At 37.2% G+C, this 121,896-nt stretch overlaps 1 protein-coding gene across 7 annotated transcripts; it reads right to left on the bottom strand.

Moving 5' to 3' along the window:
• Nucleotides 1-204: 204 nt before the first annotated feature.
• LOC131037124 (uncharacterized GPI-anchored protein At1g61900) lies at nt 205-91,339 on the bottom strand. Of its 7 annotated transcripts, none has more exons than XR_009371516.1 (9): nt 90,863-91,335; nt 67,560-67,835; nt 66,821-67,426; nt 11,443-11,688; nt 11,232-11,246; nt 10,764-10,910; nt 9,869-9,913; nt 563-960; nt 205-429 (listed from the first exon to the last, which is right to left on the bottom strand). XR_009371516.1 is itself a non-coding variant. In XM_057969164.2 (9 exons), the coding sequence occupies exons 1-8, from the start codon at nt 90,915-90,917 to the stop codon at nt 2,479-2,481; spliced, it is 1,440 nt and encodes a 479-aa protein (XP_057825147.2). In that variant the 5' UTR covers nt 90,918-91,338; the 3' UTR covers nt 543-960; nt 2,442-2,478. The 7 variants fall into 7 exon arrangements, 6 of the variants coding, with proteins under 6 accessions (XP_057825147.2, XP_057825146.2, XP_057825145.2 ...); XM_057969164.2 differs by lacking the exon at nt 205-429 and adding an exon at nt 2,442-2,528 and having other exon boundaries at nt 543-960; nt 90,863-91,338; XM_059216533.1 differs by lacking the exons at nt 205-429; nt 563-960 and adding exons at nt 2,442-2,528; nt 2,841-2,917 and having other exon boundaries at nt 90,863-91,338.
• Between the last annotated feature and the right edge of the window lie 30,557 nt (nt 91,340-121,896).

The following is a 121,896-nucleotide window of genomic DNA, read 5'->3' as shown; positions in this document are numbered from 1 at the left end:
TAAAATAAAAATATAACTGTATTGATTTGTTGCAAACCCCCAAAAAGGTATGCACGAACTTATCTCTCCCATCCAAGATCATATCTATAAGACTGAATAGCTATTCATATTACAAGTGCGGACCGTTTTTGCCCTCAAAATCATTAAGTTCTTCATTGCCTACGGATATTTAAAATTTGTGGACATTATTAACCAGCCATCAAATGTTTAAAAAGCTGCCAGAAATGATATTAATCTGCCTTGCTAAGAGTGAACTATGAGCTTAATGAGCACCAGTTACACAGTCTCAAAAAGGATTTGACAAGAACTCAAGTCAAATTGAACATCCACCACAGCACCACCCAAGAATCCATATCATGAATTCAGTTTCTGATCACACCTAGGGATTTTCAGGAGCTCTATTGCATATAAAATGCTTGTTAATATCTCCTGCAATTCCTTTTAAAAGGTACCGAGTAAATAAAAGCAGATAAAATTCAATTATGCTGTGACGCTATAAGCATTTCAATGTAAAACAATGGACCTAAAAAATGCCAACAAAATATTTTAAGGCAATAATTACATGATATATGAATAAAACATAAAAATGTCTCCGTGCGGCCAAAAAACCTGCAACAGTGCATCCAAGGATTATTAAACAGATAGAAATAACATGGTAGAATACATCTACAATCAGCTACATTTACATTTTACAGAGGACACCCCTGAAGGTGCCTAAAGATTACATATACATGCGATGCAATAACAGGTACTAAGCATTCAACTTTTTGAAGTTTTCTGGAATGCTCATCAGTATGCATAACTGTAAAGGCCGAACTGGGTAATACACTCAGCAAGATCACAAAGCGAGAACAGGATCTAATTGCATTAACTGTCTCACGTTAACTCGAATCTAAGGGATCAACATTACTACAGAGAGAACCGAAAAGAGAAACATCACCACCGATACTCCCTTCTGCCCTGCAATAAAGAAATGGACAATGCAAATCATTAGAGATCAGATAAAAGAAACTATTAATGATGATTATGGAAGATCTTGCAATTTAAAGAGCATAAAGAATCTAATTATGCCCAAAAGAGTAAAGTTTTAGTCTTTTGACATGTCGATGTCTTGCTAGCATTCATCTTGATATTGTTCTTAGACAATGCAGGTCCTTTCACATTAGAAAACAGCATTTAACATGTTGGCATCTTACTAACAAGTCGCCAAGATAGAATTGGTTGACAAAGTGCACCTCATAGAGGAACCATTCATATAAAGTGATGAGCGGTTGATATCCTACACAGGATGATGCAGAGTACGGGACAACCGACATCATATCATAAGCTTGTGAATGGACTTTTTGACAGATCTGAATGAAAGTAAAACTTAAAACTCGGCTTTAAATTTTGTTTGATCTGTGATAGTGAAAAAATCATAACAAGAATGCACAGCTGTGCAATTGACGAAGAAACAACATAATGAACTAAAAAATAATACAAATAAAATGCATCTGTGGCAGAGATATAAAAAATAGAAAGATTTAAAATAGTATTTACTTGTAAAATAACAAATGCAAAGAAGAAGATGAAAACTAGTAACCTCAAATAGTACTGGGTTGATTCGTGTAGCCTTCCATGCATATAAAGAGGAAGAAAAGGGAACCCCATCAGCAGGGTGGCCTGTTCTCGCAGTTAAAAGGAGAAAGAAAGGGAAACATTAGCAGTGTGTCCTGTCCTCAACTAGTTGGCCAATTAGGAGGGGTTTTGCCCCAACAAGTCTCAGCCTTGGTATATGGTAGATATGACACTACTGGAACAAAAAGAACATCACCTATTACAAAACCATTAGCAGTATGGTCTGTACTCAATTAGTTGGCCAATTACGAGTGATTATGCCCCAACAAATCTCAGGCTCAGTATATGTTAGATATGACACTACTGGAACAAAAAGAAAATCACCTATAATAAACTGACGGTCATTACATTATAGGCACCTTATGTTTGACTCGTTACATGAGTAATAGCTGATGAATATTGTTTAGAAATGTAATAAACACAAGTAATAGTAACGATGTTCAAAATGTTTGGTAGATTCTGATGGCTTCTCCACCATAAGTTTAGATTTCAAACAAGATTGCGGATGTTCAGAAGAATGTCTCAAACAATAACACAAAATTATATCAATCACTGAGAACAACTAAAATATGGCTTAGGTGCATGAATAAGACATAAAATCTTGATAAAGCAGTGATATGATGAATCACCAGATGAACCAATAATTTGTTGAGATTTTGCCCATAAGATATGTATAACTTTGATGTACACAAAATAATCAGTTCCACTTTGTTCACAAGATAAGCTGAACTTTGAAGATTTATCAGTTTATGATACAAAGCACGGATATTTGATGAGAAATGTTATTAGAAATAAACAGAACAATATTTAATGGGCCTGCTAACCTTGTAAATACCATTGAAGTTGACTGTTCCAAGGATCTTATGAGATCAAGGAAAAAGCTGGTAGTGCAGATAGAGGAAATTGTGATGCTGCAAATGAGCCACAGCCATGATAAGAACCTTACTATAGGTGACTAAGAATACAACAAAACTTGTATGGTACAAGATTACAATCAAACTTGTCTCTGTACAAGTTGGAACTCACATAGCCAAAATGAAGCATACTGAAAAGGCATTATCCCAAATTAGCTAACAGATGCTAAGGACTTGGCTAAATTAGCTAACATAAGCTTGCTTATGCAAGGCAGGTTATACAAATAATTTTTTTGGCATTAAAAGGGTCAAGACCAAGAGAACACGGAAGTTTGAACCTTCTGTGCTCTCCTTGGGATCTGTGTTCACCTTACCACATGTTCCAATGGAAAAATGGCAAGCCATGACTCATCTCAGAAACATGATGGAAATTTTGAGCCCCATCTCTGCAAGTTCCAGGAAATCACAACACACACTTAATATGAGACCGTCTTAGGCCAAATCTGGGCAGAGAACTGATTAACAGGATCAGAGGCAACAATGGTTAGAAATATTATAATATACAAGGAACTTGCAGCAATGTTTTCTCTCCATCAAAAGATGCTTCATTCCAGAGTTTCCAAACACACATTCAAAAGTTCCAAAAGCATATTAATCTACAAATTCTAAAACTTGAATTAACGATAAAAATTGAAATGATTGACAATTAGAGTTCAACTGATATAAATCCTACTTTGTAGTCAATTGCTTCTTGAATGAAGACAAGATCACTACTCCCGCTCTCAAGATGTGGATTGCCAGTGGGCAACTTACAGTGTCAAAGGCTAGAACAAAAGGATCCCATGGGAGCAATTTGTTGACATTGTGTGAATCCAGAGAGATGAAACCTTAGTACTGTCAGATGGGAAAAATGCCAAGAGAAAAACAAGATGACTATAAATAGTCCAAATATGCAAGAAAGAGGACACATCACCAAGATATATAGAGCCAAGAACCCCAATATATCAGAATGGATGAACTTAGTCAAATCTGTATCACTAGATGAGGAGCCAGCACCCTTACCAATAACTGTGACCCTAGGTGGCACAAACAGGGTTTCCCTCAAGGAAAAGGCAATTCCATTATAATTTATAGCACTAAAAATAGAAAATGGTATGATTCAAAATTCCTGCTGCAATGAGAAGATTGTGTGCAATGCTCAAAAGACATTTGTGGCTCCATTCCATGGAACTCAATGTAACGGTCCCTACCTCCAATGCCAAAGGGAAACGAACTCAAAGTTTTAGCACTGACAAATACTACCCTGGATTCTTTTCAACAGTGGAGGGGATGGAGAATCCAGAAAGCAAATTTGTTTTACAAATGTAGGTGAAAGGCAGTCTTGTGCACTTGATCATTGACATTGGCAGTCAGAAGAGTTTTATGTACCCTCTTGTCAATAACTGGGATTAGCAACTATGCCACATCCTAACTCTACATCAATGAATTGTTAAAGAAGGGCAGGCTGCCAAAATTGGTGCCTGAGACCTTCCTTTTTGTAGACCACAAAGGAATGGCTTTCCATTTACCTTAAATTCATGTAGCATCTTTTTCTATCACAGGTGCACTCTTTGGGAAAACCTTCCCATCTGACCATATCATGAACATGAATCAAGATCCCAAAATGTAGTGGTCAAGGAGGAAGAAAAATGGCATCAAATACTTGTGTTTAGTCGAGAATTGAGTTTATTTTGTATCAGCCAAAATAGCCAAAAAAATATTAGGTCAAAAGTTCATGTTATTTATGATCTTATACCATTATTCCAAAGAGTCTGATGAGTCCTATTAAGGGGATGATTTTAGCATGCTTTTAACAGTATTAAAATTTCAAAATGCATAACTCGAAATGATAAATTAGTTTTTAATGGCCAAAAATGTTTGTTGTAAATTTAGACATGATAGTTCAGCAATGCTTCCAACTACAGCATTTATGAATGCTATATGATGGTTTAATAATGATAAGATGGATTAAAAAGGGTGCATAGTTGTCTAAGGTTGTTTCCTTTTCCTGTTATGTCTATCCCTGCCATTATTTTTCAATTGGTGACTTTGTAGATCAATGGATAAGGCACTGGTCTTTACTGAAGTTTTGTGTTGTTCAATCCTTATCCACAGTCAAAGCCAAATTGTTACCAAATTTTTAGTCACTATACTCCAATGCCTAAATATTGATCCGATTCATGTTGGGTTCTTCATTCCTTGTTAGATGAACCTTTCTGAGAGGATCACTAGTTCACAAACCTACCGATTTGTCAAAAGGTACTTCAAATTCTCATCATTTGTTAGTCATTTAAGTATATTTTGTATCCAATGAAGTTGTATCTTTTTGTTTTTAACATTTTGATAGTTGCCTTAGTTTGTGAACTCATTGTCTTGCTAAAATTCATCATCTTGAGTATCGTCCATATAAGTCTCAATTTGGGTGTCTGATGTTTGGCCTAAGAGATGAAGACACCTATGTTTTGGTGTTTTCTTAGTTTGTGAACTCATAATTTTGCCAAAAAACCATGTTGATGAAGAAGAAGATTTCTTTCAAATTGGGAATTTGTTTGGTTCACAAACTATTTGTTTTGCCAAATAGCTGGTTCATGAGAGTTACTCTCTGCCAAAGAAAGAAACAGAAAGGTCGGAAAATTTTGAGGTTTGTGAAAAGAAATGTTAGCCAAACACTTTGAAAGAGATTGGAAGAAAATGAAAAAGAGTGAGGGATGGAGAATTCCAGTTATTAGTTTTCACGGCCGACAACATTTCAAATCAATCACTAGTTTCTATGGTGCATTGTGTTAATAACAATATGACTTCAAATGGATTGTTACCATGACAAATCAGCAATTAAAAATGCTATAACTCTTTTTCGTTGTAGGATTTGTGATAGCTCTTAACTGGACTTCCTTTTACCTAATGCATCAGAATATTATAGTGAATTGCAGTATTTACTCATATATACTGTTAACCATACTCAAAATAATTAAAAGAACTACAAAGAGGCTGAAACCTGAAAAATCTTTAATTAATTTAAAGACAATTTACATTGTATGGGCAAGGAAGGGGTTTCTTTTGTAATTGATTTTCAAGAATCAATTATGTTTGGAATAAGAAAGAGACTCTATAAATAGGCTAGCAGGTAATTCAGAGTGGATCTTTTGGCAAAGTATTTTGGTGATTGATCATTTATTGGAAAAAGGTTTTGGTAAAATTCTGGAGGTTTCTAATATTCTCATACAGACTTGTATAAAAGATATTAAAGAGAATTTGAGCTCTGTTATTGGAAATTGAATGCAGAAATTCGGTGTACTGTGGGTCATCTTTTCTGAAATTGTACATTATTCTTATGTTGAATGTGCAATGGTTTCCTTTCTCATGTCATCTTCATTTGAGATATTGACAACTTTTGTTTATCTATTGGCCCATCACAAAAATGTTCTTTTTCCTATGTTGGAGAAATTCGGTGATGATTTGAGATCTTTAGGTGGATTTTTGTTAAGTAAATAAGATGCTTATGGGACTTTGTGCTCGCTATTAATTAGATATATTTCCAAAAAGTCACCTTTCCTGTTTACATGTTAAAGCATACCCCATTTGATTCCAAGATTGTTTTAAAAGTGAGCTGCCCTTCAAACATAGAAGAAGATTGCTTGAAGTCTATCCAACAGCTAGGAAGTTCTGTCACTACTATTGGGCAAGTCATATATATACAAAATGGTGGAAAAAATCTATGTACCAACGCCCATCATGCATGAGGATCAAAAAAAAGGAAAAAAAAAAGAAAAAGTAGCAAAAACCCTAAGAAATCAATGACTTTGATGAGTGTGCTGAAACTTGCACTTGTGCACCCAAACTATTTGGGACTAAAATTTTAGAAATAGAGAGTAACTCAATTCCAAACATTATTTGGGCGGCTCTATTTCTAAAATTTTAGTCCCAAATAGTTTGGGTGCACAAGTGGACCCATGGGATTTTGCAGCAAATTCTAATTCAAAAACAATCCAAATCTAATTCTAGGGCTTCAATTAAATAATTTGGTAACATAGTGTTGTTTCAATACTAAGTTACACATATACAGGCCGGTTTTAGGTATGAAACATCCAAAAATTGGATCCTACTTCAAATTGCCTACAGATTCAACCAAGTTAAATAATTTTCTTGCCAAAAACATTCATGAGTTTCTCCCAACAAACCCAAACAATTCTAATGATCACGTGGCATCTCTGAAGCAAATTTGGAGCAACCCTAAAAGTTCCTGCAAGAGTTCTTGTGTTTTGAAAAAGATTTAAGTGCTCTTTAGGTTTCGGCGATGTTTTCCTTGATTTTCAACACCGTGTCAAGTCACGACAAGGTTTTCGCAACCTTATCAAAGACTAACGGCAAACTCGCAACCTCTTCAAAATGTGAAGTTCTCACAACTATCTTTTTTGGACACCGATATGGTTCTCCCAACCATTTCGGATCCCAACTAGGTTATGAGAACCTAGTGCACTCCACAAGTCATCAAGGTGCAAGTTCATGGAGGAAAGACCAAGGAACCCAACACCGTTAGTGAGTGCATAGAATAATGACACCTGTCCAATCTGACATCATGGCAGACATGTAGGCACAAATGGCAGCCCCTCATTGGTTGTTCACAAAGCTGACTTTTCAACTGGGACATCTTTGGTGAAGTAATGACCGTTGATCTATACGATCAATAACCCTGTTTTAAAGAAACATTAAGAAAATTGTTAAGCCCTCTGTACTGTTTGATAGCACACTAATCTTCAAAATCGACGGCCAATGTTTAAGCATTCAAATATAGAGCCAACAGCTATAGCAGCAAACTTTGTCTGTAGCAGATGCCAAGCACCAAGAATGAGGTTTAATGCTCTCAACACCCCCACCAACATTTTCTTGAGCCCAAGGCTATAGAACAGCACCATTAGCTCCTCTCTATACCCTACGAGTAATATTTGATTGCGGCCGTGCTATTTATGGCTTGCAGTGGTACCAATTGTCTGGCAGAACATCTCAGTGGACTTCTGAGACGAAACTATGTGGAAGACTGCCAATCCCAACCATTAAATTTAATGAAGATTCATCATCTGCACCAGACAAGATGTTTTCCACACGTTTGAGATTTGATTGAGTGCAGTGGAGTTAGTCTTCACCCTTTAGTTAACCCTAGCAGGGTTAGGGCTTGAACTGTGAATCAAAGTTTCATCTCAGTTATGACTGAGCTATAAAGGCAAGCAATGTAATCATTCAAAGGGTTGGATTTTTTATCTGAGAACAAGATTTTGCTGGAAAATATCTTATGCCTGTTGGATCATTGACTATGATTTTGTGTCCTAATGTTGCATTGTCTGGTCTATAATGTCATTTTTGAGTCTGCAAACCTCATTTGATTTCTATATATGAATATATGCTTCAGTTTGAATGTCCCCAAGGTTGTATGCGTGTATGCTAATAAAATACAGTTAAGGATTGTCATTTTATCTTGCAACTTTTCTTGCATCATGTGATGCTTTGGTTGTCATCTGCTCAAGGAGTAGAATACATACTTCTGCAGCATTACAGAATATGTATTTCATTACAATTGGATCACTAAGCATGTTCAGACTGTAAGTCCTTGACATGTTATATCATTGCAAGGCAGTGGTAGTAGTAAAACCATCAAATTGCGATTCAGTGCAAGCAATGGATACTTCTTGACCATTTGACTCTATTACTTTAGGCACAGGTCTAGTCTTAATCCCCTAAGCCTTAAGTTTAACCTCCCAAAGACCCAAAATTTATAAACATTTCTATTAAGTTCGGATACATTTTTTATCTGTACCATCTCATAGAAGCCTGAAAGTCTCAAAGAGTTGCACACCCTATTGCGATACCCTTTATACTCTTTATCTTAAGCTATGAGATTTAATCTGCAATGCACAGCTGGAAGTTTATCACTGGTCTTCAAGTGAAGTGTTGACGTAGAGTTACCCACCTAGGTTTAGCATAGCCTAAAGAGAAGAAAGTGATTGTATTAGCAAAGGTGATCCTTTGTCAAGTTGGCCTACACCTTGAGGTCTCTAAGAATAGAGAGTAGGATACTTTTAGGGGATCTCAAGGTCATCAGTTGGAACAACCAACAAGAAGAACTAAGAAATATAATAGAGTAAGCTTGCAGACTTTCCTTGAGTAAAAGCATAAAACTTAGAGATGTCTCTAAACATGTCCCAAGAATTATTTGCATGTATAAAAGATAAAATCAGGTAAAGGTGATTTTATAGGTTCTGGATGAGGTTTTATTGTGTGTCAAATTAGAACTTGGAGGTGTCTTTGAGCTATGGCCAATCATCTAATTGCGTATATTAAAGGTAAAGGTGATTGTTTATGTATTGACCCAAGCCAGCACACCAATTTCGCATATGAAACCCCCTTTTAAAACCAAGAGGATAATTAGACACCTTAACTTATATGCCTTTAGCTTCAGATTCACATTTCATAGGTAAAGGAGATTGTTTATGTCCTAGCCCAAGCCAGCACGCTAAACAAGAGGATGATTCTTACACCTTAACCTATATGTATATAGTTTCAGATGTACACCTTCATGTGTTTTGACCTCATCATTATACTCAGAAGTATGCCAGGCCTTGCCAACCTGGCTAAACCCTCAGAGCCAGGCAACAGGATTGACTGAAACTGTTTGAAAAATATTCTTGCAGTAAAGTTTTTCTGACTTCAGAGTTGAAAAACACTTTTAAAAGTGAGGTTTAGAATAACCCAACTGTGCTATAGCAGGTAAGAACCCAGATACGACAGCACAAGAATTGTTTATAATTTTTAGAAAAGTAATAGAATTACTCAACAACAAGAAGCCTACCATGAATGCACACATACACACAAATTTAAGTACTCATCTTATTTCAAATTTCAGATCTTGATATATCTTCAAACCGTGTCTCAGTGACAATGTTGATATGAAACAAATAGCTGGACGAAGTCCATACGTAAATAATGAATTTGAATTAGAAAATATGATATTTATCGATTAAAGGCAAGAGGGAATATGTTTCCTATCAAAACAAATCCATAAAAAAAGAAAATCATGTACCATGCAATTACTTGCTCAAAAACAGAACATGAAAAAAGAGCAAGATTAGATCAAATTTGACAAACAAAAAGTAAATATATATCCTCAATGCAAGGAGGGAACAATTAAGCAAATGTTAAATATTTCAAGAGCAAAATTCAATATTAAGTTCAAAAAAAGAAGTTAAATCTTACGATTTGATCCAAGCATGAATACTCACCATGCAATGAACTCAATCTAATTTAGTAAGGAGAAAATTCAAAACAAAATGAGGAAAGACGATATTTATTTATTATTTATGGCATACCATTACAGGCTGATGTTGCAGCTGGAAAAGCTGGCATGTTAATTGCTGCACACACATAAAGGGAATCATTCCAGTATCAATCCACTAAATAATATGTTTCAAAAATTAATAAAATTTAGAGAAAAACTCAAAGTCCAATATGACAAACATCTGAATGTTTTTGAAGTTTCAATTTTCAAATAACAAAGAATGTTTCTTTACGAACACAAGACAGCCACATGACCAGAAATCAAACTTCAATGAAACTGGTTCACTAGTTCCAAAAAATCAATTCAATAGCTAGCCATATGCACATTTATGGCCCCCAAATGGAAGCATTCCAGGTTTGCACTTGCATTCCATTTATAAAAACTACTATAATAACAGTGCTAAAAGTCTTCAAGGAAAATAACCAATTCCCAACTTCCAAAAGATGAGAACATTTTTAGAATTGTACTTCAACAGCCCAGAATGAAGAGCCACTACACAGTGCAGAGGATGATTGTTACAGACTAGAACAAGCCTACATTTCACAATGGAGCAATCAACTGAAACTTGAAGCTGATAGAAGTCAGTCTAACTCAAGCACAAGGCAGTATATGATAACTAGACATAGAAACGCCTGAGATAAATCAACTGACAATATCAAAAAATCCTCATGGCATCATTAATAACTATTTTATGACACTTAATTATGCTAAGACACTAGGACATAGATAAGGTTGAGATAAAAATACATTATCTCAAAAGAATACAGCAATTTATCTGAAAGCTTAGAATAAAAATTAAAATTCATTTGGAATAGCGCATACAAATGTCAAATACTATATTTAAATAAGTCATGCAGAACCATAACAATAAAGAGATCATCGCATTCACAAAAGTTGCTAACATTGATCTAAAAGCAGATTAATACCTTTATTGCAAGACGAAGGTGTTGACGAATGAGAAAAATGAGGCCAAGGAGCAGCAATATTATCATTCAGGTCACATGTGAAACTTACTCCAGAAGACTTGTCGATCATAGCATCTGAAGGCAAACTTCGAAGAAGACAGCCTGCATCTGGTATAAATATTTTGAGTCACTGAATGAAAACATTTATTAAAATAAATAATTTTTTTTGTCACAAGAACTCAACAAAATTACTTAAAATAGTTCAAGACAAGCAAGATGGATTACCATGTAACCATTCACAATGTTGGATATTTTGTAAGGAATTTTAATGCCATTCTAAATAATAGGACATTGAATGCAAATCCCTTTACCATATTAGAATGTGTCAAATGATAGTAACAATTATCTTGCAGAGACTGACATTATTAGACTGTAAAGAAACTAAATACAGCTAAGTATATTTCAGATATATTAAGCAAAAATTAGTACCTTGTGATCCGAATGCTATTGTACACAGGTGGGGTCCCAATCACAGTCACAACACAAACAGGAAAGGATCAGATCATGACAAATATGGCTCTTTATACATCAAAAATTAAATGCATCAGAAAAATCAGATTCCAATGTGCCAATTTGGAGCTTCAATAAAAATATGCAGAATAATTAAATTATGCTTATTGAGAGGAAAATTAGAAACAACCTTGAAGAGAGAAGTCCTTCAGGTTTACACGGCAAAGAATGTAAATGTTATCTGTAATATTCTTTCTCTGAAGCATAACACCAAGAGAGGTGGCACAGTCCAAAGCTTGCAGATTTGTGATGAGACTTTGCTGTTGAACTCCAGAGATATAACTGTCCAGTGTCGTACAACATTTTGATTCATTTTTTAGGGCCTGAGAGCAGTCTCTTGCCACCTCTGAAGGATCAGGGAAATCTAGAGGACAGACTGTGAATTCAAACAAGCACAATAACTAGTCAAAAAAAGTGTACTTGACCAAGAACAAAAATTAGAAACCAATGATAGACAAAACATTCATTGTATGTGGAATCCAACCCTCATCAATAAGCTGAACATATGAAAACAAGGAAGGCGTTAATTCCTTCCAATCAAGGTTCTTAATCCAGAAAAATTACTAATAAATATTAAAAAGAAGATTGGCCAAGATCTTTCCTTGTAAACAAGACCTAAAACCATTAGGACTCAAAAAAACATATCATTTCCAAACAGGAGCTGCCACTGAACACCTGTCAACCAAAGTACATCTAGAAAGAGAGAAAACACCATTTCGCTCGTCAGTCAATAGAACATGGAACTAATTTTCAGTTCCATTAATAACAGAAGTAATGCTCCATCTAATATGTAAAATCTCGATGATATACATATTCATACCATGAACCAATAAAGCATAAATTATTTCTTGAGTATAATGCCATCCCAAGTTGAGGATCATCATCTATATTTTCTGCAGTTGTTCTCTAATCTTCAGTTATGAGAGCTGAAATCATAACTTCCAGAGTTTGAGATGGTAGTTAATTACTAATAAAAATGACATTAACTAATTTAGAAGGTAGACTATTTAAAAAAATGGCTTTGGCATCCTCATCATCTACTGTAAGCTTGAATTATGCTAGTTGTCAAACAAGAGATCTCATATTGCTCAAGTAGCTAGACATAGCGACACCATCAACCATCTTGAATCTAAAATGTTGAAGCTTCAGTGAAAATTTTGCATTAACTAGTTCTGCATCAAACAGTATATGTAGATTATCCCAAATTTCCTTGGATCATTTTTCTAGTTTTGCATGATGTAATTTACAATCGAAGAGAGCAGGACCAATCTAGTAATTTATTTGCTCCTATGGGTGGTTTCTCACTCCCATTTACTATACCACACAAATTCTTGTTCATCAATTGCATCTGGGTTTTTACTTTCTAAGTGTAAAAATTGAGGCAAGAATATTTATCTAATGGAATCTCCGTTCTTAGAGAAACAGCCCCCAAAATAAGCGATCCAAAAAAATTTCAACCCCTTATAAACTTACAAACTAAATAAATAATAAAGAGGTAAGACTACTTGCGAATTGGACCCTAGCCATGATTGTGGCTTGATTTTTGTTTGAAGCCATTAAAAATCAACTCAACAATTTGGTAGAAAATAAGACAAAAATGTTTTCTCTGCAAAACATGACCAGGAAGCAAATCATTCAAAATCACAACTAGAAGCACTATGCAACAAGTTTAAAAAACACACGATTGAAGGGTATCGTGTGCCCTTCCCATCACCTTCACGAGCTATGGCAAGTGCTACAGCCTTCAAATGACACTTTCGTGTGCCCTAGCAATACTTTCCCCCAAAACAAGACATTTGATACCCACAAAAATGTTTTTTTTTTTTCATGCCTCCAAATGAATAAAGTAGCCTAATAATCACTTAAGCTTAACCTAAGTACCTTCTCATTCCAATATCATATTGAGAAAAAGAGCTAATAACAATATAATATTATTAGGTATTGAAATGAATATTACAAGAGGTTCATTTCCTAATATAAAAAAAGAATGAGGTTTTTTGTGGCATGCCAAATGGTGCATCCAAGGTTGTTACAGTTAAGAGGACAGAGAGCATCTTTCGTCGTGGAGAGGTTCCTTGGGCAGCTCAATGCTTTATTTCTTCTAGGAATCATTCAAATAGAGAGAAGACATATCATAATGATATCTAGACTGTTTAGATAAGCATAGTTTGGTTTTCAACTATATTCCTCCAAGCAAGCCACCAAAGAGAGGATTCAAGCATGTGATTGGGCTTGAAGAGGAGGCTAAGCCAATGTTACCACTCCTTATAGACACCCAATGAGACACAAAGAGGAGATAGCAGTATGCCTCTGAGGTTAATGTCATGCCTCCAGATGGGCATAGGGGAGATATATTAGAATAATAATGTAATGTTTTATGGTCATCTAAGTCTTAGTCATTTAGTTAGTATTTAGAAACTTCCTTTTACGTCTTTCATCTTTGGTTAGTTTGAGGAAGTTTCCACTCTGTCAATCGTGTTTCTATTCTCAATTGTTTTCGTTATGGAAAGATCCTCTTGTAATCTCTATTTAAGTAGCCTTCGTCTCCTTTGTAATTAATATACAACATCGAATTATAATTTCATGTAATCAAAGCTTAGGTTCTTTTTTGACGAATAGTTTTAGTCAAAAAAATTTGTGGGTTTTCTGATTTGTTTACTCATCATGATGGCCGCAAGTAAAGTTTTTGAACAGACTAGGGGGTTTTGTACGATTTTCTCCTCAAAAATCATGAATGGGTTTTCTATTTTTTCTCCACAAAAAATCATGGAAGGTTTTGCACGATTTTCTCTTCAAAAATCACGATTTCTCTATTTGTTTTTTGCAAAAAAATTTCACACAAAAATTGTGGGTTCTTTCTTTGTTGGAGGGTTTTCTAATTTTTTCCACAAAAAATCATGAAGGGTGTTGTTTTCTAGGTTTGTTTTTTTTTTCCAAAAAAAATCATGATGGGTTTTTTGTGAGTTTTGAGAAGCTGATCTTGATGTCTCTGGATAAAGGGAGGGATGGCTTTGTTATCCAACATCATGTTGGAAGGATTGTGGTAGAAAGATTATGGTAAACTTGGTCAAATCCAAAAGTTCTGCAAAACTAGGGAGGGTCTCAGCAGAAGGCTCGTGTCACAAAGTGTTCTGAGGAGAAGGGGACACCCTTCTATGCATTCATGGCCAAATGACCTACAGATTATGTCACATCTTATATAGGGTAGTTAGTAGGGTGACCATTAAGGGAAGGTATTAAAATAATAATGTAATGTTTCTATAATGGTCATCTTAGTTTTAGTTATTTAGTTAGTATTTAGAAACTTCCTTTTATGTCTTTCATCTTTAGTTAATTCTAGGAAGTTTCCTTTCTATCTTTCATGTTTCTATTCTCAATTATTTTCATTATGTGATGATCCTCTTGTAATCTCCATTTAAGGAGCCTTCGTCTTCTTTGTAATTAAATATACAACATCGAATTATCATTTCAGGATAAAGAGAAAGGTTGACGATGAAGACGATGAACAGACCAAGAAGTAGAAAATAGTAGTAGAGAAAAGTAAAGTTTACAAAAAATTACAAAAATTAAAAGAAAAAAGCTACTACAGAGCAATAGGGGTGAAAAAATTGAAGATGAAAAGAATGAGTATGGGTAAGTTATGCAGAAAGATATGTTTTATTAGAAAAATTAAAGATATAAAATATTATTATAAAGACTAGGAAAAAGAAAAAATATGGAGGAATGGAAAGCGAGCATAAAACAAAGGATAAAGATAAACAGTGTTCAAAAATAAAAAGGGGTAAGAGACATTACAAGGAGGAAATTATTTTTGTAAACCTAATAAAGTATTTGATTAAAAAGCTCACCCCAAACAGAAGAGCCCCTTATAAATCAACCCAATAGAGTCCTTTTTTCACACACCAAGAGCACAAGTGCAAAAAGTAAACTTGGCATGTGTGAAAGTAGCAAAGTTAACAAGAAGATTGACAGGGGCAAGAAGCACACACAAAGGTTTGTACGCTAAGAAGACAATAGCCAAACCATCTAGTGAAGAATAAGTTGCAAAAGAGATCAGATCATACGACAAGGTTAAGGTACTGTACGAGAGGTGCAATGCAACGTATGGGAAAGAGGTGAGGTTGTACAACAAGAAGCAAGTCACGCATTCGCACAAAAAACAAGGTCAACAAGTCCTACAACAAAGATCAAATTCTCTAGCCGTACGAAGACAAAACAACCAAGTTGTATGTGGAAGTGGAAGAGGGAAGTCATACAACAGCCATAAAAATCAGGTCCACAAGCAAAAATTGTAATCACCAAGGCCGCACGAACTACAGAGACCATACGGAGCAAAGACTCAACCATACAGAGTCAATTTTAATCCATACGAGCAAGAGAAAGGCATGACATATGAAAAGAGAAGACCGTACATAGCAAGGAGTTTGTAAGAGGGAGAAAACAATGCAAGGAGCCTGTACAGAGGTGCGAGTTGCAAGTTGTACATGAGAAAGATTTTGTCCAAGGGTGTTGAGTGTGAGTTGTACAAGGAAACGCACATGGTGAAAGTTAGTTTCAGCAATCCAAGACGGTTGAAAAGAAACGACATTTATTCTAACTACTTGCCAGATTATAAAGTCAAGGACAAAGGGTGGCAATCATTATCAACACTAGTTCTAGTCATGGCTAGTAGCATGAAGGGGAAACAACATTCCCGACCCCAAATTGCATGTGATAGTAGGTGGTGAAATGATGTGGTTGTTGTGACGTTTTCACACATCGCCCCATTGCAAATGGGGACCCCCTCTTTTTTTGCTTTCTAGGTTAGTTGTGGCATCTTTAACCAGTGAAGCACTAGTCGGCAAAAAATCGCGTCTGATCACGATTAATCGTGAATCGGCTTAGGCAACGATTTTTTCCCCCAAAAAATTGAGGAGAAATCAGTCAACGATTTTCCACGATTTTTTGGGGTTTAAATCGCGTTTAAATCATGCAAATAATCGTCCAAAATAATCGCGAAAAACCAGTAATCCTAGAAACAATGGGAAAACACTAAAAGACTGTCAAACAGTGAAAAAAACCCTTGAATGTGCATTTACTAGCGTCGCGCGACTTCTTCACTACATTGTCTTTCTTCTCCAGTGTAATCATGTGCAATCTATGTTATTATCCGTGTATATTGGTAATAGACTACACGAATACAGATTTTCAGGGGTCATTTTGCTTGCAACTTCTCCTGTCCCATTTCCCCAACTCTCACTAAGGTTAAGCAACAAATCAAAGCAACAGAATCCAGCTCTTCTCCCGCTAAATAAGGATCAGGGAGGGGAGGAGGTGACAGCAAATCGATCCAGACTGAATCAGCGGTAAACCATGGTAAAAAATTAGACTATAAATATATTTTTTAATTATTGATTTTTTCATATTTTCTAGAAGTTTAGATAATAATAATTTTAATTTTAACTTTAAAAAAATAGATCTTATTCAAAAATTTATTAGATATATTTTAATTAATAATTAAGAATATATTTATTTTATTATTGATTTTTTAAATAGTTTTTAGATGTTCCAATAATTAATTTGAATTTGAATTTGAATTACCAAATAAAAAAATAATTTTAATTTTAATTTTTTTTAAATTAAATCTTAGTTTAAAATGAATTAAATATATTTTAATTAATTATAATCATAATATTATATTTTTTAATTATTGATTTCTTAATATTTTTTAGAAATTTAGATAATAATAATTTTAATTTTAATTTTAAAAAATTAGATCTTATTCAAAAATTAATTAGATATATTTTAATCATAGAAACGGGACTCGCCCGGACTCAGCGGGTCCGAGTACAAGTCATGCTCGGCGAGTCCTAGGGAGTCGGACTCGGACTCGTCCAAGTCTGGCGAGTAAGTTGGCGAGTTACTAGCCAAACTCGGCGAGTAAGTTGGCGAGCCCCAGACTCGGTCGGCATGGGCCAAAAGTAAAAGACAAAAAAATATTACTTTGCAATGTTTTTTTAATTCCGTTTTTTTTTGTTAATTATCTTCTATCCCTAAAAGTGACTTTCATTTCATTCACTTGCAAAAAAAGGAGTAAAGTGAATTGGGAAGAAAAACAAGGGTGCATAGAAGAAAAACCAGCAAGGAGGAAGCTCAAGTTTTCTTCAATTTGTGACATTGGAGCTGCATTGTGTTTGGATTTGGTGCATCAAGAGTTGGATAGGAAGACTTTGCAGCTCATTTCAAGCTTGTTGTAAGAGGTAAGATTGTTTTTTTTAAGATTAGTTTGTTTCTTGTATGCAAAAATTCCATTTTCTATTCATTTATTTTAAAAGTTTTACATTTTCTTTCACAATCTTTTGTATGTTTGTATGTAGCATGTAGTATGTAGTAGTGTTGTACTATGTAGTGTTTGTAAATTTCTTTTTTTTAAAGTAGGGTTTGGCAAACCCTACTTCAGTTTTTTTGAATGCATGTAATATGTATTAATTTTATTTTGTATTGGTAATGTTTTATTGCAGCAAACTTCACTTTATTATTTGCCTCAACTTCAAGTTTCACAAAACTATCCTAAAAATGTCTACTTCAGCTTCTAGACCCCCCATTAGAAAGGACCCTGCTTGGAAATATCATGAGGATTTTCCAGGGCAAGGAAAGGGGCAAACAAAATGTATGTTTTGCAAAACAATATTCCATGGAGGTATATATAGGCTGAAATACCATATTGTTGGTGTGCGTGGACATGATGCTGAACCATGCCTAAAAGCAGCCCCTGAGGCCGTACGTGAATGTTATGTAATGGTTGAGGAAATTGTAAGGAAAAAGAAACAAAAGGAGGATCAAGCGGCCATTGGGAGAGAGACAATTTTAGGAAGAGGGACACAGTTAGGTTGTGTTGGAGGCCCTTCTTCCTTACCTCCATATCGTCCCACTCAGTTTGCTACTGCTGGTGCTTCCGCTTCTACTTCTGCTTCTATAAGTGGCAGTGCCACCGCCACTTCTCATGCTCCTAGCACTAGTAGTTGTAGTGGGAGTGTTAGCATTGGACCTAGGATTCGTAAATCTAGGTTGGATTCCTTCTTTGTGCCTTGCACTACTCCTGGGTCCCAACCGTCGCTTGAGGGCATGGGTTGGAACAAGGAGGTCCATGATGCTGCTATAATGGCAATTGGCAGGTTTTGGAGCTACAGCTGTATTCCATTCTTTGTAGCCAGGTGAATGTTTTACTAACTTTTATGTTTGATAACTTTAATTGTTTTTATTTTTATACTTAACTTATCTCATTAAGTTTCTTTGCGACAGGCCTCCTTATTGGCAAGAAATGGTTGATGCCCTTACCATATTCGGGGCGGGGTTCAAAGCCCCTAGCGAGAGTGATTTGAGGGGACCCATTTTGTCTCAAATGGTGGATGATGTGAAGAAGGATTTAGATGAACAATGCCAGATATGGAGCACTAAAGGTTGCACCATCATGACTGATGGTTGGACGGATAGGAGAAATAGAACTCTCCTTAATTTTCTTGTTTCTTCCACAGGTGATTGATTAATTTTAGTTTCATATAGTCTTTAATTTTTTATTTTTTATCTAATGGTTTATTGAATGATCATTGACCTAGCTTTATTTTTTTATTTCAGGGGGCACCGTTTTCATCAAGTCCATTGATGCCTCCGCCCATTGCAAGAATGCCACCTACCTATGTGAGCAGATAGAGGAGGTGATTGAAGATGTGGGTGAGGAGAACGTCGTATAGGTGGTGACCGACAATGCAGCAAATTATGTTGCTGCGGGTAAACTTTTGATTACAAACTAATTTTGTTTGCAAATTAATTACTATCTTGTAGTTTGTACCTCCATTAATTACAATTTAAAATGCAACAAATTATGTTGCTGCAGGTAGACTATTGATGGAGAGGCACCCATCTATAGTTTGGACTCCATGTGCTGCTCATTGCATTGACCTCATGTTGGAGGATATTGGAAAAATCCCATGGGTCAAGAGATGTGTAGAAAGGGCAAGAAATGTCTGCAAATTTGTATATAATCATTCATGGGTGTTGGCTCTTATGAGACAATACACAAAGCAGAAGGAGTTAGCTCGTCCAGGAACCACAAGATTTGCCACAAACTTCCTCACATTGCAGTCCATGCTTAGGTCTAAGTCTACCTTGAGACGTATGATTGTTGGTGAGGAGTGGTTTTCCTCATCCTATGCTACCACCCCTGCAGGGAAAGATATGGCAGACTGCATTTTTGATGAGCAAGGCTTTTGGGTCCCTTCTGATGAGATAGTGAAGGTAATTTTTTTATAAATTCTACAATTTAACTTCATGTTTTATAACTTATTATATGTATTCTCTTATTTGCTCATTTTTCTAAATTACACAATATTTTCAATTTTGCAGTTTGTTAAGCCCTTGGTGGTTTTGTTCCAAGTTGCGGATGGAGATAAGCCCACAATGGGCTATATATATGAGGGCATGGATAGGGCAAAGGAGGCCATCAGATTCGTCTATGGAGGAGATGAGAGCAAGTATGGTCCCATTTGGGAGATCATTGATAGGAGATGGCATCATCAGCTTCATAGGCCCATCCATGCGGCAGTCTATTATCTGAATCCGGCATTCCGTTTTATTCCTTCTTTCAAGGCTGATGTGGAGGTCCTTAATGGGCTATACGCAATCATGGAGAAGATGGGACCTACTGGTACTTCTCAGATAGACCTTTTCCGAGAGCTACAGTTGTTCTCAGATGCACAAGGGGAGACCTTCTCTCGTCCTGTCGCCAAAGACGGTAGGACAACTATGATGCCAAGTAAAAATAAATTGTAAGGCTTAATTTTAGTTTTATTCAATACTATATTGTAACTTGTTAGATGAGTTCATGAGTGAGACTGATTTTATTTATTTTTCTCATTTCAAACTCAGATCATTGGTGGAGCTTTTTTGGCCCAACGACACCAAATATTCAGAAGTTGGCCATTCGCATCTTGAGCCAACCATGCAACGCATCAGGTTGTGAGCGCAATTGGAGTATGTTTGAGCACATACACTCCAAGAGGCGCAATAGATTATCTATGGAGAAGATGAATGATCTCGTCTTTGTTCACTACAACCTCCGCCTGAGAATGAGAAAAAATGCATTAGTTGACATCTCTCCTATCATTCTAGATGAGGTTGATCTTGAAGTAGAGTGGGCCAATGAGAATCAGACAGCTCCTGGGACTCCTACAGCTGTCTTTAGTGATGATGACATTGATTGGATCGACCAGGTAGATATAGAGGTTGAGGTTGTAGCCATGGCAAAGGAGGAGCAGAGAGCACGAGCAGAGACAGGAAATACTGAGACTCAGAGTGACATAGTTGTTCCTGATGTTGGTGAGCATGGCATGGTGTCATGGGGAGCGACTATGGCTGCTGAATCATCCAGGACCTACTTTAAACGCCTTCGCAGGGGGCCAGGGCGAGAGGGTGCACGGCCCTCTGAGCCATAGGCTTGTACACTTGTAGTTGTATTTACTATTTACTATTTACCTTTGGTATTTGTATGAAACATTTGATGATGATCATATGATGACATGGATTTTTTATTCCATGAGTTTTGTAATATTGTATACATTTGACAATATTTATATATCTATGTTTGTAATTTTCTTCAGCTACAATTTGCGTTTATGCTTATGTGATTGATGTATACTTGTGTATGTAATCAAATGAGCCAAGTTTGATGATGTTTTTGTGTCTTTAAGGTGTATTCAATAAAGGGTGTTTGAAACAAGTTTTAAATATTTAAAAATCTCTAAATTTCTTGAGTTTTTCACTTTCCCGAATCCAGCCAAGTCTGTAGCCGAGTCTAACGCCGAGTCCCGAGTCCAAGTCCAAGTCGGCCTTGCCAAGTCCGAGCCGAGTCCGAGTCCCGTTTCTTTGATTTTAATTAATAATTAAGAATATATTTATTTTATTATTGATTTTTTAAATATTTTTTATAAGTTCAGATAATGATTTAATTTTAATTTTTTTTAAATTAAATCTTAATTTTAAATTAAATCATAATATTAATTTAATAAAAAATTGCAAATTAATTTTTTATATAGTTGTAGATTGAAGGTCTAGTGAAAGACCATCATTTCATGTCTAGCTATTCAAATATTCACTCCCAATTCATTTAGAATCACACAAAAAAATCAATTTGATGTTGAATAGAATTTATTTGATTCTTAATCTCAAAATGCATTGGAGATTTTCTTTAGCAATTTTGAGATTCTAATGGATGCCAACTTGGATCCACTTATTATTTAAGCATATTAAGTATGTTTTGTACAATGTAATATAACCTATATGTTTTGAACAAAGTAATATAACCCACATGAATATGAACATGAATAATCTATTTTCAACAATTTATGGGTTAAACTCTTTATTTAATTCTCTCTATATTTCTATTGTAAATGATGTTCAATTTACATTCAATATGCAAGTTATATTCTATTAACTTAATCTTGTTGTATATATTATTGACTTAATGTATGAATCTGACTAACTTCTTGTTTGTGGCAGGTGAGAGGAGCATTTAATATTTTCTATATCCTATCTCACGAATGCCACTCAATATAAGTATATAACAAATGGGGCACGGTCAAGCAAAGCCTTGATTGGTCATGACCGATCAAGACATTACTTGATCGTGCCTCTTTGTTTATACTAAACAAATGCATGTTCAACGTAAATGCCAATCGGTGTGGGAGGAGTATTACAACCAATGTCTATCGGTGTTCGCTTAATGCTAACAGCCGATAGTTATCGGTGTGTTAGCCTTAAAAACCGATAACTATCGGTGCAAACTAACACCCGATAACTATCGGTGACCTTTGTTATATTGCCACCCGATATCATATGCATCCCGATATATTATATGCAACCCGATATATTATATGCAACCAGATATATATTAATCGGTGTTTTCATCAATCATTTAGTTATCATTATTTATGTTAATTGATATACATCTAAATACAAGATTTATTAGATCGATGAACATAAACAAAATACATAGTATGATTATCAATAGGTTGTTTATATGCAAATGTAGAATGGCTATCAAAGAGGAATTAATTGCTTGAAGGTTTTATCATAGTTATCAATATGATAAATGATTGAATGAGAGACTTCATTTATCTCTCATTCAATCATTTATCTTACCGAAGCTATCATGCATTAACACTCCCTCTTAGCTAGGTAAGATGAATGTAGACAATATATTCAAGCATCACAATTCAGTTGATAGTAATCATTTTAGACATTCATGGGAAATCATACCACCTAATCATTTGGTATGAAGTATCACCTAAACACGGGATACTAAAGTCCATCACATCAATCTTGTGATTGACAGGATATCACTTAAGCATGTGATATCAGTATTGCCTAAACACGCAATACTTAAGGATAATCATATGAGAAAGATTTAAATTCTCATCTTAGAAAATCATATCACCTAGTCACATGATATGAAGTATCACCTAAACACGTGATACAAATGTCCATCACGTCATGACAGGATATCACCTAAGCATGTGATATCAGTATTGCCTAAACACGCAATACTTAAGGATAATCATATGAGAAAGATTTAAATTCTCATCTTAGAAAATCATATCACCTAATCACATGATATGAAGTATCACCTAAACACGTGATACAAATGTCCATCACGTCAATCTTGTGATGACAGGATATCACCTAAGCATGTGATATCAGTATTGCCTAAACACGCAATACTTAAGGATAATCATATGAGAAAGATTTATATTCTCATCTTAGAAAATCATATCATCTAATCACATGATATGAAGTATCACCTAAACACGTGATACAAATGTCCATCACGTCAATCTTGTGATGACAGGATATCACCTAAGCATGTGATATCACTATTGCCTAAACACGCAATACTTAAGGATAATCATATGAGAAAGATTTAAATTCTCATCTTATCCAAGTTGTGGTATGTGCACAAAACACCTTATACAAATGTTTTACCACAACACAATCATGGTACATCCATGACACACCAGAGATCCAACATGATAACTGGTTTGGACATTATAAGATCATCACCTTACAATGTCGACATACAAGTGTTCATTATCTTGAGAGATCGTCACCTCTTAGATATGAACCCAGGGGATAAAATCCAAAATGTCCTTTCATGACAAAGAAGTTTACACATTAAACATCTTATTGATATGCAGATACAGATTACAAAGCAAATTACCTTTCTATCATACCTAAACCTTTTCTGAAGTGATCAACCTTCACTCTGGAAAGAGGTTTGGTTAGAATATCTGCAATTTGATCTCCAAGGGAAAACCCTCCTACTCGAGGGAGAAAACCCCAACATAACGTGTCTTCTTTATATATCAAATATGTCTAGCAATAATGCAAGATACAGGCCCAATATATGTTGCTTCACTCCTTGAAGCAAATTTCACAAGAACAAATCTGATTGGCCTTCTTCACAGGATCGATTTGCTCTAACTAATATATAAACTGCTCTTCATATAAATTGAATGGATCAGAGAATGAGTTTGCATCTTCTATATATATATGAGGGAGGCACCCTTTCACAAGGGGTCGGTCCTCAATGACACCATATGTCTCTTCACAAGGGTGGCCACTACAACATCAACACTCCCTCTTAGCTAGGGAGCAATCCTTGTTAATAATATAGTCATGAAATGACATCCACCATGGCTACTCCTAGAGAGTGGAACATGATTCATCACAGTACTCAACATGATGACATCCATCATGGCTACTCCCATGTATGAGAATGCATATGAACACAAGTGCTCATCACGGAGTTGCTCAACATGATGTTTTCATCTCATCATGACGTTCACCATGACTACTCCCAGAGGGTGGAACAAGGGCCTTCACCTCAAACTTCTCCCTCACAAAGAAGAGTGTATTAACAAGGGCTTGCTCCTCAAACTTCTCTCACAGGGAAGAATGCATTAAGCATATCTTCATGATGGTGTGGCTCCCTCTGAACCTAATATCAACCTTCTGACCTCCTTGTCTAAGGTTACTTCTGATGAAATGTTAGACTCCCTCTGCATCTGATATCAACCATCTGACCTCCTCTTCGAAGAACCAAATCGCAAGGACAAACTGTATGGGTTCTTCTTCTTCAATAATTTGTTTACCGCCATCAACTCAGTCCTATGACTGCAAGCATCGAGTAATTTCTCCCTTGAATGTAATCTCTTATGCTTCTTGGTCTATCCTTTCTTTATCTCGAAAGATCACCTGCAAAACATGACTTATAGAACTCTGGCATGTATTTAGCAAATTCACCACTAGTAGCATAAACAAGAGCCCCTATGGTCAACATTGCTTCCTCATGGACTGTTGCACTTCTGCAAGCAAATACTTGTTTATAGAATGGAAATGTGAAATCTCAGAATCTCCACTAAAGTCCCCTCCATATTCTTCCTAAATTCTTCATCACAAATAGTACTTCAAAACTCTATAGCCTAAAGAGCAATAAGCTCTTCATCACTTTTAACTGCTTTTGTTGTGATTCTAAAGATGTCTTGCATGTAAGGGGCAAGTTTCTCATAGTACGTTGAAGAAATTGAAACAAGATATTCAAATGCAGCTTGTCGTGTGCGGACACCTACTGACAATGTTGATTCACAAATAACACGCATAATGTAATTGCATGAATTAATAACTACATATGAAATTCGTGACCATTAATCAAACATGGATTACTTATCTCATTGTTTATTAGTCTTCTTCGCAATCCAACAATTGTTCATTCCTGATGCTTTGCACTTGAAGATTTAGATCTCATTTGATGGTTGCTCTTTGATACACATACTTTTAGTAGTTGTGTTCATCTGACATAACCAGGATCTGTGAGATGTTGAGCCCATATACCACGCACAGGACACTCAGCAGTATCACTGTGGCATCGATCTTCCTCAATAATCTTCCCAGCCATGCATTCAAATGAAGACCCTTGTCTGCAAATATGTGCATGCTTATGGAAAGAGAGCATCGAATTGGTTTTGTCTATAGTAAGACCATCGCTTCTCATGTCGCTCTCTGACTGGCAAATATATGAGTATAGTTTCCAATGTTGTGGCGCTAGCGCCAAACAACATTAAAGATAAACCTTAATGCCCAATTCAATAGATGGAACTACCAATCACAAAAACTTGCTAAGTGATTCGATACACAGACAATCCATCGGATTTATGCCAGATCGAGATCTTGCCGCCTCCCTTGAACTTTCGTTGTTGATCAATTTTATTTTTTTTTATTTTTATTTTTATTTTTTTTATTACTTCGGCAATTTGCTCTAGTTTCATAAAGACATTTGTGACTGCATCTTGTCTACATGTAATTGCATCGTCCAGAGGTGTCTGTTTCCGGTCATCTTGAACGTCTACTTCAGCTCCCTTCTCAAAAGCAAATGAAACGTATTTGTGTGACCCTGCCGAGAAAACAAGATGAAGAGAAGTCTCTCCATCTTCATATTTGTTTGGAGTGTTTATCAACTGTTTTCCTCCATCACATTCCTCCAGCAAAAAATCCTACAACTTTTATAATAGCATCATCTTCAATACACCTTACAACATCTAGGGTTGTCAATGCATTATCTATTAAATAGACTGATCTAACCCGAGCTCCGTAATCTAATAAACTCATTACTGCCAATATAACATGTCCTGCCTTCTTTTCCAACGGACTAGGAGCATGGCCACCAGCTACAACGATTAGAAGCTTGTTTAGAAGATCATAATTTCCGATCTGGTTGTTGCTCTTCCACATTGCATTGCTTTGCAGTGTCTGCTTGGAACATGGAAGATCATCTCTCCCGCATTTTGACGCTACATACTCTATTATCTTTGTGGCACAACTGTATCCGTAACTGTGTTCACGGGGTGTGTGTACTATGTCATCGCCTCTGAAAAAACAGCCTGCGATAATATCCATCAACTTATGTTTCATTACTCTATGAATGTGATAGACCTCTTCATGCGACATGTTCGAACCCATCCTCGTACAGAAAGGCACTTGACAAGATAATCTTGTCTCATGGTAGGAATGCTCGACAATTGATCATATAGTCGTCGTTGTTTGATGATAACAAGGCACTGCGAACAAGTGCTCATCCAGAGTGCACTGGTTACTCCTTTGATCTTATGGATAGTTAGAGACACATATCCGCCATCAAACTTTGACTTGCAACCTTCCTTATTGCCTTGTTCGATTCACATAGAATCGCTCCCTAGTGATTCCACAAAGAACTTGGCTCTTAATGTGCAAACTGCAGTTGATTCCCTGAGAGCAGAGTTGATCTCCTTTAATATCCAGATTGCACCTTTAATATCCAGATTGCATTAGAATAGGCAATCGAGATATCCAAATCACCATGCTCAAAGAAGTTCAGACCTAGATGAGGAGTTGTCTGATTGCTTCAACAAATCTGATAGGATCTTCAAATCTGATGGCGCTACCCATTAGAAGAATTTTGATGTTGAATATATGCTTGTTTGAATTTTCCACAAAATTGACCAGCCTTAGGTTCGATTTAACCTGGCTCTGATACCATGTAAATGATGTTCAATTTACATTCAATATGCAAGTTATATTCTATTAACTTAATCTTGTTGTATATATTATTGACTTAATGTATGAATCTGACTAACTTCTTGTTTGTGACAGGTGAGAGGAGCATTTAATATTTTCTATATCCTATCTCACGAATGCCACTCAATATAAGTATATAACAAATGGGGCACGGTCAAGCAATGTCTTGATCGGTCATGACCGATCAAGACATTACTTGATCGTGCCTCTTTGTTTATACTAAACAAATGCATGTTCGACATAAATGCCAATCGGTGTGGGAGGAGTATTACAACCGATGTCTATCGGTGTTCGCTTAATGCTAACAGTCGATAGTTATCGGTGTGTTAGCCTTAAAAACCGATAACTATCGGTGCAGACTAACACCCGATAACTATCGGTGACCTTTGTTATATTGCCACCCGATATTATATGCAACCCGATATATTATATGCAACTAGATATATATTAATCGGTGTTTTCATTAATCATTTAGTTATCATTATTTATGTTAATCGATATACATCTAAATACAAGATTTATTAGATCGATGAACATAAACAAAATATATAGTATGATTATCAATAGGTTGTTTATATGCAAATGTAGAATGGCTATCAAAGAGGAATAAATTGCTTGCAGGTTTTATCATAGTTATCAATATGATAAATGATTGAATGAGAGACTTCATTTATCTCTCATTCAATCATTTATCTTACCGAAGCTATCATGCATTAACATCTATACTATGGAAATGCTCTTAAATTTTTTTTAAAAAGAGTAGTTTTGTACCTTTTTCTACAATTTTTTATGTATTTTGGAAATCCGATTTTTCCCAATTTTTTGCAGATTTTTTCAAAAAATCTTATACTTTTGATTTGCCGATTTATTCCCCAAACGATTTTTGCTTCTATGTCTTTAACTATTAACCTTTTGCTTGTAGGAAGTGCAGTGTCTCGAGTTGTCAAGGGGTGATCAAGTCATATCTATCTCTTTGGGTGGAATTGAGGTTAGGTAGCTCTCAAGGCTTGGCAATGAACGACACAATGATCATTTTATTTGATCATCATCATCAGAGATGGAAACAATGAATGCAAGTGTGGAGATCGGCCATGAGAATTGAGAGGTTGGATGCAAGTTAATCAGGATGAAGGCCTAACAACCATGGAGGCTTGGTTGATGATGGACCCTTAGAGTCAGAGAGGTGAGAGCTTGATGTTTGAAGAGGTTGAGGTGATTGAGCAAGTAAAATTGGTATCTTTGAGTCACTGTTAATGAGGGGTGAAAATCTCGACCACTGTCAATGTCCTATGAAAAGCCCGACCACTTTCAGACAATGCTCGTCCAAATCCTTGACCACTTCCAGTCAATGCTCATCCAAATCCCCAACCAATTCCAGTCAGTGCTCATCCAAGTCCCCAACCATTTCCAATCAATGACCCCTTAAATCGTCGACCATTTCCAGACAATGACCCCCTAAATCCCCAACCACTTCCAGTTAGTGCCCATCCAAATCCTCGACCACTTCCAATCAATGCTCATCCAAATCCCCGACCTACCTCTTCTAGCACTGCCAGTTGGTGGTAAGAAATCCAATCTGCCTTAAGATCATTTCTTGTTCCCTACTCAAGTTGGGAGACTTATGAGTTTATTGAGATCGGTGTTCCTTGAAGTCAATGCCTTAGAATTTTAAAGCTAATGATGTTTGAAATGGAGGATGTTGCATAGTGGAAGGTGGAAGCATGGTGAAATGCTGAGTGAGCAAGCTGCAATCACATTGTTATGTCACTGTCAATGCTCATCCAAAAACTCGAACTTATTTAAAGCACTGTTAGTGCCTATCAAAAAGTCAGACCATTTCCAGCAAGTGCTCCTCCAAAAGTCCAATCTTCTTTTGCCATTGTCAATGACCCTTGGAAAGTATGAACTTCTAGTTAAGGGTAAGATCTCCGACCTACCTTCACATCAGCTACCTGTGATATCTCAAATCCTTGATCAATCTTTGGGTGACTTCCAGTTGATGCCTAAATCCACGCCTAAGAGCTAAAGTAGTTCAAATCAGAAATTCAACTCAAAATCAGACACAAAAGGTGAAGTCTCACACCTGAAATAAAGTAAAATCAGGCATGAATCAGATCTTGAAACAAGTTCAAATTAGAAACTAAAAACAGAATCATGCACAAAATCAAAAGATTAAAACACTTAGAATGCATTGCAGATTAAGAGATCTGAGAAACCTGTCTATATCAGATTTGATGCTTCCCTTGTTTGTTTTGCAGGCAGGTCTAACTGGAAGGAGATCAGAGCGGCATGCTTAAGCTGGCAAAGCATATGGAAAGGAAAGGTAACGGCTCATCAGCTCACTTACAACATCAAGATCATACCATTCAGGAAATTGCAGTACTCCAAGTCTCAAGCTCATGCAACACGGCAGATAGGAGAACTTACATTACAAGCAAGACAGCACTCATACAAGGGATAATGAGATCAAGGATCCCACTACACGGAGAGGAGTTCAATAAAGTGATGCACTTCATTTCATGAAGATCTACAAGTTTGAGGATCAATGTCAAAGATATCAACACCAAGAGATGCAAGATAAATAAACAAGGACACAAGCATCATAACAAGGAGATCGAATCATGCAAGAAGAAGAAATGTTAAGGACAAGATCCGTACATTCAAGGTGATTGCAACAGATGAGAGGTTAAGATGAAGAAAGTATAGAATGGAGATGAATGCAAGAGCAAAAATGAGAATGCACGTGCTAAAGGATGAAAAAATTTACAATCTTGAATTTCCTCCAAAAATCCAAGAATTATTGCCAATACATTGCGGAGATAGTTCCAGAAGAGTTAATCAAAGTTGGAAGATGATGCAATTTGGGAATATCTCCTACCTTCGTCTCATTCATGATTGAGCTTAGAAATGTTGAGTATCAAGAGATATGCATCAATCACCTACATTTGGGATGAGTTAAAAGGAACAAGCTGAGGTGGCGCCTAGTCATCTTCAATCCTATCACTTCATTTCAAGTTGGAGCGTCCAAGTTCAATGCATCTAACTCGTCCATCAAGGCAGATAAACTACCACATGGTGGTGGCACAAAATTCGAGATACCTACCCTCATCATCTATTGGTGAATAATTCAAAGAAGGACATGTGTCCCACTCAATGTAATTTTGTCATTGATCGAGCATTTAATGCTTTGTAATGGGTGTAACAAACCCTAATTAGGGTTTCTATCTTTCGACCTTGGCCATTGATTGTGAATCAATTTGAGGTGCTCATTGTAAGGAGAGCACTATATAAGGCTCCACTTCTTCATTTGCAAAGGTTAATAGTGAATGGTAGATAGTTAGTAGATGAGTAGCAAGTAGCAAGCAGTAGTTAGAAGTAGAGTAGGAGGAGAAGGCGGAAATTGTTGCCAAACTTGTAGACAAACATCCTTTTCATTGAAGATATGGTGGAATGTGTTTTTTCTTCTACGTAATTGCATGGTTTCTTGTTGGATCCTCATGTTAGATGGTGATAATTAGATGAATGGAAGATCTTTGTGCATGATTAACGGTGAAGCTCCTATGTTCATACTACTAGTATTTCATTGACAGTGAAGTATCTTGTGTAGTCTACTGAACTCATTTATCCAAGCTTAACTTCAATTGCTACTTCTTCATTGATATGCATCGTCTTGATGGTGTCTATGTTCGTGGTGGTGATTTTAACATCATATGCTTACCTTAGGAGATCGCACTAAACTTTGTGTTAAACTTTGTGGAGTTGTTGCTTTGTATGACAAAGCAAAGTCTAGTTGAGTTTCACCAAAGATTGTCCATCGCTCTTGCATTCTTAGAGTTGGATCAGCTTTCTAAACCCTTTATCCTTTTGCCATTTTTTCAAATCAAGTTAATTTCCACATTCCAGCAGCATTTCAATCATTTAAGATTCAACGTAAAGTCCTCTTGTGATTCCAACAATATCACATCATACACACTATGTCTATCCAAGAGCACATCAAGACCTGACATTCGAAGCCTTAGAGTCACCTCCTATGATCACAAAGTTTAGCATAAGAGGAGATTTTATTCAAGAGAGGATAGAATACTTAGCACTTTATTTTGTGTTGCACAACGCACAAAAACCACATCAATAGTAGTCACAACAAATTCCCTAACTTGGGAAAACCTGACATGAAGTGAATGTAGAAGTTGGTGGCAAAATACTCATGAGGAGCACCTACTGAAGTGTGCGCTCCGCCATGCACAAGTGGACAAAGCAGACCAACTGTCGTTCTTCAACTCTAAGGAGTTTGAACCTTACCTCCATGCCATGGTATTCAGATATAACTAGGTCAAGCAAGAACCAACCATCAACTATCATGGTTGCAAGGTGATGATTTCATATCGGCCATTAGATTTTACCAGAGTGTTGGTCCTCCCTTCTAAAGGTAACTATGTGGGGAAACCCAAGAAGGTGAATCTATAGAAGAAAGAAGTATTAATCGAAAGTGAGTGCCGCCAAGATTTGACACCGAAGGAGTGTGAAGGTATCCTGAGCTCAAGGGCAAATAGAGGATTGAAAAAGAACTTCCCACAACATAATGGAAATTTACATTGGACCCGCTCAAGTGTTGATTGATGGGCGCCAACTGCGCTTTGGATGTGGCTTTTTTGATGATTGACTTCATGATCCAACGAAGGTCTTGTTGATGTGTTTTTTAGGCACATGCAAACACAGAATAAAATACCCAAAAGTATCTTATCCTCTCTTGATCAAAGTATCTCAAACGCTGAAGATTCGCACAAGGATCACTTGAGACAACTCCAAGGTTTGTCAATGTCGAGTCACGATGTGTGGATAATCTCAATGGTTTGGTGTGATTATGCTAGAATCACAATGGGCCTTACATTGTACATGAATGCTTGAATTGTTGGAACTCTGATTCTATCTACTTGTGTGGAGAATAAAAAAGAGCAAAAGAGAAGAGTTTAGGAAGACTGCACTACTCCTAAGAATGCAAGAGACTATGAATGATTAGATGAAATTCAACTAAGCTTCGCTTCACCGTCAACGAACAACTCTCCTAAGGTAGGTACGTGATGTTCAAATCACTATCAACAACAAAGACACCATCAAGGCAATGCATATCAAAGTGTGAATAGCAATTGAAGTTAAGCTCATCAAGAATACCAGTTGACCACGCAAGGCAAACTCACAATCAGTGAATTGCTAGTGGTATGGATATATAAATTTCATCATTAATCATTCATCTAATCAACGTGAAAGCAAGTGAGAAGTAGAAACCATGTAGCTTGTTGAAATAACACATTTCACCCTATCTTCAATGAAAAGAGTATATCCATTTACAAGCCTTAGAAGCAATTTCTTCTTCTCCTAATCTATTCTAACTACTTGCTATCTAACATTTATCAACTATTCACTATTGACTCTTAACTATTAACTTCTATTCTATTAAACTTTACAAATGAGACGTGGGAGCTTTATATAGAGAGTTCATTACAATGAGTGCAATCAACGGTCGAGATTACAAGATGAAAACCCTAATTAGGGTTTGTTAGAACATCTCCCTCTAGCCAATGAGAAAATTACATTTAGGTTCAATGTTGAATGTGAACCAATAGAAAATAGGGGTAGGTACTGTTGGCATTTTCTGTGCCACCCCCTTAAAGATATCGGATCCAAGAATTCAATGAGATAACACATCAAGTTATCATACTCAACAGAGTTAGTTGCTTCTTTATTTTTCAATGCACATAACACGAAGGTTATGTGGGTGTCAATAACACAATATGTTATCGACCTGTGCCTTGTAGTAACACCAGCATCTCATGCAAATAACACGTCGTGTTATTCGCCATCTTGTATTGGCATCACGTGTTGTTGACCGTCGCGTGTTATTGACTGCATCAAGCTGTTTACCGTAGCATGTTATTCGGCTAGTGGTAAGTCCTTTTGTTATCTCGTAGGGCGAAAGAAGAAATCAAAAGGATCGTGCAAGATAAGAGAGCAAGCAAAGATAGTGCTCCCCTCCTTACCCCGCACCGAGATAAAGGCGCAAAGCAACTTCGTGCGGGATAAGAACGATAAGCAATTTGCTTATCTCGCAAGGCGTAGAAAGGCAAACAAGGGGCGTGCAGGGTAACAAAAGCATAAGCAATTTGCTTATCCCGCAAGATGAGGTGATCAGAGAAAAAAGTCGCTAAGGTCCATGCGGGATAAGAGGGTCAAAGGGCAAATGGCTTTCCTGCTTATCCCGCACCGAAGAAAGCACAAGAGATGGCCAGTGCAGGATAAGAAAAGATAGTGGGCAGGACTTTCTGTTAGGATAACCGGTGAACAACTAAGAGGGGGGGGGTGAATCAGTTGTTAACAGATTATATCAATTAAACCACTTTATAACCTTTAACCGGATCACATAAACATTAAGTACCGGAATAGCAGAACCAGATACCGATAAGCAATAAAACTTAAGAATGAAATAGATAATCAACAAAAAACAACTATACCACATAACACCATGATTTGTACCCGAAAAACCCGGAAAGGGAAAAACCATGATGGGAAGCCTACCCACAATCAGATGATACTTCTGCAGAAAGTATGTGATACCTAAGTCACAGAGTTCGCCGAATTTTGGCCATGAAGTTCGAAATTCGGCAAACCTCAAAGGATTACCAAAAATTCGTTGAAATTCATAAGATATTCGTGCATAGTGGTTTTTAAAATATATTTAAAAGAAATTTATGGCTCTTTTCTGCATTTTATCTTGCGTGGGTTGTTTTGTCTACGGTTCGAGGGCTCCATTATATTAGTCGGCGCTAGGGTCTAGCCCCAATCGTGAATGCATTCACTTGCATCAAGCACTCTGCCACGAGGGGCTTATCAAATCCAAGTGGAGGCGAGATCCTTAGGCTCTTGTTCAGGTCATTTCTTATGCAGCATCGTTGGGTTTGCATGGCTTCAAGATTAACGATTGCTTCCAGGAGACCAATACGATAACATTCGACCCCTCAGTTTATTTTTTTAATACCATTTATGTTATTATGTTTTTATTAATTTTTAATATGGTTTCGTACATTTTTAATATTATTTTTTATGTAACATATATATATATATATATATATATATATATATATATATATATATATATATATATATATATATATGTTATTTATATTTTATTAATATAGTTATATATAAATATAATTACATATTTATAATGTAAAAAAATATAATATTTGTATATTTCTAATATTATTTCTTTACATACCTTTCTATATATTTTTATATCATCATTTGTGTAATATATTATTTCTATTTTTATGTATATTATTAATTTTATTAACTAAAATATAGCAATGTTAAAAGTTAAAATTATGTTTATAATTTTGCGAATAAATTACTTATATTTGAAAAAATCATTAGGCAAATTTAATGACGATTTTTTTTTTCGAATTTTTCCCCTTGGCCGAACTTCATCTGTCGAACACGAACTCGAACTCGAACCTTGTGACTTAGTGTGATACAATGAGGGGCCTTGTTGATGTGTTTTTTATGCACATGCGAACACAGAATAAAATACCAAAGTATCTTATCCTCTCTTGAACAAAGTTTCCCTAAATGCTGCAGATTTCGCCTAAGGATCAATCGAGGCAACTCCCAGGTTCTTATATGTAGGGTCTCTACATGTGGATAAGCTCAATTTGATCTGATGTGATTATGCTGGAATCACAAAGGGGACTTACATTCGAATTCCTGAGCATTTGATTTGTTGGAACTCAAGTCCTATCTACTCACCGGGATAATAAAGAAATATCAAAAGATGAAAGGCTCAAAAAGTTTACTCTAAGACCTAGAATGCAAGAAGATGGATAAACAACTAGGTGGAGTCCTACTGGGTTGGGTCTCACCATCAGGCTGAACAATTCAACACCACCTCAATGCGATCTTCTAAGGGATGCTTCAAATATGTTCAAATCGTACACCGTCAGACTCTGATCACCATTCAAGATAATGCATGAACAACAAAGGTGTAACGACTCGAGATTAAGCTCGTTCTATGCCAATTGACCATGCAAGGCGCACTTTACAGTCAACAAGAGGCTAGTGGTTTGGACTAGGTGCATTCCACACGAGTGCATTCAATAACTTCTTTTATTCAATCTAATTATCTATCATCTAAAATGAAGATTCAACAAGAGACCATGCATATTGCAAATAAACGACACATTTCACCATGACTTCAATGAAAATGGAGTTTATTTACAATCAAGGGCAACAATTTCTTGCCTTCTCCTAATCTACTCTAATTGTTATTCTATCTACTGACTATTCACTAACTCTTTTTTTGCTAACTCCTAACTATTAACCCTTACAAATGAAGAGCCAAGGCTTTATATAGAGAGCCCTTTACAAATTGATGGCTCTGATTGACTTAGAATCAATGGCTAGGATTACAAGATAGAAAAACTAATTAGGGTTTTGTTGTGACATTTTCACACATCGCCCCATTTAAATGGGGACCCCCTCTTTTTGCTTTTGTTTTGGTTGTTCTTCTCTCTGCTTTTAGGGTTTTGAGTAGGGTTTTGAGTGAGTGAGTTGTCTGGGCTAGGGCTAAGCCTTAGGTGTTTCTTTTGGATATTTTTCAAGCCGAGTCCAGTCAAATTTTGAAAGTTATTACGCATCCTCCCAAAGATTGATTATTGAAGTAAGGTTAGTCTGTCAGGAAAGTCAGATATGTCTCAGGTTAGGTCTAGTCAGGGTTCTTTTGGGAAAATTCAAATTTTGTCTAAGTGTTAGCATTTTGAAGATGAAATTGTATATTCTTGCTTAGGTAAATTTTAATCAAATTTCAGAGGCAAGATGATGCCTGAAACACAAAAAAGTGCTCCCGTCCCTCACTGAAGGACCATGCCACTTTTTCAAGATAACTGATTCCTGGCCTTGAAGATGACCTAATTATGCCTTGTGAAATGATTGGAGACCTAAATTTTGAATATTTTAGCCAGAAAGGACGAAAGTGCTCCCGTCCCTCTCCAAGGGAACAGAGCACAAATGTTATTTTATGCATATTTGTCACTGACTTTTCTATTTTGTTTTGTGCAGGGTCTTCTGGAATGATAATTGGACACGACTTGATACTTTTGAAGATTTTTGAAGGCACAAAAATGGTGAATTTTGAAGGCACAAAAATGGTGAATTTTGAAGGTTAAAGGAAAAAGTGCTCCCGTCCCTCTCCAAGGGACCAAGGCAAAAGTGCTCCCATCCCTCACTAAAGGACCAAGGTGAAAAGACTTATTTGAGACATTCCTGGCCTTGTTTGGTTAAATTGAGACATCAAAGACATGGTGAAGCACGAAATGAACATGATAAAGCATCCAGACTTGATTGAAAACAAAGAAATGATGAAGTTTTTGCCTAGAAGGTAAAAAGTGCTCCCGTCCCTCACTGAAGGACCAGAGCACTTTTCTTTATATGCATAATTTTAGACCTTTATTGGACATTAACTTCTATTCATAGCATGAAGTAAGATGAAATCTTCCCTAGCAAAGAAATTTCGAGGTGAAAAGTGAGACAATTTGGCTTAGAAGGTAAAAAGTGCTCCCATCCCTCACTGAAGGACCGTGCCACTTTTTTCAAATTTGCACTATCTTTGCAAGGTTAAGGTGATTTTATGATTTGAAGACGTTAAGGGAAGCATGTTTTGTCCATTGAATATAATTTAAGCAGTCTACAAAGGAGTAAATCAACCCAAATGACAAAAAGTGCTCCCGTCCCTCACTGAAGGACCGTGCCACTTTTTCAAGTTTCTCTTCATTGTTCGATATTTTATGATAAAACTTGACTTGGATGGGAAAGACGAATGATGTTTTATGCCTTGGACACAATTGAGAGGTTTAAAGAGCAAAAAGTATGCCAAAATGACAAAAAGTGCTCCCGTCCCTCACCAAGGGACCAAGACAAAGTGCTCCCGTCCCTCACTGAAGGACCATCCCACTTTTCTAAAAATACAAATTTCTTGCAAAGGCAAGGCAAGTTGCGTGATTGAAATGAATGAGAGAAGGCAAGATTCATCCATTGAAGATAATTTCGAAGGCTAGCAAAGGACAAATAAGCTTGTAATTGCAAAAGTGCTCCCGTCCCTCACTGAAGGACCATGCCACTTTTTCAAAGTGCTCCCGTCCCTCACTGAAGGACCATGCCACTTAATATGTTATCTTCCCTTTCTCACCAATTTTGGACAAATTGAGACCAAGGCACAAGTTTGAAAAAGTGTTTAAAATGCCTTGAAGTTGAATTGAGATGCGAGAGTTGCAAATTTTGACGACAACTGGCAAAACTGCTCCCGTCCCTCACTGAAGGACCGTGCCACTTTTTCCAAATATGACCATTTACCTTGCATTTTGAAATGATATTTTTATTACCAAGGCTCAAGATGGTGTGAAATGTGATATTCTACGCCTTGAGGGTAAATTGAAGATTAATATGATCAAGAATTCATGCAATGGACTCAAAAGTGCTCCCGTCCCTCACTCAAGGACCGTCCCACTTTTTTTGAAAACAACAAATTCCCTCCGAGATTATGCTAAGGCAACGTTGTATGAGATGGGAAGAATCTTCTAAAGCATGGTGAACAAAGGTTTGACTTCAAAAATTGAGAATCCTAGCCTAAAAATGAAAAAGTGCTCCCGTCCCTCTCCAAGGGACCAGAGCGCTTAACATGTGCATTCTTTATTTTGCAATATCCCAACGTTGATATCCTCCAAATCACATGAAATGCCAAATTTGCCAACTTTGAGATTTTTGAAAAAGGAAAATTAATTAAATTGGCATTTAATAAAAGCGCATTGATATTTAATAATTAATTTTGAGCCTCCAAAAAATCGATTTTTTATTATTAAGGCATTTAAAATTAATTTTTTATTAAATTAAAATTAAAAAAGAGAGCGCTTGAGGTATCATTTTTATTATTTTATTAAGTCGGCCTCTTCCTTTTTTTAATTTTATTTATTTTTGGCCTATTTTGCCAAGTCGTCCTATGGGGAGGTGAAATGGTGAGCGCTCTATATATTTGGGGTGTGTTTTTCATTATTCAAATCATTCACTCATTGTTTCAAGTGCGATTTGGAGAGGCAAGGAAGGAAGTGCGAAAGCTGGCCTATTTGGAGCGAATTTTCCTTAAGTGTTGAAGACTAAAGGTGGTGGAGTTGAGACTTGTAAAGACTAAAGGAGGCGCATTTTGCTAAAGGAAGGATTCCAATCTTCATTTCGCCTAACCAAAATTCACCTCATTTTTGCATCATTTTTTAGAATTAATTCTCAAGTGGAGGTATGGCGAGATCATCCTAGTCCCAACATCGAAGTTTTAAGTTTTGAACTTCAAGTTTTTGAAAATTGCGTAGTTAATTAGGAAATGATAACTCAAAGATTTATCATAAAGTTTCCTAATTAAAATCTTAAATCTTCCTTTTTACTCTATATTTCTACGTTGCAAAATATATTACTCATTATGAAATGTTGTGTAGGTGTCAAGATGGCGACCCCAAAGGCAGGAGCATCCACTAGTCGTCCAACTCTCATGAAGGAAGATCAGAGGAGTGAAGAATTGGAGACTAAAATCATGTCAAAGTGGAGCAACATTGGAGATACCAACTTGGGAAACTTCAGTGTGAAGAAGTTTCGAGAGGTCCCTTACATTGGAAAGCCATCACCTGTCGCAAGGAGAATAATTGAAAGTGGCATCATCAAGGCGGCCGGTTTTCCTCCAGTAGTCCAGTACCATGAGCTAATGGTCGAATGTGCTCGCCATTATGACCCACAATCGAGATCAATCGTGTCCAAGGAAGGGAACACTTTGGCTTACCTTTCAAAGGAGGCTATAAGTGAGGCTCTCCATCTTCCAGAGCATAAAGATATGATTTACAAGAGCCTAGAAGGAGCCAGGTCCATGTATGAAGATGATCCAGACTCTTGCTTGAACATCATCAATAAGAGTTGGTTACTCAAAAGTCGTCCTCGCCTGAGCAAGATTCCCAACACACCACATAGGATCGACTTCCAGGAGGAATACAGAGATTTGATAACTTTGCTCAATCGAGTTACAGGGGCTCCTCAGGCCTTCTATTTTGAGAAGTGGATGTTCTACTTCATCCAAGTGATAGTTCAAGGAAAAGGAACAATTCAGTGGGCTAGAATTATTAGCCATTGCTTGGATGTGCAGTTGAGAAGACTAAAGGCTACCAAGTCATTTCACATGAGCTCATATATCATATATGCCTTGATCAGGAGTTTCGAATATGCAGGACTACCTCACAGAGGAGTGATCGGAAGAGGACCCGGGGAAGTCAGAGTTTGTGATTCTTATGTTCATTTGCATCATCCACCAGGAAGTGACTACAAGTTAGTCAATGATACCTTCACGATGAACATCACCAAGATATTGCAAGGCAGGATTCACAACCGACTATCTCAAGATGCACAAGAACTTATAAAGAGGTACGGTGCTTGGTTCATCCAGTTTCAAAAGTTTACATATATCAGAGTTCATGGATGTCCTTCACCCCCCTATATGTTGCCAAGGTATCCGACAGACAAGTTAGTGCTACTCGAGGTCACTAGGCAGTTGGCAGACTATGCGAAGGCATTCAGACACAGACATAGAAATGGAGCTCCCGTGCCCATCATATTGGGGAATTCAATTGAGGTATGTCCTAATGCTCTAGCCTTGGATGATGCAGAGAGGGAGTTGGCCTCATATTCATTCACGTTCTTTGCCTTGAGGGAGAATTTTGGCCCTTATGGGTATATAGAGGAAACATATGGTAGGAAGTACAAGCACGAATTTCAGGTAGAAGACTTTTGGATGAATCTCTCAAGTGATTTAGAAGTGAAAAGAAAGATGCATTCCAGATTACCTTTAGATTTCATCAGGAAATGCAAAGTTTACAGAGTGGCCGATCAAGCTCAGGACAGTGGCATACATCTCCAGTCATCCTATGATAGAGAAGACAAGGCAGTGAAGATAGATTGGAATGAGCCTGAGATTACGGATTTGAGAACTTTGATGGCTCCAGTTTTGTCATGTACTCGCAGATGGGTGGATGTGCAACATCAAAAGTTAAGAGAACAGAACGTACCAATGACTTATACTTTGGAGGAAAGACCAGAAGAAGGAGGAGCAAGCACAAGTGAAGACAATTCTCATCCTAGAGGCGCGAAGAGGAAAGAAAGACCTGAGAAAAGGGAACCCTCCAAGAAGAAGCAAGAGGCTAATCGAGATCGCTCATCAAGTACATCATCTCGACATGAGAAAAGAACAAGTCAAGTTGAAGGACAAGAGATGACGATGCCTGAGGTGGATGAGTCTATGGAGTCAATAGTACAAAATGATAGACCTGAAAAAGGGAAGGCACCCTAGCATTCATCAAGTCGATCTCCCCAAGTCAATGAGCTACATGAAGACAAGAATGATGATGAAGTAACATCTCCCATACGAGAAGAAGAACCATTGCCTAAAGAGATACAAGTTAGAGAGACGAGATCTGCCATTCCAGATTGGTTGAAGGAGAGACTAACAAGGGTGATTGTGATCGAGGATGAAGATAATGTGATTGACTTAGAGAGCCTTGTAGGGAATTCTCAGGAAGTAATGGAGAGGAAGAAGGCCACCAAGATGTCCAAGATGATCAGAGATGAGACATGGTCCAGGAAATTGCAGATAGCTACACCAACAGTGGACAAGTATGAAGGTGAAATCCTTGCAGAAGAGTATGATGTAGAAACATTTGAATTTGGTCCACTCACCACTGAGCAGGCACTAGATGAGGCAACCGATTCATTTGAGGCACTTAAAGACAAGCTTAAGGAAGAAATGGAAAAGAATAGAAAGCTTGAGAGAGAGAGAGGTGCTTGGAGAGGCTACTTTAGCCATATCAATCAGCCCTTAGGACGTCAGGATCCAGCAGTGTCTCCTATGCAAGCACTTCCCCTTGAATCAGTTGGCGAGGCAGAGAGAGTCAAGAGCTTGGTTCAACTTATGAGCTCTTGGATTGACAAATCCCACACAGTTGCTATTGAATTTGCAACAAGAATGATGCAGACAATTCACCGAGCTATCCAGGTCCTTGAGATCATCCACAACCTAATGATAACAGTAGCCGCTTTTGCCCACACTAGAGATGTTATCATTCCTGTTCTACAAGTAATTAGGCAAACACCAAGGAAGATCTAAGCACAAGAAAAGATAATGGATGGAGGAGCTCATAATTTACTCCAGTGGTCAACTCTACTCCAGATGAAAGAAGTTCTTTTCGAGGACATCCACACAAAATGCAATCAAGTTGAGGGCTTCATCCATCCAATTCAGGACAAGGTGTTTGAAGTGTTATGTACCATTCTTGGTAGGAGGATCGAAGTTGAGACAGATGTGGATCTTCAAGAGTTGGAAGAAAGAGTAAAGGTCATCTTTTGCAAGGATGAGAATGTCATCACGGATGGGCAACGGGATCAAATGTTCGCTACTATGCTCCTGATTGAGAAGATCAAAGAACTCGAACCTGGATGGGATGCGGCTCTTCTCAAGGCCTTTGATCAGGTTATCCACTTGGAGGAACGAATGAGGAATCTTCCCGAGATTCCTATTGCTGAGATTCAAGGAATTGTGTCCAGATTCATTGCATATGCTAAGAAAGAGCATTGGAAAGGGAATAAGGTTCTAGAAGAGAGGTTGTTGTAGATGATGTGGCACCTTAATTATCATTGGTCTATGTTTCCTAGATTTTTGTGCCAATTAAATATTTGGCTATGCATTTAATATTGTTCAATAAAAGGGGAACTTTTTGTAACAAACCCTAATTAGGGTTTAGGTGTCAGAATCTCAGCCATTGATCTTCTTTTGATCTGGGCCGTTCATTGTAATTGAGGATGCTATATATACCCTCACTCATTTTCATTTTGTAATTAGAAATGAGATATTAGATATTAGATGAGAGATTAGAAATCAGATTTTAGAGAGAAGAAAGTTATTCTGTAGCAAGATTGAGCATTGAAGAAAGAATTTCAAGCAATTGTTGTCTATTTTGGCTTTGAGATCAATAAAATATTGAAGTTATGGTGTTTTATTGCAATTCTTGTGGCTATCTTCATGGTTGTTTACTTTCTTGAATCATTCTCAGTCGAAGTAGTATTTAAGTTTGAAGGACTAAGTGTTGGGCTTGATCTTTGGTGAGATTCACGTTCCAAACCACTAGCTTCTTATTGATTGTAAGAACGCCTTGTGTGGTCAACTGGAGATATATAGATTGCTTAAACCTTCAATCATTATTGAACTATTGATATGTACCTTCATGGTAGTGTCTATAATTCTTGATGATTTGAAAATCATTAATCACCTTAGAAGATCGCATCAATTCCAGTAGAGTTGTAATTACTTGGCAATATTGAAATTGGTAGAATCTTACCAAGTCCAGCCTACATTGAGTCATTCTTAGGATTAGATTAGAATTCATCTCTTGCAAACCCTATCTTTTGATCTTTTTTGAGAACTTGTTAGTTTAGTAAAATTTTGTTCCTGCAATTCGGATACGTAAGGCCCCTTGATGAAACAGCATTCACAACGACCACTGGTGCTTATCCACACGTAGAGACCCTACATCGAAGAACCTTGGAGTCATCCTGATTGATCCTTTTTCGCGACATCTTCAGCAATCAGAGGCTTTATTCAAGAGAGGATAAGATACCCTTGGGTATTTTATTCTGTGTTTGATAGTGTACAAAATACACGTCAAGAGGTTTGTTATAACAAACTCCTTTAGCCAATGATAAAATTACATTCAATGAGTGTGGACCAATAGGAAGCAAGGGTAGGTACACCGAAGTTTGTGCCGTCACCGGTGAGTCAGGTACATTGAATCTGGACATGCTAAGGTGGATCTGTCTAACTGGAGGAACGATGACTAGGATGCCACCTTGTCTGACGTTTGTGCCTTGGTTGATCTCTTTGATACTCAATTTGATGATGTCAAGAAGCTAACTTTGATTAACTCTTCTGAAACTATTTGCTTCTTCAATGTACCCTTGCACTGATTTTGGATGATCCTCCTTCGTCCTTGATGCGATGAATGATGTACCCCTTTGACTCCCATGTGCTTGATGAAGCCCTCTCACGGTCAAGTCATTCCTTCTTCTCTGGTAGCATTACTTCACCTTGAAGTGCTTATAAGGTCATTCTTCTCTGTCATCATGTGGTTCCATTGTGTGGCGGAATGGAGTCTTTGAGGATAGCTTGGAATTCCTTGAACACTTGAAATCTCTCAATGCTTTTCTCGAAGTCCTCCTCCATCTGCAAAACAAACCAAAAGATGATTAAGTACACATGATAAATTTATCCAACATAGCATTTCTTACCTCAAATCATTAACAAGAAGTCATCAAAATGGAATTCGCTTAGGATCCTCTCTAGGGACAGGCCCTATAGGAATTTCGCTCTGGACCCTTTGGAAGGGTCAAGAGCGATTTTTGTCAAATGCACAAATCTTGACCATTTCCTTCAATCTCACTTCTAAGCTTGGCTTTTATGTCTTATCCCATCTCAATCTTACTCAATTACCCTCAAAGTGATGCCAATTTCAAAGTGTTTTTGGCAAGAAATTAGGCTACCTTAGGATTTCGCTCTGGACCCTTTGGAAGAGTCAGGAGCGAAATTCATGATTACAGATTAAGACACAATTCCATCCCTTCCTTGCTCCAAATTACTTCTCAAGGTAAGTGTACATTAATCTTTGCTCCACCAATGCCTAGGAATTCATATTTTGGCCTCCATCATGAGCAAATTAGGTGTTTTTTGAGAATTTCGCTATGGACCCTTTTGAAGGGTTAGGAGTGAAATTCATACTTTGCTTGTTTTCCCTCACTTGGCTCTATCCTTCCTACTTTGTTTTCCTTTGACTCTCACCTTTGGATCCCTCTCTCATGAAGGCAACACTTGTTTGACCCTCAAGAAGGCCTGAAAGGAGAAATTCGCTCCAGACCATGGCCAAGGACAAGACCTATTAGAATTTTGCTCTGGACCCTTTGGGAGGGTCAGGAGCGAAATTCATGCTCTAGCTCAAAATCTTCACTTTTTGGAATCACAACCCATTCAAATACATGCCTAGGGATATCTTCAAGCTCAATTCACCCTAATCAACACTTGGCTCAACATGAAATTGGGAGAAAAAGGAGATTTTGAGAATTTCGCTTTAGACCCTTTGGAAGGGTCAGGAGCGAAATTCATGATTTAGGCTTAATTCCTTCATTTCATTAATTCCAATCCACCTCAAAAGGCAAGAATACATGACTCCACCCTCAACCATGCCATAAGAACCAAGGTTTTGACCTCACACGAGAAAATAGGTGGTTTGAGGAATTTCGCTCTGGACCCTTCGGAAGGGTCAGGAGCGAAATTCATGCTTTTGGACAAAATCCTTCATCTCCTTCACTTTCAATCACTTCCTAAGGCAAGAGTATATCAATCCACCCCCACTATGTCCAAGGAACAAGGATGTTGGTCTAAACAAGAAAGAAAATAGTGTCTATGGAGAATTTTGCTCTGGACCCTTTGGAAGGGTCAGGAGCGAAATTCACACTTTGGGTTAATTTCACACTTCTTCCTCTCAACTCACCTTCAAACTTGATCAAACCCATCTTTCCTCACCACAATCAAGTCAATTTGCCATCCACTTAGCTCAAAACAAGGTCTTTTTGATGCATTAGGCAAAATATAGGGTCAAGTTGAGGATTTCGCTCTGGACCCTTTGGAAGGGTCAAGAGTGAAATTCTTGTTCTAGATTGATTTTCACCACCTCATCACCTCAAACTACCTTTCAAAGGAAAATATGCATCAAAGCCTTCCCAACATGCCTTAGAAGTCAACAAGTTTGATCATAACAAGGAGCAACATAGAGGTTATGGGAATTTTGCTCTGGACCCTTTGGAAGGGTTAGGAGCGAAATTCTTCCTTGAGCTCATTTCACACCTCCTTTCTCCTTTCCTTGCCTTGGATATAGCTTCTCAAGCCTCCTCCTATCATCAACAAGTCAATTTTCTCTCAAACTGGCATTTCACTTCAAGATTTTGTGAGGAAATATGGAAGGGTCCAGAGCGAAATTCTTGTATGACCATATTTCCTAGGTCAAGAGCGAAATTTGCACTTAGGCTCAAATCTTGACTTCATCTCCCACATTTCCTTGTCCAAACAAGTGTTTTGCCCTCAATAATGCCTAGGAATGAGTTAGTTCTTAGTTTGGGGCAAGGTAAAATGTCTATGGAGGAATTCGCTCTGGACCCTTTCGAAGGGTCAGGAGCGAAATTCCTATTCTAGGCTCAATTCACCTTCAACCTGACTTGACTTTGCCTTGGACTCAACCCTTGATACATTTCCTTCCATACCCTTGCAAATCAATCCAACCATTCAACAACTTTAGGTGAAATCTTGGGTCTTTTGTGAAATTTCGCTCTGGACCCTTTGGAAGGGTCAGGAGCGAAATTCATGATTTAGGCTTAAATTCGTTACCTTTTCATCAATCTCACTAAGTCTGGCCTTGTCCAAGGCGTTCCCAGAGGATAAACAGGTCAGCTTCACATCAACTTATGCCTAGGACTTCATCTTTCATCTATTGGACCAATCTCAAACCCTCAAAAGATGATACTCACTCACAAAACTTTACTGACCAACTCAAACTCAAACAAGACACAACTAGCAACAAGAGCAAAACTTGGCCTAAGGAAGGCATTCAATGAGACCTTGACCTGGACCACCTACTAACTTACCCTAGCTCAAGCAGAGCCTATTATATAAATAATCCCTCTAACAACCCTCCAAATGTAAAAGGTCAATAGACAACAACCTAAAAGACCAAGAAAACAAACCCTAGAAAGCAAAAAGTAGGGGTTCCCATTTGTAATGGGGCGATGTGTGAATACGTCACAACAGGCTTGCAAATGCAGGAAGGCACACTGCCTAGAGCGTACTGCTCATTACAAAAGAGTCTCACTGACTACAGAGAGGTTATAACCACCTCAAGATAAATGGACAACAATCCAGAATAATGAACGGCCAAAGATAGCATCTACCATGCCTGATTACAGTCTCGGTTAAGCTCAATACCTAAGGCCTTTTACCTCTTCCTTAATCCCAATTCGATCACCTATGATTGACCAAATCTCCTTCGCATATGATATTACATTTCACGACCACGAACATATGATCTACAATGAGATCTTACATCAATTTATACCAACCCTAAGGCCTAAACCAATTAGGTCGGCCACCTAAAAGATATTACAATAAGATCATTACATACATCCATATTACAATGATATGCCATGTCGGCTTAAGACCAAAACAATAATAACCAATCCATAAATCATCCTGGTAACGTGTAGAGAACACGTTAACATGATACTGGTCCATAACCTAGATAGGAACCGGACCTAATCTGGGTCCACCACGCCAAAGCAATGTCTTCAATCAGTTGAGGCACAACCAAAGAACATCTTCAAGCATCCTGAAATCCATCTAGAAGTCGCACCAACACCACTTATGCATTCTACCAAGATTTCTTAGTGAAAGCTCTGTCGGTTAAACCTTAAACCCATGCCGATAAGGGTTTACAAGAGTGTGTGATAGCATCTGATTACCAAATCAATACCAACTAACTTACCAAATCAATACCAACTAACCAAAACATGCTCCAGAAGCATGTAACACGTAAAGTCAAACATACTCCATTGATCCAAACATACCGGAAGTGTCCAACTGATAGTTATTTCTGCCGGTAACACTAGACCTTCTACCGATAACCAAAACCTGTCTGTCGGTGACCAACCATAACAGCTAGTGTTGACATCAATGACAAAACATCAATGCAACACATAATCAATTCATCCATAATGCCAACAATCTCCCCCTTTGGCATTGATGGCAACACTAGATGTGAAAAACATCTAAGTACCAAGAAATGCCAAACAAGTCTCCCCCTGTGGAAGACAACCAACAATCTCCTGAATATCAATAACTCTCCCCCTGTGAATAATATCTCTGTAAAGTTCTGAATTTATTTTTCACATCACTATCTCTCCCCCTTTGACATCAATGCCAGAAATCTGACAAAAATATCAAAGCAAGAATGTAAACCTCTGAATCTCAAAGCTGACCTCTCCCCCTGAGTAGAGTAGCACCACTCATCAGTGTCGGAATGAATAATATCTCTGATAATGCATGTCGGACTGATGAATATATCTGTAATCTGCTTTTTAGTGTTCACATAAACCAATTTGACTTCCTTTCTTTCTACCTTGCCCTTCACAAAGTTATATTTTATTGATATATGCTTAGTCTTAGTGTGAAATACCAGATTCTTAGACATGTCAATAGTTGTAGAGTTATCACAGTAGATAACTATCGGTTCACTACAATTTACCTTGATATCCTTCAACATTTGCTTCATCCATAAGACTTGAATGCAATTAGTTGTTGCTGCAACATACTCAGCTTCTGCAGTAGATAAAGAAATGCATGACTGTTTTTTGCTAATCCATGAAACCAGTTTCTTTCCAAGAAAGAAAGCTCCACCAGACGTGCTCTTCCTGTCATCAGTGTCTTCTACCCAATCTGAATTAGTATATGCACATAAAGTGAAATCATCATCTCTAGAATACCATAAGCCATATTTTGTTGTTCCTTGAAAATACCGGAACATCCTCTTTACTGCACATTCATGATTTTCTTTAGGATTACTTTGATATCTTGAAACAATACTTACTGCATTCATAATATCCGGTCTAGTCTAAGTTAGATATAACAAGCCACCAATCATAGACTTATACCTTGTCAGATTTACCGGTGTAGATGTATCTTTGATAGATAATTTCTCACTTGTCACCATAGGAGTACTTACCGGTTTGGAATTATCCATACCAAACTTCTTCAACAATTCCCTCAGATACTTAGTTTGACAGATAAAAATGCCTTTGTCAGTTTGAGTAATCTGCAAACCTAAGAAAAATCTCATCTCACCAATCATGGACATTTCAAATTCATTCTTCATATTATTAGAAAATTTCATGCACAATTTATCTTCTCCTCCAAAAATGATATCAACAAATACTTCAATAATCAAAATATCATCATCAGTGATCCTATAATACAAATTACTATCAACACTGCCTTTAGTAAAACCAAGCTTCAAAAGATATTTATCCAACCTTGCATACCAAGCTCTAGAAGCTTGTTTCAATCAATATAAAGTTTTCCTCAATCTGCAAACCATATCTTTATCATCTATCAATAAAAATCCATCAAGTTGTTCAATGTATACTTTTTCCTCAAGTTCACCATTCAAAAATGCACATTTAACATCCATTTGATAGACCTTATAGGTTTTATAAGCTGCATAGGCAAGAAATAGTCTAACAGCTTCAATTCTAGCTACAGGTGCAAATGTCTCACCATAATCAATTCTTTCCATTTGAGAATATCCTTTACAAACCAATCTAGCCTTGTTTCTTACAACTTGACCATCATCATTCAGTTTATTCCTAAAAACCCATTTAGTTCCAATAACATTCTTATTTTAGGCCGGGGAACTAAAGTCCAAGTCTCATTCTTTTCTATTTGATCTAATTCATCTTCCATAGCCTTTAACCAATGTTTATCTTTACAAGCTTCAATAACAAATGTCGTTCAATTTGAGAAATAAGACATACCTCTTCATTTGCCAGTCTTTTTTGTTGTCATAACTCCCTTGTTCCTATCTCCAATGATTTGATCTTCAAAATGATTTAATCTTACATACCTTGGTGTCTTCTAAACTTCAGGTTCACTACTCTGATCATCAGTCACAGTTTAATTTTCCAATTGTACTGGTGTAATATCTCAGTTTCCTATACCGGTTGAGGCATTGTCGATTCAGTTATGATCATTTCCACTACTAGTTCCCTGTCATATGATATAGATTGATTTCTGTATTGCTCATCCACTTTCACATTAGCACTCTCCACAATTTTCTGCAACCTTTTGTTATAACATCTATATGCTTTGCTTTGAATTGAATAACCAAGAAATATCCCTTCATCACATCTAGGATCACACTTCCCAATTAAATCATCCTTTTTGGTATAGCATTTACTTCCAAAAATTTTGAAATATTTAACAGTAGGTGTATGTCCAAACCATAATTCATAAGGGGTCTTACCGGTTTCACCTTTGATGTGAACTCTGTTGAATGTGTAGACTGTTGTACTTAGTGCTTCTCTCCAGTAGATGTGAGGCAATTTGGCTTCCATCATCATAGATCTTGCTGCATCCAAAATGGTTCTATTTTTCCTTTCCACTACTCCATTCTACTGAGGAGTCCGAGGTGCAGATAATTGTCTCCTAATTCCATTTGTCTCACAGTAACTGTTAAATTCATGAGAAGTGAACTCACCGCCTTGATCTGATCTTAGACATTTGATTTTCAATCCAGTTTCTGTTTCAACCTTTGCTTTAAAGATCTTGAATTTCTCAAAGGCTTCAAACTTCTCCCTAAGAAAAGTCACCCACATCATTCTAGAATAATCATCAATTATTAGCATGAAATACCTATCTCCTTGAAAGCTTCTAGTCCTTGCAGGACCACATAAGTCAGTGTGAATCAAATCAAACACATCATTAGATTTATCATGTATGCTCTTAAAAGAAGTTCTAACTTGCTTTCCCAATTGACATTCCTTACATATCAGATTATGAGGCTTCATAATCTTAGGTATATCTCTAACTGCCTTTGTTGAACTGATCTTAACAATACAATCAAAATTAACATGACACAACTTCTTATGCCATAACCAACTCTCATCAATATGAGCAATGAAACATGTCTTATTACCAATGTTCAAGTGAAAGATATTAACTCCAGTCTGAGTACCGGTTGCAATCTCCAAACCAGTTTTGTTAATGATTTTGCATTTTCTATCTTTAAACTGAAGTTGGAAACCCTTGTCCACCAATTGACCAACACTTAAGAGATTATGCTTTAAACCTTCTACATAATAGACATTATCAGTATTATGCTTGCCATCCAGAGAAATAATACCTCTACCTTTGATCATACATGCTTTGTCATCTCCAAATCTGACTTGACCGCCATTGTATTATTGCAGGGACAAAAATTTTATTTTATCTCCAGTCATATGATGTGAGCATCCACTCTCAATTACCCATTCATCCTTATCTTCAACTTTTGCTGCCAAGGCCTTTTCTTCATTTATGATAGCCGGTTCCGGTTCATCTTCCTTTAAAGCATAGAACACCCATTCCTTTCCATTGCTGGATCTACTAGCAGAGTCTGTTGCTGGTTCATCCTCAGAGTCATCACTTACTCCTTCCTGATCCGCTATGTAGCACTGTTTGTTTTTCTTGAATCTATATCTATTCTGATTAGGCTTAAATGTTTTCTTAACTCTTCCTTGAAATCTTGCATTCCTTTCAGGACATCTAGATGCAAAATGACCAATCTTATTACATGCAAAACATTTAAAAGGTGTTTTTCCTTAATACTTACTTCTTGTTGGTCCTTTAGGTACTCTTCTAGCAAATAAGGCTTCAAGTCGCTCAAATTCTTCATCTTCTTTCCTCATATCTTCCAATTCTTTTGCATATAAGGCTTTCCAATCACTTTTGCCGGTAGATGATGATGATGCATGAAAAGCAAGTTCAGATTTTACAACTCTAGAAGATCCAAATTCTTCAAGCTCAGAAGCAGATAATTTTCCAATCAGAATGTCTCTGTTAACTGATGTGTTTGCCATTGTTCTCAGCTCATTAATTGCAGTTGCCTTCATCTTGCAAGCCAGTGGAAGGGCTCTCAAGACTTTGGAAACTATTTCGTCTTCACTCAGAGATCCTCCACAACATTGAATTCCCATAACAATCTCATTTACTCTTTCCATAAATACAGCAATTCTTTCATTATCTTCCATCTTCAAGTTTTCATACCTTACCCGATAACCATCAAGTTTAGCAATTATGACAGTAGGATCACCTTCATTCAGAGTTTGCAATTTATCCTACATAACCTTTGTCGATGATTTATCAGTCAATCCCATGATTTGTTGATCAGTAAGTGCACACCAGAGGGCTTCTCTAGCTCTGCAATCATTTTCAATATTCTTGTCCAGGTCTGCAAGAGCAGGATTGCCAGATGTCAGATCATAAGGTGTGTATCCTTTCTCAGTGATCTTCCAAATATCCTTGCCAAGACATCTAAGATGAGTCTCCATTCGAATTTTCCATATCCCATAATTTGTTCCATCAAGCTTTGGGATTTCTCTTCTAAAAATAGTTGCCGGTGGGTTTGAAGTGTTAGCTGCCATAAGATCTACCTCAAGCGGTTAAGCTTCTTCAAAAGAGGACCAAAGCTCTGATACCAATTGTTAGGATAATCGGTGAACAACTGAGAGGGGGGGGGGTGAATCAGTTGTTAACAAATTATATCAATTAAACCACTTTATAACCTTTAACCGGATCACATAAACATTAAGTACCGGAATAGCAGAACCAGATACCAGTAAGCAATAAAACTTAAGAATGAAACAGATAATCAACACGATGCAACCATACCACATAGCACCATGATTTGTACGTGAAAACCCGGAAAGGGAAAAACCACGGTGGGAAGTCTACCCACAGTCAGATGATACTTCTGCAGAAAGTATGTGATACAATGAGGGGTCTGCACATGCAGGAAGGCACACTGCCTAGAGCGTATTGCTCATTACAAAAGAGTCTCACTGACTACACAGAGGTTATAACCACCTCAAGATAAATGGACAACAATCCAAAATAATGAACTGTCAAAGATAGCATCTACCATGCCTGATTACAATCTCGGTTAAGCTCAATACCGGAAGCCTTTGACCTCTTCCTTAATCCCAATTCAATCACCTATGATCGACCAAATCTCCTTCGCATATGATATTACATTTCACGACCACGAACATATGATCTACAATGAGATCTTACATCAATTTATACCAGCCCTAAGGCCTAAACCAATTAGGTCGGCCACCTAAAAGATATTACAATAAGATCATTACATACATCCATATTACAATAATATGCCATGTCGGCTTAAGACCAAAACAACAATAACCAATCCATAAATCATCCTGGTAATGTGTAGAGAACACGTTAACATGATAACGGTCCATAACCTAGATAGGTACTGGACCTAATCTGGGTCCACCACGCCAAAGCAATGTCTTCAATCAGTTGAGGCACAATCAAAGAACATCTTCAGCATCCTGAAATCCATCTAGAAGCCGCACCAACACCACTTATGCATTCTGCCAAGATTTCTCAGTGAAAGTTTCGTCGATTAAACCTTAAACCCATGTCGGTAAGGGTTTACAAGAGTGTGTGATAGCATCTGATTACCAAATCAATACCAACTGACCAAAACATGCTCCAGAAGCATGTAACACATAAAGTCAAACATACTCCATTGATCCAAACATGTCGGAAATGTCCAATAGATAGTCCTTTCTGTCGGTAACACTAGATCTTCTACCGGTAACCAAAACCTGTCTGTCGGTAACCAACCATAACAGCTAGTGTTGACATCAATGACAAAACATCAATGCAACACATAATCAATTCATCCATAAACACTTTCCTCGTTATCCCATAGGGGAAAGTGGAGGTCCAAGATGGCCATGTGGGATAAGAGGGTCGAAGGGCGGATGATTGGCCCAATGACTCAACGGCCACGTTAGCGATGGCGGACGACTTTGTGGGCTTGGTGGGCCCAATTTTCATATAAAGGGCCTTTTCGCCAAGACTTCTCATGGCGGCAAAGGGCAATTTTGTTTGGCTGAATGGCCATGTTACTCCAAAATTCTTGGGTGGGGTAAATTGCCTCATGGTACAATCATGACCGTCGATGATCACTTGAAGCCCGATCCAACGACCACGACTTGTTCTTTCATTGGCCCCCCTGGCGCTCACTTGGCGAGATCCCACGCGTCCATCTGCGCGCGAGACCTCCAAATCAACGGCTAGCATTTGAACTTCCTCTAAGCCATTAGCATTTAATCTTTTGCAAGCGAGTTGTTGTCGACATGATGATTGAGACGTTCTTCCTGCTTAGTCGACGCCTCATTCTTGGTCAGATTCTCATCCAACCACCGACGATCGCCTTCGTTACTCCAGATTGGACCCTGCAAGCCGATTTTTGACGCCACCATGCCCTCTTCAATTCAAAACAGAGACTTTTTGTTCACCTATGGGTTATTTTGCTCTTTTCGATGTAGAGGAGATCTGGCAAAGGAATCCAGCACGCCATCAAATCCGCATCTAATATCCTTCTTCTCCTGCAGATATTTTGTAACCTAACCCTAAGAGAGTTAGGGTTTCCATTCGTAGTTCAATTTTCAATTATGCCTCAACTTTAAAGGCAAATTTTGTATCTTTTCCAAAGGATCTTCTCCTCTTTTTCTCTTACAGTATTCTATGATTCCTACAACTGTAAAAAATTACCTTGCCTCTGTATTAATAAAATTTGCTTGCCTTACCTAGTTTCAGTTTATGCAAATGTGTTTATTTTTCTTACCTCTTTGTGTGAATGCATCTTTTTCTAATTTTCTCAACATCTGTGATAGTGTTGACTCCTCTTAGAGTGGCATCTGAGAACATTGTTCGTTCCTCTGCCATTGTTATGAATTCCAACCTTGACTCAATCTTAGAAAGCTAGACTTAAATAGGAATTAGTGTATCTTTTGGGCAGTTTTATTGATGTTCTCTGCAATTACGGGTGGGGGTAGATCAACTTTCAGTCTAGGTGCAAACCTTTTTTCCCTTCTTTCAAGCAACCCTTCTCTCTCCCCCTTTTCCCTGTCAGAACAATAGATTAGTTTTACCAGTATTGGGTTGGTCCAACACCCCTGCATCTCAGATTGAAGAGGAAGCCGGCCTTCTTTGGAGATTCAACCTCACATTTAGCAAGGTCCCACACTTGAGAGGTTGATTCAATATTTCACAAGGTTGATGATCAAGGTTTCTTGGGTCATCAAGGGTGCAAACTTTTGTGACAACAGGTACATTGGAGTTTGTGCCCTCATAGACGAGTCAAGTGCATTGCATCTGGACATGCCGATGTGGAACCCTCTAATTGATGGAGTGGTGACTAGGATGCCACCTCAACTTGCACTTGTGGACTGGATTCATCATCATGAATGAGTATTGAATAACATTTCTCGATACTCAACATTATCCAGCTTCAGCAGTGATGATGATGTTCTTCTAACTTTGATTAACTCTTTTGAAAATATCCTCTTGAATGTCTGAATCATGGAGGTGCAAGGTGTAGATGTTGACTTCCTCTTAGTTTTGGAACTTGATACTGCCTTGGAATGAACCCTTGATGTTGTAGCTGCTTCTTCACTCCAATTCTTTCTTTGTGATTCTCTTCATGCTGTTGGTTCTTTCATCCACACCCTTGGATGTGTGAATCATATTCGTGTCGTTACTTTCCTTGATGCCCTTGTATTTGTTGATGAAGTTTTCCTCTTGAAGACATCTTCCTTGTATCTTGACCTTGATGTTGAAATTTCCTCCTTGGGATACCTGTTCCGATCTTCTTCCAGCTTGGTCCCTTTGATTTCTTTCTTTACCTCCTGCAAAACAAACAAATGGGTATCAAATACACATGATATATAACCCTTACATACTCTCAATTTAACACAATGTTCCACGGAGACACATCCCCCCCAAAAAAACCCATGTCTCCTGTAGGGGTACGTTTCCGAGACTTGGGGACTTGGGGGAAACGTCCCCCCACAGCACCACCACTTCTACCACCTCTAGCGAGGACATTGTTGGGTCGCTTGCTTTATGTTACATGTCATTACATATTGATTGCAACCTTTAACTTCGTGGAAACTAATTGGCCTTTCATGGGGCATTGAATTACGCTCATGTGGGGGCTTAGAAGCTAATTCGCCCTCATGGGAGAGCAAAGGAAGCATATTTCACTTCTGGAAGAGAGCAAAGGAAGTGTTTTTCGCTTTGAACCTTGAGCAATGGAAATGAACTCAAGTTCTTCCTCTAACTCGGTCTTATCAACTTATACCTTAGGTTTTGCTTTCATGCACAAAAAGATTATCAAAAACCCTCAATGGAAGCTTTAGAGAGGATTTTGTTCCTAACCAAGGGCAATGGAAGAGGGTTTCACTCCTAAAGGGGAGCAATGGAAGTGTTTTTCGCTCCTGGAGAGGAGTAATGGAAATAACTCTAATTTGCTATCTCTCCTCCATTCCTTAGTTAAAATCTTGATGAACTTGATGGATTTGAATGATTAAAGTGATTGTGAAGAAACTAGATTAGTTCATCGCCCTCCAATATGCTCAAGAAGATCAAATCGCTCCAATATGTTGGCAATGGAAGAGGATTTCGCTCCTAAAGGGGAGCAATGGAAGTGACCTTTACACTTAACTCGATTCAAGGTTGTTGGTCAAGGATCCAATCTTTCACTCAAACAAAGACATCTCATGATGGCTAGAGGTAATTTTAGAGGATTTCGAAGGCCTGGAGAGGGATTTCGCTCCTAGAGGGGAGCAATGGAAGCAAAATTCGCTCCAAGACTAGAGCAAAGGAAGTGAATTTCGCTCCTAGAGAGGAGCAATGGAAATTCTTGCATACTTAGTCAAATTTTGCTCCTATATCTCATCTCTCACTAAAATATAATTGGGTCACTTGGATGACGAAAGAAACACCTAGAGGGTTGACTAGACTTTGTCTAAGGCACTCCTCCATCAAATTCTCTTCTATCTCTTGCTTATGCCAAGCTAATGAGCAAGGTCAGTCAACTTAGGAAGTTCGATCCTCCAAAGGAGCAAAGGAAGTTTATCAATCTTAATCTCATCTTCCTCATGCTACCTTCCTCTAGAAAAAGTGCAATCACTCCACTTTGATGGCCAGGGAAGAAATTTGCTCCAAAGCCAAGGCAAAGGGAGTTCGCTCCAAAGCATGAGCAATGGAAGTTTACCCATACTTAGACAAATTTCGCCCTATGTGACACTCTTGACTTCACTTCTCATCTCACATCACTTCATTTCACCCCTCACAAGAAGGGCTATCCTCCTGACTCCTGGCCTCTTGACCAACTATACCTCTCCAATGCAAAGGTTAATAGCAAAAGACACTACAACTACAAGCGTCTAAGCTCGAACAACTAACCTAGAAAGGAAAAAGTAGGGTTCCCCATTTGCAATGGGATGATGTGTGAAAATGTCACAACAAGTCTATAACTAGGCAAGGAATTTATCAGAGAGGATTCATTACTTCCTCAATCTCAGGCATAAGGCCTTCTACATAACCCAACATGCCATTGGGTTATTCCTTGATGCCATTCACATACAAGTGCCTCCCAACATATGGGAGCAACTACAACCAATGTAATAGTTAGAGCCGAAATGGCCAACAACATTTTACTGGATTAATTTAGGCATCCAAGCAATAGGTGAAGAGGTCGGTCCATCCATTATGCCTCAACCAAGAAAATGAGTAGGAGCATTGAAGATACGTCAATTTCAATCTCATCCTCATCTAACGAGGACATGACAAGTCCAGTTCAAAACATTCCTATTCAAAGGAAGAGGATTCGATAGGAGCTACAAGAAGAGGATTCGGTAGGAGCTTACTCGATGCCAGTGCAATCACCGCTACCACAAGCAAAGATGATCGTCCAGAGCGTTGCATTCTCCCCTACCATGCTCTAGCCCACCACACCTACCGTACTCTCATCCACTATGCCACTCAAAATTTCTACACGAGGGTGTTCGAGAAGCTACACCGGTAGCAATTGTTGTGAGAGGGCAGCCAATTACCACACAAGTGCCATTTGTTGCATCGGCACCAACTGTTGCACCAGTGCCAAGTACTGCCACCATGATGTCTGGTGTTGCACTAGTACCAAGCGCCTCTGTAGAAATGCTAGTTGTCGTTAAAGCGACACCACCAAAGTCAGAGAAGGAAATGGAAGATACAGGGGTGGATGGTTGGCTTAGCAAATTCAAGGTGGCACCCATAGCCCCTCCACCACCCTCACCAAGTCTCTTAAAGGACTTGAAAACGCTACTAGTAGAAGGATGTAATATCCCGAATTTTTAAGCAACAATTAATTAAATTGATTTTTATTAAGTTATCAAAAAATAAAAGCTATATTCAAATGATGACTTAATTTTAATTAATTTAATTAAATAATAATTAAAATAATAAATTATTATTAAATGTCACTTTATTAAATGAAGTTCTCCAAAATATTATTATCTATCTCGACCAAGTCGGCCTAATGTTCTAGATGTTTCTTGGAGTTCTTTATAAGGAGGTTGAATGAAGGCATGCTTTTGGATGTGATAAAAGTTTGATGATTTCTAAAGACAAACCTCTGGGAGTTCAACAGGCTGGACGAAAACCTACTTCTTCGTAAGAAGTGGATTTGTGACGGAGTCTACATCTGGGCAAATTTGTAAAGTCTCCTTTGGAGACAAATTTGTTAGGCTTGTTTCAAAAATAAAGATACTTGCATCTATTTCCTATTTTGAAATAAATTTATTATAGTCCGAATATTGTTTGGTGAATCAGAGTTATATTTGAAGGCGGAAACATTATTATGTCTGAAAATTTAATAGTGCTAGCAGATTATAAGTTTTGACACTCTTGAATATATTGGCTCTTCATCATTTGCCAAGTCATGGTTTTTGATTATTGTGGACAAAAGCTTATATTTTAAGATTGCAAATTAATATTATATTGGAAAGTTGTGATTGGGTTATTACTATGAATTTATTATGTAAGTCGTGGCTTTGGATTGAATATTTAACTTTTGTTGTTAAGAGTATTCATGTCTGGTGTGAATAATTTAAGGAGGTGGACTTTAATATGCACCATCGTATTAATCTTTGGCATCATAAATTATTGTTCAGACAAATATTAGAGGAAGTAGATACTATAATTCTAAGAATCGTCAAGTAAGGCATCTTCGCACTTTGCTAACACATTCATCGCACGAAGTCCTTAGCTCTCACTCTTGTTTCAAAACCTTGGTGATCAATTGGGATAAGCTAATTTGAGCTAGGAGATAGTCACAGACCTTGTGCAGGGATCAAGGAGGGCTTTCATCACGGCAATGGACAAATATCTTCGTCTTTGCCTTTGTCTATCGACAGGACAAAGCCTAAACAGGATGAAGGAGAAAGTAATGCGATCTTAAGCAAAGATTTGGCACTACAAACAAATCATCACAGCACTATCAATCATAGAAGTTCAGCACCATTGGGATATTGGGTTTCAAATAACAAATGCCCATTCATTCAAGGGATGGCTGGATTCTTATAGCAGAGAAAGAGGAATACTAGATCACATCGAATTTAGCCAATTGTGGGGAGATAGTGCTTGCACCTAGGAACACAAGCAACAAACAAATATCGTGTCTCTACACGTCTAATAGAAGATACATCCGGCGTAGTATGTTAAACAGGCCCTACTATAAACTGTACTGGTTTGAAGATTCTCTTTGTTTCTATTTTGATTGATATAAACTAGTGATTGTTGTGGCTCTCAAAGTTTTTTGAGATGCCAAATGACATTGCTCACTAATTTTCTGGGATAAATAATAATTTTTGATATCTTGCAGATTCATTATTTATTGTAAAACTAGTGAAACTTGATACAACCTCTCTGTGTGTATAAGTGGGCTTCTTTCAAAGGAAATGCAGAGCATTCGACAATAGGGTGATAGAGCCAGCAACAGAAAAAGAGATGGGCAGTTGGCACTCACAGGAAACCAATGAAGATGGTTCATATCGTTAAGACGGATGAGCCCATGGCCACTTAGCCTTGTGAGCACAATATGCAAGAGGTTGCTGCTACTCAGTCAGCTAAGGCTAAGGCTCCAGAGATTGAGGACTCTGATGGCTCTAGTGAGGACAAGACCCAAGGTATGCACATTCAAACTTCTCGTTTGGATCCCCATGATGTGCTTGGTACAATGCAAAGGTACCTATCTGAGTTAGAGGATATTGCTTTGATCACATAGGAAATAGCAAAACTCTCTCGAAAAATGGATATTGGTCTTGCTCCCTTAGTGACCGCTAAAGCGGAGAAGATTCTTACATTTATGCAAGTAGACTGTGAGGGGAAGTTTTTCCATTGTTTTGACTCTCACGGGTGGCCCACGGTGGAGACTGTTGATGTGTTTTTAACGCACATGCGAACACAGAATAAAATACCGTAAGTATCTTATCCTCTCTTGAACAAAATCTCTCGGATGTTGAAGATTTGCTTAAGGATCATTCAAGAAGACTCCAAGGTTCTTGAATGTAGGGTCTCTACTTGTGGATAAGCTTAGTTGGTTTGATATGATTATGCTGGAATCACAAGGGGACTTACAGTTGAATGCCTGGATGCTTGATTTGTTGGAACATGATCATCTGATATTTCAATTGAGCAATGCTCTTTGTCCTAGACTAACTTGAATTGAAAAATGGCAAAAGACGAAGGGTTGAGACAATCTATTCTAATCCTAAGAATGTAGGAAGATGAGTGAATGATTAGATGGAATCCTACTGAGCGAGGTCTCACCATCAAAATAAACAATTTGACACAAGCTCAGTGCAATCTTCTAAGGACGTTTCTAAGATGTTCAAATCAATACCATCAAACATTGATCACCATTCAAGTTAATGCATAAGCAATGAGTGTAGAACTATTCAAAGTTAAGCTCATAACATTCTAGTTGACCACACAAGGCGCTCTTACAATCAGTAAGAGGCTAGTGGTATGGACTAAGCGGATTCCACATGAATACATTAAACAACTTCTTCCATTCAATCTAATTTATTTATCATCTAACATGAGGGTCCAACAAGAAACCATGCACATTGTAAAGAAACAACTCACTTCACCATAACTTCAATGAAAATAGAGTTCATTTACAACTTAGGCAACATTTTTTGCCTTCTCCTCCTACTTTACTTTAACTTCTATTCTACTCTCTTAAGACTGACTATCTATTGACTATTAACTACTGCTATTAGCTATTCTCCAATTATTAATTATTAACTATTAACTATTAACGCTTACAAATGAAGAGTCTAATGGCTCAAATCAATTTAAGATCAATGGCCAAGATTTTACAATGAAAACCCTAATTAGGGTTTGTTACAACAAGCTCAGTTTGGCCAATAAAATAATTACAGCACTTTGGCATGACCAATAGATGATAAGGGTAGGTGCCTCGAAGTTTGTGCCATCACTGGTGAGTCAAGTACATTGCATCTAGACTTGTCGATATGGAACCCTCGGATTGGTGAAGTAGTGACTAGGATGCCACCTCAATCTTGCGCTTTGTAGACTTGAGTTGATTCATCATCATGAAGGGATGTCGAGAGATATCTCTTGATACTCAACATTATTCAGTTGCTTAAAGCAGTGGTGATGGGACATATTGAGTCCTTCACTTGCTTGCCTTGGAGTTTGTATAACTTCTCCTCAACATTCCTTTGATCTCTTCATGCCTCCAGGGTGTGGAGAGAATCGAGATTCTTCTTAGGTATTTTGTGCTTGTAAATGAAGCGTTCCCTTTACATGCTGGTGTAGATATCTTCCTTGCAAATTGATCTTGATGTTGACATTTTCTCTTTAGGACACTTATTTTGATCTTCCTCCAACGTGATTCTCTCCATTTCTTTCTTCATTTTCTGCAAAATAAACAAATAAGCATCAACACATATGATTTATAACCTTTTCATACTTCTCTTTTGACCTGATCTCTCATTCTGATTTCATGTGATTTTTCACTAAATCTGATCAAAGGACTGACAATAATCAGTGAATTCGCTGTTCTGCTCTTGATTCTGCTAATCAGGGATGTTTTAATTTGAAGTGATGTTGAAATGAGGATTTCACAATTACCTTTATAGGCGCCTAAGGTGAATGGATGTGTCTTTTACCCTAAGGCCAACTTTGTCATGAATTAAATTAAATCAAGAACTTACCTTGGTTGACTTACCTCTAGATTGACTTTGAATTTGTTTTAGGCGCTAAGGTCATGTATTAGTTAATTTTGAAAACATCATATGAACTTCGCTCCATTGTGTCAACTCATGAAGTGCACTTCGCTCTATGTCCTTGCTAGGGACAGGACCTAAAACATAGATTTCGCTCTTTGACCTTTGAGAGAACAAGGCATAGATAAGATTTTTCGCTCTCTGTCCTTGCTAGGGACAAGACCTATATTGAAATTTGCTGGCTGACCTCCTGAAAAGGTGCATTCTTATCAACTTACTGCATGTTATTTGGGCGGACAAGGCCAAGATAAGTGTTTCGCTTTACGTCCTTAACAAGGACAGGCCCTAAAGATGAATTTCGCTGTATGTCCAAGGTAAGGACAAGACCTATAACAAACTTCGCTCACCAACCCTCCTAAGGACAAGACTTCAAAGTGCAGCTCGCTCACTGTCCTTTGTAAGGACAAGGTTAAGATGTGAAATTCGCTCTCTGTCCTTGATGAGGATAGGCCCTAAAATAAAATTCGCTCACTAACCTTTGAGAGGACAAGACTTCAAAGATGAAATTCACCCTGTGTCTTATGCAAGGTGCATGTCTTTCCTGTGATGGAATGATTTCGCTCTATGTCCTCTCTAAGGACAAGCCCTATATGATTTTCGCTCTTTTCACTCGGAGAGGACAAGACTTAAAGTGAGGTTCGCTCACCGTCCTTGGCAAGGACGAGACATATTTAACAGTTCGCTCTCTGTCCTCTCTACGAACAGGCTTCATAAGGCAGTTCGCTCTCTATCCTTGGCAGGGACAAGGCCTATAATGACATTTTCACTCTATGACCCTTCTAAGGACAAGCTCAAGTTCACTTTGTGGCCCTTCTAAGGACAAGGTTGATTCTAAACAAAGTTCGGATTAGGACACATTCTAGTTCGATCTACCATCAGCAAGGAGAAGGCATGCAAATGATTTTGCCCAATGTCCTTTGGAAGGACAAGACCTATAATGCATTTTTCGCTCTAAGACCTCCCGAAGGACAAGCTTCAAAAGTGGACCTCGCTCTATGACGTTAAGGAGGACAGGCTCTATCAAAACTCGCTTCATGCTCTATCCAAGGACAAGGTCTAAGTTGATGCAAGATACATGATCAAGTGAAGAAGCACGCTCCATGTCCTTGATGAGGATTTCGCTCTATGTCCTTGGTAAGGACCAGATCAAAATAGGTAAAATTCGCTCACTGTCCTTTCCAAGGACAAGGTCAAGATGTGAGAAATTCGCTCACCGTCCCTTCTATGGACAGGACCTATAAGACAAGATTTGGCAGTTCACCTTATGACTTTTACAAGGACGTGACTTGAAACTCTTTTACCTCATCGATTTGAAAGCATCATCAATTCAGCCCTTAAAAACATCTATAAAGAAAACTTCGCTCTGTGACCTTCGGAAGGACAGGACCTAAAACAAAGTCTCGCTCTTTGTCCTCTCCAAGGAAAGGACTCAAAGACAAAATTCGCTCTGGGACCTTGATGAGGTATACCACCTTAGTAAAATTCCCGCCCTAAGACCTTGGCAAGGACATGAATTAGATGGGAAATTCGCTCAATAACCTTTGGAAGGTACAGGGGTCTCATGTCCTTAAGAAAGACTCTTGACTTAGTCCTTTCACCTGACTTGACCAACCTTCTGGCTACTTAAGAAACTTTAGCCCTTCAATGCAAAGACTAATAGCAAAGACTCAAAGGCAACCTAGAAAGCAAAAAATGACTAACCCTAGAAAGCGAAAAAGTGGGGGTCCCCATTTGCAATGGGGCGATGTGTGAATAACTCATAACAGAGACCCCCGACATGCTTGCAGCATGGCACCCAGCGCGTCCCACCGTGGCCAAAAGGCATGGCTGGGTGCTCACTGCACTCCATGGTATGTAGGCTTGCTTCCAAGATTTGTTTTACAAGATATAGAGGGCGACAATTTCTATGGAGGAAGCTCATACAGTGAAGGTGAATGCACTTCGACGGGAAGAAGCTGCTAGGAGCAAATTGTTTGCTCTAATGGCCATATCTCAAGAGCAACTTACCCCACAGACTCAACTTACCACTACAGAGAGAATGTTGCCTAGCCTTGGAGGCCACCTTGGCCGAGAGGGAAGCTTAGTTGGTTGAGTGTGAGAGTAGATTGGCAAAGAGGGATGCTAGATTGTTAGCACTAGAGCAACAAAGTACTACAGCTCAAGAGTTGGAACAGGCCAAACAGGACCTAATAGAGGCAGTTCACATGGTGAAGGGATCTCAGGAACATGAGCTTATGGCTGTACATGACTTGAAGATCCGTACAGAGCAGGTGCAACAACTTTGTTAGCAACTCTCCACTTCTAAAGCCACATCCATCCCAACATCCTCTACTTGCCCAAGGATGTCCTCTCGCCCTCCTCAGTAGTTCTTTCTTGTACATAGCCCCGTTTTTGGTTTCTATCATTTGGAAGACAACTTGATTTTTTTTGGGGGGGGGGCTGATGTAATCAACAGTTATGCCATATTGTTAATAAATAAATAAATTGTCAATTGGAGTGTTAATTGTATATGTATTAGATGGTTTAAAATGTAATGTCGTCATTTGTTCCCAATGTGTAGTTGTGTTGGTAGTTCCTGCGGTTGGTAATCTTAACCAACCGCCAAATAGTATTTATGTACTCATTGTTGTCTTGGGAACCAGTTATGATTTTGTACACATTGCATATGGTAATGAATGAAATATCTTTTTTGAAACTTTATTGTTCTGGCATTATTACATTCTATTATTCTATGTTCGGAAAATGATCTTCTGTTTACTCTGCATAGCAATTAATAAGTTCCCTATGGGAGTAAACATTGACCAACAGTTAAATTAGTAGTAATACATTTAAGAAACCTTACTGATCAAAAATTTCAACCATGACTAGCAAATCCAACATTCCACAATTGTGATATGATTTATTTGGAATCCCTCAAATGTAAATAATCAAGCATATAGCAAATCTGTACAATCAATAGCTAATACAAACTTGGTAAACTTTACATACAACTCATAATTAGATATAAATGATAGCAATAGTGGAAACCCTAAATTGTTGACAAGGTACAGCATATAGAAAAGGTACAACAGCAATAAAAGGACTGTTTACAGCCAATAACAATGTCCAGGTACTGAAACAATTGATGATCACTACAAATACCAACACAAAACGATGTAATTCCACCTACAAATGAAGAGCTTTGACTCCCTATGTCAATGACCCACACAGCAAATTTAAGCAATAGCAATGTGTACAGTGACTAGAATAATCAATAATGTGATATCAGAGTGTAATAAGTACAGATATGAGCAAAATAAATGTTGCTCTGGTTGTATGGCTGGAGCTGAGGCTTTACAGCACTAGAAACATCAGGTGCAACCTATGAACAGGGTTGCCCAGCAATAAACCCTCTTACAACTTAGATCTGAGTTATGGTAACTGGGAAAAGGCTGATGCAAGTTGTATGGCAACTCCAAATGGTATGGTGGCTGCCAGACCAAATAGTAAATGCTCAGAAACTCCTCCACAAATGTTGAATACTTGATGGTAAAGGCATGCAGCAAGTGCAACAGCTGGGCACAGTAAATATTATGTTTAAAACCCTCCAAATATCAGCAGCAAACATCTGAAACAACACTTCAAACCATTTAAGCTCTCAAAGTCGGTAATTATTTAACTGAAACCACTTGTATGGCTACAAATGGTTAAATGTAGTGGCTGGAAATGGTGATGACAGTGGTCTTCAAGCTGGGCACAGCAATTGAAGTTCTCAAGATCCTAGCAGATATAGATATTATCATATTAAGAACATGTTGAATAGATTTGTTTGCAAATATTCAATCAATCAAATCTTCCATTAGTTCTTTTACAGTTGTCTTTTGAGTGCTCTATTTGAATTTACCTTTTCCTCCAAGTCTTTAAAAACACTTTTTACATAAAATATTACATCAATTGTTTAATAACACTTTTAAATATAATATTTAAGTTGCCCTTTTGAAAATAAAGTGATCGTGTCCAGCTTAAAATATTATTGTTATTACCCTTCTTTTATACCTTAGCCTTCAAGAAATAATAAGTATAGGATATGGGTCCTCAATTAATTCGTTTTGCTCTGAAAAGGAAACATGACAAGATTGCTGAGTTGAAGAAAGAAGTAGAAGTCTTTCAAGTCTTTCACAGCAATGTTGGCAAACTGCTGGTAGGTTTGTATGTTCATCATCGTCAAGCCAGGCTTTGAAGTACATAACCACTTTTCTATCTCTGTTTTTTGTGGCCCCTCTGTACACAAGTCTCACCATCACAAAGATATATGCCACGATGTATGGTCCCTTTCTAGCCATCATAGAGGCAAACATGTAGCAGGAGAAGAGCCATGGGTGGAAGAAATAGTTGACATGTTGTATGCATCTTTTGGATCTGGGGAACATTAAGGAGTGGTTAAGTTATGCTCTATGTTTGTAGGTCTGGTGCTATGTTTTAGGTTTAGTTATGGGGTTCTCTGTTTTGCTTGTTTTAGGGTTTGTTTGGCAGCAGCTGCAAAGTTTCTCACAGCATTTAGTACTTATTTACATATGGTATGTAAGTTTCTAGCAGCTTAATATGCTCTCTGTAGCAAGGGTTTGTAGCAGGCTGATATGCTCCCTTTAGCAAGGGTGAGGGGGTCTAGAGAACCCCCACTTATCTATCTAAAAAGAAAAAAGCCCACTAATGGGTGAAAAGCACTCCAAATCCAACAAACACTGATTAAGCAGATAGATCAAAAGCAGCCTCCAGGACAGCTTTAGCCGCAATAATTGCAAATCCTAATATCATAATATATGCTGCTTGAGGTCCTAGCCCATGTGATTTTCATTTGTCTTCTCTTAGCTTCATGCAAAGAGAAAAATGCTAATTTAATACAACAATTCCTTCTTTTAATCTCCCTTTTCTCTGAACCGAACAGGTCCCCACCTCTGACAACTCTTTAGCTGACAACATCTTTGTCACTACTCAAACCAATCCTCATGGCTTTGATGACCAACAACAAAAGGCCAACATTCTTAAAAATTAGCAAAATCCTAAGCTGGTGAACCCAATATGCAGGCTTGTACTGTCCAGTAAGATAAAAGAACCTACAAAAGCAACTTACATCACAGCCCTCTTCTCCTGAGCAATGTTCTTTGCTGGTTCTCCAATAGATAGCCCAGAAACAGAATATTCCTCATCATATTCATCTAATATCGCCTAACCACTTCAATAAACTCAGATGTTAATCTGGTGACATATTTAATGTCTTCTCAAAAGGCATTGTTTTTGGATGTGTTTACCATTGAATGTCTTTTTTAACATAGCATAAACCTAAGATGTCATGCTACACAGTAGTTTTATTTTTGAATGTAAACTGTCACCTTTTAAAGATAAAGCTCCATTTGGCAAACTTCTTAACAAAAATTAATAATTGTAATACCAGCTTATGGGGTTATTAACAAGCACAAATCATAACAATTTAATCCATAAAAACCTTCATTCACCAAAATGCTTCAACAGTTATGTTTGCTAAAAAACCTTTTATAATTTATAACCAACCATAAAATGTTTGTTTTCAACTCAAATAACACAATTAACAGGCAATCACAAAAAAAATTCTTACCACATGAGATTTCAGATTACAAAAGACTAGGCTAGAATAATGTTTCGACAATCATTTTCAAGGGGAAATACAAAATAAGTTCTTAAACTTAAACAGATTCCAAAAATAGTACCTCTGTTCACATTGCAATTGGAAAGCCCTCGGAGAACTGATTTTGCCCTCTCTGGGGTAAGCTTACTTGATAACCATCTGAGGACAACCCTATGACAATCATCAACTACAGTTTGTTGCAGAGGTGACATTCGCACATCATCTTCACTAAATAATCCAGGTGCCTTCAAAGCAAGTCTTCTTGCAGCTTCTGAGATTGCAGGCTGGCAAACGGGGCTGCAGCATTCTTTCACTGGATCAACTGTTTTGCAATCAATCAAAAGTTTGCTCCCATTGACTGTTTGTTCAAACTCCTTCACACCCTTAACTGGACAGGATCCTTCAGTTAGATTAGATGGCAGTGCAGAGCATATCGATGGAAGACTTGCATTTGCACCCTGGCTACTCAAGATAGTTTGGACATCTGAAAAACAGTATTCTGCAAATGTTGAATTCAAGGCAAGTAACCCATTCGATTTGCTGGATTCTCCAACAAGGATGTGAAGCAAAGCCTCGTACTGGGGACAGCAAATGACATTTCCCAGATATTGAGCAAATGAACCCCAACAGTCAATTGCTGTTTGACTGATCACATAATCTGCAGCTGAAAAATTGAAAGCACAAAGCCCTGCAATAAAGACAAGCAGTAGCCTTTCAAAAGCATAGTCTTATACTCTTTAACAGGATGCAAAAGGTTTCTTAGAAAGTTAGAACAATAGATGTAAAATCAATCATATTGCAATCGAGAAGCATATACATACCTGAAACAACAGGTGCAGTTGAATTTGGAGTGAAAGGATTCAAAGGAGACGGAGCGAGTAATGGAATCAATGGGTCAGGTGCAGCACTAGGAGAAACTTCTACAGAGAAAATATTACTTTCCTTTTCCTCGGCATGAGGTCGTGAAGAAGTCAAATGAAACAATGAAGAATTCCAAGGAAATGAAACAATGGGCTCATGTACAACTACAGTAAGATCTGACGTCTGACTTGCACCAAATTTTGGTAATGACAAAGCCTGGAATGCATTTACAAACCCTGCCAAACACAAGTTTTATTCAGCAAATAATCAAACTAACAAACAACAAAGCATACCCTTACATCATCAGAGACAAGAACTAAATGGGTTTTCTAATTACAGACTAATGAAAAGCAGCTATTAAAGCAATTGAAATATTCACAAATTTTATAAACTTAAGGAAAAGGTATTGCAATATGAGCTTTTAAAAAAAAGTTAAAAGATCACAGCACCTTCTAAGAACTGATCAGTCCAAAATGACTAGAGAAAAGTGGCACGTGCAAAACTAAAATTCAAACGCAACATAAAGCTCCTGCTTTGAATTGTCAGACTTAAAATAACATCAAAATAAGAGGAAAAAATAAAAACTAGAAAAATGATAATAATATACAACATAATATATAAAACTAAAAAACACTTATAGCTTACAGTCTAACAACAGCTAACCTATGAAAAATAAATTTGTCTTCAGCACTTTGACGTACAGAATACACTTGAAATATGTATTGACTTCCATGTCAGTTTTGTTTCCATCATTGGATACAATAATCAACATATTGCCAGAATTCAACTCTTCTGGGTCGATAGCATTGTGCTAGAATGGAACCTTAGTGGGCCGTGTTGTGACCTTTTCACACATCGCCCCATTGCTAACGGGGACCCCCTCTTTGCCAGCTTCCTGCGTTGTTAGGTTAGGATTTTGGCTGCTTAGTGGGCAATTTTGCGTTTTTTGTGCCCGAGTCTCGGAGTTTTGATCATGCCTAGTGCCGTCTAGGGTTTTGAAGTTATAGGATCAAGTTGCAAAAGTTGATATTTTAATGATCCTAAGTTTTGCTGAGTGTTCGACCATTTGAGCGTTAACGTGTTTTTAAACACGCGCATCAAGTGATTTTAAAGTGCCAAAATATTCACAGACCTTTTGGAGTTGTTTTCTCGCTCCTAAGGTAATATTTTAGTTGGTTTCGCACTTTATTCCAATATTTTCCTAGCGTTTCGCTCATATTTTTGAAAAATTAGTCTAAGTCCAGTTAAATTTAAAGTCGCTGAGTGATTTTGAGTGGTTAAAATGATAAAATCCTAAGGGAAATCCCTATTCCAAGGGTTAAAGGGTCAAAATCCATGCTAGAGGTGTTTTTCCCCTTACATTCCAGACTACCCAACCCATTCCCCCACTCAAAATCCATACTATACATGGGTTTCCCCTGGAATCCATACTGGCCACTAATTTCCCCCACTATTTATCCAGACTGCCATCGAATTTCCCCTGGAAGTGCTAAAATTTGGTTAAGTGTCAGGATTTATCCAGACTGCCATCGATTTTCCACCAGGAGTGTGGACTGGAGTGCGGACTGGAGTGCAAGGATAATTCCATGCCTGGATCGATTTTCCACCAGGATTTTTGTGACAACTAAGTGAGGATTTTTGTCTGGATTCCTATCCAAAAAGAGGTTGTTTTTCCCCTGAGCATTTTTGTAAGGACTTTTTGTCCGGATTTTCATCCAGACAGGGATCAATTTTCCACTGGGAACATTATGAAGAGTTTTGAGTCCGGATTTTCATCCAGACTGAGGTCGAATTTCCACCAGGGAGGTATTTTTCCACGTTAAGTGAGTTTTGAGTGTGGATTTTTATCCAGACACATATCGAATTTCCCCTGGGGGGTGATTTTTTTGCAAAATGAGTGCATTTTTGTCTGGATGTTTGTCCAAACACACATCGAATTTCCCCTAGGATGGTTTTTGTGTGCATTTTGATGAAATTGAGCATGGATTTTTATCCAAGCATGGGTCGAATTTCCCTTATGGGGTAAATTTTGACACTTAGTGATTTTTGAAGGGATTTTTCAATCCCAACCTATAGCGATTTTCCCCTGGAGGCTTTATTTTGGATTTAAATTGAAATATTTTAATAAATAAGCCCCATTTAATTGCTTTTAAATAATTATTAAATGATTATTTAAAATTTAAAAGCAAATTTAATAACTTGCAATAATTATTAAATGTTTGAACCTTCTAGAAGCAAGTTAGGGTTTCACCCAGCAAGTATTTATACACGTGTTTTATCCCACATTGCTTGTGTGGTGAAAGTGAAGGATGAAAGCAAGTATATGAAAGGAACTTCAGCATTATTTTATTATTATTTTTGCCAGGTGTCTCCATGAAAGCGATTTTTCTCTAAGTTGGGCGAATTTTTTTAGCTGACAAATACACGAAGAAGATGGGTGTATGCAAGAGTTTAATTAATAAAGAGTGGATGATTGAGCCTAGGAATCATCATTCCAAGACTCCCAAGACACTTATGTGCATAGATTTTAAGGAGGAATATAGTGATTTGATATTCCTACTCAACAGAGTGATGGGAATGCCGCAGGGAGCAATATTTGATGGATGGATGTTCTACTTCATTCAGGATTGTCTGAGAGGAACACTAGTAAATTGGTCCAAGACTATAAGTGACACCTAGATTTCTAGCTGAGGAATGTAGAGCGATCCAAGTCATTTGCCATGACTTCTTACCTGGTGTACCTGCTTGCACGATTTGTTTCATACAGAGGATTAATATGCAAAGGTGAAGTTGGGAATGGGCAAGGACAGTACAAGAGTTATGAATGCTACCCCCAGCTGAGTATGCACAGAATTGAAGACTACAAGAGAGTGAATGATGCATTCATTATGTACATCACACAGATGCTGCAAGGCGGAATCCACAGAAGATTGTCCAAGGAGGCAATAGAATTAATAGAGAAATATGGATCGTGGTATATACAATTCCCCACTTTCACATACCTCAAGATTCATGGGTTTCAATCCGAGCCCTACAGACTTCCTAGTATCCTACCGACAAAATGATATTGTTGGAAGTGGTGAGATAGCTTCTAGAGTTCGATGTTATCCAGAGGGAGAAGCACAGGACAGGAATGACATTCCCTATTTCAGTTGGGAAGACGTCAGAGGTTTGCCAATCCGCCATAGCTGCCAGCACTGCGGGTGAGGAGCTCGCATTCTACCGATTTGCTACATACAAGAAGAGAGAAAGATTTGATCCAGACAAGAAGGTCGGAAGGATCAGAGGAGAGAAGTTCACTCATAAGATTGACATAAAAGATTATTGGGCTAACCTGATGGACGAACAAGCAGTGAAGGGAAGAATGTGGTCCAGAATGTCAGTGGATTTCATGAGGAAGTGCGAACTTTTCCTCATTCCTAATCAGGTATTAGATGATAGAGATCATACACACCCACATTATGAGAATGAAATGAAGAAGGCAATCCTATTGCCAAATTGGTCAGAGTCAGAAGAGACTAACCTGAATGCATTGATGAGAGAGGTCTTGAATTTCTCCCGCACATGGGTGGATATACAAATGAACAGATTAGTTGACATGGGTGTTCCCTTCACTTATGAAAGGATGAAGCCGGAAGAGTCTACTTCCGAGGATGATCAGAGGACTATCAGTGATGTCAAGATTCATGCAGACGAAGAGAGTCAAGCTCCCAAGAGAAGGAAGAACACGCCTGGAGAAGTCAAAGCCAGAGGGAAGAAGGTTGAAGAGGGAAAGAAGAAACAAAAGACTATCACTCCACCTATCCTTCCTTCACCCCCTCCTAGTGTCTCATCAATCGAAGTGATTGAAGTAATAGAACAGAATAAGAAGACTCAGTAGTGTTCCAACACAGTGATACTACCAGAGAATGCTCAGGAATTCCATGCCACAGCTACATCTGCACCTCCTGAGGAGAATGATGACCAGTCGGGATCCCCTACTCTCCTTTTGGAAGTTTGTTTGGGAAATGAGGTATATGATTGGACCAGGAATAATCTTGATGATAATGATGAAGTTATCTCGACACTGAAAGACCTTGATCGAGAAATATGTCTCGATGATGGTATGGAGATGGCCGCTATTCCTAAATGGTTGATGAGAAGTATGGAGAAAAGTAAACAGATGATAGAGGTATAGCCTATTCACGATATTGATGACTACCTAGCTAGGAGTGCTAAGGAAGAGCCCAATAGAGCGGAGATTTTATCGCACATAGCTAGAGATGAGACAGGAATGCGGATTGCGCAGATTGTTGTTCCTAGAGCAGGTGTGACAGCCGACATTGCTACTCCTATGGATTTCCAGATCACTTCAGTTGCCCTTGGTCATGCATCCACAGAGCAAGAATTTCAGGAGATTGGTGACAACCTCCAAGCAATCAATGCAAAGTTAGGCAGAGTGGTTGAAGAGAATGAAAGGTACAGAGAAGAAAATATTAGACTTAGAGAGTATATTGTAGGGACAAGACGTGAGAATCCCACCCTTATTTCCCCTATTGCAATTGACCATGGAATACATTCACACTGCGAGGTAGCAAGAAGTACACACTCAGAGGTGGAAAAGTGGATTGAGAGCACAAGAAAGCAGGCAGATGATTTCCTTACTCAGTTTGTCCAAGCACATGATAAGACAACAACGCTTGCATTCAGAATCCAGTATTTGGAGGGAGTTTGGGAAGAATTCCGGCCTATCCAAGAGAAGACTATTCCACTCCTCCTGGCATTGAAGAAGGTTCCTAATCCCACCTTGGTCAGCAAGAACATTGTGCACAGTGGAGACATATATAAATTCCATGGCTGGTATTGTGCATTAGCCTTGAAGAAATCAGCTTATGAGAACGCCCAATCGAGTTGTGTGGAAATGGAAGGATTAATTCAGGACATTCAGATGAAAATCCTTGCCTCAATTGAGGAATTACTGGGTATTGATGTTAGTGATGCTAGTGGTTTACACTTGGCCGAATTAAGAGACAAGATGAAATTCATGTATTTTTGCCAGATAGACTCTTTGCAGAAGAGTCAGATTGATGACTTGGTCTCTTTGTTGATTCATGTTCATAATTCGCAGAAGCTTATGCCGGAATGGGAGAACACTTTGAATGCTTGCTCGAATTCACTGGACGTGATTGATTTACAACAAGATACCTTGCCTAGCATTTCCATGGAGGAGTTAGATTCAGTATTGGCTAGATTCTTGGAGTATGCTGAGAGAGAGAGAGAGAGAGATGCAGGGAGGAATCTTCTAGAAGATTCCCTATATGATGACTAGGGTATCTTTTCATTGGGCCATATGTTGGTGGCACCATTTTTGATGTAACCCTAATTAGGGCAATTCTAGGGTTTTGTTGGCATGATCTCGGCCGTTGATCTTAGATCAATCTGGGCCATCCATTTTTGTAAGAGACTCTATATATGCCTCCTTGTCTCTCATTTGTAAGGGAGAGTTTTTGTAGAATTGTTGGTATATGCTGCAGCTATTTGAATCCTAATCGTTGTTCAATTGTTGGTGATTTTGCTCTTCAAATGTTGTCTTTGCATTCATGGTTCTCAATTCCTCCAAGTTAGATTAGAATTTAGATTAGAATTTATTTTCATGTCTCTTAGTTTGAGTGAAAGATTTGTTGAATTCATTTGTGTGGAATCCTTAGTCCATACCACTAGCCTCTTGCCGTGGGTAAGTGCGCCTTGTGTGGTCAACTGGAATTTAAGTAAGCATAACTTCAACTATTACTCATCCGTTGACAAGCATCAACTTGGATGGTGTCTACGTTTGATGGTAATAGTCTGAAAAATCTTTAAGTATACCTTAGATGATTGCACTAAGCTTGTGTCAATACCTGATTGTGAGACCTTGCCTGGTTTGATTCCGCTAAATCCATTCACCATTTCCTACATTCCTTGGATTAGAATAGACTTCCTGAACCCTATTCTTTTTTCCCCCTTTTTTAGTAAGAAGTAAATCCAGAGCCTTATTGATAAATCTTAAGTTGTCAGCACACCTATTCCGCATCATTCATGATAATCCAAACATTTGCGTAAGTCCCCAAAGTGAAACACAGCAATTCACATCAACCACTGAACTTACCCACTCGTCAAGACCTGACATGTAGAAACCTTGGAATCACATTAGTTGATCTCATTCTTAGCATCTGAGGTGATTTTGTTCAAGAGAGGGTAAATTACCTTGGTACTTTATTCTGAAATGTTTTGTGCATAAAAAACACATCAACAGGCCGTACTACCACCAAGCAATTTGACCAATGGGCCATATCCCAACTGAAAACACAATCACCTCTTCTTATATATTTGCATTGAATACAAATGCAATATACTCAATCAACAGCCATTTTTGTCACTACAAAGCCAGAAAGTAACAAGAGATGCAGTTTTTGAACCCTAAAAACTGTCTGCAACAGAAAATGGTCATTGCAGACAGTCTGGGCTGTTTCTTTGAGGATAAAAAGCATTTTCATTAGAGCAATGGCAACATCGCCGTTTATGTGGTGGCTGCAGGCCATTGCATGAGGCCACAACCCCATAGCAGCCAACAAAACATCAAACCTATGGAATTTATGCACTGACATGATTTTTTTTTTAAATTCACTCCAAAATTGTGCACAAATGTATTTTTAAGGATATTTGATAAACATTAGACATCAAGTATCTTTTTTTTCACAGTTCCACGGAGTCTAGGAACGGACAGACGGAGTGACCATGGGCCTCAGTTTCAGGACAAGAGGGGGGCAACTGTGGTGTAGATATACATGGTACTTAAAAATTAGTTATAAAAAAATATAAAAGGAATAACAAATGGAACTATGAAATACTAATTAGTTATAAAAAAAATATAAAAGGAATAACAAATGGAACTATTGAATACTAAACACATTGCATTGAACAATGAAAATTCAACATACCAAATATCAATATATTACATTCAAAATTCAAATACAATTTGCCAATGGCTCAATGCCTCTAATCATCCACAAAGTCCATGCCAACCTCCTCATCATCCAAACTACTGGACTCTTCAAGGTCAAGCTCCTTCATACCAATACCAACCAGCCCTATTTGTCCCACATCATCATCAACCTATGTTGGCTCCTCTAGATCTGCATCCCACAGGACTACTAAACTCTCCTTGTACATAAAAATGTTGCGGTCAATGAGACACAAGGCACTATGTATAGCTACAAGCTTCTTTGCCCTCCTAGAGGTAATCTTGTTCCTCCTAATAGAAAGGATGAAGCTATGAGTAGATTAGTTCATATTAGTAGTGAAAGAACTAGAAACCTATGACTATAGATAGATGTCTAGCATGGTTGCCAGAGAAATAGGCCCATGCATAGCCCACCATAGAATTGGGTCTTCTTGTGCCATGGTCTCCCTATCTATCTTGGTCTCTTTTGAATATACCCAAAGAGTAACAAATTTTGTCAACTCAATACGAATGGTGGCAACACCTACAACATTGTACATCTTCTAAATAGCCTTTATGACCCAATAGTAAAACACTTCCAGGACTTTGTATGTACCACTTCAAGTTCAATGCATAGGCAGCCATGTGCAAAGGAGTGTTGAACTTCTCCAATCCCTACTGAATAATTGACTGAATATGTTCATTTGGCCAGGAATGCTATTGATGTCCTCATACAACTCTCCAAGGCCAGGTACATGAGAGTCCCCATATCTGACAACTATGAAGACTGAAGCAATGATAGAGTCAATGTACTTCACATCAACACAAAAATTGTCACTCTTTACCACCTCCTTCGACCTCTCACCCTACTCTAACTTGGAAACAAACTACCAACCACTATCATGACCATTTGTTGCAATGCCTCTTGAAATTCAAGCATCCTCTCCAAGATGATGAAGTCAATGCATATCTAATCCCTACAAGTTTAAAGAATTCCTTCATCAAGAAGGCCTTGAATAATGCATGTGAAATGTGGTGGCTACAAATAAACATCTACACATTTGTACCATCATTAACAACCTATTTGATCAAACCAATTTTGCTCAAGTCCTTCAGTGCATTATTCATGGGATGCACAACACAAGGAGTCCACCAAATATGTTTGTGGGCCTCAATCAATTTCCCTACAACTCTACACAAATAGGCAACATTTGTCACTACCTACACCACATTCTTTGGCCCAACCTCCTTAATTGCATCTCTAAGGATTTGGATTTGACAATAGGGCATCCTCAAGGTGCCTTAAACAATCAACAACACTAAACAAGTGACTTGTATACATGTGACTATAATGTTTATGAGTGGACAATGCCTAATGTCATACACCCATCCATGACTACACTACATCCACTGATGACCTGTATAGCCTTCATTTTCTCTATTATAATATTAATCTTGGAATAGTTCTTACCTAAAGATTGTCCTCCTCAATTTTGTCTCCTCTCGTGGCATATAGAATGGTCCAACTATTATTATCGTTGCCACAACCTCCTTACAATAAAAAAAAATGAACCATAGAATGGAATGCCATTAGCAAAAAAAAATTTGACAATAGCATCATCTGCCTAATCCTTATTTTGCAATTGAATAATTCTGCCACCTTGTTTGTAGCATATATATTGATAGTCATTATGCATTATCTCTTAGGCTCTGTTGCCCCTTAACTAGATGGAAAAGCAAGAGATCATGGCTCCTGGAAAGTTCTAGTACTAGTTGGAGTAAAAGTAGGACCCCTCAATGGCATGGTAGCAACAGAAAGTGTTTTAGCTTTTTTCTTCACCACAACCCCACAATCTGTTTATTTCAGCCTTTGTTTACATGGTAGCTTGTCATATACATCCACACTTTTGCCTTAAACATGAAGGTGATGTGCATTGACTTTTGTAATGCTGCCTTGAAATTCAAGTTGACAAAAATGACATTTCCACAAGCCCCCCATTTTCCCAAGTTTTGTTTGTAGTTTGGTTGCAAATTGACTTATACAAAGCCTTGTTATCGAAGGGGCCCCTGGCAAATTATTCTGAAAATTTAGAAGGGTAATTAAAATGTGCACTTTCAATAGAACTAGTTGCCTCACCTCCTGCCCTATATCTGTACTCAAAGTCGCAAATTCAACCCGCATAGATTCTTGTTGATGACCCTATTTGTCCCACATGCTATGAGCAATCATAGTAACACTACAAAAAAATGAAATTTGTGGTTTAAATTTTAAACCATACATATATCATTATGCAAGAGCTCAAGACATAAGAATTTTCTTCTTGTTTTCTTATTTCACGTCACTGAAACTTAAAAACAGAAGATACACAAAAATAGGAAACCTTGTTTTTCAACCTTTGTCAAGCAAGAATTTCAATTTTAGTTTTTCTTATTTCAGGTCGCACAAAGTGCAGAAGCAGAGGATACACAAAAGACAAAATCCTAATTTGACTAGCATTAACCAACTATTTATGTATATTTGCAAATTTTATTTTAATAATAAATATATTCAAATAACTAAAATACTGCTGTGATAGTTTTTGTTTGTTTGTTTTGTTTTCAATGTAGATATACAATAAATTGTACATATAATTGTAGGTGGTTATAAAAATGCTGTTTTGAGGGTTGTTGAGCTGCTGTTTTTATAACCATCCACAATTATATATACAATTTATTGTATATCTACATTGAAAACAAAACAAACAGACAAAAACTATCACAATTGATTACAGTGTTAGCCCTTTAGGGATGAACATTTTAAAAACAAAAAGCAAATCCCAAATGATGAAGGGCTATGGCTTATCTTCAAAGCTAATAATGCACCAATTGGTAATGCCAGTGATTCAATAGTTCCAGCTTTTTATTACTCAATTGAATGAGAATGAATTCAAGATCCAAATCATGTAAATACAGTTTATATAGTGTTTCTCTAACAAAAGATTATTGCCTATTATGGTAGGCAGCAATCCAGTGAAAAAATGCTGCAGCCCCATGACGAGTGACATGACATTTTTTAGAACACATAACATTGAAACTAATGGTGTTTGTCTAACCAAATGTCCATTATAACAATTGTGAAACAAGGATTGATTTTAAAGCATTACATGTAGCAAAAGATTTTAAAGTCCAAAATTTTGGTGAACGATTGAAAATCATACCAAAAAATAATAATTTAGCATAAAAAAAGAATTAATGTTTAAATTATTAAAAAACACCTCAAATATTATTGTTTAGTTGTTTTATATGAATATATTAAAATTCTATTAAATATCATTTATAATTAGTTAATATATAGTAACAGCAAGGGAAAGAAGTATATGATATCAAGATTATGAGAAATAAAACTCTAAACAGGCATTATTTTAAACACCATTTTTAAATACAAAGAAAATATAAAGTAAATAAAGTTGTACATAAATATATATAATATTTACTACAAATTTTTAAAACCATAAAAATAACCAAAAGTTACAAAGTGATCTAATATTTTTGAAATATGTGTGCACATTGTTAGTTTCATTTAACTATAACGAGTAAAGTAGTTTTGCTGAAACAGCTAAATATTTTAGTAAATAATTAGTCACTTTAGTAAGTAAAAGTTTTTAAATAATTATATAGTTTAATATGTAGAAAACTTGTTTCAAAGTTAATTATATTGCAGCAAAATATATTAAAAGCATTACTGAATAAAATAATTATAATGAATTAATTATGTATTTTTTATTTTTTTTTGAATAAAAGGGGTAAAAACTTTATTGAAATATAGACACAAAAATTACAAGGAGGGCCCAAGCGTCGAGGCTCCAAAAAGAGAACCTCAGGCTCCGACCAAGCTCAACCAACATCATTACTATCCATATCCTCAGCAAAAATCTTCTGCAAGACCTCACAGTAATCCGAGGAGAGACGCTCCCAACCTTCAATTTTCCAATCACTGTCATGTTCTGAAGCCCACTTAGCCAAACAATCAGCTGCTCTATTCCATTCACGAGGAATGTGGATGAAGGACACCTGCTCCATTAAAGAACTAATTTGAAGAATTTGATGAACTAACCCCGCCAACTGCCAATGAATCCCACTTACCTTCTTCTCAGTCAACAAATTCACAACAATTTGTGACTCCGATTCACAGATAACCTTCCTTCTACCCAACTCCCAAGTCCGCTCCAGGGCATAGAGAATAGCAAGTCCCTCCATTAAATTATTAGATTGCCTCCCTTTATGCACCGAAAAGAAGAACACCACCTCCCCCAAACAATTCCTACCAACACCTCCAACCCCTGTCGGGCCTGGGTTACCCCTGGAGGAGCCATCAATGTTAATCTTGATAATCTCATCCTAGGGGGGCTCCACCTTCCCATCCTTTGGACCTTCTTTATAGCACACCTACCTCTTCTGACACAAGCAGAGGCGAGAGACAACTCCTGCCAGCCAAACCTACTCACGATATCCGCCTCAACTCTATCCAAATGAAAATTCACCTCACATTTAGCTTCCACCGTCTCCCGAATCATAGCCATGATCCTATTCCACACTTGTTGCACTAACAGTCTGGCCTCACGGAAGATCCTTTTGTTCCTCTCAAGCAAGATCTGCCAGAGAATGAAGATGGGCCCAATATACCAGACCGTCTGGAGGAAGGGGGACAAGATAGGAGGTCTGCCCAAACTGCTCCAAAACTCCACCAGAGAATCTGCGTGAACGCAAGGACACTTCCACAACCCCCACCAGTAATGCCAAATAAGCATAGAAAAGGGGCATCTAAAGAATAGATGTGAGGAGTCTTCCTCCCCATTGCCACACAAAGCACAAATCGAAGGCCCTGAGAAACCCCGCTTGCGAATATTATCCCAGGTAAGGCATCTATTCCAAGCCAGAGTCCAAGCGAAGCAATTGCACTTCGGCCAAGAAGAATTGTTCCAAACCTGTTTCCACCAGTGCACCTCTCTTCCCTCCAATCTTCGGTTCAACAATTCCCTGTAACCACTAGCTACAGTAAAGACTCCCTTAGGATTCGGAGACCAGGCAAGTCCATCCCTACCCTTGATGCCACTACAATGTCTACTCGCCAGAATGCCTTGTAACTCAGCACAGTCCTCCTCCATCCCAGCAACCGGCCACTCATTAAGATCCTTCCACCGCTCCATCTCCAGCCGCCCACACCTGTAAACAGTCTTGAAGTCACTCACCCTTGACCACCCAGCCTCCAAAAACCTCTGGCTAAGGTTCCCAAGATTAGGAAACTGATCAAGAATGGGGGGGTACCCGTCCCAAGAGTCGTTCCAGAAAAGGACCTCTTCCCCCCTCCTACAAATCCAAAAGAGTCCTTCCTTAATGAGAGAAGCCCCCTTCTTGAGAGTATACCAAATCGTAGAGCCTTTACCCACTAGCGGATATCTTGGAACCTCCTGAGCTGGCATCCTTTGCATATATTTTAAGGCCAAAATCTTAGCCCAGCCACGATCCTGCTCAACACACCACCTCCAGTACAATTTTGCTGCCAGAGCCTCCCCGAATAGAATAGCCTGCCTTAAACCAAGCCCCCCTGATTGCTTCGGGCTACACACCAAGTCCCAATTGACCAAACTCCATTTGGATGAGGATAGATTGCCTGCCCATAAGAAATGCCTTGCCAAAGAATCCAGGCCCTTCAAGAACCACTTAGGAGCCACTTGAAGCATACATCTATAGGTTGGAAGAGCCTGAACCACCGACTGAATCAGTTGAACCCTCCCAGCAAATGAAAACCATCTATGAGTCCAATGTTCAACCTTTGAGCGAAATTTATCCAAGATACTCTACCATGACTCCCAAGGAGGGTTACCAGGAGAGATAGGAATACCCAAATAAGTCAAGGGCAAGGAGCCAACTTGGAATCTCAAGATAAGAGCAATCCTCCTTTGAATAGCTTCAGGGGTGTTGAAGAAAATGATAGAAGATTTATCTTCATTGATCAACTGGCATGAGGCCGCCAGATAAACATCCAGAACCTTACGCAAATTCGTAGCTTCTCTAATCCGAGCAAGTCCCATCAAGGCCGTGTCAACAACAAATTGCAAATGAGACTGCGTCTGCAAGTCATTACCCCAATTCCACCCCTGAATACTGCCCTGACCCACATTATGTTTGATTAGCCTCCCCAGGCCCTCAGCCAGGAGAATGAATAAGTAAGGGGAGAGGGGGTCCCCCTGACGAAGGCCCCTAGAGGCACCAAACAACTCAGTATGATCCCCATTGATTAGTACTGAGAAAGAAGTGGACGTAACTCCACTCATAACCCATTGAAGCCATTCCTCGGCAAAGCCAAAAGCCCTAAGGATCTTCTGGAGGAAAGACCAACGAACTCTATCATAAGCCTTAGCCATGTCCAACTTGATAAACATAGCTTTTTCCTTGGAGGTAGCAATAGAATGAATGATCTCCGTAGCAATGACCACACCATCCAAAATTTGACGCCCTTCCACAAAACCGCTTTGTTCCTCAAAGATAACCCCCCCAGACACTTCTTCAGCCTCTCTACAATCAACTTCGAGATGATCTTATAAATAACATTGCAGAGAGATATAGGACGGAACTGGCCTAACCTGTCGACCCCCTCACACTTAGGGATAAGCGCAATGAAGGTTGCATTCAGGGCCCTCAGCATCTGTTTATTCCTCTGGGATTCTTGGACTACTGCCAGTAAATCCAAATTGATGATATCCCAAAACTCTTGAAAGAATTCAACCGAGAACCCATCTGGGCCAGGGGCTTTTCCTTTCCTCAACTGAAAAACAATCCTCTCGAGTTCTTCCAGCAAAATAGGGGCCATAAGCTGCTCATTCATCTCCCCGGTAACAAGAGGAGGAATGCAAGCAAGAACCCGGTTCTCCTCCACCGCTTCCCCCTGAGACTCCTCACTGAAGAGGGATCAGAAATACTGTAAAGCCTCCCTAGATATCTCATGCAAGGATAATAACACCTCACCTCTATTATTGACCATAGCAGGAATGGAGTTTCCATGACATCTTGCTTTCACAGAGTTGAAAAAGAAAGCCGTGTTCTTATCGCCCACTTGAAGCCAATCAATATGAGCTCTCTGTTTCCAGTAAATTTCTTCCTTGAGCTCCTATTCCTCTAAGGCCCTGACAGCCCTCTCCTCCTCCCTAAGCAAAGCTTCAGACAAACCACGCTCTCTGATTTCACTGGTGATGCCATTTAACTCTATTTGGGCTGCTTTCTTAGCATGAAAAATGTTCTTGAAACCCTGTCGATTCCATTGTTTAAGCTAGAACTTAACAAACTGCAGCTGCTTGGCGAAAGTGTACATAACAGTACCAAAGGCCGGTCTCCCCTTCCTCCACCACTACTCAACAAGAGCCGGCAAAGCAGGATCCCGAAGCCACATAAGTTGGAATTTGAAAGAAGGAGAGCGAGCAACCCGAGCTGAAGAAGACACCAGCTTGATAGGCCAATGGTCTGACCCTCTCAAGTCAAGAATCTTAGAACTTGTGGACCACCCCCCACCAACCCAAAAACTGGAAACCAAAAATCGGTCCAACCTCTCTGCAATCCAACCCCCCCCCCCCCACTCTCCTATTGTTCCAAGTGAACAAACCATTACCAGGCTTAATGTCAACAAGATGAAACGACGAAATACTATCCCGAAAAAGGAGAGAAGAGGGCTCCAACTGCATGACACCCCCCTTCTTCTCACTCAACTCCAGGATAGCATTGAAATCTCCCGCCATAATCCAAGGATGGAAAGGGACCAACCTTCGCATACATGAAATATGAGACCATAAGTTTTGTTTGCCCTGGAAATCGGTGGGAGCATATATATTAGTAAACAAAATAAGATCTCCGGTCTCCAGGCTGGAGGCAACCCCGGATAGCGAAGATCTGGAAGCCATCCACCAGACAAGGCGAATCCTTGAAGGGTTCCAAAGACAGGCCACCCCTCCAGAGGAGCCAGCAGCCCCAATACACTGACATTCGCCTCGCCCCTAGAGCTTCGGCACCAAACCCATCATACTCTCTCCACCGAGAGTTTAGTTTCTTGCAAGAGCAGGACATCAGGTGAATGATTCCTGATCAAATCCCGAACAGCTTTTTGTCTAGGGCCGCTATTCAAGCCCCTTACATTCCATGAGAGCACAATCATTTAGGAGGATTGGAAAAGTGAGAATCCAAAGTCTTTACTAACCCTGACTCAACCAAATTTTCTCCCATCAGTTTGATTTTATCCAAATCCTTCTTTCTGCCAACCTTTGAGTTCTTCTCCGTAGCACTTTTCTTAATATCTTTCTGATGCAGCCCCAAGTGAACGGAAGACTTGTTACTTTTAGCCCCAGCCGGTTCCAATTTCAGGGCTACCGGAGAGCCCTCCCCCCCAAGCAAATTTACCTCCGAACCCGAAGTGATTCCCAACTAGACCCCTACTGTTTGGTCCATCACCATTTGCTGGCTTCCAATCACTTGTAGGGCTTGAGTAAAATCCTCAATACCTCTTTCCGAACCCCCCCCTGAAGCACCTTGATCCAAAGGAGTAAACCCTGGGTTCACTTCTTGATGGCTAAGGTCATCTAAGGCCTCATATCTGTTAAAGGTATCTTCCTCCTGTCTCTCCTGTAAGGACCTCTTTTGTCCTCGATTCATGTTCCTTGTCTTAACTGAGACAAAACCATCAGCACCCTCTACCTCGGCCGACATAGTAGCTTTTCCTTTATCAACCCTATCTTGACTCTGGGTCGGCTGTTGAGGTTGGCGAACCACCGGATTATATCTAGGGCACTTACGCTGTAAATGACCATACTCATGGCACAGACGACAACGAAAAGGTAAAGTCTCGTAATCTAACTGTTAGACCCATGAATAAGAGCCCGCACTCATATCTATAGCATCTGGCAGAGGTTTACTAAGATCAATTTCAACACCAATACGCGCAAAAGTCATTACCTTTCTTCCTAGGGTTTGCGTTGAGGATCCCACTGGCTTCCCAGGCAGTGCGGCCAGCAGCCGTAGCACATCCTCCCGACAGCATTCCACAGGAAAACGTGGCAAACGAACCCACACTGGAACCCTGTTTGGGAGCTCCTCCGAAGGGTTAAACCCTGCATGCCAAGGCTTGATGAACAGCCCCACCTGATTGTAAAAATACGGACCTCCCTCAAAGACCCTATTGCGATCCTCCATGCAGTTGAAGGTAACCATGAAATAGTTGTTTGCCAGCATCATAATCTCCATTTTCACTTCCGGAGCCCAAGTCCTCTGCGCCCAGTTATCCAGAAACTGCAAAGAAACCCTCATTCCCAAAATCTTGCAATAAAGCGAATGCTTTGAAAAGTACTCAACGTCTTCAGCAATCAATTCAAGAGGAATAACTAGCTTCGGTCTCTCACTGCATCTCTCCAGGCAACCATTAATCTTCATAATGCGAGAACCGCCAACAGTCCCCGATCCCGATTCAGATGAGAAAAGGTTATTGTTAAAAGTCTTCATACTCTGGAATGGGGGTTTTGAGCCCACTGCAGCGCGAAAATCCATGGCTGGAGGTACTTGCGAGTCCTCTCCACCAATACTCGTCATCGGCGCTCCGAAAAAATTAACAAGGTATAGAAAATGGCCCCCACCCCGAAGAGCCTCTCGAGAAATCACCGAACCTGCAGCCCCACCCCCCCCCCCAAGCCCACCGAGAGGGAGAGCCTACCGAAACCCCAAACCCCTTAAAAACCCACAGCCCATAGCAGCCCCAACGCCCAGCCGCACGCAGACAACACTCCACCCGCAGCCCCCCCGAAACACCCACCACTCCCTCCGCCGAACCCTACCCTTCCCCGTCTACAACACTACACCCCCGCAGCGCCTGCACCTACCTCCCCCCGACGACCCACCTGCAGCTTCGCCTCCCTCGAGCTAGGGCATCGAAGCCCTAGCTCGACTGCCCGCAGAAGTTCGCACGCACGCCATCGACAGATTTTTTTCCATGGATTTGAGCTGAATTAATTATGTATTTTAATAAACATTATTTTTTGTAATTAAATATGTTAGAACAAAATGTGTGTGCCCATAATTGTATTTTTTTTAAACAAAAAAATAAAATAAATATGATATAACCACTAAATAAAATAGTAAATAAAATTTTAGAACTTAAATTAATATAATTTAGTAACTAAAACTCTAGTAATTAGATTTAAGTATAAATAAAATAGCAAGTAAAATTTTTTATAGAATAAGTACATTGTAATTTTATAAAATAAAATTACAAAAAATAGTAATATAATTTATATTTAAAATAGTAAGTAATACTTTTGAAATAATTATGTAGTTAATTATGAAATAGTTTTTAAATATAAATAAAGAAAGAGCAAGTAAAATAGTTCCAAGTTTTAATAAAAAAAATTGCTTTGAGTTCTTTCCACAGTAGTTTTGCATGTCAAATGCATTATGACATCCCATATAGACTGTTTTGGATCTATCATGAGGTCCTTCATGATAGCCCTAATATTCAGGGAAAACTTCATGTCCATTTCCTTCACGAGTGCACACAATTGTTTCATTCACCACCAAAGTGTTATCTTTTGGGCCTTCAGCATCACATACAAAAATCATTTTCTTGTCTTTTCCTTGATCTCCCCTTGGCTCTCATTCCTCCACTAATCATGCAAATAGGTAGACGATAGTCTACAAGAGCCGAACAAACAAAGGGAACCTACCAAATGCCATCATAATATAGTCTAATCGTAACATCTCATCATTAAACTACAGTTCTTTTGTCCACACTCTTTAAATGATTAAAAACACACAAGTGGAGCCCTTATATGTTCAATTAATGTTTGCATAATTATATATTTATATAAGTAAAATATATTTTGATTGTTGACAAAGAAAAATGTCTTTTCATATAGAAAAAAAAAAGCAAAATTGAAAGCTACAGAAGAGAAACTAAAATTCTTAGAAGATAACTAATGTCATGTACTCAGTTACAAATTTCTTTTTATGATTCATTATTTCACCTTTTATGTGATGTGTATGGCACATTTTGATGTATATAAAATTATTCTTTATTTTTCAAGTTATCTTATTTCTATTACATATTTGGATGATTTACAAATGTCTGATATAATATGTTCGAAAAAAACCATGCTACTAGCGTATTTATCTAAGATAAATCTATGTAAAAGATGTCAAGATTATCAATCTTGAGACACCTATCTTTATTGGATTTGTGATATAAGTAAAATAGGCATTTCTAAAATATATCTCTCAACATCTTTTAACATAATTTTATCTAAAATAAGTATACTAATAAATAGCAATCAAATACATATTAAAAATTTCTTTCTATTAGAAGTTAATAGCCCAATGATTAAATTATTTAAAAAGTAATGCAATAACATTAACAAGGACCATATAAGTGCTGATAGAAGCATTAAAATCCTCCCAATGCCTCCTGCTGTCACTTCGCCATGCTCGCCCTTCTTCGTATCCTCTTCCTTCACACAGTTCTGGTAAGTCCTAAGGCCATCTTTCAAAGATGTAGCGTAACTCCCTCTCTCACTTCTCTTCTCTTTTCTTCTCGGGTCATGTTTAAATTTTACATGGTAGACAGGTTATTTCACCACTCAAGTTGTCCACTAATTTTATGCCAAATTTTCCCTGTAGCTTGTGCGTCATTATTACTCTTGAGAAAGAAAATGTTTTATAGAACTAGTGAACTCAAGTGGCTATTGTTGGGAAACGCCTCAACTCAGGCATCTGAATATAAAAAAGAAAAGTTTAGACCATAAAATAAGCAAATTGAGAAGTGTTCAAACAGTACCACAACAGCTATTAGCTATCCTCCACGCTTCAACTTGTTTTCAAAATGGACTAGGGTATCCAATCTTTTTATGTATCAACTCATCACATTCGAAAGTGCCTTTGCAATGTGTGCCAAAGAAATGTACTGGAGTACACAAGTAATGCAATTGCCATGGGTACAAGTGCGTAAAATCTTATATCCGTCCGTGCACATTAAAGATATATTTATGTAGTTTTGTGGTAGTTATTATACAGTTATGCATTGCTTTTATATGCAAAGTGCAAACTACCATATAACAGCCACATTAGTCATTCTTAACTTCACGATTTATTATACCAAACAATTATTTTTTGCTTTCATGAACAATCACACAGCAGGCATATAGGCTAAGTTAATATCCATTTGGCATTACTTATTATTTCTGCGTTAAATTCTGCTTCATCATTGCGTACCAGGAGGTAACACAAATTATTTAACAAATCCATCAAAAATCTACCATTTGCAAAGATGATCTAATCTTCTTTCTCACTTTGTTTCATTCCTTTGATTCAGGAATCTAATTATTTAGTGCCTTGACAGCTTCACGAAGACTCGTTATCCACTATGCCAATCAAGCTGCATGGGAAAAATCTGAAAAATGCAAATCGAGTTTATCGGGGATACCTGAGTGTTCAATTGGATATACTCTAGAAGAATGTAATCAGAAACCCCTGAGCTTTGCTCGAGAGAATAATCCAAAATGAAACACTTCAAACTAGTATTCTTCTGTTAAAAATTAAATGAGAACTGTTATGCTAATCTAGATCATTGTATTCAGATTCCCTGTACACAATGACTACTTGTTCTGTTATATAACTGTCCCTATCAACAATTTTTTTGCAGTAGAAATATTTCAAATTCCACCATATGATGTAGGAGATATTAATTCATACCACAAAACACAATTCCGTTTAATTTCAAGGCCACAACATACTCACAGCTCAGTTGATCGACTGAGCAATTGCCATCACAAAGTTTAATTGATCAAATGAGCAGTTGTCATTGTATGGCCCAGATTCGAGACCACCGGACGGGCTCCATTAAGCTGTTCTTAATGCACTGATGTGATCCGTTCCCACAAAGCAGTGTTTAAGTCCAAAGTGAATCTCTAAGTAATAGGCACCTATTGGAATAAGACTTTGAGACCAAACTCGAGGCAGGGAATAAGTATTTTTGTTCTTAAAGCTTTTTATTTGTTATCTATATAAAGTGCTTGCAACAAGAAACATCCACAGCCAAGATTAGCGAATCCCTAACAAAGGCCAGGTCTCGCGGAGGAGGCTACAATACTCACATTCACAGCTTAAATCCCACGAAAGCTACATGGTGCAGCTACACAAAAAAATTGAATCTCGACTGAGAAGAGCATAGCTACAATTTCAATGATGAGAGTTCCAACAAGCGCCGAAAAGTACAGCTAGAACCTAATGCACCCACTCGACATCTATTTTGTTTGGCTGATTATTTTCTTTTACTATTGTTTTCTTTATTTTTCTGTAAAAATATACTAATTTATCCATGCAGAAACTGATGTAGAAAATTGATGAAGTTTATGGGCGAAACCCTCCTGAAAGATTTGCCAATCCAGATGCAGGCTTTTCAGTGCAAATTCTTCTGCCTTATGATCATAAACCAAAACACATGAAAAACAAATTAAACCTACTAATGAATCCAAGAGCTTGACTTATAAACGAGTTCAAGCTGATTTTGCATCAGGGTTAAAGATTAAAGTGAGAAATACAATTCCTGAAATATAAATTCATTATAAAGGTAAAAACTTTTGACAAATATTTTCTGTCTTAAATATTAATAAAAAATTAGCACAGCATTCATCCATTAAAATGCTTACACATTCACAGTTTGAGGTTTCAAGGTTACAGTCCATGCACCCCTCATCATTAAAACCGTAGTTACCAAAAGACTCGCATCCTAACAACTGGTACTCATTTTGAAACATATCACCGTCTTGGAGAACCATATGGAGGCATCTCCAGACACTAGAAAAGTCTAGATGGGGTTCCATAATATCTGTATACATATATAAGATCACATGAAAACTGGGAAACTTACTATACAGATTTCACAAATATGTTATATAAATTACACTAGCTTTTCTTTAAGTGCTAATATATTTGACACAAGCTGAATGAACTAAAAAAATTTATACTAATAGAAAAAATATCCTTGTAGACTTGCAATTTTCTATTGAGGATAATCAAGCTATCTGGTTATTTTTTATATTTTACGAACATGTATCGCTAGAAACTTTTTCCTAATATTAGATAGGTCATACCATCCTTCAAATTTGTCTGCACATTTCATTGACAGCTTCTCCCTAAACATCATCTAGCAAAATTGGATGTAAGATGAGTCTACTTATTGTATATTTTGCTTTCAGGCACATCTAAATTTTGAACCACATATACAATCGGTCTATATCTGTAATACTAAACAGCATAGATAGAAGAAAGAGAGGCTGTTGTACAAGCATTTCAATCAGCTAACCCAAGTAAAGAAAATTCCAGCTCCAATAGATGGAAATTACGGTGCCAGTCCTATTGCCCTCTTTAACACTGTCGTCCATACGCTCAAATGTCACACAAGAATCATAAAGAAAGGGGTTTGGTTCATTTCTTAGTCAACACTACGAAGACCGAAATGGACCTTTGTCCACTGACATTTTGGATAGGCTTATTGCGGTGAGAAATATTTCAACCTGTCATACTCTTACATATATCACGTTATTGTTACATAAAAACCCCGTCCACAACGCATTAATAGTTATTACAAAATGGTCCCATGGAGAGGGAATCCTAATGTTTCTCGATGGGTGCAAATGAAAATTTAGGAGCTGAACGGAGAAAGATGACCATGTTGCAAAACAAAATTTTCTATACTGCTTGCAGTTTACTTTGGTCAATGTACTAAAATTCCATTTGCTAACAGTTGTTTCGATAGGATATTAAAAACAAAATCACACCACACAAAAGCTAACATTGGGCAGAAATGATCACTTAATAACCTCACAGCAGGTTCTCCAGCCCTAGCCCACTTAAATTTTCAACTTAAATAAGCTTTGTTTTGATTTCCCGCGAAACAAATTTATAGGGCCAATTTGCATTGAAATTTGGAGCAGTGGCCTCTTACAGGGTACCATATCCTAAGGATGCTACCCAATACAATTGGATAAACTGATTCGATTTCAAATCAGAAGCTCTGTATATTCTTGTTTTACTTTAATGTATGTAGGCTTCTGTTTTGTATGGTCAGTTGTGCAGGGTGGTCTCCAATGCCGTGAGCTACCCTGCAATCAAAACACAGTTAAGTTTTTGGCATCGATCCAGAAACAACCTTATGTTCTGTATCATAGACTGTGGAAATACTATGTCTCTCACAGTGAAGTTCCTACTAATATAAGTGCAAAGTTTTATAGGTATGAAACCTGAGTCGAAATCGATTATACCAAAGATTAGCTGATTGCCGAACTTCAATATAATATTTTCAAGTAATTTTTGCCACCATCAAATAATTGTCTGTGTTTTAAAATAATAAGAATATTTGTCATAGAACATGGGAAACAAATGATTGAGCCCAAGCTGATCGTTAACCAGGGTTATACATACGAGCGGGGCACAGAGTTTTACGTCGTACTAGTTAAGAGTTTCAGTCACCTTCCATGTGCGTCCTCCTCACAAAAGCCGTGTGTCATGCTTTTTTCCAATATAAAAGGCTACCACAACAATCACTCAAAATTCTCTGATTTTCTTTTTGAGGTTCGGAGCTGTACGCACCCTTCTTTTGCCATTACCAACTAAATAAGTGAATTAAAAAGAACTTTAATAGACCGCGAATCCCAATTCAGCAATGCATGTGGCCAATAATATTCGGGGTGCAGAAATAACATCTCCGAGAACTTCGCCACAGACTTTATCAATTCAAACGCTTTACGGTTAGATTCTGCGGCTAGAAAATCAGTTCAGCTAAAGCAACAAAGAAGATGAAGATTTTTATTTATGGAACTACAGAGCGGCAGCAACAAATTGATACGTGCAGCACACAAAGAATTGTGCAACCGCAGTGAATCTGAGCAAGAGAAATTAACCAACGGAAGTTCATATGTGGGGGTACCTTTCCCTCAACTAAAATTGCATGCCCTGACAATAAAAGACAATCACACCTATCTAGCGGCAAACATTACGCTCAATTTCTTAATAAACAGAAAAAGACACAGCATCAAGCAGCAGCAAACAGGAGGTCTTAAGTTTAGGTCCTTAACTGGTCCATAAAAATTTAAGAAAATCAAAGGGAAGCACGTACAACGAAACAAGGCTTTGGAATTTTTATTTCAAAAATCGATCAACTACATATCCATACACGTTTTAGGGATTCCTCAGACCAATCATACGCTCGGAGAAACTCAGAGCAACCAAGGTTCGCCTACTCACAGTAGCAAAGCAGAAGAAAAGTGATCAGCTTGCACGAGCAGCGCATCCGTTTCATGCCGGGCTCCCCTTTGAGAAACGCCTCCCTGCCTGCCTGCCTCTCTTGAAAACCCTAGCACGGGGTCAGGAAAGACTCGAACTCAAGACGTGTGGGAGAAGTGTAATGCAAGAGGAAAAAGCATGTCTCTGGCGTAGAAGCATTAGTCGAGCGACTGCAGTGCATAATGAATGAGGCGGCAATTAATTGCAGGCAGATAGAGCAGAAAGAAGTAAGAGCAACAGTCGCAGACAGAGCAAAAAGTATAAGGAGAGTGCGCGTGAGAATGAGTGGGCAGCGTAGCTGGCAAAGGTCTCTCTACATAGGCCCACTCACCTACCCACTTTACGCCATTTACTCCTCATACCGTTGTTTCTCTTTTCCCTTTTCTCTTGCCTCTGCTGTGTGAACGTCCATTTCCCAGCGTACAATTCTTCACATTGCCCGCCAATCATGCATCTGTTTTTTCTTTTTTTCTTTTTATTAATTTCAAGTACGGAAATGGTTGGCGAGGCCATGTATTTTTGTATTTATTGCAAAGCCCAATGTACTTAAAAGATTAGAGGAATTCAGATTAGATGACAGTCACAGAAGTCTAAATTAATGCTGTTTGCATAATATCTTGTCTACTCTTGTGCGGAGACGAAGGAATTGTATTTAATAATAATTGGGGGTCATTTATGTCAACCGAAAAATGGACAAAGCCCGTGGGAAGTTAGGAGGCAAAAGAAACCAGTGGTTTTCGTTTGTGTGGTCGTGTGTACGCGCATTATCTGCACAAGACGATGAAAGCCAACTAAATTGAGCGAACGTTTTTCTAGCCATTAAAGAAGCGTAAATATGATATTTATGTCGCGGGCGTGTGTATTAGTTTAACTAAATTGGCGAGCGTTTATCTAGCCAATAAAGAAGTGTAAATATAATATTTTTGTGGTCTGTATGTATGGTAGTTTTGGTTTCTAAGTGTTTTTTAAGTTTCGGTTTCAAACTGATTTTTTCGAGCTATTTTCAATGTTGAATGTTTTACTATGGATCTTGATTAAAAAAATAATAATGTAGTGTTGTATGATATTTAGGTTAATCAATTTTAAGTCATTTTCATACTAGGTACAAGTATCATTGTAGGTTGTGTAGCCTATGATGAAATGTCATTTTATCTCTATCTCTCACTTCTTGTAAAGTAGGCATATTTTTGTTTCTTATTCTTCTTTTGAGTATAGTATGTCTATTATTCTTGCATCTAAGATGATGTAATGTACTCCTCAAATAGGTAATGAATAACTTCGTTGTCTCCTTAATTGCAACTCGTATGTATGCTTCTTCATTGTGTTATAATGTGAGGTTAAACTCTTTGACATGGTATTCTTTCTTCTAACCAATTTGCTTTGTCCACGTGGCAATCTTGAATTTTTTGTCACATATTGTCAAGTGTGTAAAGAAAGTGTATTATGTGAAAGAATTTAACCCCTCCCCATGAGAATAGAAAAGAATTATGTGATAGGAAAGCATTCTAAGGCTTAAATGCTCTCTCAAAACATAAGAATTTTTTGTAATCAAGATAAGGTTGTTGGCATATAAACCTAACTTCACCATGTATTTATACAATGGATGTCCCCCACCTAACAAATTCATTTAACCACTCTTCAAGATCATTAATATATGATCCAAATAGAGTGGGGATAGAGAGCAACATTGCTTGATGCTAACGTCACTTTCAAAACATTTTGACATTTTGTCTCTTCTTCTAATATTAGCCACAGCACATTCATAGAGCATATGAATTATCACTCCATATTCATCTAGAATTTCAAGTTCCTCCATCATGTTCCAAAGTTTGTCCTTTAGCACCATGTTAAAAAGATTTTTCTTAAATTTGCAAAGCAACAAAAAGATTCTTCTCCTTAAGTATCCCATAATTTTTCAATCAAGTCCCTAAGGATGATCTAGTAATCAATAATGGAGTGCCTTGGCTAAAAACCCAGCTACCCCTTTGCTCTTTTCCCTTTGTTTGCCTAGTTGTTAATTATACTCTCTAACATGATCCCTAAAATCTTTTTGAAAATATGATTGACTATACAAGTGTGATTTATCAAATTATTAATATCCCTTCTTTTATATAAATGAATAACAACACTAATCGTCCACTCCACTGGGAAGCCAAATTAGCTTATATTATTTAAATTATTTTGAAGTGTGGTTTAAGGGTCTTTACTCCTCACTTTAAATATTCGACTTGGATCCCATCTATGTCTTGCACTTTACCCCTACTATACTTGTAACTAGGAATTTAGGAAAAGGCATCAAAGCATACAATTAGGCAACCACAAACCTAAAAGCTTATGAATACACACAATAAAGGTATGAAGACAAGATGCTCAAAAACAAATGCAAACCATAAGACATCAAAGCATCTCCTCCATGTCTCTTCATTGGCTTTCTTTCTCCTCCAAATTGGGCTTGTGTGGATCTCACCTACAAGTGCAAAAGCATGAAGCAAGATTGATTTTGACAGCACAAGGAAACTTGAAAATGTGGTTTTTTTTCAATGATGAGAGAGACCAATTTATAGACAAAATGAAGAAAACATGAAATTAGCATGGAAGACTCAAAAGAGGTAATTTGATTCGAAATTGGAAAATTGAATTGAAAAGAGAAGGCTTATGATACCTTTTATGTCATGACTATGACGAATTTCCCATGCAAGGTGTGAGGACAAGTTGCTATGTCAAGAGTTATGACATGTTGCTATTTTAACAATTATAACAAATTGAGAGAATCATGCTTCCAATTTATGTCAAAGGAAGCACAAAAATAGGAGCAATTAGAAGAGGATAATTAGGTGGAAATTGAATTTAGAAAATTAGGTGGAAAAGAGGAATTAGAAAATTAGAAAAATTAGGAAAATAGAAATGAGGACCTCAATTGATGACAAGGAAACACTCTAGGGCCTATGGGTTTTCCATAGAGTGGAGTGGCTGAAAAATCTTATTTTATTAATAAAAAGCGCTTACAACAACAATACAAGTCGAAAAAATATATTTTATTTTTCTTGAAAAATAAAGTTTATAATGTTGTTGCAATATACAATTGAGTTTTTTGAGTGGCAATACATAGTAGAAATAAGAATCAATTGAATTTAAAACATATATTAGGCATCTCCTTTTATTATTTCAATAGCCTCCTAGAATTGAGCAACATGCCTGTGAAGAATAAATGACACGTTCTTTCCTTGACTTGCTAAGTTAGACCTTCTTTGATGCCTAGAAGGCTTCCTCCCTAGTTTTGTTCCTAGAAATGCTCAATGATGATGTTGAGCAAAAGAGTCCTTGTTTTCTTTGATCTCATCCACTAAGGATGCTCTCTAAAACAACTCCTATATCATATTAACTATCCAAACTTGTTCAAATTGCCCCAAGATACTTGGAACTACTATCTGCACGTCATCCAAACCCCCCTAGATACTTGAAAGAAATCATAACTAACCATGAAAACTCTCCAAACTATTATAACCTCCTTATGCATGTTTATAGAACATGTGTGTAAGGCGGGAGGTCATAGGAGAACTCCTAGGGATTGAAACTATCAAATATTCCATTCATTTATGGCCTGTTTGATCTTCATACTTTTACCAAGCATAAATCATTGTATCTATGTACTTTGTTCAAGAAATGTCTTGTTACCATGATCATTAAAAGGGCCACCGTAATGTACAATTTACCATTTGATTATATTCTATCATTGACTTTCAGAAGTGTCTCTATGACTGTGAAGAGTTTCTTCATTGAGCTTTCATATAAGTTCTTTAATATATTGCCATTATATCGTAGGCATTAGGTCATTCTCTTGTAATTGTCCTCTTAACTTTTTTGTTCCATTGCTTCAAATTTGTCTTCATATTCTTTTGATTCTTGCTACAATGTTACCTCGAGCATTGTTAATAATAAGTATGTGTTGTTTGTTAAAAATGAACAAAACATATGCCATACGAGACAATATTGCACTTTGTATAAATGTAAGAGTGTCCTTTGTCCTTACTAACCATCATGGATCCTTTAACATTTTTCCCTTCACCGTGACTTATTCTTTCTAGAAACATTTTCACTACTCATTTTCTAAAAGTCTTCTATCGTGTATGATTTAAATTATCCTCTATTATCTTTTGCCCCTTCACTATACTCTAGAGACGATGACCATCATTTGTTGATTTTTTTTTTTATTTCTATTATGTTGACCTTTGTTTCATAATTTTCATGTTGCTCTCTACATTTTGAGAATATATGTTGTATACACATAAAAATGGCTATGAGCAATTAAATATATATTTTATATTTATTTAATGTTTATTCTTCTATTAAATAGTTAATTTGAAAAGATTATTTTATTTAATTCATTTCGTATCTTTCTATCTTTCTATTAATTAATTTAATAGAAATATTTTATTAATTAATTCATCTATCCTATTCCTCTAAATTATTTAAATATTTATTATTCTTCTAATCAGTTAATTAAATATCTAATATTTAATTATTTCCTCCAATCACTTGAATATCTAATATCTAATGGTTATTCTTCTATCCTATAGTCTCAAATATTAAATAATAATTAATTATTTAATCTCTTTTCCAACTCATTCTTCTATTTCCACTTCATCTTCCCTTTGCCAACTCATCAATCATGTGGCTAAAGCTATTAATAATTCTTAAATATTAATTCATCATTTATCTCCAACTTCCAAATTTAATGAAATGTTGTGTACGTACACATATTTCTTAAATTTTCTTCTATATTCTCTCCAACATCCCTACATCTTAGGAAGGACTTGGGTCCACTTATCCTCTCATGCCTAAATCTTCTCTAGCCATCCCTAGATTCCCTCAGTCAGCAACCCAGTCAAGGTGAGATGAGTGACACTTGTCTTTTCCTTCCCCCTTTCTCTCAACCTTCACCTTTGCTCACAGCCATCCAAATCTGCAGATCTGATCATGACCGTTGATCCAGGCCACATCATCTTATCCTCGCAAAGTCTATAAAATCAAGAGTTTGAGTTGAGAAAGAGTTAGTTTTCAAGTGAGTTTTCAAGTTAATCATTTGTGAAAAACTTATGCATCTGTGAGTTTTAATCTTGAAGCAAATTAGCATAATCATTTAGCATTTCTCATTTAGCATAATCATTCAACATTGCATATCATAGTATCAATTAACTATCAGTTATCAGTCCATTCTTCATATGTCATCTTGGAAGCTATCAATGCTTGTCTGAGAGCACACCATCTGCAACTAGGAACAGTGGAATTAGGACACAATGAGACTTAAATCATGAAGGTAAATTTATATATTTTTTATTTTAATATTCATTTCATGTAATTTCATTGGTTGAGTTTGGATTTCCTGTAGCATTTCCTTTGTGTTTTGTGAAACTAACATGTTGCAGGTAGTATTCTGATGATAAAATTCAAGTCGACACATTTTGGCGCCCACCATGGGGCCAGAGCCTCGCATATATCTTTTTAATATCCTTTCTAATTCTCGCAAAAATAAATTTAACGCATTTGTAATACAGATTCACGCATGTGTGAGTTCTGACAATGCTTTTATTTGATAGGTTAGCTCTTTTGTCCTACCGGTTAGCGCATTTGTCATTTAGGTTAGTGCTTTTGTTTGTAAATCAACGCATTCAATATTCAGAGCAGTGCTTTTGTCCTGTAGGTTAACGCATTTGTCAGTTTGGTTAGCACTTTTGTCAGTGATTTCTCACTTCTTGGCCCGTAGAGCAGCGCTTTTGTCCTTTAGGTTAGCGCTTTAGAGGTGAAAGACACCTCATTTGTTAGGATAGCACTTTTATTTGCAATTGACAAAATTTTCTTGCAGGTTCGAATGTCTAAGAACTGAAATTTTCAAACTACTGACATGTCTATGTGCAGGATTCTTTTTAAGCAAATTTCATGCATTTCCTCACCTAGTTAATGAAGAGCTCTATTTTGGAAAGTAACAAATCATATCTTGCTCATTTAGCTTAACTAAGGGGATAAATTGACGACATGCAACTTGCATTTTGAGTGACTTTGTTTAAAGTAGTTGCACATAGATTTTAAAAGGCTAAAATAAACTTGTGTTTCCCATGCTTGATGAAGTAGTAGGTAAGTATTCTCTCACCCTCATACAGTGATCAGAAAACTAGACCTACCTTCTTTTATGTATAACCTTTAGAGGGTCTGCCTTCCCAAGTTGCCTTGAGGGGGCCAGTGAGAAGAGAATGACCCAAAGTGGAAATGAGCTAATACTAAGTCCTTCCATTCCACTCTAAATAAATCGTGTTTGTGACGAAAGTCACAAACAACATGTGCTGATAAGTTCATACTGACACTATGTTTCCCCATAAACCCTATGGAGCGTAACCTCTATAGGCTGGGAACCTTCTGTATTTATAGAGCTGAAAGTGTCGCATGTATGGCCACATGACCAGAAGCCTTTACTAAAAACCACTTGTACTAGTTGCCAAAATCCTTCTAATTGTTGGCACAGGAGGTCGGACCTCTGAAGCGGCTCACACTCATACAGTTCTTAATAGAGATATAAAGTTTTCCATGGGGAGTTTTCATGGAAACTGGTGCTTGGCTACCCCGGAGAAGTAAGTGCCGGGGGTGGAGCCAGTGGGGTCAAGCATCTAAATATCTGCTTTGAATAGTGTAGCCTCAGGGGAAACCCCATGTGAGATTCAACAATTATTGTCTCAACCTGCCATAGGATTTGTACTTGCTTATGCATTTTGTTTTTCAAAACATTGTGTCTTCTATGTCTATGACATGTTCAAAATGGTAAAAAATTGAAGAAAACCATTATCTAAAAATGAGCAAAAATCCAACAACTTGCTGAAAGATTTGAAAAGAATCATTGAAACATAGTCAGAATAGCGCTTTCAAGCAACAAAATAGCGCTTTTATCCCATAAGTTAACACTCTTTACCACAAGAGTTAGCACAAAGGCTTTTTCACATCTAAAACAAAGCATGTCAAACCAAAATTTCAAAATAAATATCAAAACACTTCTTGAGTAGATTTGTCTTTAAACTATCACACATTTTCAAACTAGTTCAATAACTGGGTCACCAATCCAACAGGGTATTTCCAAATGGTTTCCATAAGCATAAAACATTCAACAAGATATTGATTCAAACATTTTAAGTACAAAAATCAACATCATTGTCAAGTTTCTCATCAGGATATATCAAATCCTCTATCACAAAGCTTGATCAATCCATCTTGTGTTCATTAATCTTGAATATATCTTTCCTATTTTGAACCTGGGTTATGTCAAAATCAGAATTGCACCAACATTGGAATCAAACAAACTTGAAAACTATCATATGCTTATATGAATTTTAAGTATCTCCTTAAGAAAAGAAATTCCAGTTATAAAGCTACTAAAAAAAGAATAAGATTCTTGTATATCAATCACAAGATCTTATTAAAACACAAGACATTCCTACACCATTTTCGTCGCTATTTACGTGCCTGTGAGACAGAATTCGACGGAGAAATTTTTCAAGGACTTGTTTTTCAACAAAGAGACGCTTTATCACAACGAACAAACAATAGTGGTAAAATCAACAAAGCATATCTTCCTAAACCAATAATCACCTATTGAGTTGTCTTTTTGAAACTTCAAAAATTTTGAAACAATCACATGTCAGTTTGGACTAGAGCTCAATACGAAGAACTTAGAAAACAACAAAAACAAATGGAGGAAGAAGATAATCCGATGTTCCAAACTTTTGGGTATACGGTTGTTTATGAAGAAGCGATCAATAACACCATTAGAGACCTTGAACAAGATTTCAAATTTGATAGACTAATGGAAAAATTATTAGCAAAGCAAAAAGAGAAATATCTTTTGATGTTGGCAAAATCAGGAGCTAAATTGCCACAAGACTTTAACATAGAAAGCTTGAAACAAGATGTAGAGGCAAGTAACACCCAAAACACAGATGATCCAAATAACGAAGATGTAAACAAAGAAAGTCACAAAGAGACGAGAAAAGGACGTGATGGCACAAGAAGAGAGCGTAGTGATAAAATAACTTACGAAGAGATAAGGAGAAACTGTATGGATAATTCATTGTTAAATCTCACTTAGCAAATACAAACTCTACAACAACATATACAAGATATGCAGAATGGAACAAGCTCCAAGAAATATTCATTGGAAGATATTTGCCCGTATCCTTTTGATAAAAGTCTAAATATGATATCATTTTCTACAGCATTGCGAGATCCCTAAATATGACAAATACGATGGAAAATTTGATCCTCGGGATCACATTAGGGAGTTTTGTACTATGAGTATGGAATTTGCACATGATGAGACTTACCTGATTCGTCTTTTCCCTAGAAGTTTAAATGGACAATCAATGGAATGGTTTTCAAGATTACCATCTGGAATCAAATCTTTTGAAGAACTCATGAATAGATTTATTTCACAATACTCCTACAATGTAAGGAATGAGATAACAATGTTGGATTTATGCAATGTTAAACAAAAGAATAGTGAATCTTTTATGATCTTCTTGCATCGATGGAAATTAATGTTTAATAGGTATCCGAGAGATGTGCCTGATCAAGAAAAGATGGACATATTCATTGATAATCTTATCAATGAAATGAGTTATCGAATAAAAATGCAATGTCCTCCCTCTTTCGCCAAGATGATTGAGAATGGTCTGAAAATAGAAGACATGATGGTAAAGAAAGGAGAGCTAAAAGTTTACAATAATTCTTACAACAATCACAACAACAATGGCAACAATGACAAATCCAAGTTCTAGTCAAAGAATAGGAATGTCATCAATGGAGGAAATGACGACAATAGTGCTACGAAAAAGCAACCAATCTTAAATTTATCAAGTTAGATCCCAAACAATAACAATCAAGAAAGCAATAAATCCAAGTCTTTCTTCTCCAATCCTCGCAGGAAATTCACAAACATTGGAGAACCCTTGGAATCAGTTTTAAAAACTCTTCTTGCAAACAAACTGATTGTTTTACCAAAAGCAAGAAGTTATGAACCACAAGTCAAGTCTAATTGGTGGAATGACAATCATTTTTGTAATTACCATAGGAATAAAGGACACCAAACTAATGATTGTTAGAGATTGAAACACCTTATCCAAGATTTAATCGATAATGGAACTATCACAATGGATAACCATAAGATAAACGAATCACACCTAGCCTTCAAAACTCCATTCCCGAATTATGAAAAAGGTGAACAATCCCAATTAATAGATGACAAAGGAAAAGCCAAAGTGAACTACACTTATACACATGATGATGTGGTAAATGTCATCATTGTTAAAGATAACACACCTTCAGAACCAATCAATGTCATTACGAGAAGCAAAGCGAAAGTCACCTTTCTGGGTATAACAAAAGACTCAACATCCACTTCACAACAATACAATTTAGTAGATCAATTACAAAGAATACTCTCTCAAATATCAATTTTGGAACTTCTCAAAGTTTCACCTATGCATAAGGAAATTTTGGAAAAAGCTTTAATAGAAACAACAGTTTCAAAAGACTTGGATGTGGATCAGTTCCAAAACATGGTGGGAAACCTTATAGCCCCTCATTGCTTATCATTTTCTAAAAATGATGACACATCCTTGCAACATCCTCACAACGCTCCCTTGCATGTTAAAGTCACCATTAATAAAACTCGTGTCAAATGCGTACTCATAGATGGTGGAGCAGGCTTAAACATTTGTGCATTAAGTTCAATAAAGGCTTTGGGATATTCAGAAAATGCAATAGATCCAAAGAAGAAAATAATCATTAAGGCTTATGATGAAGCAGAGCGTTCTTCTAAAGGAACTGTGTCGTTACCAATCAAAATAGGACCTGTGGAAAGGAATACATTATGTCAGGTTTTAGATTTGAATCTCTCTTATAACATTCTTCTGGGAAAGCCATGGATTCACAACATGCAAGTAGTTCCTTCTACATATCATCAATGTGTAAAGTTTCCTCGTGAAGGACAAGAGGTCACTATAATTACAGACTCTAGCCAATATTGTAATAATCTAAAGCCAACACAAGATGCAAGAGTTCCACATAATAGAGAATCAGTATATCCTACCAAAGAAATTCAAGAAAAGTTATGGGAAACCTTCGAGAAAAAGCTCAAATTAAATGATGAAAGAATGGGAAAATATTCTTTGCATAATTTTCCACTTTCACCTAAATCATATGGAAAGCCTACAAATATCCAATCACGGACCTCAAAGAAATCAAAAGACATGTTTAATGGAGAATTTGTTAGAGCTAGAACACTTGCAGAAGAAACTGAAGACAAGGACATTCTTGGTTGGTTGTACAAAGATGAAAATGAAACTATAACAACAACTGCAGAAGTCAATATTCTCGTAGAACAATATGGCAATGGTTATAAGATCATGCAAAAAATGGGATATGAAGGAAAAAAACCAATTGGTAAGCGACATCAAGGTATTTTAGAACCTATTTGTCCTCACTCACAATCTAAAGAAGATAAATCAGGACTTGGATATTCAAAACCAAATCAAAAGCACCATAATTATCAACAGCCAAAGTGGAGAAAGAAATCGGTCTCTAAAGAAGAACAATGGCAAGAAAAGCTGCATCAAGCAGTAGAAATAGTAGCCAATAAGCAGAAACAAGAAGAGGAGATTGAAATCAAAATAAAAGAAGAATCTTGTCAATAAGTTCAAGGAATACGAGCAAATTCAAAATCTGAACAAGATATTCCAGAAGCAGTAAAAGTAGAGATGGAAGAAATCAGGGAACTTTTTGCACCATACAACATTCATGTGTGGTATAGTGGTGTAGTCCTAGACAATGGTTCAGAGACAAATTCAAATGAATATGAATGGGGTCCAAATGTCTCGTCTAGTATATCAAGTGAAGAAAAAAATGAAGAGAAAGTAGCTATCACAAATGAACACTTGTCTACTACAAAACAAAAGATGGAGTTAGAAAGAAGACAAGAAGAACTCAGAATCCAGAGAAAAGAGGCATATACAAGACAACAAAAGAAAGGGGATGAAAAAGACCAAGAAGTAACACCACAAGAAGAACAAACAAATATGGATCAAGCATCAAGAAATATCATATTTCTATCAAATGAGGAGCGAGATGTACCAAGGTATGGCAGAACCATAGAAGAACTAAGAGATAGTCAAGTAGGATTGACTATTAGTCCAGAAGAAGCTAAGTTTGAAAGAAGACAAAAGCTAGCAAAAGAATCCTCTATATCATGTACACAAGTATGTCAACTTCAAAATACATATGAATCTATTGAAAATAATCAAGAAGGAACTTGCAGTACTAAAGACGTGTGTGTTGATATAATCCATTTGTTTAAGGGACATACATCAGATGAAGAGCCATTTGAGTGTGAACTACAAAATACCAATACTGGTTTTGTTAGAACTAATTGGAGAGCACTTGGGAGAGACTATCCTCAAGATCATTCTATCCATGACATTACCTACTCTACGCCAAATTATGACTATTATGTCATGAACTTTGAAGCACCTGACAATGATGATGACTATGAATTGCCCCTTCTTCATCTAGAACTAATTGATTGGGATAACCTAGAAAACCCTGAATTAGATGTCTTTTCCAATGATCGTGACTTAGCTATGTATCTTAATGTTGTCAAATCCATAACACCTAAGATATCTTCCATTGTGGAATCAAGTAACGTTTCTTGCAGTCAGGAGAATGCCAAACTTTCCATTCGCAAAATCGAAATAAAACAAGGAAAGAGACCTAGTGCTCAAAACCATTTCATGGCAACACTAGATCAATCAAGAGGAAAAATAAAGGACATATCTGACGGTGAAAACCTCTTTGAGGCACCAGAAGATGGAAAGTTTGACATCCTCCCTGCATATTTTCAGGAGAGGTATGCTATTCAAAGGATACCAAGATACTTCATTCTGTTGCCTCGTTATCAGATAAAGAGAGGAAAGAATACATAGAATTCTTCAGACAAAGACAAATAAATTTTGCTTGGTCCTATGCGGACATGCCAGGACTTAATCCCGATCTTATAATGCATCATCTCAATGTGGATTTAAAAGAAAAACCAGTTAAACAAAAGCTAAGGAAGATGCATCCACACATTGCTCTTCTTGTAAACGCCGAGTTAAAGAAACTATTAGATGTGGGTTTCATAAGACCTGTTGCCTATCCATAATGGGTTTCAAGCATTACACCAGTGTCAAAGCCAGATAAAAGCATAAGAGTCTGCACTGATTTCAAATATTTGAACAAATCATGTCCCAAAGATGATTTCCCATTACCCAACATTGATATAATTGTGAACTTATCAACAGGGCATGAGATGTTTTCATTAATGGATGGATTCTCAGGATACAATCAAATAAGAATCACCCTTGAAGATCAAGGAAAGACAACATTCACCTGTGCATGGGGTACTTATTGCTGGAATGTTATGCCATTTGGGCTTAAGAATGCAGTAGTAACTTATCAAAGAGCTATGCCAAAAAATTTCCATGATATGATGCATACATTTATGGAAGATTATGTAGATGATATACTTGCAAAATCTCATACAAGACAAGAACATTTGAACATCTTGAGCAAGATCTTTGATAGGTTGGAAAGATATCAGTTGAGATTAAATCCAAAGAAATGTACATTTGGATTAACCTTTGGAAAAGTTCTTGGGTACATTATATCAACTTGTGGAATTGAAGTAGATCCCGATAAGGTCAAAGCCATCATGGAAATGGAGTCACCTAGGAACTTAAGTCAATTGCGATCTTTACAAGGAAGATTGCAATCAATCAAAAGATGTCTCTCAATTAGCAGATAAATGTCATCCATTCACTCATCTTTTACATAAGAATGTTCCATTCAAATGGGATCAGAAATGTGAAGAGGCTTTTATGCAAATCAAATAATATCTCATGAATCCTCTAGTATTGGTATTACCAATCAAAGGGAAACCATTTTTACTCTATATCTCAGCGACAAATGTGTCATTAGGCACTCTCCTAGCACAACACGAAGAAGGAAAAGAAAGAGTAGTGTATTACATCAATATAACACTTGTCGACTGTGAATTGAATTATACATAAATAGAGAAGACATGTCTAGCAATTGTATTTGCAACTCAGAAGATGCGACATTATATGCTAACTCATTATGTGAAACTAATAGCAAAGATAGATCCACTAAAGTATTTGCTAAACAAGTCAACTTTGACAAGCAGACTATCCAAATGGGTTATGATACTGAGTGAATTTGATATAGAGTATGTTGATCGAAAAGCTATCAAAGGATAGGTCATTGCTGATCAATTAGCTGAAGCACCCTTACAAAATGACATACCATTGCACATTGAATTTCCTAATGTAGACATTTTGACAGTAAGTACAAAATTTTGGGAATTGTACTTTGATGGTTCTTATACACAATATGGATCAAGCGCAGGAATTTTGTTCATCACACCTCAGAGACACACAATTCCAAAATCATATAGACTGCGGTTTCCATGCACAAACAATACTGCAGAATATGAAGCATTGACTATTAGGCTCAAAATGGCTATTGAATGGAATATCAAGGAATTACATGTCTATGGTGATTCACAGCTTATCATCAACCAAATAAATGATGATTATTCAACTAAGGATGACAAGCTCATGCCCTACAAACAACTAGTAGAAGAGTTCAAAGAACACTTTGAAGAAGTATCATTCACTCAAATCCCAAGAAATAAGAATAAAGCAGTAGATGCAATGGCTAAAATAGCATCTCTCTTATAGAATTAGGAGAATCAACAACATTATGAATTCCTCATGGAAGATATCTTAACCCCTACCATTCAATCCCAGCATACCTACATGATTTTCTATATATCGGGAACCAGTCAATACTTATACGACCAAACTTATCAGTACTTAAAAGAGAATATCCTTCCTCCTAACCTATCCTGCAATCAAACAAGAAATTTTATCCGTCAGTCATTCCGCTATACTATTATTGTTGATACCTTATATAGGCGAGGTCAAGATAGCACTTTATTGAGATGTCTCGAACAAGAAGAATCTGAGAAATTTCTTAACGAAGTTCACGTAGGTATTTGTGGTACACACTCAAGTGGATTAACACTAGCTAAGAAACTTCTTCGTATGGGTTACTATTGGCCTACTATGGAGAGAGATTCATTCACATATGCCAAGAAATGCAAACAATGTCAAATCCATGGGAATCTCATTCACGCACCAACACAAGAATTGTATCCTATGGCACGATGATGGCCATTTTCTCAATGGGGCCTTGGTTTGGTAGGTAAGATAAATCCTGCATCCTCTAATGGACATAAGTTCATTCTAACTGCTACTGAATATTTCACTAAATGGATTGAAGTAGTACCTTTGACAAAAGTGACAGGAAAACAAATACCATCATTCATCTTGAATTATATAATATGTCGCTATGGAGTTCCTATGATCATTATCACTGATAATGGAAGACCATTTAAGAATCAAGATGTGAAGGAACTATGTGAGCAATTCCATATCCAACATAGGTTTTCTACTCCATATCATCCACAAGGAAATGGTCAAGTTGAGGCATCGAACACGACTATCTTAAAAATCTTGAAGAAGACAGTTAATGAAGCTAGAAAAGATTGGCATATTCAAGCTAAATCCTGCTCTTTGGGTATACCAAACCAACATCCGCACACCAATGGGGGCAACTCCATATTGCTTATTTTATGGATCATAAGCCATATTACCAATAGAAGTAGAGATGCCTTCTCTATGAGTTTCCTTGAAAGGTCGTATAGCAAAAGAAGAAGAACGCGTCTCTAGACTTCAAGAACTTGAGCTGATCCAGGAACGTCGCCAAAATGCAATAGATCATTTGAAGGTATATCAATAGAGAATGGAAAGAAGTTATAATCATAGAATCAAGCCACACATTTTTTCAGATTGGAGATATACTTCTAAGGGAAAATCCAAGAAATCAGCAAGATCGAGAAAAGAAAGGTAAAATTGAACCAAATTGGTTAGGTCCTTTTGTCATAGTAGAAGCATATGGCTTAGGAGCATACAAGTTATCTACCCTTGAAGGTGATTGGTTTTACGAACCTATGAATTCTATTTATCTCAAGAAATTCTATGCTTGAGATGTAAAAGTCCTGGAAAAAATCAATAAAAAGCATTAAAAATTAAAATATGGAAAAAATGCAATAAATTTAGATAGTGAAACTTGGTAAATAGGCGCTATCTAAAAAGTGAAGTTCTTCCATCTATGAGATCACTTTGCGCACCTATCCACTTCATCTTATCACATCTATCGCTTCCATCTGTTTTAGCTTATTTATTCCATCTTTTGCATCTATTGCTCTGAACCATTTAACGGGACATATGCAGCTTACCAACAATTATTAATCTTTGACATACTTGTCGTAGTCACTTTCTTAGATTTTATCAAAATCAATCAATCTGCATTCGTATTCCACCATGGTTTGGATCTTGATCAATTCATACATCCATAATAAAGTTTTGTTTCCATTGGGGGCAAAATCCTTATTCCTTTTGCAAAGGTGATCTTTTGAAAAATCCAAAACATTCGGAAAACTTAGAAAAAAAAACACGCATAGGGTTTTGAAACAGATAATGAGCAACAAAGCAAAGAAGATCAAGGCATCTTATGACAATTGAATCGTGAAAATCAGAAAACGAAGAATCAACCAGCAAGTAATAAAGGATTATCAAAGAGCATTCATCAAGATGATTATATTAGTTAATGACCAGGAGAACATGTGAATGACATACAAGATTCATTGTTTATATCTTGATTTTATTGCTAATCATGTACTATATGCGACTCAAGGATGTCCATGACTAGAGAAGCTATGATGGGGCATGATTATTTTCTTTGATTGATGTTTGTGGTTTATCTCTTATTAAGGTATGTACTTGTCTAAGGATATGATTGACAAAAGATCAAAGAGGACATTCCGAGTCATGCATGAAAGGAGATAATCCTTGTTTGTTCTGCAAGAAATATTCAAGTCAACTTGATTCATCATATCAAGTTGCTTGTATAAACTTGCTATATCAAAATCCATGTAAGAAATACTCAGGTCAACTTGAATCATTATGTTAAGTTGCTTGTATTTTCTTACAACATTTTAAAGCTCAATGATGAAATCAAGCACTGTTACAAGACAAGCATATGAAGAATGGCAGAATCATTTTAGATCATTATTAGATTAGCTCATTATTCATCTGCATTATAAGCATTCATTGTCAGTTGCATTATAAGCATCTCATTTCATTCACAGATCAACGATCACAAATAAATATTGAGTATACTTGGACAAACAAAAACAATTTGCATTTGATCATTGTAGGTGCATTCATTTTTTTAATCATCATCCATTCCATTTAGTTGCATTCAATCATTGCATTAGTTTGCATTCAATTAAGTGCATTTTATTAATCATGTAGTGTATCATCATTATTATTTGCATTATCATTGAAGTTCATTAAGATCAGTTAGTTGCATCTTTGCACTTAGATTCATAAGCATTACACATAAACATAAAAAATATTTGAATAACATATTACATAATCTTTGATTTTCATGTAGATCATTTGCATTTACACCATCTTTCACATTTAAAAAGAATAAGAAATCAATTGTTCATTTGCATTACCATATAGATCATTTCATTCACATCATTTAAGTTAATAATCATTTTTCATTTGCATTTTCAAAACCAAATGCATGTCGTTTCCACCATCATTTCATTATCATTGCATCATCATAATGAAGAGAAAATATCATAACATCACCCATATAATCAATGCATATAGACCATCATAATATAGAGTAACATGCATAATAAAAGATCATCATATAGAGTCCATGGCTGCATATAGATCATCATAAAATAATAAAAGTCCAAGTATACAATGATATCAGATCAAAAGTGTAAGTGACTCATCAATACAAGTCAAGTCAAGGTTGTCATGTGCCACCACCACCTGACTTTGTCTATCTCTGTGGCTGTGAGCGAGAAGATCTTCTAGATGCTTGTCTCAAATGATCACCACTCCTCTTAGGAGGTCCCATGACTCCACCGCTGCTAGTATCCATCCTCATAGTGGTATGATAGCTACCTACTCTCTAGTTCTCTGTGACTAAATCCTTATATAATCCTTGCCAGTGGGATGTCTCCTTCTCGACCCGAACTAGTGCTCTAACAGTATCAGTTGAGAGAGTGCCTGATCCAACCTGCTGAATGTGATCAAGGAGACCCTGAGTATCTTGTTATCTCCTAACAACCCTGTCTCTCTTTGCCATGAGTGTTTGTACCTATGTTCTAAGCTGATCTATCTGTGCTCTGAGACTATCCATGGTCTCCTGCTCTAGCACATCCTGCTAAGGGACATGACCCCGAATCCCCTCATCTCCACCTCCCTATCCACTTGCTGGAATCTCAGTCTGAGTAGCTCTCAGAGCCCATCATCTAATGAGTGGAACATCATCCTCTAGATCCTCATCCTCTCCACCATGAGCTGCAATAACCCTAGGGTCTAGCTGAATCTGACCAAAATCAATGCCTCTCCTACAACCCTCATCCAGTCTAGTCATCCTACCTTTTCCTATAGAGGGCAACCCTCTCGATGATCTCATCCCTGCCATGCTAGTATCCCTCCCAATCCGTCTTGCCTCTCTCCCACCCATAGGAAGTGATCTCCCAATCCTGCCAACCAGTCCAAATGATCCTCCACAGATTCCCAATCGACCTCCTCTCTGTCTGGGTCTCCTACCACCACCACCTCCATCTCCTCCCTCATCTCCATCACCTCCGGCCTCATGAGCAACTCTAAGCTCTTAATCTAAATCATCATCCTCATCTCCCGAGTTGGGAGGAGGGTCTGCTGGATCGGTAATATGAGGAAATGAGTGTGCAAGTATGTACTGAGCATAATCTGCAGTAACCCCAGGATCTAAAATGTGCAATCTCGTATCATAAGCCACCCTAGGAGTAGCCAGAAACTCTGCACGTGCTAACTCAAATGACAAAGAAGGTCCCCAATCTCGCCTATCCCTGTACCATCGTGCATATATCGTGACACCAATAGGCATGGGTTGAATGATACCAAACTGTCTCATAATGCGACTAATCAACTGTCACTCAATAATGTATGGAGTCCGACCAATGAGATATCTACTCTGCAGAATAAATGGTAATGTTTGTGCATCATCCATCCATGGCTCACAATCGATATAAGGTCTCCAAATAACACTATCCAGTGAATCAAGAACCCAACGCCAATACTCCATCTTACCCAACTTATGTTGAGTAAGGATACCTGCATATAGATAAACATATGGCTGCCTCTCACCACAAACTCTATGATGAATAGGCCGCGTAATAGCAATGTGCTCCCAACACCAGATCTGCAAAAGTGTGCATCTTGTAGACAGACTAGCACTCTCATAAAAAACAACCTGATGAAGATCATAATACAAATGAGTGAGCATAGAAACACCCCACGCATATCAAGTCTGATGTTGCATCATGCTCTGAAGAATCTCACCCTAACCAATAGCAAAACCTCGAGATCTCCTGTCTAGACAGATGAATCCCCCAATCAAACCTACAAGAATCATAGGGAGAGTCTTGTAATACATAATCATATCCTCCCATTGGATCTCTCCTCTCAAAATGCTCTCATCACCAAATATGGCTCTGCAAGCCTCTGTCACTAGGATGTGGAGAATCCTGTAGACATCCTCAAGCATCACACTAATCTCACCTGTGGGAAGGTGGAAAGTGTTATGCTTGCTATGCCATCTCTCGGCTAAAGCTATCAACAATCCCCTATTATGGGTAATATCAGGCATGTATAACAAGTGGTGTAATCCGCAGGCATCTATATGTCTCACCTCCGCCTGTGTAAGCTCTGGCAATAAGTGGCACATAGCCAGGAATTTCTCCCGACACTGGAGAACATCAAGTTTCTCCTGTTTACCAAGATAATTTAATCAATTATCAATAATTTATCTATCTCTCACAGAGATTGCTAATCTATCACATCACCAATTGATAAATCTTTTCAAATGAAGAAAATCAGGCTATCAAAACAATCTAAACCTAAAAATCATGGTTTTTTATCAATCAATGAGATCAATCAAACTTTGTTATGCTCTTCATAAAAAATTACATCGGTTTCTTAGAGCTAATCTATCACTCAACATTATCAAATCAATCAATTAAGTTCCTATTAATCAACATTATCGAATCACAATACCGAAATTTACATCACCAAAATTCATTTGAGGCACAAGCACTAATCTTATTCACAAAAGCACTATTTTATTGAACACGGGCGTTAAATTAAACATATACGTGAACCTTTTTTGCAAAAGCGCTAACCCTTACAACAAATGCGTGAAACAAACAAAAATGCTACCCTATTTAGCATATGCGTGAACATTCTAAGCAAAAGCGCTAACAAAACATATGTGCTACAATCCATTGCAAAAGCGCTAACATTGACTACATAAGCGCTAACAAATAAAACAAAAATGCTAAACAAAATTGCCGAAAATCGCAAAAATTCAAAATAGCCAAAAACGCGCCAAACAAACATGGAAAATTGTATGACAAGTTGCAAAAAGGCTCGAGATAAGGTGCATACCAGATACCCATACTCAAGAGGTCGCTGATATTGTCGAACACGCTCAAATCGATGGTTCTCCAACGGGATCACCATTTCACCACCTCGCCAAGATAATCTCTTCACAAGCTGACAAGGATGCAAATGAGATTAAAATTAACTTTGGTTAATTTTATATTTACTATTCGGAAGGGTAAGTAATGTTTTTCAATGGGGCAATTATATTTATTTTTCATAAATAAATTTAATTGAAGGACCTTTTTCCATTATCGTGAGATCAATCGCTTATCCAATTTTTTTTTAAAACAATTTCACAATCAATCTCCCGAGGGGGCACACAATCAAATTTTTTATCTCCATCAGGCACACTATCGAGACTTGATTTAATGTTTGAAACAATGTTGTCTTGACATCATTTCAAAGAGGGGCAAAATGTATACACATAAAAATGGCTATGAGCAATTAAATAAATATTTTATTTAATGTTTATTCTTCTATTAAATAGTTAATTTAAAAATATTAATTTATTTAATTCATTTCGTATCTTTCTATTAATTAATTTAATTGAAATATTTTATTAATTAATTCATCTGTCCTATTCCTCTAAATTAATTAAATATATAAATATTTAATTATTCTTCTAATCAGTTAATTAAATATCTAATATTTAATTGTTTCCTCCAATCATTTGAATATCTAGTATCTAATGGTTATTATTCTATCCTATAGTGTCAAATATTAAATAATTCTTAATTATTTAATCTCTTTTCCAACTCATTCTTCTATTTCCACTTCATCTTCCCTTTGCCAACTCAACATTCATGTGGCTAAAGATATTAATATTTCTTAAATATTAATTCGTCATTTATCTCCAACTTCCAAATTTAATGAAATATTGTGTACGTGCATATATTTCTTAAATTTTCTTCTATATTCTCTCCAACATCCCTACATCTTAGGAAGGACTTGAGTCCACTTGTCCTCTCATGCTTAAATCTTCTCCAACCATCCCTAGATTCCCTCAGTCAGCAACCCAGTCAAGGTGAGATGAGTGACACTTGTCTTCTCCTTCCCCCTTTCTCTCAACCTTCACCTTTGCTCACAACCATCCAAATTTGTAGATTTGATCATGACCATTGATCCAGGCCACATCATCTTATCCTCTCAAAGTCTATAAAATCAGGAGTTTAAGTTGAGAAAGACTTAGTCTTCAAGTTAATCATTTGTGGAAAAATTCTGCATCTGTGAGTTTTAATCTTGAATCAAATTAGCATAATCATTTAGTATTTCTCATTTAGCATTGCATATCATAGTATTAGTCAACTATCAGTTATCAGTCCATTCTTCATATGCCATCTTGGAAGCTATTAGTGCTTGTATGAGAGCACACCATCTGCAACCAGGAACAATGGAGTTAGGACACAATGAGACTTAAATCCTGAAGGTAAAAATAATGTTTTTATTTTAATATTCATTTCATGTAGTTTCATTGGTTGAGTTTGGATTTCCTGTAGCATTTCCTTTGTGTTTTGTGAAACTAACATGTTGCAAGTAGTATTCTGATGATGAAATTCAAGCTAACACATATGCAATGCGATAAAGATCATACAAGTCTATCACTACACATTGTCTTCTAACACAATGAATCTCATTTTGAGTGATTGCTTGATAATGCCCTTAAAGTTCACTAACATCACCACTTTGCTCATGAATAATTGTTTGTGAGCCTTTCTAGACTTCATATCCTTCATGGGATGCCATTTGTGATTTGGCATTTATATCTTCAATGATCTCTGCACCCTAATGGAGCATCGTCTTTCATCATGACTTTGATATTGTCTCTTATTGATCTTCATGCCCCATGGTATCCCTGATCTACCACTTCAAAGGCACTATTATTTCTTATTGGAGACTACACCTTTTATCAAATATTTTCTTCTTTCTTAAATAGAGGCCCTTTTACTACCCCTTGATTATGCACCATTATAGACTAGCACCTTTGAGGGATTGTTGTACCATGTGTTCATCTCGCTTCTCTATTCTCTCATTACAAGGTTCATAAAAAGCTTATTGGGGGCTTGGTAAAACCTTTTGTCCTTTTCTATTTATGACCTCCCAACATCTGTAATGAGAAAAGATCATCCGTGGTAATAATGGATACCCTATCTAATGCATCCAAACCCTTACTATAAAAAATATTTCTCATGATAGTCCTATTTATTATTGGGTAGGGATAAGGTGCATGTACATTGTTATGTGAGGGTTTACATGAACCATAAGGTTTTGACAAAGTTTTTTATTCCTTGTTATAGAAATGATATAAAATGAAAGGTATACCTATTTATTGAATTCCCAAATAATCTCTAATGTCTTGACATTCTTCTACAAGGCACACAATTTGCTAATTCTCACAATGGCTACCTTGTTCTTGCATTCTACATTGCCTTACATTAAGTTTGGCTATGACTATCACTTCTATTTGGTTTAACCCTTGTGAGAGCTCTTGTGTAGATCTAACCCCATGTTTCATATCATTCTTTTTATTCCATAATTGGTATACAACAATTTTAATGAACCTAAAATAATGATGCATATGTAAAAATTCACTATAGGAGACAATGAACATATCTCCTACACCGTGTAAGGTATAAAAGAGTCACCTTTGCACAGTCATATGAATGGTTAAACATAAACTCCACGTTCTAATATTATCATGTATAGTAGGAAAATTGAACCGCTTCAAAAGGTGGCCAAACCCCTCAAGAATTCACTAACCTCCTCTCCACTCAGAGAAAACCTTCAAAATCCTCTGACCATTAAGTTTAATCACTAGGATGAAAGAAAAGCATAAAATCAAAATTAATGCTAATAGATAAATATATTCTAACTATAGAACCAAGAAGTACTAACCACAAAGACAATCTAATGAGATTTATACACTCACCATCTAGGACGTGTGTATGGGTCAAGGACGACAACATAGCATGCTAGCATCTTGTTCAGATGAAGCACAAAAAGTATAGAGTGACTAGAAACTTAGAGTTTACACACTAGATGCTATAGAAAACACAAAAATATATTAAATAGATTGAAACAAACTAACAAAAAGATAAGAGGAATAAAAAGGAAACTCACAAAGAGTCCAACAAATGTAGCCTATAGCTAACGCAATGCTTCCCTTCGATAAACCTTCAACGCCAGCAAGCAACAACTTTCTGGAGTGAAGATGAATTCGAATCCCTCAAATGTGTGAAGTTTTGATGACGGTAAGGATGCAACAAATTAATCTAACAATGGCAGATGAAGTGTAATAAAACTAGAGATAAAACCTCAAGAACAAAATTAGAGAGCTTCAAATTACGATAGAAAGCCAAAAGATCAAGAGAGAGAGCAAAATGAGTGAACACAAGATATAGAGCCTAGAAAGGTGTCCCGACATTGATGCACGCAGAAGGAGGTGTTACACTACCATAATTAGTAGGTGTAACGTCTCAAAAACCACCTTCAGACTGCATATTTGCGGGACAAACATGCATCATTTGAACATCTCTAGAGCACACATGTGTCTTAGAAAAGAAATAGTCAACACAGTCGAGGAAACTAACAAAAAGGATGACAAGGAAAGCCTGGAGAGAAGAAGAGGTGGAAACCAAGGGGTCATCTCCGATTCAACTTAAAATAGAAGTTCCATGTGACATGGAATTGCATAAGGTACAATTTATGAGGTTACATTTTGCCCCCACTTTAGCAAGAATATCATAAATAAATGTGAGCTAAAGTAGAGAGAAAAAGAAGAAAATTATACATAGATACAAAAGGGAATAAAAATCCTCTATCAATGTGGAGTTTCCCCCAAGAAAGAGGTGTGAACCTTCATGAGATATTGTTGAGTTATATTATCACAAGCATGTAAGTTGCAGACAAACATGTTAGATGAAAAAATGAAAATTTAGATACAAAGACAATTTACAATCAAACATAGATTGAAAGATAGTGATGAATAAGATAAAAGACTATTAGATAGTGTTGGTATGGGTAGAAAGTTGTGTTATGCTAGATAGTCATACGATAAGTCAACAGGTGACTGCTACAAACCATGTGGTAGGACAACCACATTCGAGATTAATGATTATTTTGGATAGTGGTTTGGCCCCCACAAAGACAACATATAAGATATGAGATACAAGATTATGATAAATATGATAATGAAAATGTAGATATGCAAAAATGCAGATATGATAGCCCCCCCTTAGAATGATATGTGTTACATAGAGGGAACACAAGTCATTCTGAGGAGAAGGGATGTTGTGTCATGTCAACAGATCAAAATGTTTCCATGTAATGTCAACTTGCAATAAATGACACGTGATACCCACCATGTCAACAGAAACACAAAAAAAGACAGGGGGATTTGATTATTTGGTGTTAGAAGCACTCACAATAGTGATATAATTTGTAGATGAGTTACTCATATGGTCTCAAAGATTTCAAATCTAAAGAAAGACACGTGAAGACAAAGATAAAATAAAAATTATAGTCAACATGGAAGAAGGCCTAAATACTCACAGTGCTTTGCATCATCCCGAACACCAAAAGTAAAGATACGATAGATAGGAGAAAAGATGATGCAAATAAAGAAAGGGCATGTTAGATAGTCCATGTTTCCAAGCACCTACAAAGTAATTCGGGTCCTCTTGGAGACCACAAATATATAAAAAAAATAGATAATACTCCTTATATCCAAGTACCTATGGAGTAACTTGGATCGCACATCATAAGTGATGGCTCCAAGGATAGAGTGATGAAGACTTGTACACATTTAGGGCAAGGCTCATCTACAATCCCCGGAGCAACGAGAAACAAACAAAGGATGGAGAGGAAGCGAATGCAGATGCAAAAGTAGTATGAGGAAAAACTAGAGCAAAGGCAGGCACAGGCACAATAGGATTAGAAGTTAACACCAATGACTCACCCTCAACCCTCAACGTGGCCTTACGTTCCTGGGCCATTGCCCGTTGACTACACTTACACTCATGGACAAGCTATTTTCAACATAAATGGGGACCAAGAAGAGAAGTTTAAGAAGGCACAAAAACATCTTGCTCCATACAAGAGTCCATTTGTGTAATTTTAGGCATAGAAGAAGGCCCACTTGATGAGGCAAGAGGTGTCACTATGACATGCACTACAAGCTCAACCACAAACACTCTTCCTCATTTTTATCTAACTAAACTAAGTCAACATATGTTGATAATAAATGAGTGCATAACAAAGATTAGTAAAATTTAGATATTGATTTAGAGAAAGTTTTTCCCTCAATATCGACTACAAATTTCCAATAAACATTCTTTTGATCCATCTAGCAGGGCAAAGGGTACTTTTGTTAATATAGAATGATACAATGAACAAGGTCTACAATGGTGACCTTGCTACTAATGTTTTCTTGGAATCATTTGAGAAATGCATCCATTAACTGATCAAATGTCTATATAGAATGATCCAATAAAGAATTGTACCATTCTAACATGTCCCCTTAAGAGATTGGGAGAATAGCTTCACTAGAGCATAATCTTGATTGTGATAATCAGTACACAAGGTCATAAAAGAATCAATATGTAAATGTGGATCTCCATCTCTATTATATCGATCAGACTTCAATGTCTCAATTCTCTGGGGAAAGTTGGTGTTTAGGATGTGTAATACAAGCAGACTACAACGATAGTATGGTGGGAGTGAAGATTGGTTTGTAGAAGTCACAAGGTTGGCAATTTGTTGTTGCAACTAACCCGTGTTTTGCAAAATGGTATTTAGGACAGGATTATTAGGTGGAGGCAGAGGTAGGTTATATATAGCAACAGAGACACGAGGACCAAAATCACCACTAGCACTAGCACCAAAACCAGTGCCAACACCAAGGCTAGTACCAGTGCCAAAACCAAGGCTAGTACCAACGCCCACACCAACACTAGAAGAAGTGGCATGAGCAGTGGAAGTGACAATAAAAGATCCAGTACTCATGCCAGTGTACCCCAAGGGAGTCTGAGAAACATTGATGCTCGAGATAGCACCACTAGTCAAAGGATCAATAGTAGGTACAGTATCTACCATACGAACTTGTAGACACATAGACTTTGTCATCCTAATCCCAACTTGATCCACTTCATTTTCATGCATTATTCCATCTATTGTTCGTCATCAATATTATCCATCAATATTATTGTTTATCCATCATTAATTCATTTTTGTTATTAAATATCATCAATAATATCTATATTATCATTTATTCGTTACTAATATTATTATTATTCCATATTCCATTTATATATTTAATAATATTATTATTTTATCATTTATCATTTATCATCTATCAACTATATATTTAATAATAACATTACTCATCCATTTTCACAAACATATGCATAAGCATTTACATTACTCATTTATGCTTTCTCCTCCACTCATTTACATCCACCTCGCACATGTGGGATTAAACTCTCAAACCCTATTATTTATCCCACACCCATACCATAACATGGATTCACTTGGAGAATGCTTATAAAATAAGAGCCCCTCTCTCATTTTATGATTGAAGGATTTACATTCAAAATCCGTAATCATGCATTCATGAGCTATTTGCATCTCAATCCAATGCTATCAATCTTTCATTCTCATTTAATTTTTGTTTGCATCTTGTTTTATGGGTTCTCATCTTCCATTTTTATTTACATTTGAATATCTCTCATAATCTATTTCTTCATAGCATCTTGTAAATGTTTATGAGAACACTTGTTTTGCGAATACAAGACCTTGAAGAATAGGATAGTAATGGAGTTAGCTTGGTTTGCATGCATGTGTATGAGTTTAGTTTATATTAATTGTTTGGATGTTTGCATGTGTGTGTAAGGACCAGATCTTCATTGCGTGATGTTGGAATGCTCTAGAATATGAGATTCTGATAGCACATTTCTTCCTTCTACAATTGGCATGCCCGGTGGGACAACCTTGTCCCTTCATGGATTAGATTTTCTCCTTGTAGAAGACATTTGGTTTGTATTTGTAGGTTGTTATCATATTGTTTTGGATTGTCTCATATCTTTCATTGCAGGTTTGGTGTTTGTCTCCAAAATGTTTTGCCCACTGAGGTTATTATAACATGCTGAGATTATAATGTGATTTTGCATATCATTTTGCCGGGTATATTGTTGTGCCTGTTGATATCATAGTTTGCAGCCATGGGATCTTATTTCTTTCGGGCATATAGTCTTTGGCTCTCTCGCAATTGAACATGCATATAAAACAATACAATTTTGTCTAGCTTCCAATGTGCCTTGGCTATGCTTTCAAATTTGTGTTTTGTATCTTGTTTAACAACTTGTATGCCTTGCCTCTCCTTCCACGTCGTGCATGCATTCATTTCAAAACTTCTGAATGATAAACTTATAAGGCACTGAGAGGGGGGGTGAATCAGTGCAAGCAAAAACCACAACACAAATCTGATCACCACTTTAAATAACTTAAAGCTTAATAAGCATAAAAGAAATATCACCACATAAGATAACACCCAATATATCAAGCTCCACATAACACAAAGATTTATACGTGGAAACCCAAAAGGGAAAACCATGGTGGGAGTTAGTACCCACAAGATTCACTATTTGCATAATAGAAATCTTTGACCAATTAAGGTCATACAAACATGCTTGGTTAGGAGTAGACCCTGTTAGGAGTCACCCGGTTAAGGGATTTATCTCAATCCTGTTAAAAGCTTTGCCCTGTTAGGAGCAACCTCACAAGAGGATTTAGACTCAAGTTAATGAGCTACCTTATTAGGGAATAATTTATAGTTTTAGGCTTGTGAGGACCTACCCGGTTAGGGGATTTGATTGTTGCAACTGTTAGGAAAACAATAGTAAAATGATCTGCATGTAGCGCCTCTATGCTTGATAAGATTCACTTCAGTTATGCTCAATACATCAACAACACATCCATACAAAGCTTCTCAGATCACCACACAATCAAACTCTCAATATTCACTCTTGATCTCATGCTTCATCTCATAACTCATCACACTTTTTATAGACATCAACTTAGTCGGCTAATAACCTTGGAACAATTTCATAGGTTCAATAAATCTAGTCAATCTTGTACCACGCGCTTTATTATGTCAGCCATTGACATAACAACTTAAAAATAAAACATTATGTGTACCGGTTTACCGATCTTAGTGACTTTGTTCTACCGGTTAGTTGTTCTTCATGATTGACTACTTTGTACAACATAACTCGCTCATCTTGTTGAATCTATTGTTGCGGTGTGAAACATAGCTACCTAATACAATCTCCAATACTCCTACAAAACCGCATCACCTAACTCTTAATGAATCCCTCATACCGGTTGCTTGAATACAACTCTGTTCCTGTTTACCGATTGAAGTCCAATTTCATTGGTAAACTGTCTCCTCTATCGGTTATGCTTTATTGATTGGCCTAAAAGACTTAGATGACTATCAAAACATAGTTGCCATCAATGACAACATAAAACAAGTCATCATTCAACCTATTACATCAAAACATCAACATCAAACCAACACTAAAAACATTTTAACAAGGTTTATTTCTGTGCACAAAGTCATCTTAAACAAATCTAGTTTGAAACATATCCTCAATCATTACATCCTAGGGAATAATAACGCCTAAGGCATTTTGGGTCGAACATGTGCTCTGTTTGATTGCCATGATTTGTCAACATCTCTGTCAAACAACCTTTGCAGGTTTCAAAACAACATATTTTGAAAATTAAAAAAAAGGTCCTTTGTGTCTTAATTACTCCTTAGAATTTACAGATTTTAGTAGGTTGCCACGTATTTTGGAGAGGTTCTCTGTGCTAGTTTTTGGCAAATTTTAAGGCATTATCTTTACCACGTTTTGCATAATTAAAAGTCTTTTTGCATGGCTTGATTTTAGCATGGCTTGTTATTAGTTCTAAAAACAAAAAATTAGTTTCTTGTTAGCTTTTAAAAAGTTAGCTTGTTAGTTGTTAGTTTTTAAATGGTTAGTAGTTTTTAATTGTTAGTTTGTTAATATGTTATTATTGTTAAATGGTTTTAATTTTAGATTAGTTGATGTTTTTAATTTATTTTTAAATAGTTGAGTTTTTAATTAGATTAGTTTTTTTTTAAATTACTTTAATTTTTAATTATATTTGTTTTTAATTAGTTTAGGTTAGTTTTAAATTTAGATTAAGGTAGGTTTTTTTTTAATTTAGATTATTTTTTGTTTTTCAAATTAGATTTAAATTTGTTTTTAGATTAATTTTTATTAGATTAGAAATTTTGTTTTTTTAATCTAGATTAATTTGTTTTTAGGTTAGTTTTCGAGATTGGTATGTTTTTTTAATTTATATTAATTTATTAGTTAGTCATGTGGTGTGATTGTTTGTTGTCTTCTGTGTCTTGAGAAATAGGCAATTGGTGCTTTAAAATTAACCGGTGTCTTTTGTGTCTTGAGAAATAGGCTATTTGTGTTTTACCTTTTAGAGGGCCTGCCTACCAAGAAGCCCTTAAGGTCGGGTGAGAGGGAATGACCCAAGTGGTGACAAGGCTAAGGACAAACCCTTCCAAGCCAATAAATGTGTTTGTGAGGAAACTTGCAAGCAACATGTGTCATACTGACATATGTCTCCCTCAGCATCCGTATGACGTGTAAAAACCAGCAAGGGTTGGGAGGCCTCATTAATTTGAGTGTAACAACACATGTATGGCCACCTAAACAGATGCCCTTACTAGAAACTCATTGTTTTAGCAACCTAAAACCTTCTATTTGTTGGCATAGGAGGTCAGACCTCTAAAGTCGTCTCACACTCTCACAGTTAAAAGTAGAGATAACAAATTTCTTGAGATCCTCAAATATTTGGAAATTCGAAGCTTGGTATGCCCGAGAAGTGAGTGTTGTGGAGGGGAGCCAGTGCTACCAAGCTTCTAGGTTATCTACTCTGAATAAGTGTGGCTCGGATTAATTTCCACAGTGGGAACCTTGCAAATATTGTCTCAACCAGCCTAAGATTTGTACTTGAATGTGCTTTTATTGTAAAACTTCAAGAAACATTATGTCTACCATGTTTTATGTGTGTGTTTAAAAACAAATATTTCAAATCATAATCAAACACCACACTTGAAAATTATAACATTGAAACTACACTTTACAAACCTCCAAGTTTGTCCAATAGTCAAACAATGCAAACGTCCATGTGATTTCTCACAAGACTGGAATCACTAGGAGAATATCAACATTATGTTTCTTGAAACATAGACATCATAGTCCAAGGTTCATTAGAAAATGCATCTTGAAGAACTACTGCAATCAAGACATATTGTTAAGAGATTTCTATCAATGTCCTTTGAGAAACGAACCAAACCTACACATTCAAAACAATCCCAATGCTCCTACTTCAGACTAATATTCTTGGAAAATCATCTTTCAGTTCTAATCTTTTAGGTTTCAACCTTCAATCCTTATATATCCATTCATTCATTAATATCCTTTGGTCCTTGCATTCATTCAGTCATATCCTTTTTTCCTTGCATATCCATTCATTTAGTCACATCCTTAGTTCTTAACCATCATTGGTCAAAAATAAAACTCTGAGCTTGCACTTAGGTCACTCTCTTTGGTCTTGAATCAAACATTGACTATCTTAGCACCTTTACCACTTGAGGTCTATCATTCTTGAGTTGGAAAACATATCAATATTTGGGGATAAGGTAACTTGCTTGGAGTCCATCATCTCCTACCTTAGCATGCCCTCTTTTCTAGATCATTTTCCTTGTGTCTATCCATCATAGCACAAGTTAATCCTACCTACATAATCATTTTCAGACCTATAGTTACCTTTATCTTACTTTAGATTTATCATCATTTGAGTCAGTCCAAATCCTAGCATTGGTGTTCATACTCCATTTCAAGTCTAGTCATTTTACTCCTTAAGTTGTCCTTGCATTCTAGAGCTTGCATTTCATTTAAAACTTTAAGTCTCATATATAGTTTCATATAGGTCAAAGATTAGAAGTATCATAAATCTCAATGGCTACCTTGGCTCAACAAATTCAAGATCTCAAGAGAGAAATATATGACTTTCAAGTCCAACAAATGGAATCGATGACCCCTCTTGAGAGACAAATTTACAATATCAAGAGTGACAAACTTCAAGGAATGCTAAAATGACTATTTGAGGTAGAACAAAAAGTAATTGAAAATCAAAAGACAAAACTCAAACAAGATC

This window comes from Cryptomeria japonica, chromosome 2 (genome assembly GCF_030272615.1).
Source record: "Cryptomeria japonica chromosome 2, Sugi_1.0, whole genome shotgun sequence".
NCBI classification, from domain to species: domain Eukaryota; kingdom Viridiplantae; phylum Streptophyta; class Pinopsida; order Cupressales; family Cupressaceae; genus Cryptomeria; species Cryptomeria japonica.
The sequence above is the reverse complement of the archived record's forward strand: the minus strand, read 5'-3'. Positions and strand labels throughout refer to the sequence as shown.

Bases quoted from the DNA above. Each gene is read 5' to 3' on its own strand.
- LOC131037124 (XM_057969162.2), bottom strand. From the start codon at position 90,917: ATGAAACGGATGCGCTGCTCGTGCAAGCTGATCACTTTTCTTCTGCTT. The intron at 67,427-67,559 runs GTATGTATATGC...TCTTTATTGCAG, and splicing joins AACTGCACCTGTTGTTTCAG to GGCTTTGTGCTTTCAATTTT. The intron at 961-9,868 runs GTATGCCATAAA...TCTTTATTGCAG, and splicing joins TGCAACATCAGCCTGTAATG to GGCAGAAGGGAGTATCGGTG.